This window comes from Episyrphus balteatus, chromosome 1, assembly GCF_945859705.1.
Source record: "Episyrphus balteatus chromosome 1, idEpiBalt1.1, whole genome shotgun sequence".
NCBI classification, from domain to species: domain Eukaryota; kingdom Metazoa; phylum Arthropoda; class Insecta; order Diptera; family Syrphidae; genus Episyrphus; species Episyrphus balteatus.
In genome coordinates, this window is record NC_079134.1 from 28,599,982 (window position 1) to 28,718,102 (window position 118,121).

A 118,121-nucleotide genomic window follows, 5' to 3' on the forward strand; every position below is an offset into this window, starting at 1 on the left:
TTTGCGCTTTTGGTGGCATTTTCAAAAAAATTTTTAAACTTGGGTTTTCAAAAAGAGTTAAAAAAAAAACTACGATTTCGCACTTAATAAAAAAAGGATTCCGAAAAAAAAATAACTAAAATTTTCAAAGTCAAAAACTGTATACTCATCGATTCAAAGAGTGTTTAGAAAAGTGAAACATTTTTAAGGAAACTTACTGACGACGAAAAAATAAAGAAAAGTGTGTTGATTTTGTATAGATTTATATGAAGTTAATATAATCGAATTTGTTGTGTAAGCGCTGCAATGAGATATGCGAATTTCATGCTAATCTACATCGGTCGCCTACTTGTTTCAAACTCAAGAAACTTTGATAGACAGCTGTTTTAGTCTTTATGTAACTTGTAATATTATTTGCATTTTAATTTATTTGTTTGTGTGGGACAATTTAAAGCTTTTATTGTAACGTAAATAAATCATATCCATATATCTATTGGTTAAAACATAACTCGGGCGCAACTGTCGAAGACGTGGTATACTTGGACCGATATCTTCCGGTCGTCCGAAGAAATGCTCTAAGCCAATGCTAAACTCGGTAAAACTAGGAAACTTATTTCCAAATTAATGCAAATCCGAAAATGTTGTAAATTGTACATGAATCTCAGGACACTAAATTATTAAAATAAAGCTCCGATTGTTCTATCAAACTTCCAAGGAAAATGGCAACATGTAGTTCTGTTATGGAACTATACTACTGGACAAATCCTTCTTGGGGTTATGATACAAATACTTCAAAAAGTTTTGAAATAAAAACAAAAAAATTTAGCATAAAATAGATAAAAAGATTGAGCCGTATAAAGCAAAACAAATGAGGTTAATAAACCTTAAAGCTGACAGTATATTCTCGCTATTCTTGCCCCACGTTGGGCGCCACCTGTGTAACGGAACTGTTGTTCCTACTTCACAAAGGTGTGATGTCCTGCGTCTTCACTTGTCCCTTTGTTCCACAGGAAACACAAAGACACGAGTGAATGTGAAGTAGGTGTCCAGTCGGTCGAATGCGGTTAGGCATGCTTGCTTTGGCCATTGGGCTATTCTCGTCGGAGGGGTGGGTTCTTGCAAACGCCACTGGACTGCCGTACATATATCATGCCTATTAATAATGATCCTAAACTAACCTACAAATAATATCACTAATTTTTGGCAACAACACTTCTTTATTGGAACTGTAGATGGTATTAGTTCCGGAGTGAGACCCTCCCGCTGTTGACTACAAAATGTAGCAACTCCATGACTACCGTACCACTCATAATTTCTCACGATAGTCCCTAATGCAAAGTCTAACAAAAGCTTATGTCAAACTCATCTTCGCCGTCGAAAACATCCCTTTAAATCTACACCCTCTCTAAACACCCTAAACAAAACTTCTAAACAGGCATCATATTAAATATCATTAACGCTCAAAAATATGTTTTGAAATGTTTCTTCATATTATGATTTATTTAAAACGTTAATTTATAAAAATTCTTAATTTATTCAATTTTAATTTTAAGTTTAGTTTTTAAGTTTAGTTTTTAAGTTTAGTTTTTAAGTTTAGTTTTGATTTCATTCTTCATAATTAATTTCAAAATTAACGATTATGGTTCATTATATAATTTCAGATTCAAGTAAGCAACAAAAAAAAATAGAAAATAGTAAATGAATTCAATACATTTGCTAATCAGCTGTTGGGTCATTGACCTTCTCTCATGCGAGATTATGATCTTATGAGTATAGGTATATTATTAAAAACTAGGTAAAATCGTAATCACTCAATTAATATATGAATTTACCGTTATTATTTCTCTTATAAAATTTTAATTACTCAATTTAGTTCACTAATGGGATACCATGCTCGTGTCCACTCATATGATAATATTTCTTTATATGCATATTTTTTTATATAGAATAAGTAAAAATGACTCACCGGATTTTCTCCTCCTGTGAAGTTGTGCGCACGACTTGTTGGGGGGGTATGATCCGAAGGTTTAGTTTGAGTTAGCTTTTTCTAACTCTTTTAAGCTTTCGCTTGCTAAATACACTTTATGATAAAAAGAAAGAAATATTTCATATGTGTGAATAAATAAACGAAATTGAGAGCAAAAACAAAAAAAATTAGAATACTTAACTTGAGTGTTTAGGATTTCTTAACATTTGAGTAATTTACATATTCTGGCTTAAACTCAATAAAAAAAAATCATGACGACTTTAGTCGATAATAGTTGCTGGTTCGTGGTGGATGTTGAATTTATTTCATGGATGTTGGGATGCTGGGATGCTGGGATGCTGGGGAAAGGTAATTTATAATGGTGGGCGAAGTAGTTGTCGATGTCGGCTTGGCCTTGTTAGCGAGGTTAAATGTTTTTGATATTTAACAAGGCAATACTATTTTGAAACCCTTGTCAGAGGCTTGTGAACAAAAGCAAGCGGCGGCGTGGATTCTTATCGGTATCGGTACTTTTCTTTTGCTACTGCGTTCGCTTTCTGGGCCCATGTGCGACGATGACGTCACACATGGGTTATGTGACGCGTTCTAAAACGCAAGTTAGCAGGTGTACTACACACACTCGCGCAAACTAGGTTTCTAAAACGTATAAAAAAAATAAGGGTACATTTAAGGTTAAGTCAGGACCACATTAAATTACCTTTTAGATATCGATAAACGATTTTAAGGATTTTATCGGTTAAATTAAGATTTCATACAACGTGGATTGTTTAGATTACACGATTTTGGGATCTCCTCTTGAGCTTCGTGCGATTTCTTTGACTTTTGAGTTGCTTTAATACGAAGCTGTGACTTATCACGTGCTCCTGTATTCAAAAGAGGTAGACTCACAGTCGACACTTCATAAACGAATAATAAAAAAAAACTTAACATCACTCTTGCGACATTGAAAGTTAAACAAAAAGAATAAACTTTGGCTTTCGATTAGCTATATCTTACATGTGTATATATGTTTCCTGGTTTAGGTCCTCGTGGGATAAATCGGTTCTTTCTTTTAATTAAAGAATTTATGCGTACTTTGTTACGTCTTGTCGTCGATTTTAATTGACGAGAATTCTATGCAACAGTACAGAATAACTTAACCTTCTAGGTTTTTAATATTTAAGTTAATTGAAGTGCACTGGCTTGATAGCACTATATATGTAAAAAAATACGTGATTTCTGATAGGTAATATGATATGATAATGATAGCTAATCACAATGAGGTCCGCACAGGAAGATGATGAAATTCGGAAAGAAAGAAGTAGTGCGCGATCAGAGTGTAATTTGCTCGGTCGCCTTGAGATTATTGATTCGGAATTATATGGAACTGAAACGATAATTCGATAACTAATTATCGAACGAGGTGAAATTAGAATTTTTGATGGCAGAGTTCACTGCACATATTGTAAGGTGGATGAGAGGCTGGCAAAAAAAAAAAAATTATTCCTATGGGGTTGGTTTTATATGGCGACTTACACAAACGGTAGCGTCACCAGTTCCAGTTAGGCCGAACTACTTGGTGAACCCCTTATATGAGCTACTCCGACATATTCAGAGCACAGGTCTATAAGGAGCAAATCACATCTAGGCAAAATAACATCAAGGTGAGCCTAGCGACACACACCAACATCTAAGAGCTTTCCATTAAGCGTGCATGCAATTCCTTGGGTTAGGCGACTGGAGATCACCGGCGTAGTAAAAGACGATCACATTACAAAAACAGGAGCATGCCAGTGTCGACAATTTGCGAAAAACGTTTCGCGAAATTTTCCGAAAAATTTCGAGCATTATGGAAGTACTTGCTAACACGAACAGCACTACCCCGCCAGGCAGTACCGCTGCTACACACGGTACTGATCCTGGACCGATTAGAAATAATCGGGTCAGAGCTATACGGATTCCGGGGGCTAGCAAAGTAATGCACGAGGTTAGAAGAAAATTGAGAGTCGCGAGTTGGAACGTGGGTAGTATGAACGGCCGAAGCTGTGAATTAGAAGAGATGATGAAGAGGAGGCGAGTGGACATCTTGTGCGTCCAAGAAACCAAGTGGCGAAACACTGGAAACAGAGCCCGTTTCTTAGACGTCAAGACAAAACAATACAAGATGTTCTACTACGGAACAGAGCAAGGTAGAAACGGAATCGGTGTCATCCTTGCGGAAAAGCTTCTTGGAAGCGTTTTGACCATTTCGAAGTCCAGTGACCGATTGATGTCTCTTAAACTGGTGATGGAAGGAAAGGTGTGGAATATAGTCAGTGCATATGCTCCCCAAATTGGATGTGAGCAGGTGGAAAAAGATGCATTCTGGCTAGACTTCCACAACCTCATTAAAGACATCCCAAAGAAAGAGCTTTTGTTTGTGGGTGGAGATTTAAATGGACATGTAGGGAACGGCAACGAAGACTATGAGGACTGCCATGGTGGCCTTGGATTCGGAGCTAGAAACCCTCCTGGCGAAGAAATTCTAAGCATGTGCAGGTCACATGGTCTTATAGTGTTGAATACCATGTTCATTAAACAAAGCCGACACCTTATCACTTATAGCAGCGGTGGAAATGAAACACAGATCGACTACCATCTGGTATCTAGTTTCATGAAGCCGCTAGTGAAAGACTGCAAAGTGATATTAGGAGAAGCGATCGCCCAGCAACACCGTCTCATACTGACAGAATTTTTTATGGAGACGAAGGCGGCAAACAAACAAAGAGAGGCTACCGGAGGTATCAAGTGGTACAACCTGGAGAAGGAAAAAGGCGATGCATTCATCTCTGTTATGAGAAATTATCTGTGCGAGACCACCAGCAGATTACAAAACGAAGAGTGCAGAGTACAAAATATGTGGGACTCTCTGCAAAGAACTTGCTTGGTGAAGGCGAGGTCACTGCTAGGAACATCTAAAGGAAACTACCAACGGGAAAAAGAAACATGGTGGTGGAGCGATGAAGTCAAAGCAGTGATATCAAGGAAAAAGACCGCTTTCCAAGCTTGGTCCAAATGCCCCTCTCATAATAGAGATGAAAAAGCACGACTCGAAGTGGACTACAAGCGCTACAAGAAGGAAGCAAAGAAGAAATGCGCCCAGCATAAGGCAGAGAGTACGGAAAGCATGTATCGCGAGCTTGGGGAAATATCTGATCCAGCTGCTGATGCAAACCAGGCTCTCCAGGAACTGCGACATGCCAAGATGAACAAGGGTGCAGCTATCTTCAAAATTGCCGCTCAAAGGAGAAGGAATGCTCAGGAAATACGTTCACCAAAGTTCATTAACGATGCTCAAGGCCTACTACTTGTGAATGACGACAAAATTCTCCACAGGTGGCGACAGTATTGTGACGAACTCCTAAATGAGCAATTTCCCAGGATTTACTTTCCAACAGCCGAACCTAATTTAGAAGAAGTACCCGACCTTACAGTCGAAGAAGTTAGCGTGGCGGTGAAAAACTCCAAGAAAGGAAAGGCGATTGGTCCAGACGAAATACCCTCTGAGTTCTGGAAGAAGATGGGAGACATTGGGTGTAAATGGCTCACGATTCTCATCTCCAAACTCATTAGCGGTGACCAAATGCCAAATCAGTGGAGAGAAAGTTTCCTTCTCCCAATCTACAAAGGAAAGGGGGACACACGAAACTGTGATAACTACCGATCGATTAAGCTGATGTCACACACCATGAAGATCGTTGAGCGGATTTTGGACGGCCGACTACGAAAAATAATACGGCTGTCTGATGACCAGTGCGGGTTTGTCTCGGGTAAATCAACCACAGATGCCATACAGAGTTTAAGAATCCGAATGGAAAAACACCGTGATTCCTCGAAGGATTTGCATATTGTGCTGGTTGATTTCGAAAAGGCATTCGATAGACAACCACGAGATTTGATATGGGTGTCCCTGAGACAGCGAGGGGTTCCGGAAATCTACGTGCGGATGATCAAGGACATGTACGAGGAAGTAAAAACGAAGGTAAAATGCCCCGCAGGAGTCACCGAAGAGTTCCCAATTAAAGTCGGTGTGCACCAGGGAAGCGTCCTGAGTCCTTTGCTCTTTATTACCGTCCTTGACTTTCTGCTTGAAGAAAAAGTGACGGATCCGAAAGTGAGTCAGTTATTCTTTGCTGATGATGGCGCCATCATAAGTGAAGATCCAACATCCCTGCAACGAGCACTTGATGTATGGGTGGATGTTCTGGAGGGAAGTGGGTACCGGATAAGCGCGAAAAAGACAGAATATCTCTGCTGTCCATTTTCTGACCCAGACGGCCCTATTCCGGACATTTACCTGAATGGCACAATACTTCCCAAGTGCGAAAAGTTCAAATACCTTGGATCTATGATCAACAACCAAGCTTCTTGTGATGACGACATCAACCACCGAATAAGTGTAGGGTGGATGAAGTGGCGCGAAAACTCTGCCATCTTCTGTGACCGGAAAATGCCCCCTAAACTAAAAGGAAAGCTCTATACTGCAGTTGTTCGCCCAGCACTTACATACGGTTCACAATGTTGGACAATGTACAAAACGTATGAGAGTAAACTGACAGCAGCAGAGATGAAGATGCTTCGTATGACAGCAGGAGTAACAAAGCTTGATCGAATAAGAAGCAAGAAAATCCGAGGAAGTCTTCACGTCAAAAATACCGTCTTGGATAAAATACAGCATGACCGTTTAAGCTGGTACTGTCATGTACAAAGAAGAAACCCTGAGAACCCAGTTCAAAAGGCGATCGCATACGACGTTCCAACGCAATCGCGAAGAAGAGGCAGGCCTAAGAACTCATGGAGAAGACAAATGCAACGACAACTGCATTCAGTTGGCCTTAGACATGGAACAATTCAAAATCGAGAAGCCTGCCGACGTTTCCTGAGGTCAACCCGGCGAACCCCACATGCGGAGCCGTAGTGTGAAGCAGTAGAGTGGGAGAGTTGTGACCCCATCCGAGATCATGACTATCGTCGATAATGGAGAAGAAGAAGAAGAAGAAGAAGAAGATAAAAAATTTTATAGGGTAAATGTAAATTTAAGAAAGAGTAAGAAAACTGAGAAATTGAATCCAAAAAATTTTCGTCTCAGAAATCTCAGAAAAAAAAGTGAGCGCTTAGAGATATCCGTATTACCTATTTATTTTTGGATTTGCTGTATGTTCCTTCTTTCCAGTTATTCATTTTATTTAATTTTTCAAATTCCAAAAAAATTTTATTCTTTTTTAAAAGTCTTTAAATTTTTGTGGAACGACAGACCAGAATTTTGTGTACAATGGAAGATAAACTGATAAACTGATGTGATATTTTGAAAACCATTGGGTCAAATTTCTTTCTTGTGGTTTTACGATCAATTGCATTTTTAAGAATTTTGATCCTTTACGGTCTTTTAAGGGGTTACTATCTAGTTGTAATTTTTGAAAAAAATCAAATATTTTTTTTAGCATATTTTGAATGTATTTAAAATGTACATATAGTATAAATTGGAGTATTTAGTAGTATACTGATACTGAGTTAATAAAATTCCCTCTTGAAAATTCATAAAAAAAATATTTTTAACAATGCATGGTACACTAAAAGAACTGGGAACCACTAAGAAATAAAATTACTAAGGAAATGAAATTCCTTTCTCTACCTGATCACATCTTTTAAATTGCAAATTTCGAAGAATTTAAAAGTCTTTCAAAACTCTTATCAACGAAATGGCTATTTTTTAGATGACAGTAAAACATTAGACTGGGCCAAAAAAATAAAATATTTTTTTTTGAAAGTTACTTCGAAAATCTTGTTCAGGATGATGAAAAAAAAATTTGGTGAAAATTTGAGCAGTTAAAAAAAATTTTAAGAGGTCTATCATCGGTGTTTTTTATTTTTATACATGATATGATGTTTTACAACAGAACTGCTAGACGATCAAAGTAAAAAAAATTTCTGTTAATTTTTTCTTATATATAATTAAATTTCCTACAAAAAAGATCTAATTGAAAATTTTCGTCAGACGAGCCGTATTCGAGTAATTAAGCTTTTTAAATCGAAGTGTTTTTTCAATTTGCCTGTTTCACTTTGGAATTTTGTGATGAGCAAATAAGTGAATAGAAAAATAAAACCTCGACAGATTCTTATTGGAAATTTAATTCTCTACAAAAAAGGTCTTGTAGTAATTTTCCCTAAATTGAGTTTTGAAGAAGTTATTCACGATTTAAATCGAGAAAAAAATTAAAAAATCAATTTTCAATTTCAAAATTTTCTAATTCACTGAAAATTCAATATTTTCAACTTAGCAAGATGTTTTCTTGTAGGGAATTAAACGTTCTATAAAAAGTTCCTTGGCAGCAAATTAATTGCTTTAACCGTTAAGAAGATATTCGTATCAAAACCAATGCCCACTGATTTCAATAGTTTTCTTATGACAAGTATGCATTTGCGATTTGAATACGATTATCTTCTAAACGGTTAAAGCAATTAATTTGCTGCCAAGGAACTTTTTATAGAACGTTTAATTCCCTACAAGAAAACATCTTGCTAAGTTGAAAATATTGAATTTTCAGTGAATTAGAAAATTTTGAAATTGAAAATTGATTTTTTAATTTTTTTCTCGATTTAAATCGTGAATAACTTCTTCAAAACTCAATTTAGGGAAAATTACTACAAAACCTTTTTTGTAGAGAATTAAATTTCCAATAAGAATCTGTCAAGGTTTTATTTTTCTATTCACTTATTTGCTCATCACAAAATTCCAAAGTGAAACAGGCAAATTGAAAAAACACTTCGATTTTAAAAGCTTAATTACTCGAATACGGCTCTTCTGACGAAAATTTTCAATTAGATCTTTTTTGTAGGAAATTTAATTTTATATAAGAGAAAATGAACAGAATTTTTTTTTACTTTGATCGTCTAGCAGTTCTGTTGTAAAACATCATATCATGTATAAAAATAAAAAACACCGATGATAGACCTCTTAAAATTTTTTTTAACGGCTCAAATTTTCCCCAAATTTTTTTTTCATCATCCTGAACAAGATTTTTGAAGTTACTTTCAAAAAAAAAAATATTTTATTTAAAGGGTAAAGTTTATTTGAAAGCGAAATTGCAGTAAATACACTTCTTTATTGCTCCTCTAGTGATTTCATAAAAGAAATATAGTTAAATCGTTATAAGAAAATTATTATGTAAGTTTTTCTTTGAACAATGCAAAAAGTGACTTAGTCCACTTTCATAATCATCATCTTTCTATATTTATCTATCGCTATTTATCTATCGACATTTATCTATCCACATTTATCTATCCACATTTATCTATCCACATTTATCGATCTAAATTTATCTATCGACATTTATCTATCCACATTTATCTATCGACATTTATCTATCGATATTTATCTAGAGACATTTATCTATCGACATTTATCTATCCACATTTATCTATCGACATTAATCTATCCACATTTATCTATCCACATTTATCTAACGACATTTATCTATCGACATTTATCTATCGACATTTATCTATCCACATTTATCTATCGATATTTATCTATCCACATTTATCTATCGACATTTATCTATCCACATTTATCTATCGATATTTATCTATCCACATTTATCTATCGACATTTATCTATAGACATTAATATATCGATATTTATCTATCCACATTTATCTATCGACATTTATCTATAGACATTAATCTATCGATATTTATCTATCCACATTTATCTATCGACATTTATCTATGAACATTTATCGATCCACATTTATCGATCCACATTTATCTATCGACATTTATCTATCGACATTTATCTATCGACATTTATCTATCGACATTTATCTATCCACATTTATCTATCCACATTTATCGATCCACATTTATCGAACCACATTTATCGATCCACATTTATCTATCCACATTTATCGATCCACATTTCGACATTTATCTATCCACATTTATCTATCGACATTTATCTATCGACATTTATCGATCCACATTTATCTATCGACATTTATTTATTGACATTCATCGATCCACTTTTATGGATCCACATTTATCTATCCACATTTATCTATCGACATTTATCGATCCACATTTATCTATCGACATTTATCTATCGACATTTATCGATCCACATTCATCGATCCACATTTATCGATCCACATTTATCTATCCACATTTATCGATCCACATTTATCTATCCACATTTATCGATCCACATTTCGACATTTATCTATCCACATTTATCTATCGACATTTATCTATCCACATTTATATCGACATTTATCTATCCACATTTATCGATCCACATTTATCTATCGACATTTATCTATCCACATTTATCGATCCACATTTATCTATCGACATTTATCTATCCACATTTATCTATCGATATTTATCTATCCACATTTATCTATCGACATTTATCTATCGACATTTATCTATAGACATTAATCTATCGATATTTATCTATCCACATTTATCTATCCACATTTATCTATCCACATTTATCGATCTACATTTATCTATCCACATTTCGATAGATAAATGTGGATCGATAAATGTCGATAGATAAATGTCGATAGATAAATGTCGATAGATAAATATGGATAGATAAATGTCTCAAGATAAATGTCGTTAGATAAATGTGGATAGATAAATGTGGATCTATAAATGTGGATAGATAAATGTCGATAGATAAATGTGGATCGATAAATGTCGATAGATAAATGTGGATCTATAAATGTGGATCGATAAATGTGGATAGATAAATGTCGATAGATAAATGTGGATCGATAAATGTGGATCGATAAATGTGGATAGATAAATGTGGATCGATAAATGTGGATAGATAAATGTCGATAGATAAATGTGGATCGATAAATGTCGATAGATAAATGTGGATAGATAAATGTCGAAATGTGGATCGATAAATGTGGATAGATAAATGTGGATCGATAAATGTGGATCGATAAATGTCGATAGATAAATGTCGATAGATAAATGTCGATAGATAAATGTGGATAGATAAATATCGATAGATAAATATCGATAGATAAATATGGATCGATAAATGTGGATAGATAAATGTCGATAGATAAATGTGGATCGATAAATGTGGATCGATAAATGTGGATAGATAAATGTGGATCGATAAATGTCTATAGATAAATGTAGATCGATAAATGTCGATAGATAAATGTGGATCGATAAATGTGGATCGATAAATGTCGATTGTCGATAGATAAATGTCGATAGATAAATGTCGATAGATAAATGTGGATAGATAAATGTGGATCTATAAATGTGGATAGATAAATGTCGATAGATAAATGTGGATCGATAAATGTGGATAGATAAATGTCGATAGATAAATGTCGATAGATAAATGTCGATAGATAAATGTGGATAGATAAATATCGATAGATAAATATGGATCGATAAATGTGGATAGATAAATGTCGATAGATAAATGTGGATCGATAAATGTGGATCGATAAATGTGGATAGATAAATGTCGATAGATAAATGTAGATCGATAAATGTGGATCGATAAATGTGGATAGATAAATGTGGATCGATAAATGTGGATAGATAAATGTGGATAGATAAATTTTGATAGATAAATGTGGATCGATAAATGTGGATAGATAAATGTCGATAGATAAATGTCGATAGATAAATGTGGATCGATAAATGTGGATCGATAAATGTGGATAGATAAATGTGGATCGATAAATGTGGATAGATAAATGTCGATAGATAAATGTGGATCGATAAATGTGGATAGATAAATGTCGATAGATAAATGTGGATCGATAAATGTGGATAGATAAATGTGGATCGATAAATGTGGATAGATAAATGTGGATAGATAAATTTTGATAGATAAATGTGGATAGATAAATGTCGATAGATAAATGTCGATAGATTAATGTGGATAAATAAATATCGATAGATAAATGTCGATAGATAAATATGGATAGAAAAATGTCTCAAGATAAATGTCATTAGATAAATGTCGATAGATAAATGAACATTATTCAATTGAAAACCGTAAACCGTCTTACACATTTTGAGATCCCATAAAATGGTATTTAATACACCGCTTTAAGTTTGAACCATATCCAAACATAAAAAAAAAATTAAAAAAAACTCATCAAAAATTTGATTTTTCACATAAAAAGTTGTTTTTGAAGTTATACTTCTTATGGGAGGGTGAGTATGAAAATTTACTTTTTGACAAGAATGTCAAAGGGATTATGACGCGATCACCCTGGGTAGCAGGGCTGTCGTTTCACCTTTAGAGTAGGCAGTACTTTAGTATTTAAAAATGCAGTACGCCGTAGTACGGCAAACATAAAACACACAACACGTTGCAAGTTACATGTTGCATGTGGCAAGTTGCATGTGGCAAGTTGTATGTGGCAAGTTGCTTGTGGCAAGTTGCATGTGGCAAGTTGTATGTGGCAAGTTGCGTGTGGCAAGTTGCATGTGGGAAGTTGCATGTGACAAGTTGCATGTGGTAATTTCCATGTGGCAAGTTGCCAGGTTTGCAAAAAGCTCACATTTCAGCTCAGCTCAAATTTGAGCTAGCTCACTTTTGAGATAGGTACCATAGCTCAGCTCATTTGAGCTGAGCTGAAAGTGAGCTGAGCTGAAAGTGAGCGCCCCCAACTTCCAACGCCTATATCTCGGAATTGGAAGAAAATGAAAAAAAAAATTTTTTTTGATGCCAAAAGGTAGCGGGGACTCTAACCTACATTTGGGTCCAACTCCCATCCCTGTAGGTCCACGCGTTCTCAAACCGGGAGAACTTAAAAGTAAAAAAAAAATAGGCACGATTCTGAAAAAATAGGCATGATGTGGCGGTTTAACATGGAAGGCGATTTTTTAAAAATCTGACAATGTGCAAAGCGTAGGCCCATGACACAGGCTATCATTTGGCATCACTCCCAAAAATTGCTCTCAAGCGGTTTAGCTTCTAGGAGCGTTCAAAGATTCAGGGATTTTTCGAAAAAAAATTTTACCCCAACTTTCAAAGGCGATTTTCTCGGAATTTTGAAAAAAATCGAAAAACCGGATTATACCACTATCGGGTAGCTGAGAATATAAGCTTTCATATAGCACCACTCCCCTGTCTCTAGATCAAAGCGTTCAGCTCCCAGAAGTTTTTTCGCGCGCCCAACTTCCAACGCCTATATCGCGGAACTTTGAAGAAAATGAAAACAATTTTTTTGATGCCAAAAGGTAGCGGGGACTCTAACCTACATTTGGGTACAACTCCCATCCCTGTAGGTGTACGCGTTCTCAAACCGGGAGAACTTAAAAGTAAAAAAAAAAAATAGGCACGATTCTGAAAAAATAGGCTCGATGTGGCGGTTTAACATGGAAGGCGATTTTTTAAAAATCTGATAATGAGCAAAGCGTAGGCCCATGACACAAGCTATCATTTGGCATCACTCCCAAAAATTGTTCTCAAGCGGTTTAGCTTCCAGGAGCGTTCAAAGATTCAGGGATTTTTCGAAAAAAAAAATTTACCCCAACTTTCAAACGCGTTTTTCTCGGAATTTTGAAAAAAGTCGAAAAACCGGATTGTACCTTAATTTTTTTTTATGATAAAAAAAGAAATATTTTACTAAAAAAATAGAAATATATTTACTAATAAAAAAAATAAGAAAAAAGATCACGAAAAATTATCTGTTTTATTTATAAAAATATCCATGTGTTAAAATAATTCCATTAATAACTAGAACCAAACATCTTAAGCTATAGTGTTTTATAAAAGTTTAAAATATCTTCATATTTCATTATACTTTCCAAATAAAAATCTATGTATCCTCTCACCCATCACAGCTCAGCTCACTTTACCTTAGCTCACCCAACAGCTCAGCTCACCGACAGCTCAGCTCACCCAACAGCTCAGCTCAACCATCAACTCAGCTCACTTTCAGCTCAACTCAAATGAGCTGGAGTTATGGTACATAGCTCAAAAGTGAGCTAGCTCAAAATTTGAGCTGAGCTGTGAGCTGAGCTCAGCTCACTTTTGAGCTTTGTAGCAACCCTGCAAGTTCCATATTGCTACTACTAGTGCTGAAGCACACACAATTCTCATAAAATTACCATATCGAACATTTTATGCGCAATTTATTTACTTTCGTTAAACATATACGTACGTTCTGAACCGCACAACATGAGTAAATTTCACAGAATAAATTGAAAACTACATGGACGCAAGGAGGATGAAAGAATTAATTTATTGTTCACTTGATAAAAATGTAAAAAAAACTAAGTGTTTATTAATTACTTCATAATAGAAATTAAAAATATCAAATGAAATTCATTTACATATACTGAATGAGAAGTACATATAACTTCAGTCGCGTGTACATGTGTACACACACTCTTTTTTTTATGTTGTTGTTTTTTTTTTTTCTGGCAGTTGCTTAAACTCAAACACTTCAGTAAAGTAATTTGCTTAAAAATCGTTACCAATCATTTTTTTTTTAACAAATTTTTCAAAAAAGGTCTCTTTAAAAATCCCCATATAAATAACTACTTGATGTCTTTTTTTGAAACGAGACTCGAATATTTAAGTTGAAAATAAACTCTCAAAATCTACTTTTTCTTGTCATAAGGTTGTATGTAAAAACTTAAATTCCTTAATTTTGTTGAAGCGAACGAGTGTTAAAATAATTTAAATCCTACATTTCAATCTTAGATTTTATAAAAGAGACTGTGACTTAAAAACATCCCACCTACCTTTCAGTCAATTTAAGTTATTTCTTTGCAATAATGTATCTATTTAAAATCTCTGTTTCATTTAATTACTCTGATTTTTTCTGATAACATATTCAAAAATTTCTATTTGCAGCTTATCGTTGAAATTAACAGTCAAGTAGCATTATTTCGAGATATGCTGATTCATGTTGGCCAATCAAAAGACTGTCCGGAATTACGTGAAAAAATTCGAAAATTACGAAGATCCTGCATTGAAGCCTGCAAACATACGGTGCAGGTAATCATGCCTCAAGTTAAAAGGTAAGTGATGTGTGTGGAATAGAGTATTTAGAATTAAAAGCTCTTCCTGGAAACCAGTTAGTGAATGTATATTATATTTATTTTCTTTTTCTGTTTGATTATCTGAATTTCCATTGAAATACATTTTTGTTTTTCTTTCTGCTCATTGAATCGTAGGGGAGTTTGGGGAAAATTCTTACATTTTATTAACTTTAAAAATAAGAAAAAAGATTAAAAAATCTTTTATAGTTAAATGTTTCTAGTCTGACAATTGTAAACTGAGAATTTCATATGAAAAACCACAAACTTCTATGTGGTTTGTTTCTCAGAAAATACTATGAACTCCATTGCCAACAATTAACCCAACATTCCCCTAAACGATGCAAAAGGAATTCATTTTGTTCGACATCCTAAAGAGCAGAGATGTTGAATGTGACTTGAAATAAAGTAAAATAATGTCAAAGGGATTCTCTTCTTCGGTTCAGTTGATAAGTTAAAAAGTTCATATATACTTCGTTTATACATTTTCTATTTGATTACTTCTGTCATTAAGTATGCTGCTCCATTATACGATGTAATCTCTGATGAAGCGTATACTTAATCCAAATTGAGTTTAATAGTCAACATGAGTTTCTTTTATGAAGCTTAAGATTCCTCTCATCACGCAACAACTAATTTTTAACACATTTTATAGATGAAAAAGGGAAAAGGGTAGGGTTTAAAATTGGTTTTTGAGAGGATTTTGTAGCAAATAGTAGTTGTTTTTCTTGTAACTCCCTTTTTTTTTTATTTGCATGCAATCATCATCATCATCATGAAATTGCGTTAATGGAAATGAAAAAATGAAATAGCAAACGCGCACATCCTTGACCCAGTTACCTTGATTACAATCTTGTTCCAGAGTGAATGAGAGTTTATCGTGTAAAAAAAAAGAAAGGTCTCTTTTAGCGGCGCGGCGAAATTTTGCGCTCAAACGATAAACTACACAGAAAAAAAGCTTATCTGATTCTATACTTGTTAGAGGTCTTTTAAAAGGGATGTTAGTGTGGAAACTCTTCTGTATCTTCTATATAGCATCACACAGAAAATTTAGTTTTTAAAATTAAAAGGATAAAAATTAACCAAGGATAAAAAGTAAGAAAAGATACCTTTATGCAAAACTCAAAAATTACGCTGGTCGGCAACGAAAATGGAGCTTGAACCAAACCATACTTTTCTATAGGACTTTTGTGTGCTGATTCCAAATCTGAAGTCAAAATTTCACTGGCACGTCTAGTTTTCGAAATATTTAAATATTAACAGGTCAAAAACGCGTTTTTTGTGGTACATTTGGCGGTGAATTTCATCACCGTTAAATTTTTTTTCGCAAAACTACATATGCAATATTCAAAAGCCATATTTTATCGTCTTAAATACGTTTATTTTTATTTTCAAAATTATTTTTTTGTAAAAGATAATTGGTATAGAAATGTATGATATTTTAAAATCTAGGTGATTAAGGTAACTTATGGTTTTTGAAGCAGATTTGAAGTAAATTTCAGTTTTCGACTATTGATTCGGTTGAAAAAATAGCAAAATATTACGGAAAAATAATATTTTTAGATCAAATGTCAAAAAACATTTAATTTAAAATTAGTTTTTGGGACTTTATAGCTAAAATTGTGATGAGCAGAGCTCAAAAACTAGACGTGATGGAAAAATCTGTAAACTGTTTTGAATTCAACACACTCAAGTTTTATTAAAATCACCTTACAGAGTTCTTGCTCCCAAATTTTTTTGTTTTTTTGCTGACCAGTGTTATTTTAAACATGTGAAAAATTAAATATTTCTAAAACTATAGATCTTCTAGAAAAAAACTAATATGGTTTTTGGACTGAATGAACCAAATCCATAAGATTTCATATGCCTTAACTTTTTTGAACAATTTTTAAAAATGGAAAATTTTTGGCCAGTGCTATTGATCAGAAACTAAAAATTGTAAACTAGAAAAATATTCAGCTAAAAATGTTGAGCAATGTGAATTCATGTCAAAAAAGAATAAATAAAAAAAATCATGACATATGTAATTTCGTAAAAGCATTTATTTGGTTTTTAAGGCAAAAACTGATAAAGTAGTTTTTTTTTTAAGCTTAAATTTAAAATTATTATCGCATTTAGTCCCAAATTGTTGCAACTTTACTTTGTATTAAAACTGTTTTAGGTCTTATTTGTTTTTTTTGTTCTACAATAAGTGAAGCTTTTTAAAGATATTTTCAATCTTAATAAGTTCGTAAGAAAAAAAATAAAACACAACAAACATTCATCAAAAAATTTAAAACATTTCAACGTTTCCTAAAAAATTATAATATTATGAAAGAAAAATAGGATGAAATGAAGGATAATTCATTTATTGTCTTTAGACTCTAATCAGGTTAATACTTCAAACATGTCGTTGTTTTCTGACAAAATAAACTTTAGTTGATTTTAATTTTCACAAAACTTACAATGTTAAATTATGAACATAAAGTGCACAACTAGATCTCACGTTCTGGATGTTATGAGAAAAGTCCCTTAAAATTCTTAAACATTTTATCTTAATGTAAAATTTTATTAAAAAAATTTAACAAAAATTTTAGAAAATGATAAAAAATTTATTTTTAAAACTACGAAAATATTTTGTTACTTGTTTTGAACTCCAAATTGAATATGCAATTTGATTTCTTGTATAACAAAGAATTAAAAAAATCAAAAAATTTTGGAACCCTTAAAAAAAATTAAAACAAAATTTGATAAGATAATATAAGTTGAAATACTTACAAAAACAAAGTTTCAAAAAGGGTTGGGGTCGAAATTCTGTATGTTGCAAAATTCTGTATTCAAAATACTGTATGCCAAAACACTGTATGTCAAAATTCTGTATGTGCAAAATGCTGAAAGTCAAAATTCTGTATAACAAAATTCTGGTTGGTCAAAATACTGTATTTCCAAATGCTGTACATCAAAATTCTGTAAATCAAAATTCTGTAAAAATGCTGTAAAAAAATATCGTTTTGATAATGTAAAAAAGTGCGCGCGCATATTTTTTTACAGCATTTTTACAGAATTTTGATATACAGTATTTTGCCGTACAGAATTTTACAAAACAGAATTTTGCATGTCAATATTTTGTTCATACAGTATTTTGACGTACAGAATTTTGTATTTACAGTATAATGGCGTTCAGAATTATGGTATTACAGTATTTTGACCCCACAGAATTTTGTCGTACAGAATTTTGACAAGCAGAATTATGACCCGCTTCCTTTCAAAAAAGGACATGAATCCATTTTCAAAAAATTGATTTTTCAAAATATATTTTTTATAATCTAAAAAAAAAAAAACAGATTTTTGAAAATCTTTCACCTTAAATTTTGGTAAGTAAACATCTTAGTTGAAATCGGTTAATTTGTTTATGAGAATCTAAGAATTCAACCTATCTTCTTTTTTTTATTCCAAAGATAGATCTGATTTTTAACAGGAGATGTCTCTTTTTGTTAACAATCTTTTCAATTTTCGTTACATGACAATATCGTTAATGTTGGCTCTAGAAAAATTTCAATATCCTCTTCAGGGAAACTCTTAACTACCAAGTTTGAAGCAAATCGCTTAAGTGGTTTGGGCTGCAGCTCGAAATAAAGACAGCCTGACACACAGACAGATAGAATTACGGTACCCACTTTTTTCTATCTTAATCAACGTAATGTGATGTTTCATTGTTATATCAGGTTCGATTTTGTTCAAGAATTCCAAACTTCACCTATAATACATTTGTACATGTTAATATCTCGTCGGCACAAAGCCAAAACCGCGAATCTGCATTTTTGGACATTTTCACTTTAATGCAACAACTTGTTATCGGTCCCTCTATTCACTGCGTCCACCCCAATCTGTTGCACAGCAATACAAAATATCAATGTGCATTGCACGAGTTTCCATAAGTTTGCATGAGTTTTCAAAACTTTGACGCCGCTTTTCTCAAAACTGCAATTTCGTAGATTCGTGGTTTTGGCGTTGTGGCCACGATATATTGTATGTAAATTTTTTTCATAAAGTTTTGAGTTTGAAATTAATTTTGTTCAAAAATTTACAGAAAATTATGAACATTCATTCAGAATATTTCTCAGACTGCTTCGGGAAATAAAGCGATTTTCGAAAATCACTTTATTATGTATGTTTTCAAAAACTAAACCCACGTCAATATTTGAAACATTCTTCATCAAAGGAAAGTCCTCAAATATAAGCTTAAAAACAGTTTTGAAAAATCGAAATATGGGTTTTGAAAATTTAACAAAGAAACGTAATAGAAACTTATTAGAATAATTGGAAAATGTTTGAACTTTTTTTATGCAACTGAAAGGTAAAACTTGCATCAGTTTTCGAAAAATATGTTCAAATTTAGCAAAAAAAATAAATTTATAAAACATGTTATTTTAAAAATCTAATTTGGTACATACCTATTCTTAAAAAAAGTGCGTTTCCTCTTTTATTTTTTACAAATAAATATTTTTTAAGCAATTTTAACCCACTTTTTTTTGAAAATAGGGAGTTCTGGCTCACATTTCTTACACACCTGGAAGTGTTTTAAATCAATAAGTAAATTGTGGGGTTATGACCCACTCAAGTTGGTCCAATATGGATTTTTCATAGTTTATGTGGACTTATGACCCTAAACGCTACACCTGTTAAGACAAAGTAAGTGAAATTAGCATTTATTTGTTTTAGTCAGGATAGCGATAAGAAATAACTTTACATTTACTTGCGATATAGTTACTATATCAAGTTATGCATTCGTACAAAAAAAAAGTTGAGATAACATTTTTCCATGACATTACGATGGTAGAGAATGCCAAAAAAGTGGGTCCCGGAAGTCCGTCTGTCTGTCTGTCTGTCAGTCTGTCAGTCTGTCTGTCTGTCAGTCTGTCTGTTTGTCAGTCCGTCTGTCTGTCAGTCTGTCAGTCTGTCTGTCTGTATAAGGAGCTACAGCCTAAACGGATGGACCGATTAATGTCAAACTTGGTATGAAGCGTTATTTGGCGACTCTTCAGAGGGGTTTTTGGAATTAATTTTTTTGGACCAAAAATAACGGTACTTGTCATATACCGATTTAAGTAAAATTGAAATATCTCGAAAACGGCTCTAACGATTTTGTTTAAAAAATTCAAATGTTAGTTTTAAGCTAAAGTCTATCTTCGAATAAGCTTCTTTGTGAAGAAGCATTTATATAATTTAAATATACCTAAACCAAAAAAAAAATTTCAAAAAAAAACAATTTTTGGATTTTTAAAAAAATATTGAAAATATAAATTAGTTTTCGAAAACGGGACATTGAATTTTTTTGAAATTTTGTTTTTAGATGTTGATTAGTGATTTCTACAAAATTGCATACCAATTTTATTTTAAAACTTTTTTTCCAAAAAATTATTTATACAAAATTAGTTTTTTTTAAAAAACGGCTCAAACGATTTTGAAAATTTTTTTTCTAAAAATGCATGTTAATATATCAATCAAAACTGCATACTTGTTTTGAAGGGCAATTTGATTTCAGATTTTATTTTATTTTTTTAAAGAAGGAATTTTATTTTATTTTTTTCCAAATTCCTATATAAAAAGTCTTAAAAATTTAAGCAACTTTAACTCTAAGAGCAAGTTCGTGCGACCCAGTCGTGCATTTTATTTTATGATGCTACTGGTTAAAAGTTTAAATTTTTCAAACTATCGATGCGTGACGTCAGCTGTGAAAAGAAAATATAGGCTATTCATAACATTCATGAAATAAAATATAAAAATCACATAATTTTGTTTAAAAAAAAAACACAGCATTAAGTAGGCACTTACACGTGGGATCCATATCAATCGTTTATTTTATTATGTAATAGCACTAACAGTTTAATTTTAAGACTCTAAAGATATAATTAACTAACGTAGAATATTAAATTATCAAAAACTTTAAAAAAATAAATTGCACGACTGGGGTCGCACGTACTTGCTCTTATGGTAAAAGTTACTCTAATGTTAAAGCTTTTTATTGAACTAAATAATTGAAAATTTGATATTTTCACGGAATTTCATAAGTGGCACAAAAAAAATAAAATCTTTTTTTATAAATAATTAAATACCGTTTCAAATGATCTTTTACAAAAAACTAAGTATGCCATTTTATTTCTTGTATAAAAAGGAATTTTTAGAAATTGTTTTTCGAAAATCGTTAGAGCCGTTTTTAAAAAAAATAATTTTTTATATATAAAAAATTTCTAACATTTTTCGAAAAAAAAGTTGGTTTGCCATTTTGAAGAAATAATTCATTTAAACACAAAAACGGAATTTCAAAATTTTTTACTAACCCGTTTCCAAAAAATTGATTTTTCAAAAAAAATTTTTGAAATATTTTTTAAAAATTTAAAAATGTGTTTTTTGAAAAATTAAAAATTTTTTTAAATAACGATAGTTTAAATGTTTCTGTACAAAAATTTTGGTCGAAATATATTTTGTCGTTTACGAGAAATTCATAAATCAAAAAAACCGTTCTATGGCAGGTACCGTTAATAACGGTTCAAAAAATATTTTTTTTATTTCAAAAGGAAGCTTTTATGTGCTACACTACACACAAAAATTTGAATCAAAATCGTTAGAGCCGTTTTTGAAATAAATCAACTTTTCTATTTCCGTTATATGACAGGTACCGTTAGTTTTGGTCCTAAAAAAAAAATTTTAATATGTCCTCTAGGGAATTACCCAAAACTGTTAAATACCAAGTTTGAAAGAAATCGCTCTATTAGTTTAGGCGGTAGCTCGAGGTACACACAGACAGACGGACAGACAGACAGACAGACAGAATTGCCGGACCCACTTTTTTGGCACTCTCCATCATCGTAATGTCATGTAAAATTGTTATCTCGAGTTCGATTTTTTTTACGAATCCTAAACTTGCCCTATAGTACCTATATCGCAAGTAAAAACAACCTACACCAATTTTTCTTCAGTGTACTTATAGTAACGAGTTAGATATCTACCACTTGAAAAGTTCATGCAAAGTTGGGCGCAAGGATTGTTTGCATGAAATTGTGTGTGTGGTTTTAATACCCTGGAGGAGGTTCTCTCGCTATGTTTCTAGGAGATTTTACAATAGGTATATCGTTCTCGACTCGGTGTGTATAGTAGAGTAGAGATGTTTACTTCAAAAAGTCATTCAATGAAGTGCATTATTGTGTGTGTACTGTGTGTTCTCAAAGTGTACTTGAAATTGTTACTTAAGCCAGTTAGGATTTAAATTGTTGAGGCCATCCACTTGACTTGCTTTAGGGGGGTTAATCATGTACATACGAGTACCTATAATATTGCAATGCAACCAACATGGAGATGATTTAATTAAAAAAAAAAAACTCAAATGAACCTTGAATGTGCGGTATGAAAGGCGTAAAAAAGCAAAACTTTGCAATTAAACAAACAATGTTATACTTTATGACTTATTGCACGATTTTTTTTTAGTTTCTTTTGTTGAAAAGCATGAAAGTTAAGAATTTTTATTAGTTTTCTATGCTAATTTGATAACGTGCTTGTTAATTGTATGTAAGAAAATGATTCATATAAATTAATTACACTTCAGAAAAAGCTTAAAAAAAAAAAAAAAAAACATATAGTGAAGGACATTGGACCTTGCCTTATTGTATTATATTTCTTTATTATAAACCTTCATTAAGTATTCACTTAAGAAGCAAAAAACTAATTAATTTAGTATTAAAACAATTTTTACCTGAATCCTCAATGTATTTCCTTATTTTCTTAAATCCAAAAAAAAAAAATAAATAAAGGAAGCTGTTTATATTAATTGCTTTTGTGCTTTGTCCTCTCTATTAGAATATTTATGAGCATTCACATCCTTAAGAGGAACACAATGAACACAAGTTGTTCATATTTTTTTTTGTCTCAAAAAAAAAAATAATCCTGGCAGGAAAATGCCTCTCTTTCAGCCTCTTACCTCAAAATATATAATTGTTCTTAATGAAAAGACGACCTATACACACACTCACACACCATTCCATTATATACAAATACCTACATTCATCTTCTTTCTCTCAGTGTGCATACTTAATTTCATTTGGTTTACATGTCTGGGAGCTTAAAGAAAAGATCTTATTATTTCATTCACTTAATATGCATCCATGTTATTTTCATACAAAACAAAAGGTATTTACAGTCTTTTGAAAAGATATAAAAGCAGACTTTTTTTTTGTATTAATTTTATATATGTATATGTTTTCATTACAACTTAGATTTTTTTCTTGAATTTAGTATATTTTTTTGAGTTTAACACAATGTAAATGGAGGAATATAAGAAGAGAGACAGGCAGCACGCAAATTGAATAATAGAAAAGTATCAAAATTGATTTATTATTTTTTTTTTCTCAGAATTTGTATTTTTTTTTTAGAATGTTTTTAGGTTGAATGCAAAGCACGTATAACATCTAATTTCGAAGAAGTTTTGATTAAGGAATAGGTATAATAAAGTCCAGCCCAGAGAAGAAGTAGGTAGCTTTTTTTTTTTAATTTTTGTTATATAGATTAGACAGGTATCAAGGTTTATTTGCACGTATAATTAAATAAGTTATATGGTCTAATGGTTTTTGGCTATAAAGCGATGGTTTGTTTTATAAATACATATAAGGTAGGTATAGGTAGGTCAATTTATAGAGAGAGACGAAAAACCAACAAAATGATGTTTCAACATTCAATTGCTCGTAATCACTTGTATAACAATTATTGTGATAATACCTACATGCCATAGTGTAATAAAGGTCCTTTTTGTGATTTTAAATAATCGGTAGTAGGTATCACCTTTGAATAAGCTATTTTTTGTATAAGAAAAAAAAAAATAACTTTTATGATTTACAAATGCTGCAGCTCGAAAACGAACAATCAACGAACAATTGTTAAAATTATGCAAAACTTTCAACAAACTAATTTATGGATAAAAAAAATTGCATATTTTCAAAACTGGTCCTTAGATTTTTTAAAATTTTGTTTTTATATATGGATCAATAATTTCTATTAGACCAGCTCCTGAGTAAATATTTTTTGTAAGTACATTTTTTGAAAACTTGTTTATACAAAAATAACTTTAAAAAGCGGTTTAATAGATAGGTATAAACAAAGATCTTTGCAAAAAGATCTTTGCTAAACAGAGTAACTCATTAGCATTATGCCAAAAAAAGTTAAGGGTTGAGACAAGAAAAAAAAAATACATATGTATACCTATGTACATATTAAAAATAAACAATTTTACCAACTTTTCTTTTTTTTAACCGACTTCCAAAGAGGAGGAGATTCTCAATTTGACTGTACTTTTTTTTAGTTTGTTAACTCAGAACTTTGCACTGGGTGAACTAGTTTTGATTATTCATTTTATATTTGAAAGCTAGTGCTTGCAATGTGGTGTCATTTCAATTTTATCCAGTTCTAAATATGGCAACTATGACAAAACCGTTGTTTAAAAAAATGAATACTAATAAAGCTGTATAAGGAATATGTAGTTAAAAAAAAAATATTTTCACACTTCAAATCTTGAAAAAAAAAAATTGCAAAACAAGCTAATTTTTTTCAAAGTTATACATATATAAATAAGTACCTACTTATTTTGTTTTCAAAATTAGATTTAAGTCAAAAACATGATACCTACCGAATGCGAAAATTTTGTGACGTTTTTAATAATTAAAAAAAACCTTAACTATTTTTTTTTTTAGTAAACCAACCCATTATTTTTTGTTTTTACGTGACTGGACTTGTTGGTAAATTAACACAAAGTGGAACTTATGGGACTTTGCTTTCAAAATGTTTGAATTTCTCTCATTGTTTAGGAACTTAAATCCAAGATTGAAAATTTTTTTTATATCAATTTAGCACAACTTACATTTATATGTACATGTAACTCATATACTCTTAACCCTTTCGGACCCAGCGTTACTCTCATGTATCATATTTTTAAAAATTCGTAAAAAATATTCCATTAAATAATTTTTTAGGTTTCGATCTCTTAATTGAAAGATGATAATGCCTAGTTACTGGATTATTACAAAAAAATAGTCAAATATCATACTTTTAATTTTTTTTATTGAAAAAAAGGACTGAAGTTCACATATTTGTTTGCAATTTTTTTTTATACATATATGGTCATAATTTTGAAAAAAAGATATAAAAAATGTTAATCCAGAAAATGTTTTGTTTTTTGGCTTAGAAGAAGTAGCATACATTATTGTTCCATAAAAAGTTATTTTCTCAGTTGTCCGACTTTTTTTTTTTGGTCATAGGCAGTGCATGTTACTTACATGTAACATGAGAGTAACACATTAGTTGTGCTATTTATTATTTTGAAAAATAACATTTTGCTATTCATGTTTCTTAGTTGTGCTGTTTTTGACACAATAATACTGAAAAAAACATTTTTTAAGTAAAAACTTCTTTAGTATCGTAGTGATTTGAAACAAGATGAAACGAAAACGCGACACGACTTCAACTTGTTATAACTTTTTTGTTTTAATAGATAGATGAATAAAATTTGTACTGTAGGTAGGTAATTAAATAAATTATAATTGTACAAAATTTCAATTAATTTCATATTCAAAATTCGGAGATAACGGTAAAAAGATGTTCTTTTCCAACACACGTTATATCTTTTGATCTAGTGCACATACAAATTTTATTTAACTTTAATACGCATACTGATAACATAACCTTTTATTTGATATATCACACATAACGTTACGTGCTCTACAAGTTACACAATCTTAAATTGAAAAAAATTTAAAAATACCTCAAAACACCTGTGGAGATCTGTTGGCGATGACCAGCTACCAGTGTAGGAAGTACCGTAATCTCAGTCTGGAAATTCGACATGGTTGACTTTAAAAAATTCTAACCTCTCTTATAGACATCTTTGAAAAAAGAATCATACATCATTGTACAAGGTGAAACAATAAGCTTTCACATGGTATAAAATTTTTTATAGGTTGTCAAACAAAAAAATTGATTTAATAGCATGAGAACATAAAAATAAATGTTTTTTTTTGCTTTTTGGATGAAAGTTCATCGAGTTTAAAAAATTCTAGCTCTTTTTGTAGATGTCTCATAGACTTGATCGATATATATATTTTGAGCAAAGACAATAAGCTTTCAGATGGTGTTAAAATTTTCATAGGTTGTTAGGTAAAAAATGCATTTAATAGCGTGAGAAAATAAATATACGTGTTTTTTGGATTTTTTTTTATGGAAATTGATCGAGTTCAAAAAATTCTATCTCTTTTTGTAGATGTCTCATAGACCTGATCGATATATATATTTTGAGCTAAGACAACAGATGATATAAAATTTATAAAGGTTGTCATATAAAAAACATGGATTTGACGGTGATAGAATAAAAATAGGTAGATTTTTTCTGTTTATTTTTTTTTTTGCAAAAAAAATGATTTTTTAAGATTTCACTTCTACTACGTGTTAATTGCACACATGATTTTTTTTTTTTAATATTGATTTTCATAGATTAGGTTCGAAGGGGTTAAAAAAAACTCTATTTTAAAGCTTATTCTTCCCATTTCCATTTCATAACTTTATGTCGAGAAATTTTTAATTTCTACAATTCCCCCCTAGATCTTCATTTTTGCGTGATGTCTTTACAACAAAAAGGATCAACAACATTTTTGAAAGAGTGACTGCTTGCGGAATGATGATCCATGATTGAACTCGTTGAATTGTGAAATAATGCTGAGTGAATTCCGAACTGCTTCTTATACACAGTTGAAAATTTTTGCTTCTATTAACGCTTGTGCTAATGTTGCTTCTTTAAAGCTTTAAAGAAATTGAATTCTTCATTGGATATGGTTATTTGCTTTGTCCTCTTAACAAATAAATTACATTTGAATTTGACTAAACACAAAACTGTTACTGTCTTTATAGTTTTAACCACCTTCAAGCTTTTCATTTTCCATCTTTTTTTTCACAAAATATACCTAAATATTAATTTGTCTACACCCTTAATTTCCATGAAAAGTTAAATTGGACTCAGTTTAGTTTTAAATTCTAACAAAGTTTTCCTTCAGGTAAAGGTATCGTAGTATTTATCTTATTATTTTTAAGCTTTTGTTATGTAATACAAAATGAATAGAGCATTTATAGTCATATTTATTTTTATAGTCAAAATGGAAATTTGATTTCATCCGCTGAAAAAAGAACCTTGTGTTAACATAAATCAAAATATATATCAACACTCAGTTTTAAAAGTTTCCATTAGGGCCTATTAATATAAGTGATAACGGAACACTTATCCATTAAGTCTCTGCAAAGCTTTAATAAAAAATGACCTACATTTCAGAATGTGTAGATTTTTGCAACAATTGATTCAATTATGAGATAAAAACACACGACTTGCTTGTGTACGTCCTTTTCATCCCAATTATACATTTTATTTTGTATGAATATTTTTAATATACGAATATATTTCTCTATATTGTTTAAAATAAAATCCCATTATTATTGAATGGAGCTTATTTTTCCAACTACGCAAAACCAAAAATTACAAAAAAAAAAAAATAAGAATATAAGGTATTTAAATTATCCTCACTAATTATTATATTTAACTTAATTTGTTACGCATCCCTGAAGACACCACTCAAACATCATCTTCTAAAAAGATCTAAGATTATTATAAATAATTTAGCACGTCTTCTTATTATAAATCAATAAACCAGACATTGATGATAGCTTATATTCAAATGAAGGAGGCGGTCGGTGTATATTCATTGCACAACATTTTTGGTTAATTGGATTAATATCAAAATGTCATTATGTGCGTAGGCAACAGAATTCAGCTAATTAGTGAATAAAATATTGTGCTTCATAATTACAATTCACTTAAAGACAGACAAACATCATTAAATCAGGGCTGGACTAAGTGGATTTATGAGAGAGAAATCCGCAGGGAATACAATCAATTTTGTAAATTTTGTTTTTTTTTTGGTATAATTTCTCTAGGGAATAAAATTGGTTTTGATGAAGTGTCGACAATAGACGTGTCTCAAATAGTAGTTATTTTCATGGTACTTATGGGTTTCGGTTCAGGTTAGTCTATGTACATTTTTTGTTCATGATATGAAATTTAAAGATTTTATATTGAACAGTTCGATTTGAGATTGGTGAATTGTAATCACAGTACACATAATAAGGTAATATCTTCCAAACGTTGTCAAAATTTGTTTGTCAAAAAATTGAGACCTATCTGTCAGGTCGGCTTTTAATTTTAATTTTTCTTTAATTATTGTAGATTTTAACAAGCTTTTTTAACCTATTAATTATACAAATATAATTAAACAGATAATAAAACAAAAAACAAACGGTTTTTAAAATGGGTCACTGGGGTGTATGAGCAACATTTGTTTCTATTTAAAAAAAAAACTCTAATTTTAAACAGTAATGTCTTTTTCGATTGGACGTCCGGAAGCATTTAAAAGTTTTCAAAAACTGTTTTATTGGCATGAAAATGACCAGAAGAGAAATTCTCTTCTCGATTTAAAATTGGAATTCACTCAAGAAGCACTAATCCACTAATATTCAAAACTAAAATTAATCATTCAATCAATGTTTTTTTTTTAATTTTTGAAATAAATTATTGTTTTCCGAAATAAAATTTTTAATTAAATTTCAAACTTATTTAAAATATTTTGTAATTTCATTAATATAACCATTTTGAACAATTTAAAAGATTTCGTTTGAAAAATTAATATATGTACATAAATATTTGACATTTGAAATTTCACAGAAAAACACACAAACACAAAAAAAAAAACAGAATTGACTGGAAGCGATTTGACCTATTCCATTCGATTTCAGAATGTGTGAATCCTTGAGTGAAAAAAATCGAAAACAACATAAGATTCTTAATTTTCGTTAGAATTAGAGTTTACAGGAATGTCAATAATACTCTTGGAAGACTTGTCAATTCCTCAAAAGAGACAGTACCTCAAAAAATTTTCTCCGCGATGGAGGCTAAATTTAAACCCTGAACCTTTGGTATGACAGTCTATCGCACTAACCATTGCGCCATGAGATACTTCTAAAAATATATTTTATGTTCTAAAATATTTGCCTGCATTTTATGCAATACCGTCTTATAAATTTCAATTCAAAATTTAAAAAAAAAATTATTAGAGATACAAAAATCTGACATAGTTAATTTGAAAGGTTATAATAAAATTGAAATATCTCCAAAACGGCTCTAACGATTTTGTTTAAAAAATTTAAATGTTAGTTTTAAGCTAAGGTCTATCTTCTAATGAAAATTTTTTTTTTTGAAAATCATTATTAACGGTAACTGCCATAGAACCGTTTTTTTCAAATCCGTTTATCTCCGAAAGTGCTTATCCGATTTCAACGAAACTTTTTGTGAAGAAGCATTTATATAATTTAAATATAAACCAAAAATAAAATTTCCAAAAATTTTTTTTTTGAAAAATCAAGTTTTCGAAAACGGGACATTGAATTTTTTTTGAAATTTTGTTTTAAGATGCTGATTAGTGATTACTACAAAACGGCATGCCAATTTTATTTTAAAACTTTTTTTCCAAAAAATTATTTATAAAAAATTAGTTTTTTTAAAAAACGGCAAAAGAGACAGTACCTCAAAAAATTTTCTCCGCGATGGAGGCTAAATTTAAACCCTGAACCTTTGGTATGACAGTCTATCGCACTAACCATTGCGCCATGAGATACTTCTAAAAATATATTTTATGTTCTAAAATATTTGCCTGCATTTTATGCAATACCGTCTTATAAATTTCAATTCAAAATTTAAAAAAAAAATTATTAGAGATACAAAAATCTGACATAGTTAATTTGAAAGGTTATAATAAAATTGAAATATCTCCAAAACGGCTCTAACGATTTTGTTTAAAAAATTTAAATGTTAGTTTTAAGCTAAGGTCTATCTTCTAATGAAAATTTTTTTTTTTGAAAATCATTATTAACGGTAACTGCCATAGAACCGTTTTTTTCAAATCCGTTTATCTCCGAAAGTGCTTATCCGATTTCAACGAAACTTTTTGTGAAGAAGCATTTATATAATTTAAATATAAACCAAAAATAAAATTTCCAAAAATTTTTTTTTTGAAAAATCAAGTTTTCGAAAACGGGACATTGAATTTTTTTTGAAATTTTGTTTTAAGATGCTGATTAGTGATTACTACAAAACGGCATGCCAATTTTATTTTAAAACTTTTTTTCCAAAAAATTATTTATAAAAAATTAGTTTTTTTAAAAAACGGCTCTAACGATTTTAAAAATTTTTTTCTAAAAATGCATCTTAATATATCAATCAAAACTACAGACTTGTTTTGGAGGGCAATTTGATTTCAGATTTTATTTTATTTTTTTATTTTAAACGAATTTTATTTTTTTTTTTTTTCAAATTTCTACTGAAAAGTCTTAAAAATTTAAGCAACTTTAACTCTAAGAGCAAGTTCATGCGACCCAGTCGTGCATTTTATTAATCTGTGTTTTAAAAATTCTTTTTCAATCTAAGATTTGAAAAAAAGAGGAAATCGAAAGTATTAAAACACGACAGATCCATTTGTTTAAGTTTTAATTTAGTTTGAGATTTTTTGAACCAAAATAAATGTTACTATTTGAGAGTGACTTATTGTTTGAAAATATTTATAAAATTGATCAATTTGTCATATTTTTTTCAACATTCATCAGCAAATATTGTAAATGCTGTTCGAATTAGAGACTTACAAAGTCGAAATGCAAAGCACAGAATTCACTTTGTTATAAATTCAGTAAATCAATAAAAAATAAAAACAATTTTCAAAGGGAAAGGCATGTTAGTGTAGATTAAATTTTATGAAATTCTTTATGTTGAAAAAGTGTTAACACTATATCTTTTTATAGAGTTGTGGTAATTACCGAATATTTAATTTAATAAAACTAATTTTAAGTTAAAAACTGAGCCATTACCTGAAATCAGAAACTGCACCTTCAATTTTTAGTCCACACGATTTAGAATTATTTTTCAATTTTTTTAATAATTGTAGGCTTTTTTGAATATGTACTTTTTCTCATATTTATTTATGCCGAAATTAAATAAAAATTACTCTTTTACGCAGAAAATTATGAAATGTATATGCGAATTCTTGCAAATAAAACATCTTGATTAAATTTTATATAAATTTCTCGTGTGAAAAATATCTTTCAATACAATTGTATCCATTTTAGTACAATACAAATTAAATTTTCAGTACAATTAAAAAATGTCATTTTCAATGCCTGATCAACATCCTAATAACATGTACAGAAATTGGAACGATTTTATTTTTCCGATTGAAAATTTATTCCTAACTAAAAATATGCATTAGATACATCCACTGCGACACTTTGAGTTCTAATTTAACGAATTTTTATTAGCTCCACTTTTCTTTGTTTTTTTTTTCTTTTTTAAGAAAAATTATGAAAACTTAATTCGGAATGCCAAATGTTCAAAAGTGGAAATGTATTTTTGTTCACTTCACTAGAAATATGTACTAGCTATGCTTAAACAAAAATCATCAATTCGTTTACGAAGTAAAATGCACGACTCGGGTCACACGTACCTATATACTTGCTCTTATGGTAAAAGTAACTCGAAAATCATAAATCGTTAGAGCTGTTTTTTTAAAACTAATTTTTTATATATAAAAATTTTCGAAAAAGTTTTCAAAAAAAAAGTTGGTATGCCATTTTGAAGAAAATATTATTCACACATAAAAACAAAGTTTAAATAAAATTCACCAACCCGTCTTCAAAAAATTAATTTTTCAAAAAAAAAAATTTGAAATATTTTTTAAAAATCCAAAAATGCATTTTTGAAAATTTTATAAGATTTTTACATAACGTTTATTTTAATTTTGGTTAAAATCTGCTTTGTCGTTTACGAGAAATTTATAAATCAAAAAAACCGTTCTATTACAGGTACCGTTAATAACGGGAAAAAAAATATTTTTCTTATTTCATTTCTTATACAATTTAAAAAAAAAGCCAAAAATTGATTTTCAAAAAATGTTCAAATATATAATACAACGGTTACTCAAACACTTTTGTAGACAAAATTTAACGAATTTGGTTGTCACTTGAGAGAGGGCCAGAAGTCAAGAAAACGGTTCTGTGAAAGGTACCTTTCATTTCGAAAGTAGGACTTTATTTCGCTTGATACTCAGATATTTTTTTAATAAAAATCATTTTTTGGTGCCATGAAATAAGACCAACTTTTAAAAAAACTAGTCTAGTTGCACATTTAATAAGAGAAATAAAGCCAATTTTTATTATTTGGCCTTATTTCACATTGTCAAAGTAAAACAAGATCAAATTGGTGTTATTGTGATTTTTTTTTCATCTTCTGTGAGTAATAATTCCTCATATTGTAGAGAAGTGAGGCCACGTGGGACTTTTTTTTCAAAATAAATTAGCTTAGTTTCACTTGTCTTTTTTTCCCGGAAACTATTCTGCATACTAATCGTCATGTGCAAGGTACTGCATTAGTACATTGCATACTGCAAAACATTGTTTCTAATTATTTTAAAGTTGGACATTCCTCGAAATTAATTTTAAATTCTTTATTACATTAAAACTAACTTCGCAGTACGAAAATTTACGTCGAATAGAGTACTGCTTACATTGGGGCATTAACTTTGTCCGCACAACAAATTCTGGTTCTATTCATTTCCATTGAATTTTAAAGTACCTACTAGAACTAGGTAACTCGAGTTGCAGATGAATATTCCATGTACCTTAGACCACCTTAGGCTTAACCAACTGGAAAATAATAGAATTTTTTTCATTGCAGATTCTAGTCTAGTAATCACTCTCCCGTGCATATTTTAACAAAAAATTCTCGTCCACTTGAACCGCAGCAGTACCTAAATTCTAAGTTCTCTAAAATACTGCACCATATAGTAATTTTACATATTATATTTTTTTTGGTCAACCATGTTCACCAAAAGTTAAATCTACTTCCTGCACGGATAATCCGGCACTGCGTATAAAATGTTATACATATTTTGTTTGTTATTTGTTTTTGTTAATAAACTCTTTTTGCCACACATTTTTGCCATTCAAGGATTCAAGCAAATACACCACCACAACAACTACCACCGCAACCAAACTAAGAACCATCCCAGTCAAATATTTATTTACCAAAGGCACTTTCCCCAGGACACACACAAAGTAAATATCCCGAAAGGGAATGCTGTTAGAATTATCACCTTGTCAGTACTTTGCCTCCCGGATACGGAAACTTCATTAGACTTTAATTCTCAAGATTCAGCCAAGCATATTTAACCAACGTAAAAAAAAAATAAAAATAAAAAAAAACCGCACCCAAGCAAACGGGTTAGCCTCAGATGTGTGTTTGTCGTCGTGAATAAAAACGCGGTCAAACCAAACTAACGCAGCACAGAAACCAGCGACATTGCATGAGATTAGATATAGTAGCAACGAAGAGCTAGAAAAAGAATTAAGGACGACACAGAGCAGCATCCTTCTTGACAATGAAATATGCTTTCTAATTAACTTTCCTACTACACACACAAACATACACGTGTGTAAACTTTTGCAAGTTAACACAATTGATGGAGCAGGAAAACAATAAGTTTTTTTTTAGGATGAGAATAGGGAAGACTTGGTCTCTTATTTCCCTCTTGGTCTACTATGGTTAGATGTTTTCATTAGAATCTTTGAGGGACTTATACCAACCACCATATATGGAAATATCTTCTATGATGATACAGGGACTTTAGGAATTATTTACACACTACACAGAGCTTAGATTGGATCTGTGGGAGAGAGGATTTTAATACATAAAAATGTGTTAGATCGAAGAATGAAATCCTTAAGGGTGAGTGTGAAACTTTTACACGCCTTTAACTTTTTTTTTTGGTCGTAAATTGTTCTGACATGAAGAAACAAGACAAATGGGAATATAAAAGATATACCCGTGGGGGCAATATTGATGTTCTTAATGGTATCGAGTATTGCGTTCGATTCATATACATCACAATAATGGCGTCATCTTAAATGTCTGAATAGAATTTTCTGTATGAGAAAGGTTAGAAAGAACATACAATAATAGACGATTTTCCGAATTTGAAGTATTGGATTTAAGATTTTTCGACAATACTTTTTTCCATTACCGAAAAGATGACAAGCAAGCGATAAAATAAAATTAAAAAAAAAAAGTACGCATACACCACAGTGACCCAGTATGATAAACATTTATATAATTACCTGCATTTTGAAGAATTGAAATATTAAATGAAAGCAGATATATCAACGAGTATGTCTTCATATTCAATTAATATACAAATTCTAAATCGTTGTATAATAGTACAGATACGTGTAACAAAAATTAAAGAGTGGATAATTGGAAGGAACTCTTGTTTTCCAAACTATTGTATAGGATTACTTTTACGTGGAAATTTCTATAACAAAAAAAACTCTTGTAAGGCGGGAAGAAAAACATTTTTTCTAAGTTAGAAAAAAAGTACTAAAAATTGACTTTATATACCCAGTATATTGGTGGAAGATTTTCTGTCTTTTAAATGCAAGAGCCCGAAAATCTATACAAACAATTGAAGTAAGTCGTGAATTCATGCAAATTTGTGTTTTGTGTTCGTTTTCTTAACTCTTCTATGCGCTAAATTGTGACAGATAAAAAAGGTATACACAGTTGGAAACTAAAATGCGATTTTTTAGCTGAAGCTGTGCATAACTCGGCTTAAATTCATAAATAAATTTTGTCTCACCTACAGATTTTGGAAAGAATTTTGTATGGGAGCTCAAAGTTTGCTCAATTTTAAATAAGGTCCAGGGCTGCCGAAATTGCTACTAAGAGAGTATTTGTACTCCCCATGTGTACACTGTACACCGTACTCCCATACTCCCCACACTTCAATTTTACTCCCCTCAAAAATATTTCAATTTTTGTATCTAAATTCTATATTTCCATTAGGTACCTATGTGGCCTAAATTACTATTACTGTACTATTACTATATACACTGTACAACGCACATAAATGTACGAAGTACAGACACTTAACAGCACCGGAAACTGAGGCCATTTGGCTGAGACAACACAAGACAATGACACAAGAGAGAGACAGATGGACACAAAGAAAGAACATATAACATAGAACTACGAGCCACAGAGGAGGAGACATAGTTGAAAATTGTCTCATATTATCGCACAGGTGGCTTCAGTTAAGCTGGCGATTTAGATAAAACTTCTGAGCCGACTGTTGGGTTCGAACTCACGAAGTGGTCTAAATTATTATGCACGTTTTCATTAAAAATGCTATAAATACATGCATTTCTTTTATACTGACCTATGCCATTGTCGATGTGGTTGGTATCTGGGTAACAGTATCTGTCAAACTTTAAATTTCAAATGTATAAACTTGTAGCAAGCTAAATGAAGACGCTATAAAATATAATGTAAAATAAGTTTTTACTTTTTTTTTTTCATATTATGTAAATTCCAAAATAAATGAAAACCTACAAAAGAACTTTTTAAAAATTTTTTTAAAAAAATATCATAACTTTTATCTTTTTTAAAGTATTTTGTTTTTCACATTAATGAATTTATTATTTATTTCAACTTTTGAATTATTTATATTTTATAGTATTGTTTTTTTTTTTTTATTTTTAACATACACTCCTTTTCATCAGAATAGGTACACAACTTTTCAAATGTTCAGTATTCCTTTTTTCCTTACAGTGTAGGAAAAATAATAATTTTTTGGTGTCAAGTCATTGTTTAAGATGTTAGCAGAATCAGCAAAAAAAATAATTCAAAACGTGTGGTTATATTTCTTGTTTCTCTATGGCAAAGCATTTCATATCGAAAAACTGAGTTATTTTTTTGTTTCATCAGAATAGGTACACATAGAGAATGATGTCAAAGTGGTCCATGAAATGAATTTGAATCAAGTTCTTCTTAAAAATGAATTTTAATTATTTTATTTTTTGTATAGTGGCGTTTTTATTCATAAAAAAATAACGAAACTGTCCAGGAATTGCATTGTTAAATCTCTCTATGCAATCTATCTGAATCGCTTCCCTAAATTGTTAAATGGTGGGTTAGGAAATAATTTTGTCTTAAAATCGACTCTCACAAATTTCATCAGTACGGGCTAGCCATTTCCAAACATTTTCAACAAGGTTCAGGGTTGTTTTCTATGGTAGATACTCAAGTACTTTCTAAATTTGTACTTCCTCCCAATATTTTACAGAGCATTTTTTGTGGTAGGAGGCGTGGTCCTGTTAAAAAATTCAGAATACTCGTTCACAAATACTAGAGAATTAAGGAAAAGTTTCTTGAATATGCATTTACAAATAATTGTGACCATTCTTCACGTTTAAAATTCATTATTTGTATTATCGTAGAAGATTACTTTCTTCCATGCCTTAACACTTCTTTTTTAACAATGAAGTTGGTCTCAAAATGGTTTCTCCTTTCGCAGAATGTTAAACTGATAGTTTAACTCACCAAGGACATCAAAATTTAATGTTCGTTGATCCAAAAATAACAGAAATACCACTCAACTTTTCATGTGGTAAAAAAAACTTTAAACGTATACAATTCTGTTCTTGGTGTAGTAATGGTGTCTTTTCAAAATTCAGCCATTTTAGAAGATTGGGACTAATGACCATTCTATTTACTGTCCTAAAATTACAAATAACAACTGTTTTTCACTTTTATTCTTGTCGTTAATCCACCAAAACTGGTAGCACATGTAAAAATTTACTCGTCTGAGAGTGTTTTTTTGCATTTTTTTTACAACCATTCATTTTTTTTACCCCCAGAATGTTTTTATCTGAAGTCTGGATAGAGCATATTCACAATTCGTAATTTTTTTTACCCATACCAGTATTGGTGGATCCTTCTTTGTTTGTTTTATTTCTTAAGGTGTTTTCGCCAAAATTTAGCGATTTTAACCCACCCATGCTTTTCAAAATGGTAGTATGATTATTAAATTACACTTATTAAAGTCCAGTTATTTGTTTTAATGGTAAATTTGCCCGAAATTCACAAAAACATTATAGATAACAAGGGTGTACCTATTCTGATGAAGAAAGAAATAAGTTAATTTTTCCTCAAAAAATACTTTACCAGAAAAACAATGGGAAAGTTATGGTTCATTTTGAAATAATTTTAGCCGTTGCTTTACCTAACATCTTAAACTACCAAAAAACAATAAAACCTTATTGGGTCACGCACCACTATTGGCGACAAACGATTATTGAAAATTTGAAAAGTTGTGTACCTATTCTGATGAAAAGGAGTGTATACACTAGTGTGGTCAACGTTATAAGGCAAAAAAATAAACCATATAATTCATTAGTTCCCCACGCATTATTTTGCTTCAGACATCAATACCAACACATGCTGAAAGTTTTAGCCCTCAAATGTAAAAGGAAGAGGGCGCTCATCAGTTTTGGAATATTAGACTTTGTTACCCTTACCTTACCCTTAATATCTGATTATATTGTATTAGGACTTGGCTTGAGGTTGGAATTTGGCTTAAACATGAAAAGCACGCATGTTAACTACAACCATGTAAATGATTTTCATGTTTCTTTGGTTTTGAGTCACTAGCTCGTATTTCATTGATTAATTCTGTTTTGTTAACTTTAAGCAAAAAATACACAGACGAATTTAAATGAACAAAAATTATTATCTGTGAAAATATCACTTAAGACTTAACTATTGGTTTTTTATGAAAAACTTTACCACATCATAACTTAATCCACTTGATAAATCAAAACAAGAGTTGATTACTAGGCATGAGGATGAGGACCCAGCTATAACAGCATGTGAGCAAAAACTTTGAGCTTGCTGAGCGCCTACTTACACTTCACCTAAAAAGCTGAAATTTCACGTGTGTAATACAAAACACATATGCAACCAATTTTTGAGTGGGAACAACGGAAATGTACAAACCAAAAAATTGGACCACCCTAATATACACCCTAATTCCGATTAACAACTAACAATTGATAGTTGATAAAAATTAAATTTTTATATCTTATTAAATTCTTCCTTATATATATCTTATTACGTAATAAATACAAATAAATACAAACGAGAATGGTTATTAATTAAAATTTAATTGAAAAATTATATTAAAAGCATTTAAATTTTCCCATTAATGAAAATTATTCCTATTTCCGTGAACCACTTAGAGGATCATAATGTTGAGTTTTTACTAATTTCTTAAAAATTAAATTAAATGTGTTTAGGTCCATTTTCTTCACTCGGAGTTGAACTTAACTTGAGAATTTTTAATATAAAAATTCTCAAGTTTTGTTCAACTCCGAGTGAAGAAAATGAACCTTAAAGTTTTCAAAAATTACACGGAGAAAAAAGGTGAATGGAATATTAAATGGATTTCTACATGGTTTTTTTTTTATAAGAAAACTTCCGTCTTCAAAAAAAAGTGACGAATCTTCTGAATTTCTTGAATGTATTATTTTAATAAAATTCGTTTAGTTTAATAAGAAAATCATACCGCAAAACAGGATAATTATGTAAATCGCATTAAATAGATGTGGGATCCTATGAAAATAAAATGTTCAAAACTTAAAAATTACTCGTCTAGGAACATTTACCTGGAAATCGTTTTCTTTTCAGATTTCTGAAGGAAAAATTGTATTGGAGATAATTCTATAAAAATTAACCTGATCATTAAGGATCGGAATTGTTGATATTATGAGAACATCTTGTTAATTTGTTTGTTTTGAGAAATTTATAAAAATGAGACTCACAATTTTTAAATATTTTTATGTAGATAATAAAAAATCAAACTTTTTACTTAAATTAACACTTTTATATTACATAATAGTATTAATAGTAAATATAGTAAAAAAAAGATAAGTGTCAAAATCTTGTAGTTGTTTCAAATTTTAACATGAAGTTTGCGTTCGAAAAATAAACTATGTATATGGTAATTGGTTGATTAGAAAAGATTTTATTTTATTGCAGAAACATTCATAAATTAACTTTTAACACGTACGATGCAAAGGAATACTCTTCATCTAAATGTCTACATTTTGGTATTTCTTAAATCAAAATCAATCATATCCTGAAAAGTGTATTTGTTCTTCTAAAAAATGCATAAAGTGGCAAGACGACATTATCATCTACTTATTTCAGTTAACTGCAATTAAAAAATCACATGATGTGCATTTTTAAACATTCAATTCATGCTACTAACTAAGAATCCTTAAACTGACAAGAAAAACACTAAACGACATTTTTGTTGTTCACTTTAAACTCAACAGTAATTATAACTACTTATAACTTTTTGAAGTTTAATTTTCCACTTTTGTTTCTGATTTATTCATAATTTCATATAATGTACTATACACAAGACAGCAATACGTAACTTCATGTGTTTGTTTTCTTTCTCCAACTTACAACATTAATAATAATTTGTTTTTGACAGCTCGTTCGACGAAAAAAAGTTTGGAAAAAAAAAATAATTCAAAAAATTTAAAGGGGAAACTTTTTTCATTTATGTGTATTTTGTTTTTCATAAGTAGCAATTTTCATTGAGTACCTTACCTACTTTTGCATAAGAACAATAAAGCAATTATAAGCTAATTTTTTTGTTAAGAACCCAAAAATCTGCTTAGGTTAGGCAACTAACTTTTCTCTTCGCACAAAAAAAGAAAAAAAATGTAAAAAGAAGAATTTTATGCTCATTAACTTGAAAGACTTGTGATATTTGAAGATTTTAAAACTTTTGAACCTGTTAAAAGTTTTATTTTTTTTGGGTTATACATTTTTTGTTTTTGCTAACGTTCAAGGATCCTTCATTGTGGGAATTATAAATTCAGTCAATTATAATAATGAGGATGATAAATCCTTCACAAAATAGTAAATGAAATAATATTAATTGGATTTGAAAAAAAAAAATATTGAGTGCAGATTCATTTTTTTCCTAGCAAATTCTAAAGTACTCAAAAGGATATAAAAATCAACTGACAATTTTATCTCTCAAAACTTTTTCCAAATCGACAAATATTGAACTCCACAGTTAAGAACTTTATTCGAAGCACTTAAATATTTGCATCCGAAAAGTTAGTTCCATCAACGTAGAATGAGTCAATTTCTGTTTTCGGGATAAGGATTTTTTAGGGTGACCATATTTTTTGAATTTTTTGTTTTTATTTGAAATTAAACAAAATTGCTTGGAGTTTGAAAATACATACATACATTGAAAATAAATTAAATTTAAATATTGAATCTAAAAATACAATTCAAGGTACCTATTAGTTAGGTTTGAAGCAAGAAGAATATTTAAAAAAATATATATATATAAAAATATTTATAAAAAAAAATACATACATACATACATAAAATATATATAAAAAAAAATAGTGATTTTTTTTGAATTTAAAAATAATTATTTGTATTTTTTTAATTAAAAGTAAAAAGTCACTCAAGCAAAAAATAGTGAAATCTAAAACTCTCTGAAATATTTTTTAAGTAAATAAGAAATTCTTTTACAAAAAAAAAAAAGTACACTCATGGTCACCCTAGATTTATGAAATAAAACCTAACGACTTATAAGTTTCGTGTAATAATATTTGCCAAGTGTGTTATTTCTCCCAAAACATTTCTAAAAGTGCCTTAGCTCATATACATACCTTCAATTCACTCACACACACACACAGAAGGCATATATAAAAATATAGATAACTTTGCTACGTTTTATGACACAAAATTTTGCCTCAACGAGTCAATACTATTAATAAAAGATTTCATTGCTATCTTACTTTCATAAAGCCATACTCTATCTACTCACCAGGAATATGTAAACAGAAATCTCATCAAAAAGGTATATTATTCTAGTTTCCTGCTGTTTTCTATACCCTCTCAACACCCCTCAACACCCCTAAAAACCCACACCTGTCATATTGAAGTTAACGACTATTATAGTGACATGTGGCTGATTATTGTCATAAAATGGAATTTTTTGTTAGCGTGTTTGGAATTTAGTGTTGTTGTATCTTGTATAGTGACTATGTTTCAATCGACACAAAAAGGTCCTTTTTTTTGGGTGAAAACATAAGGTAATTCATGACACCTTCATATAAATGATGAGTTTTACACAACTCGGATTGGATTGTTTGAAAAGAAAAAAAAAAGGGTATTTTATGATGTAAATTTGGGTTCAAGTTTATTGTATTGATTTGTAATTATTAAAGTTTTTTTGTTTGGAGTAATGAAGCCATTGAATTATTATTGACTTATGGAATGAGTAAAGGGCCAGGATAATGTGAAATAAGTATAGAATCATAAAATATTAACGAGAGTACTTACTCTGGAGAATAAAATTTACTACTTTCGTCGATTGAGTTATCTGAAAGTTCTTGTATAAAATTTTGTTATCAAAATACAATCAACATAGTCCAGTAATTTTAGGTTTTATCTGCGGAAAAATTCCTACTGGGCTCGATTTTGGTATAGACCTTCGTTGCGGCGTTGTTATGAAGATGTGAAAAATCGACATTGATATCGCGTCCGCGTTAGAAGTTATTGAGGTCAAAAGGTCACGAAAATCAGTTTTTCACATATATCTCGTGACCTGTTGCTCGGAGGTTAATAGGGGTCTATGGAAAATCTGTTCGTCAGAAAATTATCTACAAATATTGCCTTATGCATTTTTCTGTAAATCCAACCGATTTCGGGCTATATTATAACGTAGTCATTCAAACTACATAAATTTGTTCAAAGTTTCGATATGACTCTTAGAAGTAGTCTAAGATTGATTTGGGGTGTTTTGACCCTCAAATGTTTTTACCCTGAGACCAAAACGTCTCAGGGTAGGTAATTTTAACCTGAGGGCCAAAATTAATTGCAAAGATTTTATTAAATAGTTAGTTAGTAGCTAAGTAACTTAGTTAGTTAGTTAGTTAGTAAGTTAGTTAGTAAGTTAGTTTGAATATCGATTACAAGTGAAACTTATAAAAACGTATTAATAAAAAGCAAAAGAGATTACACATGTATTTTTCAGTATTTAAATACTGAATTATTCACTCTTAAATAAAACAAACCTATTATTACGTATCATGTATTATGCCTACGCTTGAAACAGCTCTATTTCGAAAACGGTTGGATTTACAGAAAAATGCTTAAGGCTATATTTGTAGATAATTTTATGACGAACAGATTTTCCATAGACCCCTATTAACCTCCGAGCAACAGGTCACGAGATATATGTGAAAAACTGATTTTCGTGACCTTTTGACCTCTATAACTTCTAACGCGGACGCGATATATATGTCGATTTTTCACATCTTCATAACAACGCCGTAACGAAGGTCTATACCAAAATCGAGCCAAGTAGGAATTTTTCCGAAGATTGGGGTAAAAAATGCCTAAAATTACTGGGCTAAACAAGGAAGTAGTTAAAATAGTCTTAAAAAGTTTTTGAAAATTAATAATAATGTATTATTAGGCAAACCACTGATTTGTTCAGTAAAGCTAATCTATATTTTGTCTCTTGAGAGACGATGTGCAGTTATTATCGATACTATACATTGCAATTTGTTACCCGTATAAACTTAGCATGACAACTTTTGAAAAGTTAATTTTTTTTTTTGGCTCAGTAATTGCCGCATAATTGCCGTGTTTATGCCGTGAAGTCAAAAAAATTGCCGCGCGCTTAGTTTGGTCAGAATCGGTAAACCAAGTTTGTCATGCTAACTTTATATAAAGTTAGCATGACAAATTTTAATTTTTGATCAATTTAAATTTTTTTTTCGCTAATTATTTAAAGTTTAATTGCCGTAATTATGCCGTGAAATCGAAAATAATATATCTCTTTTGGTTTTCTCAAAAAAAAATAAAATGTATTTTTTGTTAACCCTATTCCATATAAAGTTAAGATGACACACCCTGTATTTCTTAAATCCTTGGTCAATTTTTAATTTTTTTTGCCAATTAATTGCCGCATTGGGTTAATATAAAAACTGCAAACTCAAAAAAATTGCGGCGCTTTTGGTTTTTTCAAAAAAAATTAAAAACTGTTTTTGGCCTCATATCGTATAAAGTTAGCATGACAAACCATCTATTTCTTAAATCCTTGGTCAATTTGAAAATTTTTTTGGCCAATTAATTGCCGCATTGGGTTAATATAAAAACTGCAAACTCAAAAAAATTGCGGCGCTTTTGGTTTTTTCAAAAAAAAATTAAAAACTGTTTTTGGCCTCATATCGTATAAAGTTAGCATGACAAACCATCTATTACTTAAATCCTTGGTCAATTTGAAAATTTTTTTGGCCAATTAATTGCCGCATTGGGTTAATATAAAAACTGCAAACTCAAAAAAATTGCCGCGCTTTTGGTTTTTTCAAAAAAAATTAAAAACTGTTTTTGGCCTCATATCGTATAAAGTTAGCATGACAAACCATCTATTTCTTAAATCCTTGGTCAATTTGAAAATTTTTTTGGCCAATTAATTGCCGCATTGGGTTAATATAAAAACTGCAAACTCAAAAAAATTGCGGCGCTTTTGGTTTTTTCAAAAAAAATTAAAAACTGTTTTTGGCCTCATATCGTATTTTTTTTGAAAAAACCAAAAGCGCGGCAATTTTTTTGAGTTTGCAGTTTTTATAAAAAAATTTAAAAATTGACCAAGGATTTAAGAAATAGGTGGTTTGTCATGCTAACTTTATACGATATGAGGCCAAAAACAGTTTTTAATTTTTTTTTGAAAAAACCAAAAGCGCGGCAATTTTTTTGAGTTTGCAGTTTTTATATTAACGTAATGCGGCAATTAATTTGCCAAAAAAATTTTCAAATTGACCAAGGATTTAAGAAATAGATGGTTTGTCATGCTAACTTTATACGATATGAGGCCAAAAACAGTTTTTAATTTTTTTTGAAAAAACCAAAAGCGCGGCAATTTTTTTGAGTTTGCAGTTTTTATATTAACCCAATGCGGCAATTAATTGGCAAAAAAAATTAAAAATTGACCAAGGATTTAAGAAATACAGGGTGTGTCATCTTAACTTTATATGGAATAGGGTTAACAAAAAATACATTTTATTTTTTTTTGAGAAAACCAAAAGAGATATATTATTTTCGATTACACGGCATAATTACGGCAATTAAACTTTAAATAATTAGCGAAAAAAAAATTTAAATTGATCAAAAATTAAAATTTGTCATGCTAACTTTATATAAAGTTAGCATGACAAACTTGGTTTACCGATTCTGACCAAACTAAGCGCGCGGCAATTTTTTTGACTTCACGGCATAAACACGGCAATTATGCGGCAATTACTGAGCCAAAAAAAAATTAACTTTTCAAAAGTTGTCATGCTAAGTTTATACGGGTCAATTTGTTGGTTCCTATAAGATTATTAAGTATTCGTGAGAAGAAATTGCACTTGAAATAAAATCAAACATAATATAGAATCAAAAGAGAATTCGTTTTATAAAAAGCACAAACAAACACCAACAGTATCCAAAAACTATTTTTAAAACTATTTTTGTGAAAAAAAAATGTGTAGCAAAAATATTGGTGTTAAATAAGAGCTGTTTTTTTTAACCTATATTTATATAGGTTTCTAGATTGGTTAAGAAAACTTAATTTTTTTTGAATGGAGTTTTAAATTTTGTGTGTTTTATTTTTTGGTTATGGGTATTGATAACCTTTAGTAATACTTAATTTTGATGGTCGAAATTATTCAAGAAAAATCGGTGTGAATATTTTGGTTTGCATAAAAATAAGGAATATTTTGATTCAAAGTAGGTATTTTAAAAATATTTTTGGTGAAGGGTTTTTTTTAGCGTTAAAGATTGCCGTACAAAAAAACTATATCTATAAAAAGAGATATTATAGCGATTAGTTCAGAGAACTAGACTATTTCAACGTAAGAAGTTCTGGAACTCTTTTCTATTAGTCTACGGTACACCGACGACGTACCTAGTCTTAAGGAACTTTGAAATTCTTAAACACAATTTCTTAGAAGATAAACCTACAAGATTTAAATCTTTTAACATGAAATTTAGGATTAGTAAAACAAATTTTCGGAAAAATAATTCTCGTTAGTTGACTTTACTTAAAAAAAAAAAATTAAAAAAATATTATCAACTCCGTACAAAATTAGATTGACCTTACTTTATAAGTGAAAAATTTACTTTTCAGCTTTTCTGTACCACTCAAGAATATACAAATAAATTAATGTTCACTTCCAATAACTAAAACTACACATACATTTGTCCCTCAAAATTCGTAAACTTATGAGCTTAAATTAGAAAACTTAGAAACACGTAGTTTCCCATAAATCTTTTTATGTAGGTAACAATGGGTTACTGTGATGTATACGTACCATTTTTTTTTTTTTTTCTGAGAAAAAAGTCAAGCATTTTTATCTTTGACAAATTTCACCGAACCAATCGATTTTTATGATGATTTTCTGATTATTTAAATGAGTTTATAACTGTTTTTTCTATGTTTGGTATTTTAGGGGCACAAATCAGTAAACAAGATTTCAATGCTTTATTTTCTTACATAAATTGAAAATTAAAAAAATGAATGTTCTGTGTTTTTACTGGTAACCTTTCTTGTGGCAATCAATTTTGTGTACTGCGTAGATAATTTTTAAAAATTTATCCGATTTTCTTTAAATATCACTAGAAAAAAAAATATATAATTTCTAATAATGTTATCTTAATTCTCAAGGGCTTGTATGTATATGAAACATTTTTGGTTTATTTCTTAACTAGATATGAAATAGTAACGCATTTTGACAATTTCGAACCCAAACTATGAATATCAATATTAAATTTTTTTTTAGTATTATCGTGTCAAAAACATTTCAACTAGAAATTTATTTTCCAAAATAATAAATAGCAAAACTAAATTTTTATTTTTATGTAACATCTAAGTAACATGTACTGTCTATGACCACAAAAACAAAAATCCGGACAACTGAGAAAATAATTTTTTGTAAAATAATAATGTTACTTCTTTTAAGCTAAAAAACAAAACACTTTCCGGATTTACATTTTTTATATCTTTTTTTCAAAATTATGACCCTATAAAAAAAAAATTTTAGCAAAAAAAAAATGTGAATTTCAGCCCCTTGTTCTTAAAACAAGATTTTATTTTTGAAGCATTATAGTCCGGTCAATTTAGACATCCGAGGTTACATTAATTCCCAGCAAGCTGAAAATTGGTAAAATTGTTGGAAACACCATCATAAATTAAATCTAAAAAGTCCTCATCGATCCGAGGTGTGGAAAAAAATTTACGGGGGTCAAAGGTCACAAAAACTGGTTTTTCACGATTTTCAGCAAAACGGTAAGTCTTATCAAAAAAATTTCAATGCAAGAATTGTAGACCAGATTATTATATATAAAAAGTGTCATGACACTTTTTTTCCTAAGACCCACCGTTTCTTAGGTATAACGATTCAAAAAATTGAAGTTGAGTCGAAATCGTCATAATCAGGCCTATTCTGAAAAAAATCTCCCAACTGAAAAGTTCCTAAAATTTCATTATTTTTTAGCTTGGATTTCGTTCTTCAATGGTTAAGAATATGGGGAAAGCAAAAAAAAATGGAAATTTTCACCATTTTTCCGATAGGGGCCCTTCTCCCGAAACCATTTCCTTGAGAATTTTTGTTTAGAATAGGTCTGAATATATACAGGTTGTACGATAGAGAATGGACAGCCCTAAAACGGTTGATAGCTACACTTATGACTGTTCTAAAAACAGATAGAAAAAAGTTCTATCGCAACCAGTTCATAAAATATTGGCTTTTTTTCGTTCAGTGTATTTTAAATTTTATCATCTTATGTTTTCGTTCACTACAACCACGAATGAATGAATTTTATTTATTTCTTTTTTCTATCATTTTCTACAATAATTGTATGAGTACATAAACGCTTTAAAAACTGCAGTGCTATTGCACATTTTCGTAAAAAAAATTTTGAAATCTATTTTTTGATGCAAAATGTAAAAAAAGTATTTTATGAAAAATTTTAAACACCTGTGGTATAAAATAAATCCATAGAAACCTAGGTGGCCAACTTTCTTAAAAATATTCCCCTTAAACGAGAATGTTTTTAAGAAAGTTGGCCACCTACGGATTTTTCTATGGATTTATTTTATACCACAGGTGTTTAAAATTTTTCATATAATACTTTTTTTACATTTTGCATCAAAAAATAGATTTCAAAATTTTTTTTAAGAAACGGTGGGTCTTAGGAAAAAAAGTGTCATGACACTTTTTATATATAATAATCTGGTCTACAATTCTTGCATTGAAATTTTTTTGATAAGACTTACCGTTTTGCTGAAGATCGTGAAAAACCAGTTTTTGTGACCTTTGACCCCCGTAAATTTTTTTCCACACCTCGGATCGATGAGGACTTTTTAGATTTAATTTATGATGGTGTTTCCAACAATCCTACCAATTTTCAGCTTGCTGGGAATTAATGTAACCTCACCCCCTTATTTTAGTCTAATTTGACCGGACTATTACAATATTTATATTTTAGCCAAAACCGAAAAACAAATTTGAATTAAAATAATTTTTTTTTGTAATTTTTGAAAAAAAGTTAATTGCAAAAGAGCAATTTGGTCACTTTTATTTAAATGACATTCAAAAAATTTAAATTCGTAAAAAGAATTTAATTTATTTTACATAAGTTATCATATAAATATTTTTTTAACATCCAAATGTTAAACATATATTTTAAAGTAATGATTAAAATAAATATTTCATTGATTTAGTAAAAAAATTATAAAAATTTAATTTAAAAAAGAATGTCCAAAAATGTATGGGTCGAAAACCCAGCCAACATTTTTGAGACTAATGGTCGATTTTCCGAAATAAATTGTCTGGAAATTCTTGAGAATCTGAAAAATTCTTAAGAATCTAATGTTACTATTTTTCCTGAATCATGCCATGAACTTTTCTGAACTTCAAAACAAAAATGAAAAAAGTGTCGACTGTTTCGTCTTGTAACAAAAAGATTGTTGCAAACTCAAATCTCAAAAACAAACTGTCCAACATAATTCTTTAGTTAAATTCAAATACTTTCTAAGGTTCTTTAAATTCTTGAATGATCTATCTCTTAAAAAGCAAAAGAAAATCAGGGTTTTTTTTTTATTTTTTTGGAACACATCTCAGCTTTGTAATGCTCTTAACAGAATTTACATACATCCAATAACATTCGATGACATACGTTACAGAAATTTAACTGAACTGCTCTAGAGATTTACCCCTTTATAAAATTTTTGTAATTTTCCGGGTTCTGCAGATTGCTCTTATATTAAACATTTTTAATGAACAAAAATCTCTCAAACGAAGAAAATATTTATACTTGCATATATTTTTATACACACATTCTGTGGTTAATGTTTACTCGTAATTTGTTTAAAAAATTCTCGTCCCTGGATGATTTTATTTTAAAACCTATATAACTTTTACCCAAAGTAATAAATCAAACCGCAGAGGCGTACAACATTTCCCATCTATAAGGCGTCATCATCATTATCATTTGCATCGTAATTTTTTTTTTTGCTTCTTGTGCTGTTCCTTTTTTAATGATCACATCGCACAACCTTCTTTCCTTCCTTCCTTCCCATTTCACACAATTGCTTTTAATTGCCAAAAGGAAATTGTTTCGCATTTGTTTTCCTCTTTGAATGTCCTATATCCGAGTATATCCTGAGAGCATAAAATTATTATTATTTTCTTAGGTCAAAGAGGATTTGATAAAAAAAATAAAATGAAAAAAAAACACAATTAAATTGCATTTTTTAGATATTTTTTTATAGGATTTTCTGTATTTTTTTTTTTTTTTTTGTCATTGCAGTGCCGTTGCTGATGGCATCTTAACAGACAATCCACATCTCGTCCTGCTATTCTATCTGTCACAGTTATTTTTACGGGAATTAGTTAAGAGCTACCGTCTTATACAAGTCGTACCAATGGATATGTCTGGATATTATGGTAAGTTTAGCAATCAGATATTTTATTTTTTTATGTATTTTACAGTAATGTTAAATAAAAGTAGGCTACTTTTAATAGAAAAGTACAATAAACAATATATAATTCAGAGCTTCATGTAAAATCATGTAAAATTAACATGATAATATATCAAATCAACAAACTTAATTTTAAATTCAACATTTAAAAATGTTGATTTAACAATATTCAACTCATAAATAAAAACAAAAGTATTTTTTTTACTTTGATGGGAAATAATTCATTATTTTCCGATAAAATAGGGATTTTTTTATTCAATTGACAGATTTTGGACAAATTTTTTCTTCACAACTCTGTATTAATACCACCTTCCAAAGCAGAACTGAAAAAATCTAGGTCAATACAATCATTTTGAACGAAGAAGGAAGCAATCTTTTCATTTCTTCGTTTAATGTGATTTTTAATCATCTTGGATTTTAAAAATGCGAAAAGGTATAATGTTCTTTTTGTACCTTTTTTCTCTTATACAAAATGGACGTTATCATTGTATTAATTTTGAGAAAGAGAAAATTGAGTGTGCAGCAAAACGATTTAATATCTTTTACACAGTTTGTATGGGCAGAAAATGTATTTCTTATTTTTTTTTTATAATGGTTCTGGCTAAACATCTTGTAAATGTTATATTTTGTTCGCTAAGTGGGTACTTGGGATTTTGTTTTTTGTTTTCATTTTGGCAGATGATGTTAATAACTTTGGATAAGGATAAAACCCGATGGTAATAATTCATTTTGAATTATTGAGTTCAGGTCATTAGTTGATTATATCGACTAGGAGGGGGAAAAATATATTGTTTGGATAATGATGATGAGAAAAGGAGTTGACTAATTACCTCTGAAGCTTTGAAGTTTGTTTTAATAATCGTCTTATGAAACTTAGCCTTAAAATTGTATTTTTATTTTTTGAACACCAAAACTATTGTATTAATATTTTGAACTTTTTTTTTAACACAGCTATTAGATACAAAAACGTCTGGCAACTTTTTCACATATTCGCTGAGATATCAATATAAATATAAATATATTTTTGACTATTAAATAGTTATATGTGACTATTTAAATAGTCAATAATGACTATTTAAAATAGTTATCTCGGTTTTAACTAACCATTTTGGTGTGACCAACATGGGTCAAATTCGACCCAAAGTGTAAAAACATTAAAAAAGTCAACTCGTTTGGATAATTTTGTAAAATTAATTCCTTACCCAAAGTAATTTGCATAATTTATATTTTTTTACGCCATTTGTTACACAATACTCCAAAAAGTGTCAGCGCAAAAAGTCCGACTAAATTCCTTTGACAAAACATCTTGACAGACAACTTTAAATGTCGAAAACTCGAAATTTTCGAGAAAAGAAAGCCAATCAATAAAAAATGTTGCAAGGCCTATCAACAGAAAGGCCTTGATAAGTACAATAAGAATAAATTTATCCGGTAGCATTTTAGTGTGACCAACAGTGGTTAAAATCGACCCAAAGCGTAAAATGAAAAAAATCAGCTCGTAAGTAATTTCTATAATTTACTTTTTGACACCATTTGTTACATAATACTTTCAAAAGTATCAGCACAAAAAAATAAGATGAAAATTCTCTGACAAACACCTTGGTAGACAATTTTAAATGCCGAAAAGTTCAAATTTTTCGAAAAAATCTGTTTTTGATTCTTTTTTTTTAAGTTAAGTCACCAAAAAAATATTGTAATGCATATAAATAAAAAGTCTTGGGGAGTAATATAACAATAAATTTAACTTGCAGCATTTTGGTGTGATCGACATGAGTTAAATACGACCCAAATGTGTGACAAAAATATGAAAAAATATTTTTATTCATTATACTTACAGTTTGATTCAAGAGAAAAAAGCTTGAGTGTGTAGGTTGGGTCAAGACAAGAAAAAAACCGTAACGAAGGAGTACCCCAGTTTAGTCAGGAAGGGCAATTTTCTAAAAAAAAATCACTTAATTTGGGAAAAAAAATATTCCAAATAAATTGTTACAACTTCAATAACGTGATACACCTTTTAATAAAGCCAAACTAGATGCCTTTTATTGTGTACTAAATAAAGCTATTTTATGTAAAAGTTTTTGAAAAATTAATTTTCAAAATTAAAATTTTAAATTTAATTTTTTTTTTAATTCAAAAACTACAAACTAACAAATAGCGTCAAAAAATAAATAATCCAAATTAATTTCGGTTAGGAACTAATTTTACAAAATTATCCAAGCGAGTTGACTTTTTTCATGTTTTTACACTTTGGGTCGAATCGAATTCTACCCATGTTGGTCACACCAAAATGCTCCCAGTTCAAATGATTCTTGTCCTACTTTCATATGATATTACAAGTTACAACATTCTTTAGATGACTTAATTCATTTTGTAGTTAGCTCTCGGTCTAAAAGTATTTAGTGCATTTTACCAGAAAACTAATATTTTTTTTTTGTATTCGTCATTGAAAATTTTTTTACTTGCGATATATGTACAGTGACGAGCAAAAGTGGTCAAATGTTTTGCCTTTTTTAAGAAAGTTGTTTAAAACTTAGTGTTCTTTACATGAATTAAATCGTTTTAATTTAATTATTTTTCTATATTATGCCAGCATTTGTTTTCCTGATTAAAATTTTAAAAAATGCTTCATTGTCCAAAAATGGAGAGTATCATATTGTTATATGGACTTGACCAATTCTGCTCGTTTTGGAAAAAGGCTTTTGTTTCAATATATTGAGTGTACTAGAATTAATTTTTACCACTTTTAACCACTTTTAACAATGCCGCGAGATAAGATCTATCAATCTCTGAAGAAATAATTTTAAAATTCGGTCGTATTTCAGCTTAATGGAAAGCTCAAAGCTCATCGCTTTTAGACTTGTGTTTTTTTACTGCGCTTACAATTTCTTCAAAAATTTCAACAGATTTTCAGCCAGATTATTTCAGGGTCTTATGCTAACTACGAAACTGTCTAAAATTTTTTATTTCTGAAGCAATATTTGACAATTTTAAAGGTTTTGGTGGGGTCTTCATCTAGTTGAAAAATTATATCAGACAACACGGAGTCTTCTTTTGCCAAAAAACTTGGTAAATTGTTTCGTTTTATATCAGGATAGGTTCGCACAAGATAACACCGGAAAATATTCTTGAGTCCATAATAATTTATGTCCGTTCTATAAACTTGATACTGCTGAAATGTTTTTTCCAGTTTTGGATAGTAACTAGATTTGCATTCTATTTCTTCTGAGTTCTCGTCAATCCAATCTACTTTTCCCATTGGTTATTGATTCTTTTTTGTGGTTATAGTAAAATTTTTAGTAAAAGTTTTAGTAAAAGTTTTAGTAAAAGTTTTAGTAAAAGTTTTAGTAAAAATTCATCTAACCTAACGATTTTTGACTTAAAAAAAAGGTTTGGTGATGTTCTGTTTGAGTTTTTGGGGGGAGTTCCCGACCTTTGATAAAATTTGAAGATATGATGAGGAGGAGAATCTATCTTGATATAAAACGGTACAATTTAACAAGTTTTTTTTGGCAAAAGAAGACTCCGTGTCGTGTGATATAATTTTTCAACTACATGAAGACCCCACCAAAACCTTTAAAATTGTCAAATATTGCTTCGGAAATCAGAAATTTAAGACAGTTGCGTAGTCAGCACAAGGCCCTGACCCATTTTGGCTGAAAATCTGTTGAAAATGTTGAAGAAATTGTAAGGGCAGTAAAAGAACGCAAGCCTAATAGTGATGAGCTTTGAGCTTTCCATTAAGCTGAAATACGACCGAATTTTAAAATTATTTCTTCACAGCTTGATAGATCCTATCTCGCGGCATTGTTAAAAGTGGTAAAAATTAATTCTAGTACACTCAATATATTGAAACAAAAGCCTTTTTCCAAAACGAGCAGAATTGGTCAAGTCCAAATAACAATATGATACTCTCCATTTTTGGACAATGAAGCATTTTTTTAAATTTTAATCAGGAAAATTAATGGTGGCATAATATAGAAAAATAATAATAAAATACAAACGATTTAATTTATGTAAGGAACACTAAGTTTTAAACAACTTTTTCAAAAAAGGCAAAACATTTGACCACTTTTGCTCGTCACTGTATATCAAGTTATGCATTCGTACAAAAAAAAAAGTTAAAATAACATTTTTCCATGACATTACGATGGTAGATAATGCCAAAAAAGTGGGTCCTGGAAGTCCGTCTGTCTGTCTGTCTGTAAACGAAGCTACAGCCTAAACGGATGGACCGATTGATGTCAAACTTGGTATGTAGCGTTATTTGGCAACTTTCCAGAGGGGTTTTGGAATTAATTTTTTTGGACCAAAAATAACGGTACTTGTCATAGACCGATTTTAGTAAAATTGAAATATTAAGAAAACGGCTCCAACGATTTTGTTTAAAAAATTCAAATGTTAGTTAAGGTCTATCTTCTAATGAAAACATTTTTTTTTGAAAATCATTATTAACGGTACCTGCCATAGAACCGTTTTTTTTTGTTTCAAATCCGATTATTTCCGAAACCACTTATTCGATTACAACGAAACTTTTTGTGAAGAAGCATTTATATAATTTTAAAATAAGCCAAAAATAAAATTTTGAAAAAAAAATTTTTTGGATTTTTAAAAAATTTTTGAAAATTTTTTTTTGAAAAACCAAATTTTCGAAAACGGGACATTGAATTTGTTTGAAATTTTGTTTTAAGATGTTGATTATTGATTTCTACAAAATGGCATACCAACTTTATTTTAAAACTTTTTTTCCAAAAAATTATTTATAAAATATTAGTTTTTTAAAAAACGGCTCTAACGATTTTGAACATTTTTTTTTCTAAAAATGCATCTTAATATATCAATCAAAACTGCATACTTGTTTTGGAGGGCAATTTAATTTCAGATTTTATTTTATTTTTTTTTTAAACGAATTTTATTTTTTTTCCAAATTTTTATATAAAAAGTCATACAAATTTAAGCAACTTTAACTCTAAGAGCAAGTTCGTGCAACCCAGTCGTGCATTTTATTTTTAATTTTCGCACTAACTGCTTTTTTTTACAATTATTATTGATCTGCAGCGCAGTAAATTTGAAAAAAAAAAATTAAATTCCAATTGTAGCTGCTTCCTAGTGTTCAGAGTACATAAACAACAATTTCATAAAACGGTTCTATGGGAGGTACCGTTAATAACGGTTTTTGAAAATAACTTTTTTTCATTAAAAGATAGACCTTAAAACAAAACCTTGCATTTTTTAATCAAAATCGTAAGAACCGTTTTTGAAAAAATTAAACTTTTCCAAAATTGTTATTTTTCTTATGACAGGTAGGTAGATACCGTTATTTTTGATAAAAAAAATTAATTCCGAAAACCCCTCTGTACAGGGTCCTCAAACTGCTACACTCCAAATTAAGCTGTAGCTCCTTATACTATATAGATCGACAAACATCCTGACAAAACTCAATAGATCAAACATTCATCAAGTATCTATATCACATTGTATAATGTTTTACTACATTTTTCAAAAATTACTTTTCAGATTTTCAATTTCATTCAATTCAATTCAATCCAATTCAATTCAAATATAAATCATAAATACCTCGTAGGTATCCCTGTCCTGTCACTGTCGTTGAATATGTATCTTCTTTCTTATCTATTTTTTGTCGAGATAATAAAACAAAACAAATAACCCAATCTCATCCGAAAAAAGAAGAACCAGGACTAAAGATATATCTCTATACTTTTGGTTTTATGATTTCGAAAAAATCTGCTGCCGCCAACAGAAAACTCCTTTACCTTTGCCGAAGGTGGTGATGGTGGTCGTATTTTGTTGGTAATCAATGCCAGGAATATAGAACCAAAGTTTGGTATGTGTGTGAATTTTGTATATTTATTGCCAGTATTTGGTTTGTGTAGAGTGGAGGCAGCCTAGATAGTAAATCAATGTCAAGCCAAAGGCTAATAATTTTTCTTCCTTCGCTGAAGAAATACTAATTGTTCAGGGAATAAAGTTGCAAATTAATTAAATTACATCTCTGCTTGATGAAAAGACACATATTAAAAGCTTATTAAGGCTAATCTTGTCTTATTTTTTTCCAGTCTTGAAGCTCTCAAAAAAGAAATATTGTTTCAAGGCTTAAAAAAAAGAAAAAGTTAAGGCATTTCCAAATTGTCCATAAGTCAAAACTTCACTGGCATAAAATGACTTTCAAAAAATTTGGAACTTTACATCCCTTGACTATAAGATAATATCCCAGATACTCTAAAGTGTCAACAACATAAACAAACCTTGAGAAATGAAGTCTCATTTGAAATTCTGAACAGAAGAAAACATCCCATTCGTACAACCACTCTCTGGAACCGACTGACGACGACGAACCAAATACGCCCTCCAGACAGCTCCTATCTGAAGAAGGTTTACGGCATCGTAATCGTATACAGCTACAGAAACAGCGATGAGAAACACTAGAGTAGCATATCTCCTCCGAGGATTCTGAGATTCTGACACACACAGAAGAACTTAATCTTCATCACTGACCTTAAGATAGTGTTTATAACTTACCACGGCAACAACAATACAGAGTCGAGTCGAGTGAGTGAGTAGGGATAAGAAAACTAATATCTTATTTTCAAGCTAATTGTATTGATGTCATTTATCAATGGAAATTTACTGGAAGTAAGCAAATTATTCAATGAATTTTATTTAATATTTGGAAAGTTATTCCTTTAACCTAGAATCCAAGAGATTGTCAAGATTGTTTGAGGGAGATTTGGGGCATTTTTTTGTTTTGTGTTGTTGATTTTGATTTAGAGGGTGAAAATGATTCATAATGATAAATCGATTTTTTTTTTAGCTTTAAGGAAAAGTAAGTAGACTTTGTGTTTAAGGTTAATCTGTGATGATGAACTTGAATTTAAGTAAAAATGGTATGGAGAATGATGTTGATTGGGTGATAAATTAAGATAATTTTATTCAGTTATTTAGCAGACGTTTTAAATGTTGTCTGACAGAAAGAAATATTTTAATTTTATTAAGATGAAAACAAAGAACAAGTCAAGGCTTTTGAGGAAAATTTAAATATTTCAAAATTTGACAATAAGACATTTATTTGAGACAGTTAACCACGAAACCAATACTTGGAATAAATTCATTGAGTTAATAACAATAAAGTGCATTTTATGATATTTATGAAAAAAATAGTTTAAAAAAAGAAAATAATTTCTAAAAGGTATTCATACCAACAGAAAGTTTTTGGAGATTCTTGATCAAAAGACATAAGAAAACGTTAGGAAAAAAAATTATTTAGAAGCAAAATTATAATTTAAATTAAAAAATCTATAAAATCCGTACAAAAAAAAAAACAAAACTCTAAAAGAGGTGAAACAAAAAGCTTAGTTCTTAACACATATCAAATCCTGATTCCTGTCGGACAATAAAGCCCTAGCATGTTTCTTTAATTTCGGTTATACTTGAAGAAAGAAGCTCCTCATATAGGGATATCTTATACTACAGAATTAAAAACAAAAAACCGACTGGAAGATTAAAATGAAAATTAGATTTTGAGTACAACTCATATAGTTTTATTTTTTTATTCCTACTCCAACTTCAAATGGTTTTGCATTGCCAGATTAATCATTTAAAGAATCACAGAATTTTGATCTAAGATTAACTCTTTAAAATATTAAATCAATTAAAAAAAGTTACTCATACGTCACAGTGACCAAAATTATGATTTTTATATTTTGAAAAACGATTACAAAAAAAAAAACGGAACAATCGCTCTGATTGTGAACTGCATTCGTAACTGTTTATGTCGTTTTTGAACGACATGAATCTGGATGGCATGTGAGGAGTAACTATACAAGAAAAGATACAAAAAAACTTCCACTGTTTTTAAACTTTTTTTTTTCATTTTCAGGTTAGAATTTCAGCCAAAAATAAAAATCTAAAAACCGACCAAAGTTGCCGTTTTCTCAGAAATGCGCAGTTTTAGTTAGTTACATTTTTGGCTTAAAAACAGCTCTTGAACAAATTTGTACTATTTTTACTCCGTAAAAAGACTTTATGTACCATTGTCCAAATTGAAAAAATTAATCATTTAAGCAATTCAGAGCTGAAAGAATGAGTAGTGAATGATAGTATTAAATGATAGTTATTTTTGGATACGCCTTTGTATTTTATTTTAACGATTTTTGAGTTTCTCCCAGAAACTGGTAGATCTACTATAGGAAGTTATAGTAAGGCATAAAACACAATTTTTAAAATTTAATTTAAAAACAATAAATAGTAAGCAATCACTTACTTCGTATTTTTAAGACATTTCATTTATATTTCACATTTTAATTACAATTTTTAGAATTGATATTATTGCGTTTGATTTATCTATATTAACTCTCATTTACTTAGCCCTGATTTTTCAATCGTCAGTTAGACTATCAGAAGAATAAAAACTGCCAAATGTCAATATAAAAAAAACTTTTATTCCTAGGAATAAGCTCTATTTGAGGTTTATCTGAGTATTGAAAAATTGGCTCTTAAAAAAAAAAAAAATCATGTGTGCAGTTCACACGTGGTAGAAGTGAAACCTTAAGAAATCATTTTTCTTGCAAAAAAAAAAAAAAATATATAAAAAATCTACCTATTTTTATTCTATCACCTTCAAATCCATGTTTTTTATATTACAACCTATATAAATTTTATATCATCTGAAATCTTATTGTCTAAGCTCAAAATATATATATCGATCAGGTCTATAAGACATCTACAAAAAGAGCTAGATTTTTTTGAACTCGATCAATTTCCATCAAAAAAGCGAAAAAAAACACGTATTTTTGTCTTCTAATTCTATTTAATAAATTTTTTTGTTTGACAACCTATAAAAAATTTTAACCCATGTAAAAGCTTATTGTTTCACCTTGTATAATGATACATAAATCTTATTTCAAAGATGTCTACAAGAGAAGTTAGAATTTTTTAAAGTCAACCATGTCGAATTTCCACACTGAGATTACGGTACTTCCTACACTGGTAGCTGGTCATCGCCAACAGATCTCCACAGGTGTTTTGAGGTATTTTAAAATTTTTTTCAATTTAAGATTGTGTAACTTGTAGAGCACGTAACGTTATGTGTGATATATCAAATAAAAGGTTATGTTATCAGCATGCTTATTAAAGTTAAATCAAATTTGTATGTGTACTAGATCAAAAGATATAACGTGTGTTGGAAAAGAACATCTTTTTACCGTTATGTCCGAATTTTGAATATGAAATTAATTGAAATTTTGTACAATTATAATTTATTTAATTACCTATCTACAGTACAAATTTCATTCATCTATCTATTAAAACAAAAAAATTATAACAAGTTAAAGTCGTGTCGCGTTTTCGTTTCATCTTGTTTCAAATCACTACGATACTAAAGAAGTTTTCACTTCAAAAAAAACAACATTTTTTTTTCAAAATACACATTTTAAAATTAAAACTTAATTATTTAGTAAGCAATACAATCTTATGTTAATATATTTGCAGTTTTGAGAAGATGGTCACTGTGGCGTATGAGTAATTTTTTGCTTTTGTGAAATCTTTCTTATTACAAAAACATTTCTTCTACTCAAAATTTTTGTGGAAAATAATAATAACTTTCAAATTAAAATTTCACAAAAAGCAAACGATTGATGATGAAATGTAGCTACTTACGAATAAGTTCTACAGGCAACTTTGGCGTCTAGTCTAGTTCCGCATAACAATCTCTATCTAAGTCAATTAGATTCGTACCGACACATGTTCTGGTTCGTTTAACCTGAAAAGTCATTCCTTCGGAGACTGTATGCTATCCATCTACAAAACATAACCACTTAAATATATTACAATATTACTAGTTGCTTTAAATTTACTTTTTTTCCTCAAATGCTTTTTGCCTAATAATCTAAAATGTGCCTTTAAGTTTTTGAAAAAAAATTTTTTTAATATCTTTTAATTTTTTGTTAATTTATTTCGCTGCCTCGTACATCTTAAAATTCCTGTTATTTTTTTTTTTAAGTTCAAGCTCAAAATTTAAAACCGCTAAGGTAGTGTAAATAAATTAATGAATTTTTTCTCCTTCCATCTTTTGATTTTGAAAGAATATTTTTAAAATATTAAATTTAAGGATGAAATTATCCTTCCAAACACAAAAAAGAACTTTCAGCATAAAATTCAAAAAAAAATTCGAAAACATTTAAAATATTTCATCTCATTTTGGCATTTTACTCCAATTTTACTACAACACCATTCTAGGAATTTCCTATTCAACCATCCTTCAACCTTGACCTTTTCTTATGGTCTTGCTGTTTCAGCTGCAAAAACTGCAATAACGGAATTTAGTTTTCTCTAATTTAGAATAAATTTTCATTTTGTTGTTTGTTTATTTTTTATTTTTATATATTTTTTTTTCCTCTTCCTTTGATTATCCTTTGAAAGTTACCATGAAGAAAATTTTATATAGAAAAAACATAAGAAAAAAAAAATTTTAAAATACTGTAACGATGAATTACCGAACTACTTTTAAGATAAAAGTCTGAACACACTACCTGCTACAGTAAAGGTAGAAATGTGAACGGACCTTTAGTAATTAAGAAACTACCCTCTGAACGCATCCAAAGAAATTCCCTCGACTGCTGAATATCCCAAAATATCCCACTGGACTGGAAGTATGAAGCGCCCCCTCTTGGAAAGGAAGCTTCGAGAAGCAAAGACGAGAACCTTCGAAGACATTCTCGAATTCCGAATTTCAGGTATAAAAGGGCAGCGTGGACACCGACCGGATACAGTTTAATCTTGAATGTGAAAGAGTACAGTACAAAGTGAAATAAAGTGTTGGAAATTGTTAGTAGTAAATAAAGTGATTGAAAAGTGTGTTTGTTTGAGCGAATAATAAAAGTAAATTGATTTGAAATAAAGTGTGTTCTTATTTGAACGGAAAGATAAGTGGAAGTTAAAATAAACGAAATAAGTTTTATTGTGAACCCGGAATAAAACGTTACATTGGTGTCAGAAAAGTGGAATAAAACTTATTTATTTGTGCGAATCAGATAATTTCGCGAATAAAATAAAAAGTGCGCGTGTGTTTTAACAATAAACAAAGTGTAAAACATTTTGAAACAAGTAAAAGTGCTCGCGTTTTGAAAAGTTAAAATGGGTAAGACATTGAATCAGTTAAGTTTGACTGAGCTGAAGGCGGAATTAACTAAACGAGGTCTTCCTACTGCTGGATCGAAAAATGACCTCATTATTCGCCTGCAGGATTATTTAACCCAGAAAAACGAAGATTTGGATACATTTCAATTCGAAGTTGAAATGGTAGAAGAACGAGTAAGTACTAGTTCCGATATGTCATCCATGATGGCTGTTCTCCTTGCAAAATTTGAAGAACAGAAAGATCAAATGGAACAGCAACGTAAAGAACAAAAGGATGAACAGAAAAATCTTCTTGAAAAAATTGAGACACAACGCAATGAACAAAGAGAACAAATGGAACAACAACGAACAGAGCAAAAGAGTGAACAACAGAATCTTCTCGAAAAAATTGAGAAACAACGTACCGAGCAAAAGAGTGAACAACAGAATCTTCTCGAAAAAATGGAGAAACATCTAGAAGAACATCGCGATGAGCAAAAGAATCTTCTAGAAGAACAGAAAAATCTTTTAGAGGGAAAGCTTGGTGATTTCGAGAAGAAGTTCACTGCTCTTGACGAGCGTGTTGAAGAAAACAAAGAAAAGCTGTTGGCAATGGACACAAAGTTCGAAGAGAAATTCCAAGACATTACTAAAGAGTTGGACAAGGTTCGAAAAATTAAGGCCCGAGAAAGTTCTGGTGAGTATTCAAAGAAGAAGGAAATGCATCCACCAACCTTTGATGGACAAAGTTCTTGGTCGATCTACAAGAAACAGTTTGAGGCAGCTGCCACAACAAATGGCTGGGATGACGAAGACAAATGTATAGCGCTGACTCTTGCTCTTAGAGGTCCTGCTGCTGAGTTGTTACAAACTTTACCACCAGAAAAGAATGGTAACTTTAACGCTCTTGTCCAGGTCATTGAAAAACGCTTTGGAGATGGCCATATGCAGGAAGTCTTCCGCGTCCAACTCAATACAAGAGTCCAGAAAAGAGGAGAAACTCTGCAACAACTCCAAGCAGATATTGAAAGGTTAGCTCATCTGGCATATCCGACAGCAGGAGACGACATTATCAATCAGTTTGCGACAGAAGCCTTTGTACGTGCTGTATCTGATATAAATCTTCAGCGAGCGATACGAACAGCTGGAAAACGTTCCCTTCCTGAAGCATTAGCGTTTGCACTCACTATGGAAGCAGCAGAACAGGCTTCTCAAGGCGTTCATCGGGTAAGAGAAGTTACAGTGGAGGAATGCTCTTGTCAAAAACTCGCATTCCAAAGAAACCAGCGAGACGGAGCTGCTCGATGCTGGAACTGTAACAAGACAGGACATCTCCAGCGGCAGTGCAGATTGCCACCAAGAAGAACTGCTTGCGAACACTGTGGAAACAGGAATATTGCCCAACAACAGGTAAGCGATACAACTAACCTTCATGCTCATCTTGATTCCCATTCGGGAAAACGAGTAAGAACCAACTTCGAGGGGCAGAAGCTGGTTTCTGGTATCAATGGCTCCAGAACCACAATTCAAGTCTCACAGACTAAACGAGACAACAAAAGTCTGACAGTGGAAGCGACCATAAACAACAAACAACACGTGGCTACAATTGACACCGGTGCCACCGCCTCTATTGTACGAAGAGACTTGGTGAAGATGACATGGCTACATAACACCAACAGCTACCGTCTGAAGACCGCCACAGGAGAAGCAGCAAGAGTGTACGGAGAAGTTCGTCTTACGATCCGTATAGCTGAACTAGAGTTTTCACATGTGTTTTTGGTGGCAGATATATGTGACGAGTGCATCATTGGAATCGACTTCATGAAGGAGCATGGAATCATTTTGGATATAGGTAATCAAGTCCTGAAATACAGAAATGTAGAGATTCCAATGGTCTATGGCAACGAAAACTCGACAACAATTAGAACTGTCATCAAAGAAGAAATGTGCCTGCCTCCTTCTTCAGAAGTTTTTGTGTGGACTAAGTTAAAGGGGAACTTTGGAAGCCATCGATACCTCATGGTTGAACCAGAAGTTGAGCAAATTTCCGAAAACATCATCATCGGGAAGACTCTTGTGGCACCAAAGAACAACATGGTACCTGTACGGATACTTAACATCAAACCGTACCCAATCAAGCTTAAGAAAGGAGAAGTTGTTGGGCAATGTGAATCTGTGGCCGCAATAACTAAGATCAACGAGGTGGATACACAGATGACTGTGAACTCGGAGAAACTAAAGAAACAAATTCTCAATTCAGACAACCTGAGTCAACATCAGCTTAATGTTGCGGGAAGGCTTCTTCATGAATATGCTGATATCTTCTCTTCACCCAGCGGGCAATACGGCCGAACACAACTGGTGCAGCATCGAATCGATACAGGAGATGCTAGGCCGATTCGTCAACCAGCAAGACGTCTCCCCTTGGCCAAACAAGGTGAAGTTGAAGAAATGATAACAACAATGAAGAAAGACGGGCTAATCGAAAATTCCAAAAGCCCTTGGGCATCACCGGTAGTTCTCGTCAAAAAGAAGGATGGAAGCACTCGATTTTGTGTCGACTACCGCAGGCTGAATGATGTGACGAAGAAAGACAGCTACCCACTGCCAAGAATCAGCGATACTCTAGATGCAATGGAAGGAGCACAATGGTTTTCGACTTTGGATTTGAAGAGTGGCTACTGGCAGGTAGAAATCCATCCAGAGGATCGGGAGAAGACGGCTTTCTCCACAGGGAATGGTCTGTGGCAGTTTAATGTCATGCCGTTTGGGCTATGCAATGCCCCAGCTACTTTTGAGCGCTTAATGGAGTGCGTTTTAAATGGATTAACCTGGAAATCTTGCCTAGTCTATTTGGATGATGTCATCGTTTACGGAAAAACATTTGATGACCATTGTGAAAACCTAAAGGCTGTATTCCAGAGGCTACGAGAAGCACATCTTAAGTTAAATCCAAAGAAATGTGCACTTTTCAAGACCGAGGTTAAATATTTGGGGCATATCATCTCATCCCAAGGAGTAATGACTGATCCAGAAAAAGTTGACACTGTGAAGAATTGGCCAACCCCTCAGGACAAGCATCAACTTCGGAGTTTCCTCGGTCTGGCAACGTACTATCGACGGTTCGTGAAGGATTTTGCGAGAATCGCCAAAAGCTTGCACCAGCTTACGGAGAAGGGTAAACCCTTTAAATGGTCAGGTGAGTGTGAGAAAAGCTTTCAGGAACTGAAGCTACGGTTATGTGAAGCTCCTGTGTTGGCCTATCCGACTCCAGGCAAACAATTCATCATTGACGCAGATGCAAGTAATGTTGGAGTTGGTGCTGTTTTATCGCAAGTTCATGACGGAGAAGAAAAGGTCGTTGCCTATTTCAGCAAGGTACTCTCGAAACAAGAAAGAAACTATTGCGTGACCAGAAGGGAACTTCTAGCTCTGGTATTGGCAACAAAGCACTTCCATAAGTACATCTATGGACAGAAGTTCCTTCTTCGCACAGATCATGGTGCACTAAATTGGCTTTTGAACTTCAAAAATCCAGAGGGTCAAGTAGCAAGATGGATCGAGATACTCCAGACGTATCAATGTCAGATTCAACATCGAAGAGGAAAGCTACATTCAAATGCAGACGCATTATCTCGGCGCCCGTGCAAGCAAGACTGCAAGCATTGCACACGGCTAGAGGAAAAGGAAGTTGTCGCTGTAAGAAGAACGAGAGCTGATCCCATTTGCGGCTGGAGTAATGAAGAACTCAGGATGGCCCAACAGGAAGATTCGGACATCGAACCCATCCTTGCATGGAAGGAACATGAAGAGAAACCAGAATGGGCCGACATCTCCGACCGAAGCCCCAATCTCAAAGCATATTGGGCACAATGGGACTCACTTCATGTGCAAGAAGGGTTACTCAGGCGTAAGTGGGAATCCGCAGATGGTAAATCTTATGTAATGCAACTAATCGTACCTCAGTCAAAGGTTAATGATGTTCTCCGAGAGATGCACGAGGGAACTTCTGGAGGCCATTTAGGCATCAACAAGACGCTGGAAAAGGTACGCCAGCAATTCTACTGGTTACGTATGAGAGAAGACGTTGAAAAGTGGTGCCGAAAATGTGATACTTGTGCAGCTAGCAAAGGACCAGCTAGAAAAATGCAAAGCAAGATGCATCAGTACAATGTGGGCACACCTTTTGAGAGGATTGCAATAGACGTGGCAGGTCCTTTTCCCGAAACCAACAAAGGAAACCGGTATATCCTCGTAGTGATGGATTACTTCAGCAAGTGGCCTGAGGCATTTGCCATCCCAAACCAGGAAACCAAAACAGTTGTGGATAAGATTGTCTTTCATTGGGTGAGCAGGTTCGGAGTACCCATGGAACTTCATTCCGACCAAGGAAGGAACTTCGAATCTAAGATTTTTCAAGAGGTTTGCTCACTCCTTGGCATCAAGAAGACGCGAACAACACCGCTTCATCCACAATCTGATGGGATGGTTGAGCGATTTAACAGGACACTTAAAGAACACCTGTCAAAAGTAGTCAACGATAATCAACGAGACTGGGATCGACATATTCCATTATTCTTGATGGCTTATAGAAGTGCAACACATAGTTCCACTGGACATACACCATCGGAAGTCCTTTTTGGTTCTACAATACGGCTGCCAAGTGAGATAAAATTCGGATGTGTTCCAAATGAGCCACAGGAAATAGATGAGTATGTTGATAACCTGAAAGAAACACTGGCTGGCATTCACCAACGGACAAGGACAAATATAAAAGCGTCTAGTGACAGGATGAAAACAAGATATGACGCGCGAGCGACAGCAACAGGGTTTCAAGAAGGAGAACTTGTGTGGTTTTACAATCCCCACCGACAAAAGGGACTATCACCAAAGCTACAACAAAACTGGGAAGGCCCTTACACAGTAATAACCAGAATCAACGACGTGGTTTACCGTATACAGAGAGGGGTAAGAGGCAAATTAAAGGTAGTTCATTGTGACCGTTTACATCGTTATAATGGTGAAAGTAGCAATGGAGTTGTTCGGGACGAACAATCCTAAGAGGGGGGCAATGTAACGATGAATTACCGAACTACTTTTAAGATAAAAGTCTGAACACACTACCTGCTACAGTAAAGGTAGAAATGTGAACGGACCTTTAGTAATTAAGAAACTACCCTCTGAACGCATCCAAAGAAATTCCCTCGACTGCTGAATATCCCAAAATATCCCACTGGACTGGAAGTATGAAGCGCCCCCTCTTGGAAAGGAAGCTTCGAGAAGCAAAGACGAGAACCTTCGAAGACATTCTCGAATTCCGAATTTCAGGTATAAAAGGGCAGCGTGGACACCGACCGGATACAGTTTAATCTTGAATGTGAAAGAGTACAGTACAAAGTGAAATAAAGTGTTGGAAATTGTTAGTAGTAAATAAAGTGATTGAAAAGTGTGTTTGTTTGAGCGAATAATAAAAGTAAATTGATTTGAAATAAAGTGTGTTCTTATTTGAACGGAAAGATAAGTGGAAGTTAAAATAAACGAAATAAGTTTTATTGTGAACCCGGAATAAAACGTTACAATACCATAAAGGAAGTAGAGTTTTGTAAAGAAATCAATAATACGGTAACTTGCGCCTGGATGCAGTTTGTTGTTTTTTTTTTGCAGTATTATAGGTGTAGTTATAGTTGCCTATATCATCTGTGTACCGTTTTATAAATTAGCATCGTTATTTTCAGTAGTTTGTTATAGTTTTCTTCAAATAATACCCAAACAAGAAAATAAAATATACACATAAAACTTTTTTAGATTTAAAAAAGAAAGTAAAGAATATAAATAAAATAAGTTCCATAAAAGGATTCTTTCTATATAAAAACAAGTACAACTTTTTTTTGCCTTGTTTTATTATGTTCACTTTTTAGTTGTTGTTTTTCTTCTTTTTTTTAGAAAACCGTGCTGGCCCGTCGAATCTTGGCAACGTAATAAGTCAAATTCTACTTTGTAAACAAATAACACCCGATTTCAATCAGGAAGAATTGTGTAGTATAACAAAGGACTCACAGGAAATTGCTATGCTGCTGGCAGAAATGCAAGAATACATGCCTCAACATGAAACGTATCTGGGTAAGTTTTGTTTTTTTTTTTTTCCTCTTTTGTGTAGGTTACATACTTATTGAAGTTTATAGAAATGGAAAAGGAGAGTACTTTGGTTGTTTGTTTGTTGTAAGAACACACATAAAGGTACTTTGAAATGATTTGCTGGAAGATTTTAAACTTTGTAAGGAAGAAAATAACAACATAATTGATATTAACATCGATAGCATCATTGACTTCTCTTGAAGAATTGTTGTTTTCTCACATCCTTTTGACTTTGTATTGTGTTGCCTTGTTATTAGTATAGTTTTCAATTGAATCTTTTTAAGCTAAAGAAGAGAAACAATCTTTGCAACTGTCTATGCAAAATGTGAAGATTTTTAAATGCAATTATCTTTATTTTGCCATAGGAAATACGTACACGAAAGCCCATGGTGACTGTTTCATTCAAAACCAAATTTCAAAAATATCGATTTTTCACATAAACATATATAACTTCAAGCGGTAAATGTTGTTGTTGTCTAAATGTATTGTATACATATAAAATTTGTAAGTCCCACAATTTTCTACAAAAAATGTGCTGATACTTTTCTTAAAAAAATATCTTAATTTTAGAAATCGTCGAAAACATCAGTTTTTTGCCTCATCAGTGACGTAAAGTTTTAATAATAGCTAATTTTCTACAAAAAAATAAAAAAATTTTGGGAACGGGTCGTTATTCTGCATTCCAAAATTCTGTATGACCAAAATTCTGTATTTGAATAAAAAATTCTGTATGTACAAAATTCTGTATTACATTCTGCTTTTCTGTTATTCTGTATTTCAAAATTCTGTAAATCCAAAATTCTATTTTAAAAATTCTGCAAATCCATTATTCTGCTTTTTGGAATTCTGTTTATTCCAAACTTATACATTTTTATCTTGCCTGTTGAACAATTTATATCCAATTAACAAATTTAGTATAACAGTGTATAAGAACCGTTTGCTATGTGACCTTATGTGACAGTCTATGCAGAGGAAAAATTAGGGAATATGAGTTTATGTTCTACTTAAATATTTCAGTTTGGTGTCAGCAAATGGCAATAAAACACCTTACAAAAAAAAGAGAAATAAACCCTTACTTTACAAAATAAACAAATACAAAATAACAAAAAACAATTTGATGAAATATGTACATAATGAAGATTCTTGGCTTAATATTACTCATATGTTGGTATTCAAGGTATGTCATTGCCATATGCAAATTAATTGGGGAGATACTTTACTTCAAAGTATTTTCTGCAAGGAAAATACCAAATATCTGTATTCCAAAATTCTGTAAATGATAAAAGAAAAAAAAGTGCGCACTTTTTTTCATTATCAAAACAATTTTTCGCACTTTTTTTCATTATCAAAACAATTTTTCATTTATCATTTACAGAATTTTGGAATACAGAATTTTGAAATCCAGAAGTTTGTTTTTACAGAATTTTAGAATACAGAATTTTGAATTTACAGAATTTTAAAATACAGAATTTTGAATTTACAGAATTTAAAAAAAACAGAATTTGTGAATACAGAATTTTGGCCCATACAGAATTTCGACCACAACCCAAATTTTTTTCCAGATATCGCAACTTTAAAAGTTTCAAGAAAGTTAAGCGTTGAAAAAATAGGTTTTTTTGCATAACATAGTAAATTTGATTGAGATTGACACAATACATTTACAAAAAATCATCAGGGCAGCTTTCATCGTAACTTTTTAAAAGTCGAACAATGAAAATAATGTTTAAGAAAAAACTACTTTGTTTTTTCTTCAAAATGTGCTTATTTGTATGGATTTTCATCGGTTTTTCCTTATAAAAAGCAATTAGTCCAACAAAAATATAAAAAAGACATAGATTGTTGGTAGTTTTCTTTTGTTTAATTTCAAACAATTTTTTTTGCGAAAAATGTGGGTTTGGCACCCGCAAATGCAATTTTTTTTTTCAAATCTATCTGGTTTGATTGCCCAAGGATAGCCCTCGATTTTTTCTCGCTAGCCCACCCTTAGTTCTTAAATTATAACCGAATTATTTTTTTCACCTCAAAAATCACAAAAAAATAATTTATATATGTAAAAATTGTTTCTTTTGCACTTCGGTTCGTTTGCCCAACTTTTTTTTTTTATTATTCCACTATTTTTTTTTGAAAAGATATAACAAAAAACTTTTTTCATATCAGAAACCGACAAAATGTCGGTTTCTTTTTTATTCACTTCACAAAAAAAATAGTACGCATACACCACAGTGACCTTTTTAATTTATAATTTAGAAAAAGTAAATCCACTGGTGTGGACATTGTGCCTGAAATGTTAGAACTTAGACTTAGAATTTTAACTTGATTGAATGTAGTCCATATAACATTCCTGTTAAGAAGCTTACCTACGTTAATTAGTTTCATTTCACCTTTAAACCACAAAATACAAATATTTTTTCAAGTTTAAAAATCATTAAATTTTTGGATTGCTATTTTCAAAAAACAACAAGTGTATAAAATGATGTGTGAGTACTTTTTCGACCTTTCTCAACTAACCTTGGTAATTCCAAAAAAAAAACATCACTTTTTTTTCGTTGTCACCCTTCAAAAATGTATGACAAAAAAAAAACTTTTTTTCAAATTATCAAGCTCTTAAAAATCAATATTTGTTTTTTTCTTTTTTCTTTTTCTTAGAAAAAGTACCTACAATGCTGCTAAAAACATTCCGGATTTTTTGTCATTTTCATCAATTGAAATTTTATACCTAACACAAAACTGTAACAAAATTTTTTCTAGGTCGTTTATATATCAGTTAAGCAATTTTAACAGAAAATAGTGATCTTTAATGCATACAAAAATTTTAAAAATTGAAAAATGAAGTACAGTCAGAAGTTCAGCTGTGAAAAACTATCCGGATTTTTCAGGGATTTCGATTTTCGTTGTTGAGGTAGCAGTTTTAAGCGTCACTTCAATACAATTTTTGTTTGCAGTAACAAAAAAAAGTTGATAGCCTTTTGAATTGTAAAAATTATTTAATGGAAAAACGGAAAAAAACGCGTTATAGTCATCAAAATCGTTATTGAGTTGTAGAACGTTTTCAAGCCGAAATAAAACAAAATATTGTCCCTTTGGGATGTTGAAAATTGCAACGTCAAGTGAGTTTGATATCGTCAAAAAATAAAAAAGCGAAAAATTTGTTGAAGTAGATCAATTGGGTGGATGCCATCACAAAATATCCCTAAAAACTGATAGGCGAATACAGAGTTTTTTGATAAAAGATCCTTTTGCGACTTCTTAAACGATTTGTAAGGAGCTTAATCTGCCTTCAACATCAAATACAGTAAGAAAGGGTTTGAGAGATTTGGTCTTTATGTCTTTCGGCTCGGAAAAAGGCCATTTCATTATACTAAGCATTGTCTAAAAAGGTTGGCAATGAAAGGACCTTAAGAAACACTTTAAATTTGAAAATAAAAATACTTCATCATGGTTGTATTTTCAAAAAAACATCTGAGTTGCTCGATAACAAAACGGAAAAATATTCTTTTCAGTTATAAAAGCAATTTTAGCTTGTTTTATTCAGATTGTAAAATGGTGCAAACATGGACATGTTTGAAACCAAAAAAATATGCTCCCTATTGTGAAGCACAGCAAAGGATCAGTGATGGTTTGGGTTTTTTCAGCTGCAGGTTCTAGCAGGTTACAATAAATCAACGAAATTATGGATCATTTCCAGAATAGAGAGATGTTGGAGTCGATAATGGCTCTATTAAAGGAGAAAGAAATGCCTTTTGTCGCCTCTTTCTGCAAGTTATGATGGCAAAAATTATTAAAAGCTCATTAAACAGTAGTTTGGGGCAGACAATACTCCTGGCTTAGAATAGCCGTAACAATTAGTCGACTTCAACCTGATTAAAAATTGTTGGGCCATCTTTAAGTGACGGGTAGAAAAGAAAAAGCACACCTCAGCAACTAACGTACTTGTAGCTTTGAAAAATGACTTTGAGCATATTCCTGGTTCTATTTTATTTAATTTGGCCTAGTCGAAGTCTCGTTGGTGCCAAGCAGTCTTTAAAAAAAAGGTTACTGATCAAAATATTAACTTTGAAAATTAACATTCAAAAATCCGGTTAGTTTTTCACAGCTGAAATTCTGACTTAACTTCATTTTTCAATTTTTAAAATTTTTGTATGTTCTAAAGATCATTTTTACTTGCTCTATAGGGCAAGTATTGGTTTCGTGTAGAAAAAAAAATTCGAGGTTTTAATCAATACCGACATTACGATGATGGAGAAGATCAAAAAAGTGGTTTTCGTCATGCCGTCCGTCGGTCTGTGCGTCTGTGCGTCCATCTGTACATCGAGCTAGGGCCTAAACGGATGGACGGATTTGCTTGAAACTTGGTACACACAATTTTTACGTAATTCCCTAGACCCGTTTTTTTTTATTTTTCTAATATCTCCTTTTAAACGCATATCTCCCATATAAAGTTTTCGAGGTATTGCAAATTTCTCGAAATCAGCTCTAACGATTTTGATTAAATTTGGTGTAGGTAATACTCCTATTGATTATTACAAAACTGCGTTTTTAGTTTTTCTCAAAAAATGCGGAGAACGGAAATATGACGTTGCCGTTTTTCAAAAATTAACATATTTTTTAAGTTCATATATTTCATCAAAACATGAGTTAATTTTATTCAAAATTTACAGACATAATTTTGAAGTGTCAAAAATAAAAAAAAATTAAAAAAGTTTTTGAAAAAATTTTTTTTTAAGTTTTTGAAAAAAAAAATTTTTAATTTTAATTTTTTTTGATTTTTTTTTTCTCGACACTTAACAAAATCTTAAATTTCCAATAGCTATTTAAGATAACCATACTTTGAACTACAAGAGCAAGTACGTGCGACAGCAGTCGTGCATTTTATTTTCTGTTGAAATTGCTTAACTGATATATAAACGACCTAGAAAAAATATTAAAATAATATTTTGTACCAGTTTTGTGTTATAAAATTTCAATTGATGAAAATGACAAAAAAATCCGGAATGTTTTTAGCAGAGCTGTATATTCGGTTCTTGTGCCAAAAAAAAATGTTTAATTTTGTTGACCATTATTATTATCATTGTAGCAAACCAACATATTGATTTGGTCATGTTATAACTAAAACAGTTTTGGGCGTACAAAAAAACTTAATATACCAAAATATAGGAAAAAGAGTTGTGCTAGAGTTATTATAAGAACTTTTTCACTCAGATGAACCTTAAGTCAAATGAACCTTACGATCATCTCCGAAAGTTTTATATGTGTATTTTCGTCAATAACCCCTTCCTGTAAATTAAAAATCGTTCCTTGAAATCGTGATTCCAATTTACATATCAAACCATATACCTCTGTTTTAAGATAAAATTTACATTAAAAGAAGTTTCAAATCAATCCTTAATACAAATTATCTGTACTTCGCTAATATTCAGCTACTTATAACCCATTATAATTTTAAGAAATTCAAAATGACTCTTCATCGATATCATTTTTAAAAATTTTTTTTCAAGTGTTTTCATATCCTTTTCACTGCAATAACAATAATAAAAGCTTTTTAGAACCCCTTACATAAAAAGTAAAAGAACCTCTTGAGATTTACTCTCGACCTGAGATCATCAATTCACACAAAAAGATTTCACTTTTATATTTGATGGTGTAACGAATAATGCATTCAATTCAAAAAAATACAATAAAAAAAACAGATGAATGAAAGATTTCTGACAGTCGATATTCGCAAAATTGACTATCTGTAAACACCATAAAAAGAATTCCATAAAAGTGCAACGATTTCTCCAAATCGAAGCTCGATTTCACACTTCAACAAGAGATACAAAATAAAAAAAAAAAAAACCAAGAATAAGCATTTTCATTGTCATTTTTTGTTTTGTATTTATTTCTCTGAAAAATTTAAATAAAAACTTCTTCTGCTCAATCAAACATCTCAAGACGAGATGAAGGATACAAAATTCCATCATAATTTGTTTTCCAAGAAATATGGTAACAACAACAACATCAACAACAACCCAAAAACTAAACATCTTCTTTGCAGCTCAAACAAACACTCGAGGTTTTTTTTCGAGGGATCTCCCCTGTCCCCTTTCCTTTAGCGTTATTTATCAAAATCATTCATACAAATTTCAACATCCTTAAACAGGGATGAAAATGTCTCGAAAAAGTAGTGTGGAAAAGTACTAAATACTAAATTCTTGTCCCCTTCCTTGCAACTTTATTTATCAAAATCGTTCACACACATTTCAGGGCTGAAAATGCATGAATAAAGTAGTGTAGAAAAGTCTATTTTCTTGATATAGGGCCCAAACTAACATAAATACCAAGCTGACTTCTGACATTAGACAATTTTAAAAGTATAAAATATAATTTTTCTATTGAAATTGATATCTAATACTATCTACTACTAATACTACTTTATTTATGCAATTACCATCCCTGTTCACAATTGCAAAACTTATCATCTCTTTTGCTTCTCAGCAACCAGCGAAGGAGTAGGTAAATATTTGAGTTGTGTTCATAAAACCTAGGAATCCATCATGCAGAACCAAAACAGCTTCAGACAATTTCCTGCCAGCATAAAATCATTCCGTCACTTTTGTGGTAGCCCAAGCGGCAGGAGACGACGACGATAGAAACGAAAAAAAAACTCTTGTAAGGATGTTGCTGACTTTTTCCTTCGTTCCTTTTTTCGCTGGCTAAATATTTTACACCCTTTTGTGAGAGTGCTCTCTTTTGATGAAAGTGTCTACACAGTTTTACAGAGAAAAAAGGAGTAAAAAAAAGGAACGAATTTGGGAAGTCCTTCAAAAATAAAATACAAATAAAAAAAAAAAAAAAAAACTGAAATGTGCAATAACGCTCTGGTATTAAAACTTAATGGAAAATTTGAAATGCCAAAGTTTTCATTTGTATAATGTTTTCCAAGTGATGGAAAAGCACCTTTTTATGAGCTAAAAAAAAAAAATATGGAACTGCAATATTATATACCTACTATATTCAGTTTCTCAAGACTTTGGAAGAAGGACCTTCTAGCAAGCTACTAATTAAATATATTATTCATTTCTCTTTACATTCACACCGAGATATAAGATGAAAATATGATTTCATGTTGTTGCTGAAGAGGTTTTTCAAAAGGCTCTTGGCAGAAAACTGCAGTGTTTTCGTATACACAATATAGTTTGGTGTGGCACTTAAAGCCCAAGTAATAGCTTTAGGATAAGGAGTCATTCTAGATTATTATATGTATGTAGTAGGTATAGGTTCAGCAGGTACACAAAATATACTTGGTTTGGGGGGTGTTGTAATTTTATTACGCTTTAGGTGATAAATTTTTGTGACGATGACGATGATGATGTTGAGGCAACAAAATATAAATATAAAAATTTGAGTAATCTAAATTTTGATATTAAAACAACAAGGTGTTCCAAGACACTGGTATATTTTTCATTATGACCCATTCATAAAATCTAGAAATATCTTTGGCTTTTATTCATAAAAGTATCAATGAACGTAATCAAGCTTGTAGAAAACGACTGTTTTAGAAACAATCCAATATAAGTTTAATTCTATTATGTTTTTCGAAAAAGAAAAGCGGAGGTCATAAGTACATAAGTTAGCTTAGGTCAGTAACTAATATAAAATTTTCTAGGGTTTTCACTTCATATCCCAGTGGTGGGTGTGGGTGGGTTTCAGGGTTGCCATTTGTCATCAAAAAGTAAATTTTTTAATACTTATCAAATTTAAATGTAAACTGAACAATGTAATTGCATTATCATTGATACACGACTGCCTTAGCAAAATTAAGCATGTCATAGGGTTGCTACAACCTTATAATTTTTTTTTAGTTCAAAAACTACACTTGTGAAAAGAAGAAATAATTGTATTGAATAGCGCGTTTTATATTTCCCTACGTTTAAGCACGAATTAACTTCATGACTTTAGCCTCTAGAGGGCACCATAATCAATTTTATATTTAAAAAAACCTAAAACGAGTGGACAAGTGACCATATTTCTAGAATCCAAACCCGGGACAGATACAAAATTCATTGGATCGTTTTGAAAATATTGATTTTTCAAAAAAAAAATCAATTTTTTTTAAATGAGTTTTCATAATTTTTACTTATTTTGATATCAAGAACGATTTTTTGGGAGCTTTTTTGTTGAAATCATTTAAGTCGTTTACGAAATCAAGAAAATGGTTTTATAATAATGCCTGTTAATAACTTCTAAAAAAATATTTTTCTAATCAAAATCTTATCTGTGCTAGAATATATGGAGAGTTTTCAATCGTTTGTCACCCCCATTTATTTGTCCAGGCAATTTTTCTTGCAGTAAAATTTTTTTGACTTTGGAGACTTAGAAAAATTTTCGTTTTGCTTCAGCAGCGTACTAGACTTAATGCGTTATCCGCAAAATTAGAAAAATTTTAATTTTCAAAGACTGTTTTCTTGTTTTCCGTACAAAGTATTTAAAATATTGAATACAAAAATCGGGGAATGTGCAAATACGAAACTATCACGGGCCAAATTACAAAATACTGGACACTTATACGTCCCGGGTTTCTTAAATAAAAACAAGCTGTAGAAATACGGGACGGTCCCGGGTAAACCGGGACGGATGGTCACCGTAACTATAACCCATTTGTCAAACTACGATAAGATATTTAGAAGATAATATGATGCCACAGAGTAATATACTACATACATACAAACATTACTTACCGGTCAAATACATAAAAAATAACTTAACATTTTTGAACACAACAAAGTAATTTTTCATGCAGTTGTAGATTTAAATGTACATACAATTTTAGCATGGATCACTAGATACTTCCCGAAAAAAAATAAAAACTTCTTTAAAATATGAGCGAATACAACAAAATTTGTGAATTGTAATTTATTATTCTTATGAAAACTAAAAATATTCTTCTCATAAAAATTAATATGTATTTATAAAAAAACCTACAAAATTGAATGGTGCAGTGTTCATATATTTTTGCAATTTTATGTTAGTTACACATTTTTACGCATATTAATAATTGGCTATGGAAATCGATTTTTAAGTTTTTCTTTTTTTGAGCGTTTATTCAAATTTTCCAGAAAAATTTATATTAAACTCAATGTATTTGGGGTCAGGGAATCTAAAAATCACATTCATTTTTTTCTAGGAGCTAAAGTTTTTGAAATATTTTAGTTTTCCACATTTTGGGGGTAATTTCGTACTTATTTCAAAGTTATGCTTATTTTAACTGTTTCTTAACATTTTCCAGAAATTTTCCTTTCGAACCTAATGCAGTTGGGTTCACTTAGCCTAAAAATCACACTGGTTGCTTTCTAGGAGCTCCATTATCTTAGATATATTAATTTTTCACATTTTTGGGGTGATTTCTTACTATTTTTTTTAGATTTTATTATTACAAGCGTTTTTTAAGTTTTGTTGGAAAAATTTGTTTCGAATGTTATGTATTTTGGTTCAGTAAGTAAATTAAAATACAACAAAAAAAAATTTAAATAAAAAAAAATTTAACAAAAAATTAATTGTAGATATGAATTTCTCTGCCTTTTCATGTATGAATATTTTTAAAACTAGAGCTGCTAGAAAAAAAACTAATGTTATTTTTGGAATCAGCACCCTAAATTTAGTAAGAAATGATAAACAATGGTCTGGAAAGTGTTTGTGAGTTGAGCAGTGTAATTACTTCAGGACAAAGTACAATAGGTAACTCAAAAGAGCAAAAATAAATTCAACTTTTGTTTATTCAGTTTTTTTTATTTTGGTGAAATGTAAACATTGCACGACTGGGTCGTATACATACTTGTTCTAATGTTAGAGCTTTTTATGAAAAAAAGGAAAGCTATAATAAGTATGTATATTTTTAAGGAATTTTATAATTTATATTAAAAACATAAAATCAGTTTTTTTTCACATCTAAAAGAGGTTCATTAGAAAAGCTTACGTCCGCGTCCTGGCTTTCGGTACGCCAACCCCTTGGTGAAATCCAACAACTTGGAAAAATCGAATTGATTTATACCTCAAAACCAGTAATTTAACCAAAAAAGTTTTTTATTAAAGTTGTAAGTAGTTAATTATATTTTATTGTACATAAAATTTTTTCCATTCCTCCGATATTTTTTGTATCTTTTGTAATTTTTCAAAGTTGCTCACAGTTTTTTCACATATTAAAGTGCGTTAAAGAGCATTAATTTTCCAAAAATTGGTGTACTTTTGAAGATTATGCGAGTTTTTAAATATATAAACAATATGACATGTTGATTTTGCATAAGATACAAAAATAATGTTACAACGTGTAAATTTCTTCAAAACAAGAAAAGATAAGGGCAAATAGAAAAATAAAATTAAAGGGGAAAGAAATTTAAAAACAAAAGCAGTACTTAAAATACTGTGGTATTCCTTTTTTTTAATTATAAAATTTATTCTGTAATTTTAATAATCATTTTAGTTTTGTTGATGAATTAAAAGTTAGTTTTCAAATAGAGACTTTGAACAAAAAATTAAAACCTTATTGTTTACCTACACTTAGGTACTTGTTTTTTTCCAAAATGTTGTGTTTCTCATATTATTTTTGTTTATTTCAAATGTCTTTTTAATATATATTCAATAATTTAAGATGCACAATTTGGGAAAACCTGCACCAGGTAAAATCTTTATAAAAAACGCTAAAAATCCGAAATTTAATTCTGTTGTTTAAAATAATTTTGAATTAAAGTACAGTTTTAACAAATATTTTAAGTGTACTCTTTGGTTTTGTATGTGTGCTGTTTTATTTTCGAAGAACATAAATAATTCAAAATAATGACTTGTCGAAAATCCACCAGAACTCGAATTTCGTAAAAAAAGTTACTAAATAAAATAAAAAAAAGAAAATTTCGACCGGAATATTTCATCAAAACACAGTTATATTAGCTGTGTTTTATTTTCCTCGTGATCCAGATAAGATCATTGTTTTTATTAGCTTTACAACAAAAGTAGGATTTTGTTTTGTTATTGTTTCGCAAATAAATTCATGATCTGATCGGGATCACGAGGAAAAGAAAACACAGCTATTGTCTCTAGGCTTAATTTTTCACTTTCTTAGCCCTGATTTTTCAATCGTCAGTTAGACTATCAAAAGAATAAATGTCAATATAAAAAAAAACTTTAATTCCTAGGAATAAGCTCTAACTGAGGTTTATTTGACTATTGAAAAATCGGCCCTTAATAACAAAAAAATCAGATATATTGTTTTTACAAATAATCATTTAAAGTTATTTAAAACCTAAAAAAACAGTTAGCCCAATTTTGTTCTTTACTTCATTCAACAAAAAAACTTTTGGTAAAGTTTTCAAGAACCTTAAAGAGCCTTTCTCTTCTATTTTGTCGGAGAAAGTAAGACTTTAACATCATGGCCATTTTTTTTTTTTTTATTTTAAAAGTTGTATGATAATAATTTTTTTTAACACACAACGTAATAATACAGAAATAATGGAACAACTAAAAAAAAGTTAACACATCACGTAAAAAAAAATGATACTTTTATTTTTTCATGAGCGAAATTTTCTAGTTATAGAAACTAACACGTGTAATGCTTTTTTCTTATTTTCATGACAAAAAATGCAATTTAATTACTATTCATTCATCTAACAATTTTCCTGTGCATTATGGGAAAAAAAACATGTTTTATTTATATTCATTTGCTGTCATTGATGAATGTAAAATGTTCAATTTAAATTCATACGCGTGTTGAGTTCGTTGAGCTAAATATAATTACTTCGGAGGATAGTAGGTGTAAAAAGTGCACAAAAGAGACAAAATTCGATTTTATTATAATTAATTTTTTGCACTATGGGATGTAGATTAGGCTTGAAAGAACAAAAATATAATACTATAAAAAAAATCCCAATTTCAATTTTTCTGATTTTTAAATAAAAGCTTCTTTCTCCTAAACAATTATAAACAAAGTCTAAAGAGAAATACTTGGTTTTCCTTTTCCTTTAAAAGCACTTCCTTAATTTGGTAACAATACCCATTTTACAACTTAAAAAGGACATTTCCTGCCAACACAAACAGACCATTTATAACCAAACAAAAAAAGTTACTCATACACCCTGTGTGACATAATACATCCTCTTACATCTATGTATATGTCCTTAACTACCAAATAGCTGCTGAGTAGAGGTAATTATGAATTTTAAGTGCAGTGTGTGTATGTCGAAAAAGTAATTAGGGGTTTTCAAGCAACTCTCTATCACTTTCTCTTTCGTTCTGAGACAAAAAAAAAAACTACGAAATATTTTGGTTTTGTGCCAAAATTACTTTGAAAATGTTAAGTTCAAACGACAATTTTTTTTCTAGTTTGTTGTTGCCTAATAGAAGCTTAATAATTTTTAATTTGAATAGAGTGCTGCCATAATAAGGATATGTGTTTGTGTGATTATTTTTTCTCATTTTGAAAATTAAAATCATGACAGTTTGTTTACAAATTTTCATATCCTCAGTTTTATTCTTCTTTTTTTTTTTTACTATTCCGAGACAAATGTGTGTCATTACGTTCAAGGATGTAACAAATGGTATAGTTTTGCGTGTCTTTAGGGTCTAGCAGGATATTATGCACTATATGAACAGTATAAAGCATATTTTATGTTTTGTTTAATATTTTGGAAGAATAGTATAATTAGGAGTGTAGAGCATATTTTTATGTGTTTGTTGGTAGATACTCATTCTTGGCACGTGTCATTTTTTGAAACAGTTTTTTTTTTTTTTGTTTTGGTTTTTATTATAATTACTCTGGTTAATGGTTATCCCGAAATAGACACAGGGATATAATGTCATTGGGGCATAACTTACATACTTTTTTTTGGAACTTAGCAATTATCCTGGAATCCTGGTTTTTATTCTAGGTATCTTATATAATAGACCAATAAATCGTTTGTTTTAATTTTGTGGGCTAATGAAAGTTTAATGACCGTCGTCGTCGGTCGTCATCATCGCAAGTTGACAAGGAGGGTTTCAAGTAAATTACGTGCTCAATGAATATCCACTTAAAGTTGTTACACTACGAGTATCTACTGCGCTTTTAAAGTGATTAGGAATTTGGGCATGAGTGCTTCTTGTTCTTTGGAAGAAAAATAAGAAGAAGATTTTTATATAAACAAAACCTTTTTGAAGAGTTTAATAATTAAGCTTAAGATGAGGTTTTGTTGTAAATTAGACCATGACAAAGTGCTGGAACCTTTTCGAAACAAAACATTAACTTTTATACCTACTTTGACCAAAGTCTTTCTTTAAAGGTATTTGAGGTTTCGTAAATTTCAAGTTATATGATACAGCGTTGTTGGTCTTACTTGGAAATACCAATTTTCTACGTGTTTTTTGGAAGTGAATGGTATTTTTCCTTTGAAGATTTTTGTATAAATGTCAACAATCAGATACAGATGGATAATTTATTCTTTTCAAAACACAAATTCAAGAATATTGCAAGTTTCCAATCAAAATCAAGGTTAAACAAAAAATTTGAAAACTTACCCATTATTTTATCAAATTAAAGACCGTCACCATTTGATATCTCTTATTGAAAATGTCAAATACATTATAATTTAAACGAGGATTCGAATTTTAATTATTAATTAGATAGGTACATTAAAAATGCATTTAATTAACAGACATTTTCTCTCAAAACCACTTTGTTAATGGGAATAGAATAAATTTTACTGAGCCAAAAGAGAGTTATTATGTGTTTAACTGTTTCCAATGAATTAATGAATACTTTTTGAACCTTCAGTAAAATTCCATAGAACTTTATTTCAATAGCATGTTAATTGCTTTTTAAACTATCACGTTTTTCTTCTATTTATAATGAAAAATAAATAAACAGTCAAGAGTGTGTTTCTAATAAAAAAAAAATAAAAAAACGATGATAGAAAAATGCACGAATAGGTCACACGAAATTGCTCATTGGCCAAATATTGCTCAGAATTTTAAAGATTTTTATTATTTAAAGCTATATAAAAACGTCTTTTTGTATGATTTTTATCTTAAAATTAAGTAAACCATTTAATTTTTTGTATAGGTAACAAACCAAATTTGGAAAAAAAACATTATATTAATGCCATAAAAACATAGTTTTTAAAAATTCCTTGAAATCAGTTGAATTGTTTACGAAAAAGTCAGAAATAAAGGTGTTTAATTGCTGATTCACACAAGTACCAAAACGAAAAAAAGACCACCTAGAAACAAGCGAATTTCTGTATTAAATCAAGCAGATTTCTGCATGGTTTTTTGAAAAGATGAATTCCGTTTTAAATTAACCGAACAATTTTTGAAGTGAAAACTTCTTTAGTATCGTAGTGATTTGAAACAAGATGAAAGGAAAAAGCGACACGAAAAATCAATTGATCATAACTTTTTTGTTTTAATAGATAGATGAATGAAATTAATACAGTAGATAGGTAATTAAATAAATTATGATTGTGCAATATTTCAATTAATTTCATATTCAAAATTCTGAGATAACGGTGAAAAGATGTTTTTTTCTAAACACGTTACATCTTTTGATCTAGAGCACATAACAAATTTAACTTCAATACGCATGCTGATAATATTACCTTTTATTTAATATATCACACATAACGGTACGTGCTCTACAAGTTATGTTATATAATCATTAATTGAAAAACTTCAAAAATACCTCAAAACACCTGTGAAGATTTGTTGCCGATGACCAGCCAGCAGTAGAGGAAGTACCGTAATCTCAGTTTGAAATTTCGACATGGTTGGCTTTAAAAAACTCTTCCTTTTTTTGTAGGCATGGTAAAAATATGAGCGTCATATAAAAGGTGAAATAATAATGATATAAAATGTATTTAGGTTGTCTTTTAAAAAATGTATTTAATGGCGTTAGAAGAGAAAAGAGATTAATTTTTTGCTTTTTTTATGAAAAATAATTGGGTTAAAAAAATTCTAGCTCTTTTTGTAGATGTTGTATAGACATGATCGATATAAATATTTTGAGCTGAAACAATAAGCTTTCAGATGGAATAAAAGTTATTGTAGGTTTTCATATAAAAAAGTGATGGAATAAAAAAAAAATTATATTTGTTCGATTTTTCTTAAATGATTTTTAAGGTTTCACTTCAACCACGTGTGAATTGCACACATGATTTTTTTTTTTTAATTAATTTAATTTTTAATTAATTTAATTAATTAATATTTTTTTTTTTAATTTCTAAAATGCGCTAATTTAAAAGAAATCCATTAATATATTATTTTTATTACTATGTGGAAACATTTTAATTTAAAAAAAAAACTGTCAGCCTCGATCGATCCTACAACTGCTGGGTCACCAGCCGAATGTTTTACCATCAGGATAACTCATTGTTGGAAATTAATATGATAAACTGTAACTAAGAAGTTAAACGATAATTTTTAAATTTTGTAGTCGGATTTTTAAGAAGAACATTCATATTGCGAGTTAAATGAAGTTGACCTTAAATTTAACCAAAATTTAACAAAATTTAAGCGGATTTCACTTATTTTAAGCTGAAATCGTATTGTTTTAAGAGGGATTTAAAATGGGAACCATCTTATTTTAAGGTGCCCTTTTTTTCTCCGTGTGCCGTTCATCTAAGCCCTAAACTGCAAAATTTGAAGCCATCTACTTCAATGGTTTGGGCCTAAGCTCGAGATAAAGACTGACAGAATTACAGGACAAAATTGAATGTATTTTTATTTTTCTATCTAAGCCGTTAAATTTTGTTCAATATAAGTTCAAGTGACCTCAACTCCAAAAATTTATAAAGCGTTTCGCCCAGGTACGACAGTGGGCTCATCAGTTAGATCTGTCGTACCCTCACTCCACTTAAAATAAAAATAATTTTAATAATTTTTATTATTTTTGTTATTTTTTTCTTCGTTATTGTTAAATTTTGTTGTGGGAAATTTAAGGGGATTTTATTTTGTGGAAACATTTTTTTTTTTATTAGCTTAGGCTTAAATTTTAATCGGAAATTTTAAAATTTGTATGCGATTTGACAGAGTGAATAAATTCGTGCTTAAGCTATGATTACACGGTCAACGAAATCGGTCAACGCGTTGACTCTCTGACGTCAAGAAAAAATCCATATTCTCTCTGTCATCCCACCGTCAACGTTCACAGTGTCAATGCATAATAAACATTGACTATCACACCATTGACACTATTGCGTCAATGTTGTCCTAAATTACGTTGACGCGCAGGTGTGTCAACGTGACGTTTACTGAGCAGTGTCAACGCGTTGACTCGCAAAACTTTGTTGATCACACTGTTTGACACAAAGCAAAAATTTTAATTTTCCAAAAATATTAAAAAAAAAAGCGGAGAAAATGAGATTTGAAAAAAGCTCTCATAGAAAAATTAAACGAAAATTAGTTTGACATGGTTGCTTTGAAATGTAAATATTTCGAGATATATACAATGCACTTTTAAGATGAAAGTCTTAGATGAATTCTAATAAGATTCTTGAACGAATATAAATGTAAAATTACTTTAGTTTTGTAGAAAAATTAGAAAAAAAAATTAAAAAGTTTCGATATTTGATTTTTAATAAATCGAAAAAAATCAATATGGCCACCTTCAAACGCTTATAGCATAGGAACGCCGCAACCAATGTTAATGGTTATGGTCTTAAAATGTAGCTTAGAATATACAAATGGTTTTTGGTTTTTTGTAAAAAAAAAAACAATTTTTGCATCCAAAATGGCTGCCATGGCCATACCGAAAAGTTTTTTTTGTAAAAAAAAAAAACAAAAAGGTGCAACCTGAGAACCCCCCTCTCTCCAAAACGGTATACCATTCAAAAAATCGCCCTACAAAAAATGTTCCCAATCCAACTTTCATCACATTTCTATACAAAAAACAATGTCAATCCGAAACGATGACACGGTATTAAATTCTGCCGCGTCAACGCTGGGAGAGGGTCATTGCGATGACACCCAGTCCTAAAACCCTGTCAACGCGTCCCAATGGCATTGACAGAGAGATTACACGGTCATCGAAAATAGTCAATGCGTTGACCCAAAAATGTATGTCAACGTGAGAGTGTCATCGTACCTGTCAACGCAATGACAGCAGTTTTCGTTGACGATCACACGACGTGACATTCTTGGGACAGATTGTGACGTCATTTTTACGTCAGAGAGTCAACGCGTTGACCGATTTCGTTGACCGTGTAATCATAGCTTTACTTTTCAAAATATCTATTTATTAAAAAGAGGAACCTTTAACCCTTCTGTATTTTAAAGCTGGAGGCCGCCTCTTCAAGTTCAAAAGTAACCCAGACTACAGAATATTTTACACTCTAAGTTTGTTCAGGAATTAGCTCTTGAAAGGGGTCACTGTGGTGTATGCGTGCTTTTTTTTTTTCATTTAATTTATATTATATCTAAATATTATTACACGAAACTGTAAGTTTTGTCCCTAAAAAAATGATTGGTAAATTTTTCCTATCGAGGGACCATTTATATCATTAATCCAAAATCAACCGACCTTTTTTTTGTCCTGAAACCAAATGATGCTTCCATTTGACTTTGTTAAAAAATTAAACAACTTCATTTGAATATATTTTCCTCTCTCTCTCTTCATTCAAATGTAGATAACCTTGATCGAAATGGAAACACAATATTATCCTTTCTCTTCTGTGCACTTTGAATTAAAAGTTTAAAGTTCACTCATTCAAAAAATGTTACCAAAACAAAAAAAAAAATAACAAAAAAAAGATAAAATAAAAATTCCCAAATGAAAATCATCTCACGTTCGCTGTCAGGTGCATTAGATCTGTGTGAGAGGCAACCAACGCATGTTATTTCGTTTGAATTTTATATAGAAAATTCCCATTTGACATGTGAACTGAAAACGTGACACACCCATCAAGGATTCACTCTCTCTCTAAAGGTATACGTACCTATATAAATATATTTATATTGTATGTATGTAGTTACAATAGCATCCTTTTTGCTAACACCTTTTTTTTGGTCTGTTTTCTCTGCCCTGTCCATTTGACTTGACTATAGAATTAAATGGCAACGACACATTCGAGGGTGGATAGGAGGATAGCTTTGGATCTGTCACATTCATTTTGGACAAAAATAAATAAAAAAAGTGATGCTTTTATCGTTGGATTTATCTCTTGTGAAAAACTTACGTACACATATTACAAAATTACAATCCTTGAAGTTCGGATATGTGTTCGCATGTGTGATAAGTATGTGATGTGTAGAGTCCTTTATCATTGTGACTTTCTCTCTACTACATAAGGCATCAACGTGCTGCATTTGTAAATTCCAAGAAACTGATTGTCTTTTTGTAGATTTGTGTAGATTTTTGTAGTTCTTCGTATTTGACTAATGGAAATTTATTTAGCAGACAAGCAAGAGAGTATACTATAGTTCTTGAGAATGTGATGAATTTTTTCTTATATCCTTCCTTGTTTCTTAGTTTTCATTGTGGATGTTCAACTTAATTCAAAAAAACATTTACTTTCTCAAATTCTTAAAGTTATTCAAACAAATAAATAAACTAACAGTCTTTCTTGATGAATAAAAGATAATCTCTCTGGAGCAGAGAATTTCTATGTTTGCTTATGGAATTGACAGTGCAGTATTTCATTAAAACCTATTATAAGAATATTTTTTCAGGAGAATATGTCAATAACTAAACTTATGTCGTTTTCGATTGGACGTCCAGAAGCGTTCGGAAGCGTTTGGAAGTCTTCTGAAACCGTTTTATTGAATTAAAAATGACAGCAAGAACGCTTCTCAGAAGAGAAATTCTCTTCTCGATTTAAAATCAGAATCAAATCCAGAAGCACTAATACATGAATATTTAAAAGTCAAAATAATCACTCAATCACTATTTTTTTTTTGGTTTTTCATTCAAAATGTTATTTTTATCTGTAATTAAACAAATAAACGCATTTTATACTTACTTAAAATATTCTGCAAACCAACTGTCCCATTTATTAGCTGAATATTACCGTTTTTGAAAATTAATTTGTAATATTTCATTTGAAGGAAAAAAAAATTATTTATATTTGACATTCAAAATTTCACAGAATAACTAACACAAACACAAAAAACAGAATTGAGTGGAAGTGATTCAAACTGTTTTATTGGATTTCAGAATGAGTGAATCCTTGAGTGATTCCAATCGAAAACGACATTATTCTAATTCAATGGAAAATCCAAAAGTAGTCAATCCACTTAAAAGAAAAAATTTTCGAAAATCGTTAGAGATGTTTTTGAAAAAAATATTTTTTTATATATATGTATAGTACCTACATACAAATTTTCTAAAAATTTTCAAAAAAAAGTTGGTATAGGTCGTTTCAAATCACAAGTCCCATTGAAAATTGAGCAAAAATAAAAAAAAAACTCATTCGCTTACTGGAAGGAAGCATTTATGAGGCAGCTGAACTTTTTCTAAAATTACGATAAAATAATGAAGAAAAGTTCTTGATATCCCTATTTTTATTAATTGATCTGTCTGTGAGATTCACTGGGTTAGCCTCAGAAAGCGGAGGCAAGTCTCCCGGGCTTGCATCACTCCTTATCGGCGGGCAATACAAGAAAACATACAATTATTTATCATTTGAAGGCAGTTGGGATAACTTTGCCGAAGATATTGTTATAGGACTAGGTGAAGATGGACCAGAAATGTCCAGTTTATATGATAGCAATTCATAACTTGAAATTCTATTCACATCTTTTCATTTGTATAATTGGGCAGCAAATATATTTTTATTTTTCAATTATTTTGGAGTCGTCACCATAGAAATTATTAATAAACAAATTCAGATTTTTCGTTAGTTTATTTTTTGCTCTAGCATTTCTTTAATTCAAACAAGCATGATTTGTTGTTATTTTTGAGTTGATTTGTCGCAATGAGCCAATAAAATTGAGTTTTTTGTTTATTTGTTCTCAATTTTATTGGAAGAGAGAAAATAAACTCAGAGTCAGGACTTTTGATTTGAAACGACCTATATGCCATTTTGAACCAATAATTAATTTACTATAAAAACGGATTTACAAAATTTGTCAACAAAAAATTGATTTAAAAAAAAAAAATTGAAATATTTTTAAAAAATGCAAAAAGGTGTTTTTTGAAAAATGTTTAAATTTTTTAAATAATGATTTCTGTATAAAAATTTTGGTTGAAATATGTTTTGTCGTTTAAGAGAAATTCATAAATCAAAAAAAAACCATTCTATGATAGGTAACGGTTCAAAAATATTTTTTTTATTTCCAAAGAAAGCTGTTATGTGTTTTACTACACACAAAAATTTTAATCAAAATCGTTAGATCCGTTTAAAAAAAAAAAAAATTACTTTTCTAGTTCCGTTATATGACAGGTACCGTTAGTTTTGTTCCTAAAAAAAAATTTTAATTTGTCCTCTAGGGTTAACTACTAAGTTTGAAGAAAATAGCTCCAGTAGTTTAGGCTGTAGCTCGAGGTTCCTACAGACAGACAGAATTGCGGGACCCACTTTTTTGGCATTCTCCATCATCTTAATGTCATGTGAAATTGTTATCTCTAATTCGATTTTCTTACGAATCCTAAACTTGCCCTATAGTACCTATATCGCAAGTAAAAACACTTTCAATAAGAGACCCTTGCATCTATGAAACTGAACAATACGCAGTTCTTTAAAAAAAAATGAAAGAAAAAGAAGTTTTCAAAATTCAAAAAACAACGTTTTCTTCTTCAAAAAACAACGTTTTCTTCTTCTTATTATTATTTGCCAGACCACGGGCAATATTCTATTTAGGTGCACGAATTTAATCAAATTCCCCTAAAATAATATAGTTTACAGTGAGTTTTCACTGTAAAATATAATATGTGTTGGTAATCATCAACTAAAAATTTTGCGTATAAGAAGGGTACAACAGCATCTTACTGATGAGCCCAACTGTTGTGCCTGGGCGAAACGCATTATTTTGGACTAAAGGTCAAACAAAACATCAAATTGAATTTATTTCATAAAGTCCATAAAACAAAAACAAATTCTTGTTTACGTTTTCTTCTTCTTATTAAAATTCAAAATGTGTATCGACTTTTCAAAAAAAAATTTTGAATTTTTTTTAAATAAGATTAAAGCTTTAACAAGACTTTTGTAAAAATATTTTTTTTTTTGAAATCGCTTAGGTCATTAAAGTTCTATTGAAGGAACCGTTATTAACGGTTCAAAAAATATTTTTTTTTATTTCAAAAAAAATGTTTCAAAAAATATTTTTTGAACCCTCATAAACGGTAATGCTTAAGTCTTTTTTTTTAATTTCTGATTTTCTCGTCAACGGTTAAGCGCATTTTAACTAGAATTTTTCTTTAATATTTTGAAACTTCCTTTGATCAGAATTGGATACCAATTTTGTTTGAATTACCTACAAATTTGCATACATAAAAAATAATTTTTTTTAAACGGTTCTTAAAATTAAAAAAAAAAAAAATTTCAAAATTTTCTTAATTCAATTAAAAATGCGTTTTTGAAACTTACATATTTTTTTAAAAATTAATTCTACACTCAGAGAAAAAATAACTATTTTAAAAGTTGAAAGCGGGATAACTTTCTATTGACTATTTAAATAGTCATATCTGAAAATAGTTATATCTGACTTTTTAAATAGTCAATAATGACTAGTTATCCTGGATTTAGCTTAGAAAATAGTTATTTTTTCTCTGAGTGTAAAATAAGAGCTTTAACATTCTAAGCAACTATTAAAATGTTAACATATTTGGTTTCCTTATTGATTAGTTTTTACGCCACCGATGATCTCCATTTGTGCCAACCTAAAATCTGCCATCCACGATTTTGGGAATTTTTTGATGTGTTTATGACGTATATGTAATAACTACTTTAATCGCCTTTTACGAACAGGAAATTAGCATTTAAGAATATTTTAACCCCTCCCTCGACGGGTATATGTTAATTCATAATACCTAATTGTATTAATACCTTGAAAATCTTAACCCCAAAAGTAAATAATAGAGAGAAATTCAACGATACGTAAAACCAATGTAATCAAATCAAGTTAATTAAACGGTAAACCTTTTTTCGCAAATAAATAAATAAATAAACCCCAACTCCCCAAAAGAACATCTCAATATAATTTCATTACAAAATCAGTTTCAGTTTGTGTATTACAGAATTATACTACCCTCTCTCTTGTTTTAATTTCAAATTATATAAGTTTCCTTCTCAAATAATAAAAATAATACCCCAAGGACAGTTGAGTCAAAATAATATTTATTATTCTCATCCCATCGCAATTTCATTTCCCATATACAATATATAATATAAAAACCGTAAGTCCACAAATAAATTCTCTTTCCACATTATTGGATTTTTTTTTTATTTTTTTGTCCGACTTTGTATGCGCCTTGTCTGAAAAGTCCACAAGTATTAACCATTTCCTTCAACTATATACCCTCAATCTTGTTCACTTTTGGGGTGAGGGAGAGGGGGCTAATAGAAATTTATCTTATAATTCATAAAACTAAGAAATATCTTTCAACCGGAACCGGAACAGCTTCAGACAATTTCCTTCTTCAAAATATTCCGTTTTCTGTTGATTTAAGTAATTTTTTTTTTTCTTAGCCATTCATATACATATTTTTTGGGTTCCTTTTTTCTATGATAAATGTGAAGTATTTTTTTATTGCATGACCATAATGTTAGATGAAAAAAAAAACAGAAAGCGAGCAGACTGATTAGGGTCGGATTTGGAAAATGTTCGCCTATTTCTAGATTCAATGTTATAAAAAAAAAAACATTTAAAGATTTATGGGTCTAGAGGTTACAATATTCAATTTAATGTTACATCAAATAGCCTATAACCAAGAGACAAGAAAAACGCTTCCAACGATACCTCATTTGCAAAATTACGATAATTACTTTAGAAACTACTATAGAATAGATGAACGCCTTACATAACGGTCAAACACATCAACCTCCTTTTGGATTTGCCGTTTTCACTTAAAAACTGCCATTGGCATAGATCAAACGATCCTAAAAGTTGAATTTACGGCTTCAACTTCAGAGTTTTTTAACCTTTAGCTTTTAATTTAAAATTGAGAAAAAAAAAAACCTTAAACACTTTTAGATAGTAAATCCACCACTGATAACTAAAAAGTAAATAACGACAAAAATGAAGGCTTTTTTTTTGCAACTAAAAGCTTAGCATGAGGATGATGATGATGATGAAAATGAAAGAAAGGTGATGCATTGCCTTGAATAAACTTATAGACGGTTAAGTCCGTTTATGGTACATGAAGAAAGATGTGTCTTCTTTTTATATTTGTGTGGCTTCGGTTGGGTGCGTGTTCTTTGTTTGATTTCTTATTTTTTTTTTTTTTTATTTCTTGAAAATGCAAAAGAGGATAACGAGAAAATTATGTGAGGACTTACTTCGTACAATATTCAACGTTGTCTGTCTACAACACGTGAATTTATTTCATTTTGTTTTTTTTTGAAAATTAAATGGGCCAATGTGTTTTTTGTATAAGAGATAGAGAGAGAAAAGATAAAAACAACTTTTATATTATTCATTTTGCTTTGAAAAGGAAAATTTATTATCTTTACAATTAGCTAAATGAATATGCTTTTCGAATTAAGGTGTTTTTTGTTCGAAAATGTGCAAAGAAAAATCGATATTTTCATATACCTAAAAAATAAGATTTAAATGACTCGATTTTTGATGGGTTATTTAAGTTAAAGAAATTGTAGCTTGTATTAAGCAAATCTTTGAATGCTATGTTATGAAGTTTAATTTTTAATAAGGTCATACTATTTGTTTCCTGAAGTCCTAATTCATCAGGAGGACTCTTTTCTTTTATAAATTCGCATCTTTAAAGAGGTCTTAAGGTAATTTTATTTGGTTCTTGAAATCCTGATTCATCATGAAGACTTTTTTCTTTCATAAATTCGCATCTATTAAGAGGTCTTAAGGTCATTTTATTTGGTTCTTGAGTTCCTAATTCATCATGAAGACTTTTTTGTTTCATAAATTCGCATTTTTAAAGAGCTCTTAAGGTCATGGTTCTTGAAGTTCTAATTCATCATGAAGACTTTTTTCTTTCATAAATTCGCATCTATTAAGAGGTCTTAAGGTCATTTTATTTGGTTCTTGAGTTCCTAATTCATCATGAAGACTTTTTTGTTTCATAAATTCGCATTTTTAAAGAGGTCTTAAGGTCATGGTTTTTGGTTCTTGAAGTTCTAATTCATCATGAAGACTTTTTTCTTTCATAAATTCGCATTTTTAAAGAGGTCTTAAAGTCATTTTATTTGGTTCTTGAGTTCCTAATTCAACATGAAGACTTTTTTGTTTCATAAATTCGCATTTTTAAAGAGGTCTTAAGGTCATGGTTTTTATTTCTTGAAGTCCTAATTCATCATGAAGACTTTCTTCTTTCATAAATTCGCATCTTTAAAGAGGTCTTAAGGTCATTTTATTTGGTTCTTGAGTTCGTAATTCATCATGAAGACTTTCTTCTTTCATAAGTTCGCATTTTTAAAGAGGTCTTAAGATCATGGTTTTTGGTTCTTGAAGTCCTAATTCATCATGAAGACTTTTTTCTTTCATAAATTCGCATCTTTAAAGAGGTCTTAAGGTCATGGTTATTGGTTCTTGAAGTCCTAATTCATCATGAAGACTTTCTTCTTTCATAGATTCGCATCTTTAAAGAGGTCTTAAGGTCATTTTATTTGGTTCTTGAATTCCTGATTCATCATGACGACTTTTTTCTTTCACAAATTCGCATCTTTAAATAGGTCTTAGGGTCATACTATTTGTTCTTGACGTTCTAATTCATCATAAAGATTTTTTTCTTTCATAAATTCGCATATTTAAATAGGTCTTGAGGCCATTTTATTTGGTTCTTGAAGTCCTTATTCATCATAAAGACTTTTTCTTTCATAAATTCGCATCTTAAAATACGTTTTAAAGTCATTTTATTTGGTTCTTACAGTCCTTATTCATCATGAAGACTTTTTTGTTTCATAAATTCGCTTCTTTAAAGAGGTCTTAAAGTCATTTTATTTGGTTCTTGAGTTCCTAATTCAACATGAAGACTTTTTTGTTTCATAAATTCGCATTTTTAAAGAGGTCTTAAGGTCATGGTTTTTGGTTCTTGAAGTGCTACTTCGTCGTGAAGACGTTTTTGTTTCATAAATTCGCATTTTTAAAGATGTCTAAAGGTCATACCATTTTGTTCTTGAAGTCCTAATTCATCATAAAAACTTTTTTCTTTAAGGTCGTTTTATTTGGTTTTTGAAGTCCTAATTCATAAGGAAGACTTTTTCGTTTCATAAATTCGCATCTTTAAAGAGGTCTTAAGGTCATACTATTTGTTCTTCAAGTCCTAATTTATCATAAAGACTTTTTTCTTTCATAAATTAGCATCTTTAAGGAGGTCTTAAAGTCATTTTATTTGGTTCTTGAAGTCCTAATTCATCATGAAGACTTTTTCTTTCATAAATTCGCATCTGTAACGAAGTCTTAAGGTCAAACTTTTTAGTTCTTGAAGACCTTATTCATCATGAAGACTTATTTTCATAAATTCGCAACTTTAAAGAGGTCTTAAGGTCATACTATTTAATCTTGAAATCCTAATTCATCATGAAGACTTTTTTTCTTTCATAAATTCGCATCTGTAAGGAAGTCTTAAGGTCAAACTATTTAGTTCTTGAAGTCCTGATTCATCATTACGACTTTTTTTATCATAAATTCGCAACTTTAAAGAGGTCTTAAGGTCATACTATTTAATCTTGAAATCCTTATTCATTATGAAGACTTTTTTCTTTTATAAATTCGCGTCTTTAAAGAAGTCTTAAGGTCATTTTATTTGGTTCTTGAAGTCCTAATTCATCATAAAGACTTTTTTGTTTCATAAATTCGCATTTTTAAAGAGGTCTTAAGGTCATGGTTTTTGGTTCTTGAAGTCCTAATTCATCATGAAGACTTTTTTCTTTCATAAATTCGCATCTTTAAAGAGGTCTTCAGGTCATTTTATTTGGTTTTTGAGTTCCTAATTCATCATGAAGACTTTTTTGTTTCATAAATTCGCATTTTTTAAAGAGGTCTTAAGGACATAAATTCGCATCTTTAAAGAGGTCTTAAGGTCATTTTATTTGGTTCTTGAGTTCCTAATTCATCATGAAGACTTTTTTGTTTCATAAATTCTCATTTTTAAAGAGGTCTTAAGGTCATGGTTTTTGGTTCTTGAAGTGCTTATTCATCATGAAGACTTTTTTTTTATAAATTCACATCTTTAAAGAGGTCTTAAGGTCATGGTTTTTGGTTCTTGAAGTTCTAATTAATCATGAAGACTTTTTTCTTTCATAAATTAGCATTTTTAAAGAGGTCTTAAGATCATTATTTTTGGTTCTTGAAGTTCTAATTCATCATGAAGACTTTTTTCTTTCATAAATTCGCATTTTTAAAGAGGTCTTAAGGTCATGGTTTTTGGTTCTTGAAGTTCTAATTCATCATGAAGACTTTTTTCTTTCATAAATTCGCATTTTTAAAGAGGTCTTAAGGTCATGGTTTTTGGTTCTTGAAGTCCTTATTCATCATGAAGACTTTTTTCTTTCATAAATTCGCATTTTTAAAGAGGTCTTAAGGTCTTTTTTCTTGAAGTCCAAATTCATCATGAAGACTTTTTTCTTTCATAAATTTGCATCTTTAAAGAGGTCTTAAGGTCATTTTATTTGGTTCTTGAGTTCGTAATTCATCATGAAGACTTTTTTGTTTCATAAATTCGCATTTTTAAAGAGGTCTTAAGGTCATGGTTTTTGGTTCTTGAAGTCCTAATTCATCATGAAGACTTTTTTGTTTCATAAATTCGATTCTTTAAAGAGGTCTTAAGGTCATTTTATTTGGTTCTTGAGTTCCTAATTCAACGTGAAGACTTTTTTGTTTCATAAATTCGCATTTTTAAAGAGGTCTTAAGGTCATTTTATTTGGTTCTTGAGTTCTTAATTCATCATGAAGACTTTTTTGTTTCATAAATTCGCATTTTTAAAGAGGTCTTAAGGTCATGGTTTTTGGTTCTTGAAGTCCTAATTCATCATGAAGACTTTTTTCTTTCATAAATTCGCATCTTTAAAGAGGTCTTAAAGTCATGGTTTTTGGTTCTTGAAGTCCTAATTCATCATGAAGACTTTTTTCTTTCATAAATTCGCATCTTTAAAGAGGTCTTAAGGTCATGGTTATTGGTTCTTGAAGTCCTAATTCATCATGAAGACTTTCTTCTTTCATAGATATGCATCTTTAAAGAGGTCTTAAGTTCATTTTATTTGGTTCTTGAGTTCCTAATTAATCATGAAGACTTTTTGGTTTCATAAATTCCCATCTTTAAAGAGGTCTTAAGGTCATGGTTTTTGTTCTTGAAGTCCTAATTCATCATAAAGACTTTTTTTTCATCAATTCCCATTTTTTAAGACGTGTCAAGTTTTATAATATTTGGTTTTTGAAGTCCTAATTTATCATGAAGACTTTTTTGTTTTATAAGTTCGCATTTTTAAAGAGGTCTTAAGGTCATGGTTTTTGGTTCTTGAAGTCCTAATTCATCATGAAGACTTTTTTCTTTCATAAATTCGCATTTTTAAAGAGGTCTTAAGGTCATGGTTTTTGGTTCTTGAAGTCCTAATTCATCATGAAGACTTTCTTCTTCCATAAATTCGCATCTTTAAAGAGGTCTTAAGGTCATTTTATTTGGTTCTTGAGTTCCTTATTCATCATGAAGACTTTTTTATTTCATAAATTCGCACTTTTAAAGAGGTCTTAAGGTCATGGTTTTTGGTTCTTGAAGTCCTAATTCATCATGAAGACTTTTTTCTTTTATAAATTCGCATCTTTAAAGAGGTCTAAAAGTCGTAAATATGTTTGTATATTTGAAAGAATGTTTTTCTTACGAAAAACTTGAGACATACATATAAGTCGGATTACTTGAGTATACATTGGCATTTTGTTTAAATGTGTGTGGGAAATGCTTTTAGCTTTAAACAATACCATTTACATAATATTCTGCAGTAATATATCAAATATTGTTATCATTTTGTAAATTTTTTTTGCTCCCAATCGTTCGTTGGTCGGTTCTTGGAAATCTTTAAGAAATTGCTTTAAAATATTTACAAAGTAAGTTTTTTGTAAACTAATTTTTAATACATACATAATGCATAAGAAAGTATCTGTTACAAACAAAAAAAAATATAAATACAAAATAATGAACAAACAGTTTAATGATTTAATTGTAAAGAGATGTTGTCAGTACCAAGAAAAAGTATTTTTTTCATCTTCATCTCTCATCTTTTTCATAAAAATAATCATATTGCCTTATTTTAACTGTTCTCGAGGATTTCCGACTTGGTTTTCAAGGAAGAAGACCGAATTTCAAAACTAATTTTTTTTTTTTTGTGTGCTTTAATGTCCTTTTTCAACAGCTTGTTTTTTACCCTTAAAAATAGAGTGAGAGAAAAATGACCTCAATTACGGAAGAATTCAACCAAACCATTTTTTGCTGAAACTGCATTTTACAACAAAAAATATATATTTTCATTTTTTGCTGATGCAGAAGATTCAAAAAAAAAAACTCTTATCACATTTTAACTTTCCCAAAAGTTATTATTTTTGTTTTATATGTTTCCAAACAAAAATATGAATTAAAACAATAAGTGTGATGAAAGTGAGGAACTATTTTTCCGAGTTAAGGGAGGACTTTCAAAATCTCTGTGGTGTAAACTTTAACATTCCCAAAACCGTACAAACTCATCAGAACTGTTGAAACTTGCACATGTGGCTTTCAATGTTATATTTCCATCACATACATTTTTTGGCATTTTTGGCAAGCACACATCTCACCCACAATATACGATTCCATGAACTTGAACATATGCTATATAGTGTTGATGGTTTTTTTTTTTTGTACATCCACTTCAAATAATAAAATAAAAAAATAAGAATAAAATAAGAACACCATCAAAAAAAAAAGATATGAATCGGAAATTCAAAATCAATTTTTTTTTTTCTATCAAAACGCACTCACACATACAAGAGAGTAGAAGAGTCCTTGTAGGGCTTTTACAGTTCGTTGGCTATAGAGAGGATCAGGTTTATAAATTAATCAGGCGGAGTAAATATTTGATTTCATTCCATCCCATTTGATTGATTGTGGCAATGTATACGCAAAACAATGATCAATTTTTGTTCGCCTCTAATGGTGGTACACTCGGGCGTATACGTACTGCTTTTTTTTTTCTTTTTTTCTTTTGTTTGTTTTGGGTGTTATATATAGGTACTATACACCATATTTTTTTTTGTTTGGTATCGAAAATTGTTTTGTTTTAAAGGTAAACAAATAAAAATACCAGCTTTGAGGAGACAGACGAATTTTATCAATTTGAGGATGGGAATTGAATAACATTCTTGATTTATGGTCGTTTTGTTTTGGGTTTTTTTTTTGTTTTGTTTTTTGTCTTTATGTGTATATTGTATAATAGCAATGTGAAATGTCTGGTAATTTGAATATTTTGTTTTGATATCATAGCCGAAATGATAAAATATAGGGGAGATATTTTTTTTTTTTGCGTTTTGTTTTAATGTTTCAATTTATCAATGACAGTTTTTTTTTTAAAGAAGTTAAAGAGCATTTAGGAATTGAAAATTTTAAACATGCTTTAAGTTATATTTTATATCGAATTAGGGAAGGAAAAAAAATTGTGGAAAGTTTTTTTTTTGTAATGTAAATAAGAGATTTAACTTGAATGTCAGAATTGCCTCCAGAAAAACAAAAAATAAAACTTTGAAAAAGAAAAACAAAAGATTTAAGAACAAAATTGGAAGATAGAATTTAAAAAATGCTTGAGAAGTCAAAACGAACGTAGATGTGAGAAATAAAAATGAAAAACAAACAATTGATTTTTGTTTGTTCAAAACGCCGCGGGCCATAAATTCCTCAAAAAAATATATATTCTTGAAAAGGCAAGCCGATAAAATACACGCGTTAACAAAAAAGTTTTCTTATTTAAAGCGCTATAGATCCTCAATTGCCATTAGAGTGGAGAGCACATGTTTGGAGATTATTTTTTTTGTTTGTAATTTAATCGCAATTATAGGCTAATTTCATATTTTTAGGGAAAAAAGTTAAAAATAAATTTTAAATTACCGAAAACATTTTTATGTGCAACATTGATGCAAAGGATTTTAAATCATTTATATATCTTTAAGACTTAACATTTTGTTTTTAAAACATTCTTTTAAAAACCCATTTACAAATAAAAAACCAATCAATAACATAACCTAACCTCAAATGTATTGAGTAAAATCCATCCATTTTTTTCATCATTCAACTATTTCGATCGATTAAATTCACTGTGGTGTATACGTAATATTTTCTTAGTTTTTCATTTTTTAAGTTTGAACGGAACGGATTATTTTCTGACAAGAGAATAATTGTTGACAGTGTTCCAATTTGCTTGTATCCACTCCTTGAAAGTACCCAAATTGTACTAAATCTATTATCGTATAGCTCGTTCTAAATTATTTGTTTTGGACTCGTTTTTTTTTTCGTTGGCTTTAATTTAAAAATAAATCAAATAAATCGATTATATTTCTTGACTTTGACAATAACAAAGCAATTGTGCAAATTAATTAATCATCTATAAGATTTGTTTTTATTTTGTTGTACAAATAACGAAATATTGATTTTGTTTAAACAATTTTTGTTTATCATTTTAGAAAGAAATGCAGCCCTTTCCAATGACACAAATGGACCATGGCCAGCGAAACGAAGACGAAATTCAATTTACAAAAATATGGGACTTCTATGCTGTGTATCACGACCAAATTATCTCTGAAACGAGACCTAGCATTAGATGCATTTAATTGCAATCTAATAAATAGGTAATAAAATACAAAAACAAAACAAAAACTCACCAATAACATAAACTCAAATATTCATAAAAATAGAATTAAATCAAATTTTTATCAGTTTAACTTTTTTTTATTTGAAATATTAAATTAATATATAAAATGTTAGTTATGTTATTTAATTTTAAATAATTTTATTGCAAAATTTTATTTTCACACTAAAATTATTAATAACAAAACACTAAATGTAAATTCTTAAAATTAATATTAGCAACAAAAAAAGAACTAAAAATGTCTAAAAAGCAATAAAACTATATTTCCTAAGATCATCATAATAATATAAATAAGTAGGTATAATTAATAATACAACATAATTATATTTCCGAAAGTTAAATTTTATTTATTTAAAATTATTAGGTATTCGGTTTATATTTTTATGAATGACAAAATAATTATATTGAGTCCAAAATCAAAATTAAAATAAGGTTTCAGTTTTAAACTTAAATTGTTTTATCTTTTGATTTGAATATTTATTTATTATATTCAATAATGTTTTTTATTTAATTTTATTTAAATTTACCTTCAAATCAGGAAATTCCTTTTAATTATTAAATTTTCATGACAAAAAAATTAAATTATGGATTCTTGGTCAAAAATGTACATTGAACAAGAATGAGTTTGGTTTCAGAAAGAAAAATTGGAGAGAAAAATTTGAGCTGATTTCAAGATAAAATTTTTAATATTTTTTTCACAAATAATTTCACAAGTAGTTCAAAAAAGTATAATTTTGTTATGGAGCTTCTTAATTCATTCTATATTTGGAGGGCTAAAATCTAGAGTGAACCAAGTTATGAAAATTGAATTCGGAGATATAACGAGTTAAAGTAATACACTTCACCATAGAATCTTATGGAGAACTCTTTTCTCGAACAAATGACAATTTGAAAAGAAACACTTTTTGGTCAAACTAAACTACAAGCCTTAAGACTGGGTTCCCTTTTTCAGCGAAGTCAGATCTCATGTAAAAGCATTTGTGTGTATTAGTGAATGTGTTTTGCTCTCTCGCCATCGAATTGTCTGGTTTTTTCCTCTCAGGATGTTGGTTTTCATTCATAGTCTCTTTATGAGATTGCCATCGCACTCACGCGTGCGGGGTGACATTAAAATGGATGTAGGTACACATACATAGATCTTTATATGGATATGGTGTTTGTGGACGAAAATTGGTTTGAAATTCTATATTTGCTATACAATCTGAAGATGAGAATTGCTATTCTCGAAAACGTTAATTGTTGAAAATAAAACTTTGTATGAGTATAAGAAGTGTACCTTTCTGTCTTTAATTCTATATTTTCATGAAAGATTTCTGGAGTGTATACTAGAGCTGTAGCAAATCGTATGTATTCGTTACTAAAATGCGGGTATTCACTTCAGTAACGAGTAACGAATCGTTACTTTCTAAACAGTATCGTTACTCGTATGTTTCGTTACTGGGTACTGAAGTTACGAAACATACGAGTAACGACGCGATGCCAGTTTCAATACTAAATCCGATTTAAGAGATACGAAATGAAGTGATACACTCAATTTGTCGCATTTCGCATCTCGTGTCGGTATCGTAACCATAGTCAGAATGCTAACTGCAGATAATTATCTGGAGTTTACTTTTGTCTCGATTAAAACAGTAGTGCCAAGGTTCAATAATCATTGTGTTATCGATAATTTAAACAGAAATATCAAAAGAGACGTTTTTGTATTTTCTCTATTTAACCGAAATATGTATATCCACGACGCAACCAATCTGTTTATGGCCTTGGTGTTAATGGTATTGATATTTAGCTTAAGAATGTACAAAAGTTTTTTGGTTTTTCAAAAAATTAGTTTATTTTCGGTGAAAAATTTTCAACACAAAAAAAAGCAGAGAAAACGAGGTTTGAAAATCACTCTCAATAGAAAAAATATATGAAAAATTGTTTGACATGGTTGTATTGAAGTGTTAATATTTCGAGATCTGCGAGTTGTACTTTTGAAATAAAGGTCTCTAAAGAATTGTGATAAGATTACTGAACGAATATAAACAAAAAATTACCAGTTTTGTCGAAAAATTTGGAAAAAAATAAAAAAAGTTTCCACGTTTGATTAAATAAAAAACGAAAAAAATTCAATACAGCTACCTTTAAACTCTTATTACATTAGAATACAGCAACTAATTTTAATGTTTATGACCTTAAAATGTAGCTTAGATTATAGAAATTGTTTTTGGTTTTTTCAAAAAAAAAAAAATTTGTACACCCCTATACCAATGTACGAAACATACTTAAAATACCAAATATACGAAACGTATCAAATACATCAAATATACGAAATGTACGAAACATACGAAGCATGCGAAAGTAACGAAAGTAACGAAACATGCGAAACACACGAAACATACGAAATATGCGAAAAATGCGAAACATACGAAAGTAACGAGTATTATTGATGCGGGTACTAGTATCAAAAGTAACGTATACATGCTGGTACTCATTTTGCCGTTACTTTTACAGCCCTAATCAAGCGCGAGTGTAGTATAATAAATAATACAACCCAGAAATCAACCTAAATATGCAAATCAATCATTGTGTCAAATGTCAATACACATTTTTACACACAAACAAGTGCATATTTACCAATGTACCCACATATCTAATCCTTTACCTATATCCCCGTGGATGCTTTGACTGCCCCTTCCTCAAAAAAAGGATGCAAATATTGGTTTATTAAAATCAAATTTTTAGTGTGTAAATAAAAAAAAATATTTTTTTTGGCAAACTGGATGCATGAAAAACTTTATTAACTTCCCGTCACAAAATTCAAAAATATTTTTAAAAGTAATCACGCTTTGCCCCATGACTAAAATGCTAAAAAAGTGGATGTTGGCACTTTTCCTTCAAATTAACCGTTCAAACTAACGTCAAAATAAATTTTAGTAATTGTTTTGCATTCTCCTAATTCCACTCTTTTATTTTCTTTTTGTTTCATCTAAAAACACTAATAAATGGTAAAGTTATTCTAAGAAGAGGAGTAAAAAAACATGAAATCACAACAAATTGACGAAGCTTTTTTTCTAATAAAAAAAAAAAAAAATCTGTTACACCTACTGCATGAAAACACATTTGATCATTATAAAACAAAAACAAAAAAAATAAAAAGTTTATAAACAACGGTGCCCCAACCAAAATTCTGATTCAATCTAAATTTGCAGGAAAAAAATCAATTTCGACTCTTATACAAATCGCAAAAGATATGTTTCTAAAATGATGCAAATGTGCATACGTTTATTGCCTTTTCAAAAAAGTACGTTGCATAAGATTATCTTATAAACTGCAAAAGTTATACAACAATTAGTCAACCATCTTCCATTAAAATGCTATGGAACCCCCCCCCCCCCCTTAATAGAGTTAAGGCTTGCATTTTTAATTTGATTTTGGTATTTGGTGGCCCGATTTCTAATCAAGTTTTAAAATGAGCCTGTATTTTCGAACCTCAAAGTAATTAATAATTTTGAATATTTTGAAAAACTAAATTTTGAATGGATTGAAAACTGATATAAGACTAGATTAAAGCAGGCAGAAACAAAAACGGAAATCGAATATACAATTTTTGTGTAAGATGTTCAAGAAATGCCAATAAAAAAAGTCAAATAAAAAAATTTTGATACTTAACAAATTGTCAACATTTTTAATTAGGAGGTATTGCCTCATTAGATGGTTATAATATCCATTTAATTGAATTTTAAGGCAAAAGGTAAATACCTAAGTAGTCTATCATTTTTATCATACTAATTCTATTGAATAAAAAAAAAATTATTTCTTTCAAAGAACATTTTTTAAAATCCCCTGAAAATTCAAAAGGGCCTTGGGTAGAAAAAAAAACAGTATTATTATTCAAAGTATAAAAACGACCAAACCAATCATACTTTGCATAACTATCACTTGACATTCATTCTCTAGGGTAACACCGAGAAAAAAAAATAACTCTAACCAACCTGTTACATCCTTATTGAAGGAAGGATCTCAAATAGTAATACAAAAGAAAGCAAAAAAAAAAAAAGAAAACTAAAATTATTCCATTCCGTATAAACCCACCTTTTGCCCAAAGTCCATCAATATCGTTGGCACAAATTGAATACTGAATCCTTGTTGTGCTTGCACTTGCAAGCATCAGACAAGAGAGTTACCCACCAGCAAGGACATTTCAACACAACTTGATTTAAAAGTTTTAATGCAAATTTATATCCATCTAGTGGAAAGTGGTGAGCAAGAGAACATCAATAAAATGATAGAAAAAAAATATTTTCCACTTTTTCATTTAAGGCATGTTATATTGGAATGGTTGAAAAAATGTAAGCTATTAAAATCAGGACACAGATTAAAAAGACTACTTAACCTTCTTTTCTAAAATGTTTTATTATTTTTTTCTTATTGCTGAAAGCAAGCAAATTGCTAAATAATTTGCTATCAACTAGGAAACCTACAGAATGCAAGTTCATACGACATAGTAAGACACTTAAACTTGTACAGGATAGGTGTTTGCCTTTCTACAAAAAAAAGGCCATCAAAGTTGTTTTGAAGACCTTTGGTCGAACAAACATGATGTTAGGCAACAAAAAAAAATGAAATAAAATGAAAAAAAAAATTTTAACATAATTTTAGTTTTCATCTAGAGCCAAATGGAAAAAAATAAAAAAAAATTCTATTTCATATCCATATTTCCATGTGTTCGAAGGCCACCCCCAAGAGGACATCGTTTGTGAAATGATTTCATTTCCCAAGGCATGCATATGATGACCATGTTGATGATGATGATGATGTTGGCCAAGCTAATTCCAAGGATATTACATGGTTTTGCTTTTTACTCTATAATTTTACTCTACCTTTGGGAGAGAGCGTTTGTTGATTGAAACTTAAATAAATATTATTTTTTGTTTTGCTTTCTTAGAGGAATGTATATTGTACACATTTGCAATTGCAAAAAAAAAATAAGTGCACGATGGAGTCGCACGTGACTGCTATAACGGTTAATATTGTGTTTAGCCTAGAGAGGAAATGAAATTTTAAAATCCATTAAGGTATCAAATGTAATAAAATCGGCTTAAGTTGTATTTAATACACATCAATTACTAGTAGGAAAGTAGGAACTTTGAAATTATACCTACGTTAGTGTGCTATTAAATAATTTTAGAAATTAGATTGAATCAAGTGATACACTTAATATTTGTTTGTAGAAATGAAGCTTGAAAATGAAATACTAGAAAAATTATACATTTAGAAATAAATGAGCAATTTTAGCATTATGCTAATATAACGCATTACAAATGTCACAACCGTGGCATGCCCTGCCCATGCCCACCCCTAAAAACTGTCTCAGAGTTAGAAATATCAATATCATGGTAGTGTTATTTTTTTAAGTTGAGTTTTGGAGTGTAACGCTATGTTATAATTTTGTATCAAGTTTTCAGAGAGTTTTTTTAAATCTTAGCAAAATGTTTAAAAGAGCACAGTAAAATAATTTTTTTTTTTTTTTAATATAGAATGAAAGAGCGTTAATCTTTTCAATTTACTTTTTCATAGAAAAAGAATTTTGCCCCCGATTTAGATGATGAACTGTATGAGAGACATAATGAATGTGTTATTCCTTTTTGTTTTTTTTTTTTTTTTGTTTTTTGAAAGTTCAAGGTTTAAACAATTCGTTAAGATTATTTTTGAGATATATTAATTCTCCAAAACTTTCATAATATGTCATATGTTGTCATATGGACAAAAAAAGATCGAACTAAATTCTAGCTCCCGTAATTTTCTACAAAATTTAGCCGAACTAAAATGTATTCAAAAATTCCAGCCGAGTTGTGCGCACCACTTGCTATAAAAAAAAACTACATTTTCGCTTTTGAATATGTCACAATTTAGCGCATGAAAAAAATGTGAAAAAAAGTGGAGAAAAAAAATTAAAGAATAAGTGCAGAGGTGTCCCGCTTCAATTTAAGTTAGAATCTATCTATGTATGATTCTAGTTGATATAAAAAAAGCTAACATGTGTTAATATCTATGGTGCCTGGAACAAAAAGGTCTCTAACGCCACCAGTTAATATTGCCTACTTCACCTGGAGTGAAATCTTATTATTAATTATTATTAATTATCGTTTTTTTAATATCATTTATGGACTATCGCATTAGCCGATTCCACCCCTGAATTTTTCGCCGAACATGTAAGGGGTACGGGTAGCATACTTAACCCTCTGTAGGCACACCTTTTTTTTGTGACGTGATAGGCACACGGGTGCGAATTTGGTTTATACTTTTTCATGTCGCTATAACTTTTTTCGGTCGCAATATAAAGAGAATCAAGTATGAAATTGATGTAGAATATTCCGAGGAATTCGAATATTGTATTCACAATTCCGAAAAAAAATATGTTCACCCTTATAAAGAGACTTTTTTGTGACCACTTTTTTGAAAAATCGTATTTTTTTTAATTTTTGTCCTGCCAAATTCGCACCCGTGTGCCGATAAAGGGTTAAGGACTTAACTAAATAAAAAAAATGGTATCAACAAAAAATTCGTAAATGTTACTAGCCAGGTATTTGGGTGTAAATACAAAACAAAAATGAAAAAGAAAATATTAAAAATAGAGTTCCTGCAGTATTTCTGTGCGGATTTTCATTTAAAGATGTCTAAAAATTCGAATGAAAATATTTGAGATTGCTTTTGTGTTGTTCAATTTACAAGGCACTTTCAGAGATTCTTTGAAAAGACACCATTTTGTTTTATTTCCTGATAACATAGTTAAGAACTTTTTTTTTAAAGCAGTCATGTCGTGTGATCTTCCAGAAAAAAAGTTCGTTGAGAAAAGTTCTTGGCGATCACATCACAAAATAGCCGAACAAAAATTATATGCAATTTTTATGCAAGTAGACACTAGGTCGCAAAAGTTAGTGTGAAGATCTGTTAGGACAGAAAATCCAAGTTCAAATCCAGTCTCCACCATACAGACATTTTTTCAGGGTTACTATCTTTTGCAAAGAATCTACGAAGCTTCAACATCATCATTAGATCTCACTATAGCTCTTCGGACACGACGACGCGACGTGTCGGTAAATTGTAGTTTCCAAGAGAGAACTTGGAGAGCCAGATCCTTTAAGGGGGGAAATCCCTCTGGACGACAACTTTTTCAATAATTTTTTTGGAAAAACCGAAATAAGTATTTATTGGAATTTGGAAAAGTATATGATATTATTCACATTATGACACAGTTTTTTTGAAGTAAAAAAAAACAAGATGGCGGCTCTACAGCTCTTTAAAGTTGACGCCTCGAGTTTGCGCCGTGCAATGCCCAGGTTCAGAAAATCAAAAACAACATTTTTTTCCAATAAAATATATTTATACGCATTGCATGAACCTAAATTTAGTAAACAAAAGTGTAAATAAAAATTAGAGACCAAAAAAAAACGAAAAAACATAATGTTTTTTATAAACAAATTGTAAAAAAAAATATTTATTGTAAAAAATTTATTGCACTTTTAGGTTTATGCAATGGCCAATGAATTAACGAGTAATTTACAATTTATTTCAATTCGATAGCTTCATTAGTTGCACGGCACGGAAAAACACGCGTTTCGAGAAAAAAATGTGTTTAAGTTTTCGTACTGTGGTAGGTTCGGAACGCATGGGTTTAGGGACTATGTAGGGACTTTTGAGGCTCCATTAATGAATTAATTAGGCGACAAAAAATAATGCAAAAATAAAAAATTTCAGAGGGATTTCCCCCCTTAATGACGAAGAAGTAAAAATAAACTTCATGCACATTTTTTTTCCATTTTCTTTTGAAAACTACTTTTTTAAGTTAATGAGTTATTTTTTTTTTTTTTTTTAAATAACAATTTGATTTTTCCATTGTTTGTCTTCTTTATTGACCAAGTTTTATTTTTGATTTGCTTATTAATCCTTTGAGTTATCAATTAACTTAACTTTTAATATTAACTTTCATTGATACTTTATTAAAAATTGTGTTTTTTTAACAATAAAATATTTTTTCTTAACAAAATATAAGTAAATAAATATTTACACTTCAGAAATTATATAAAATTCACCAAACCATGTATCTACATGTTAACAAACATACTCATAATGTAGCTAATTGTCATATTATTTAATCGTTTATTTATAAGGAAAAAAAAAAACAGAAACAATTATCGTATATTAACGTAAAATCAAAATCAGCTGTAACAAAAATAAGTTGTAAATATACATAAACATATAATGTCATTTAAGTATCATATTAAAAATAAACAAAATTTATCACTAACTTTCATTTATTTAAAACTAATTCAATTAGTAAATAAAAACCAAATTAAAATCATTGCCAATTATAAGAAAACAAATAAAAAATAATTTAATTACTAGTAAATTAAGATATCATAATATAAATATTACATAGAAAACTGTGATAATATAAAAAAAAAAAAAAAACAATTCTTTAATATGCATGTTTGTTAATAATTAATAATATTAAAACAAACACAAAAAAAAATATTTATAAAAACATAAACACTATCATTAAAACTTATCTCTTAATTGCAATTCAATTCAATTATGAAACTATACAAAAAAAAAATGAATCAATTAAAAATCAATGTACCTACAAATTAAGAAAACACTAATAAATAAATTATTGCCAATCATAAATTGGCAATATACACCTGCTCTCTCTTTCACATTTCCTAGAAACAAACCAAAAAAATATTATCAATTTCACCAAAAATGCAAATTAAATTAATTTATTTATTATCAATATATATAAAAAAATATAACGCATTTATTATTATGACATCTAAAACCACAAATAAGATAAAAATTAATTCATATATCGTGTAAATTTGCATCACGTGTGTATAAATCTTGAATGGGCTATGAATTGAAAATTTTTCACCGGAAAGTTTAAAAAAAAAAAAATAAAAAACATAAAGGGTGTTTCAGAGAATGAATTTTGTAGTGTAAATTTAAACTTTAAAATCAGATTTATTTATATATAAAAAATATTTTCAACTTTATTTGAATATTAATAACAAGAGCACGGCCTTGAAACACCCTTTCGTCAAAAACAAAAACAAAAATAAATCTCGTGGCAAAATTAAGCTCATTATGAAAAAAAAAAAATATAAAAAATACAAAGGTTTCTGTGAAATGTTGATACAAAATTAATTGATATTTGTCCATTAAACCCAACTTAAAATCCAATCGATATTTTTGCATAATGTTCCCACTTTTAATACAGGCTGAGGGTTTTTTATTGCAACAAAAAATTTCAGGAAAAAAAAATAAAACAAAAAAAATTCTTGCAGTTGACATTTATCCAAAAAACCATGTGAATAGCAGCATGATGCGGTTTTGGTGTTGCGGCAGACAAATCTATTAAATTATTTAGTAGTTAGATGAGGTCGAATATCCGTGGTCATATGTTCTGTTCAATGTATAAGGCTTGAGGTAAAGGTCCTTTTAGCACAATCCAGGACATAGGTCATGTGTGCTCATTGTATACAGACATGCCAGTTTGAACAATCAATTAAATTTTTTTTTCTCAGTCCGATTTTTTAAACCAACTGTCCTCAATATAATTTAAAGGACATAAAAAAGGAAAGAATTTAAATATTAAATTGCAATTAAAATATTTTTTAAGTCATGAATGCATATATGTGTGTTGACACATTGTGCGGTGTAGTATAAATTAAGTTGATTACGATGTCAATTAATGAGAGGTTGTTGGTTATCAGGGAGGATGGGGAATGACATATACATACTTATTCAGGGTATCTGATGGGTTAAGTTAATTGTTTTTGTAATTTTCAAATATTTTTATTAAATGATGACATTTAAAAATGACTTTTGACATTTTAAATATGAATTTTTGCTGAAAGTATGAATATGATTTCATTAATTTTATCATAATATAAATTTAAATGATAGTTAAATGTTTGGATTTACTTTAAAAATAATAAATCAGTATGTAGGAGCGAAATAGAAACTAAACTAGTATTTTGGAATTTTTTTTTAAACGGTATAGACGATTCGAAATAAATGAGTGTGGAAAGAGAAAAATAACTGCATTTCTATCACATTACTGAATCTTTAACAAACAAAAAAAAACAGATTTTCAGGCGACTTACCTCTTCTTAAATAAAATTTAAGGAATATAGACCTACAAATATTGCAACCCTATATCAAGTAAAAAAAAAAAATATGGGTGCTATCTATAAAATACAAACAAGCACATCGAAATGTGTGGCATATGATAGAATTCGGTAAAATAGACATGAAATTTTAGATGCGACCCTATTCTACTGACAAATAATTCACGTGCCATCTCTAAAATACGAGGAGGTACCCGGACAGTCCTAACCGAATGCTAAAAAAAAGTTTTTTGAGTTGAGGGCTTAATTATACATAAATCATATTGGACCCCCATCTACCTATCTAAAAAAAAAAACAATTTGGGGATTCTTCTTTAAGGGGTTAAACCTACATAGTTGTAATTTTGAAAAAAATCAATTTTTTTTTTTTTCATATTTTGAATGTAGTTGTAGGGGAGAGTGGGGCAGTTTTGAACACGGGGCACATTTGAACACTGCATATAAAATTTTAGTATATCAATCTTTTTTAGAAGTATTTCGTATTTGAACCCGTCACCACGATATCCATAAATGTCAATGACTTTCCATCGTTATCTCGGCTGACTTTCAGATTTATAGGTGGAAGGTGATTTTTATAGTGATTTTACATTATTTCAGTTTTTTAGTTGTTAGAGTTTAAAAAAAAATTGAAAACGCAATACAATTTTTGTTAATGGTTAATGAATTTTAAACTAATTGACGGTGAATTTTTGAATGAATATATTAATGTTAAATATTTATTCAACATTTGTTGTCGTTGACACAGTTGGGGCAGTTTTGAACAAGTATGGTGGGGCACTTTTGAACATGTTCAAAACCGCCCCGAGCAGTTTGTATCAGACATTTTAAAGACACTTGAATGTGTTTTATTTAATAAATCGTAATGTTCTTATAAAAAAAAATAATTAAACTAGCATTTGTGGGCAAAATTAAAGAAAAAATGGAAATATGTACAACATAATTGAAGATTTAAAAAAAGCCTGAATTCTTCAAGTTCTGCTAGACTGTTCTCGATGAGAACTCGATTATATACCGCTTAAGCGTTATAGAAATTAAAGTCAAGCTACCTACACCAATTAATGCTCCTGGTACATGAAGAACATCCGCTTTGTTAACATTTGGATTTAATGTCTAGAAATATATCTATATATATTGAAAATAAATCTATTTTACTCTGAGAAGCATAAATGGTATGAATACCATTTTGAATATTGAATATGATATAATAATCAATTTGGAGTTTTTGTATGTTTTTTATTAAAAAACTAATAAAAATTTAAGTATTATTTATTCATTACAACGAAACTAATACTGCTGTTCAAAAGTTCCCCTTCCATGTTCAAAACTGCCCCATACATGGGGCACTTTTCAACATAAGAGCCTGTATTTTTAAAACATCAAAATTCAATATACCTAAATAATTTGTTTAACTAACCAAATGTTCTTTGAAATCGAAGTTCAATGTTACTGTTCAATGTTAGTAAACTTTACAGATCAAGAAAACGAACTTATTTCGTTCAAGCAGTGGCGAAAGCAAAAAGTGTTCAAATGTGCTTCACTTTCCCCTAAATATATATAAGAATGTTGTCCAAAAATTTCACATTGATATAGCAATTGGTTTCCGAGAAATTACTTATTTGTGAAGACTTTTTAACGAAGTTTACATGGTTCCCTAAATTCTTAAACGCATTTTTCTCGAAACTGTGTTTTTAAAGTCGGTGAGCAAAACTTCTCCGAAACGGCTGGAAATTCTTACACAATTTTCTTAGATACTTTTGTTTTTGACAATAATTCGATTTTTTAAGCCACTTTAAAGTGTAAATTTTCGTGAAAAAAAAACGATTTTTTTCTTTGGGAAGCCGCCATTTTGTCAAAAATCAAAATTTTGACTATTCCTTCGTTCATTACCTGCATTCGTCTATCCAGGAAATTAATGTTTTAGTTTTTTTTAATTTAAGTTGATTTAGATCTGAGATATCTTGCTCACCGCAAGACAACTTTTTTTGGAGGTCGTCTAGGAGATCTACTACAAAAATAACGGAACCCAATATTTTTTTTAAATACACAGCGAATTCTTTTAATACATTAAATTTGCTATATGTACATTAGGGTGGGTCAAAAAAAATCGAAATTCATTTTTTTGATTTGGTACTCCGAAAAATCGAGTGCTAGACACCTCTAGAATAAACACACCAAATATGAACTCTTTATATTAATGGGAAGGTCCTCCGCTTCACAATTTTCCATTTTTACATCAAGCTTCTACTAAAAAAAAATCATTTTTTTTATTAATTGACTTTTTAGCAAATTTCTTTGCATATTCTTGTAGGAAATTGAACGCTCTACAAAAAAGGCCTTATACACTTTTTTCGTTTATCTTACCGTTTAATAGATATTTGAGGTCCAAAAATCGAAAATATCTTTAAAAATTCGTTTTTTGTTCTTAATTTCGTAACAAATTGAAAAATTATAATCATCAAACGCGCAAGACATATTCTTATAGGAAATTGATTACTCCACAAAAAAGGTCTTATTAATTTTTTTCATCAATCTTACCATTCTAAAGATATTCGAGGTCAAAGTTAAAAAAAATTATAAAAACATTTTTTACTTTCCAGTTCACTGAAAAATTATTATTTTCAAATTAGCAAGATATATTCTTGTAGAGGCTTAAACGTTCTACAAATAATTCCTTGACATCAAATTGATTGCTTTAACCGTTTAGAAGATATTCGTATCCAAATCACAATGCATGCGGGTCATAAGAAAACTATTGAAATCAGTGGGCATTGGTTTGGATTCGAATATCTTCTAAACGGTTAAAGCAATCAATTTGATGTCAAGGAATTATTTGTAGAACGTTTAAGCTTCTACAAGAATATATCTTGCTAATTTGAAAATAATAATTTTTCAGTGAACTGGAAAATTTTTAAAAGTAAAAAAATGTTTTTATAATTTTTTTTAACTTTGACCTCAAATATCTTTAGAGTGGTAAGATTAATGAAAAAAATTAATAAGACCTTTTTTGTGGAGTAATCAATTTCCTATAAGAACAAAAAACGAATTTTTAAAGACTTTTTGGTTTTTTGCACCTCAAATATCTATTAAACGGTAAGATAAACGAAAAAAGTGTTTAAGGTCTTTTTTGTAGAGCGTTCAATTTCCTACAAGAATATGCAAAGAAATTTGCTAAAAAGTCAATTAATAAAAAAATGATTTTTTTTTAGTAGAAGCTTGATGTAAAAATGGAAAATTGCGAAGCGGAGGACCTTTCCATTAATATAAAGAGTTCATATTTGGTGTGTATATTCTAGAGGTGTCTAGCAATCGATTTTTTGGTGTACCAAACCAAAAAAATAAATTTCGATTTTTTTGACCCACCCTAATGTACATGTATTCTTTATGTTTATATAATTTAATACCTTTTCAAAAAAAAACGCACAAAAATGAATGTTTTTTCGCACTTAAAACTAGATATAACCCCTTAAGTGGTAAGTGTTTTTTTAGTGTATTTTACCATCTGAGGAGGGTTTCCGAGTATTGCACCCGATTTAAAAAAAAGGGACTCACGCTTGTTTAAGCGTCACTCTATCAAATAACATACATTTTAGCTCAAAAGTAAGCGACTCATATATAGAAGGGCTTCTTACATTGATGTCAATAAGCCTTAATTAAATATCATACATTTATGGTAAAAATAATTATTTTTTGTTCATATTTAAAAACATTGCACCGGATTTGTTTATATATATAAAAAGTGTCAGCTAAAGTTAATCATATATTTAAAATTTGTAGTGTGTAGAAAAATCATATTTATTTATCAAATGCATGAATGGGTTGGCATATTTGTAGCCTTGAATTCCTTAACTTTTATGTGGTACCTATTAAAAAAAAAAACCTTATTTGACCAAACTACAGAGATATGACAAATTTATGCATTATGACAATTTTTTCCTTTTAAAAAAGGGTTGCCACATTTGGGTTTCCCACTGGGCACCATTCAGTTGAACCTAGACATGGAAACCAGGATGCGCGACAACGATTTGTCAGTGCCACCTATCAAACCCCATTTTAAGAGTTTTATGATGGTGAAGCAATGAAGTGGGAGAATTTTAGCTCCGAAAAAGCGGAGTTCTCAATACTTTTGGTGAAAATTGAGTTTTTTTTTTTCAATATTTGTATTTTTTTTTGTTTGGCGCTTACCAATGTAATATTTTGTTATTTACTTGCTTACTAATTTCGAAGTCATTATTTTTATCATTGAAAGTTCTGTTTGTTGATTAACGACTTCAAACATCGTCATTTTTAATAGAAATTCCTAAAATTCTATCACAAAATTTGAGTTTTCATATAGATTTTGTCTGATTGTGTATAGCTATGTATTGTATTCAAAGGAAATAACTTCTCTTCTTGATTTCAAACATTTTTGTCATCAATTTCTTTGTTCAATGAACTCATTAAGCATTCTAAGATGACATACAAAAAAACGCAAAAAAAAAAAATACAAAATTCAAAGAACAACATTTAAGTATAGAGATTTTCGTAAAATGACTTTTCTGGTTGAATACTTGAATATTTACTTACAAACAGCTAAAGCTTTAGCGAGTCTACATACATCCATCTTCTCGTATTATTATTCAACTGATGCTTATTTTAATACATACCATATCTTTTTTTTTGGTTTCATTAAAATTTCAAAGCGAAACTCAGTTGAATGGAAAATGATGAATGGGGCACTTCCATTCAAAACGTTGAAGTGAAACATATACAAATAAGAAAAAAAAAAACCTACGCCATCGCCATGCCACCACCCTTAAGTCTTTATCCAAAGTAAGCATATTCGCATTTAATTCACCTACGCGAGTATTTTGTTAACAATAAAAAGAAATGTTAAAAAAAAGGATCTAAAATAAACGCGTTTTCTTTATAAACTTGAAAAAACAGTTTTCAACGTGTGATGAATTAGTTTGCCAAGTTGTTTGTTTGTACCTTAATAAGGACTTATAAATAAAATGGTCTCATAATTCAACTCAAGAAGTGGTTTTGACAACTATGCAGCTATTTAAAATGTCACTTAACTTAACTCGTACTAATTATTGCGGGTTTATGTTTTTATTACCAGAACTTTGACTCATCAATTTTAATAGAAACATTAAATTAAAAACCCAGCCGTTAGTTATTTATTGTGTAATTTTATGCTTATTGCATCATCATTAAGACTAAAGATTATAAGGTTTTCACTTTGATTTAAAGATAAAATGTGTAATTTTCACACGCGAAATTGCGTTTGTTGTATAATTAAACATGCAACTCATGGCTAAAATGCGTGGCACATAATAATCTTTTGCATAAATCTCGGGGTAATAAGAATATATATATAATTAAAAGTTAGGTCAAAATCATTGTGAAATTTCATTTGAATAAGCTATAAGTTATGGTTTAGATTGAAGTGATATACAGAAAATAGGAAATTTTAAAAGTTTTCAACATGCACAACCGAATTGCAATGCGTTTATTTCAATTTACTCAAGGTTATTTCTATTGGATTTATTAGTCACTTGCAATTAAAGAAATCTTACAATACTATTTCTTTCTAAAAGAAGTTTTACCCGCCTTGAAGAATATCCTTTCTTGTGAACAATCTACTAGGAACGCGCTAAACAATTGGGCTCAATACCTTTCTTAGTTAATCGCCGTGTACCATTATTTAAAAATTTGGTTTTCATAAAACCCCATCCTTAATAAAAAGGTGGGAGTTTTTGTTGTTACTTTTATACATTTTTCTAAATAAGATCTTAAATGTTATTTTTTACTGTTTTTTTTTAAGTAGAATTGAAGACATTCTACTTAAAAAAAAAAAACACAAAAACTTTGGATTTTAAATAGTGCAGGTATTGGTTTCATGACTTATACATCAAAAACATATAAAATTGTTCAAACATTTTAAATTGGATTGTCCGTAACTTTGAACTTAAAAATCATATCATAATCAAAAGTATACCAAACTCTTTGAAATTTGATGCTCCACAACTTAAACCTAAAAAAAGCGTTTCCATAGAATAATAAATTGTTAAGAAAAAGAAATATATATAAATTTCCTACAACTTTGGTGCAACAATTTTTTATTTTCGAAAGTCTTTTTTAACGGATTTCTATAAGACCATTGTTTTAATTTCTGATTTTCTCCCAAACCTCAGTTTAATTTTAAGGAGCTTTCTTTTTACAAAGAGATATCGGAAAATTGAAGTTTTCTTAACTTTATATATGCAGAGTGTGTTCTAGAAAAAAAAACAGTAAAAATAAAATGCACGACTGAGGTCGCACGTACTTGCTCTTATGATAAAAGTACCTTTTACATATGTCAAAGCTTTTTTTGAAAAATATTTTGAATAAGTTATAATTTTATTTTTTAAGGAATTTCATAAGAAATGCAAAAATGTGTAGGTAATTTTTTTTTTTATAATTTCTGTGTAGTTTTTTTTATAATTTCTTACGCCATATTTCCGTTACCCGTATTTTTTAAGAAAAACAAAAAACGCAATTATATTAAAATCACTTACAGCATTATGTATGTCAAATTTAATCTTAATCGTTAGAGCCGTTTTCGAGAAAGTTGTAATAACTCAATCAAGCTGTACGGGAAAGAGCCGACATCAGCGATTTAAAAAAAGTTAATATCATATTTCCATTAGGTATCCGTATTTTTTGAGAAAAACTAAAAACGCAATTATGTTAGATTTACGTACAACATTACGTGTGTTAAATTTAAGCAAAATCGTTAGAGTCGTTTTCGAGAAAATTGCAATAACTCATTAACGATGCACGGGAAGAGCCGACATCGGAGATGTAAAAAAAATTTTAATATCATATTTTCACTATACGTATTTTTTGAGAAAAACTAAAAATGCAGTTTTGCTATATTTACGTACAGTATTACGTGGGTCAAATTTAATAAAAATCGTTAGAGCCATTTTCGAGAAAATTGCAATACCTCGAACACTTTGTATGGAAGGTATATGTTCTAAGTGAGATATTAAAAAACAAAAAAAAAAAACAAACCTTGGAAATTACGAAAAAATCATCTGTACCAAATTTCAAGAAAATTCGTAAACCAGTTTAGGCTGCAGCTTCATGTACAGCTTTTTTTTGACGACGCACAGACGCACCGACGCACAGACCGACGGACGTCATGACGAAAACCACTTTTTCGGACTTCTCCATCATCGTAATGTTAGTTTTGATTAAAACCTCAAATTTTTTTTTGACACGAAACCAATACTTTCCCTATAAAGCAAGTAAAAAGTTCTAATGCAACCAGTTCATAAAATATTAACTTTTTTTCGTTCAGTGTATTTTTTGATCGCCCTGAATTGAACCTACTCCTGAGCTTTGAAATTTCTAGGAGGCAGGCTTGTAAAAGAATGCAATCTTTTGTGAATGCAGTCATTGCCATTCAGTTACACAATTCCAACAAAAGGTTGCATTCATTGACTTACACTTGAGACTTAGACTTCAAATTTTGCAATCACCAATCATTTTCCATGAAATGATTGCAATCTTTTTTTTTTCCCAATCAATTGACTGCATTCAAATGATTGCAGTCTTTTGGGACTGCATGCAGTCTTTGCATTCTTTTTGCAATCTTTCCATTCCTTGGCAGTCTTTGCATTCCTTGGCAGTCTTTTGCATTCATTTGCATTCCTTGGCAGTCTTTTGCATTCATTTGCATTCTTTTGAATTCTTTTGCATTCTTTTTTAATTCTTTTGAATTCTTTTGCATTCTTTTGCATTCTTTTGAATTCTTTTGCATTCTTTTGCATTCTTTTGAATTCTTTTGCATTCTTTTGCATTCTTTTGCATTCTTTTGAATTCTTTTGCATTCTTTTGCATTCTTTTGCATTCTTTTGAATTCTTTTGCATTCTTTTGCATTCTTTTTGCATTCTTTTGCCACACCCACACCAAACGTATGGATTTCACAAAAATTTTAACATTTTTTTAGTTCAAGGATGAATTTGATAGTTTTAAGAATTAAGTTCAACTATAGTATCATTGTCTGTGCAGGAGTAATAGTACAGTCAAATACAGTGGAAAAGGGGTATGCCTCGGAATGAATTCTAATAATAATATTTTTTTTGCTTAATATCTTCGTTTTGGCATTCTCTAACTTACCTCAAAAATCTCATGTTCGGAGGTCGAGATTTTTAAGGCCAAACCACAATGGTATTATATAAACATATGATACATGATTTCAGAGATATGTTTTTGTTATGATTGTTAATGATTAATGGATATAAAAGCCTTCATGCAAAATTTGGTTACTCTACCATAATTTTTAAAGGTTTTTTGGTAGTAAGTTTGCAAGTGTTTTGATAATATAGGTTGAAAGATGAAAAAGAGTTAAAACTTTTTTTTAGAGACGTCAGATTTCCTGGATTTTAGTTTTTTTTTCATCATTGAATAATACCATTGTCTATTATTGCTTATTTCCAAAATCTTAATTTTGTGGTTTGGCCTTAAAATCACGACCTCCGAACATGAGATTTTTGAGGTAAGTTATAGAATGCCAAAACGAAGATATTAAGCAAACAAAATATTATTATTAGAATTCATTCCGAGGCATACCCCTTTTTCACTGTATTTGACTGTACTATTACTCCTGCACAGACAATGATACTATAGTTCATCCTTGAACTAAAAAAATGTTAAAATTTTTGTGAAATCCATACGTTTGGTGTGGGTGTGGCAAAAGAATGCAAAAAGAATGCAAAAGAATGCAAAAGAATGCAAAAGAATTCAAAAGAATGCAAAAGAAAGCAAAAGAATGCAAAAGAATTCAAAAGAATGCAAAAGAATGCAAAAGAATTCAAAAGAATTAAAAAAGAATGCAAAAGAATTCAAAAGAATGCAAATGAATGCAAAAGACTGCCAAGGAATGCAAAGACTGCCAAGGAATGGAAAGATTGCAAAAAGAATGCAAAGACTGCATGCAGTCCCAAAAGACTGCAATCATTTGAATGCAGTCAATTGATTGGAAAAAAAAAAAGATTGCAATCATTTCATGGAAAATGATTGGTGATTGCAAAATTTGAAGTCTAAGTCTCAAATGTAAGTCAATGAATGCAATCTTTTGATTGAAGTCATTAAAGATTGCATTCAAAAAAGATTGCAATCTTTTACAACTCTGCTAGGAGGCTATCGTGTGTGAAAATTCTTATTAAATTATCAGCAATAGAAAATTTGGATTCCCTCTTAACTTTCCTTTGAAGAAAAAAATATTACGTATACGCCATAGTGGCCTACCTTCACATAAAAAAAATTGGTTCAATATTTTTCTTTAGCATTTCTTAAGAGTTAGTTATCAAATGGAAGCATATATACAACATTGCACAGTATGCCAGAACTTTTTTTAAAAATTTAACCCCATATGATAGTTAATGGCTAAATACTGCAAAATTATCACTCGTGTGAATCTGTTTCCGGAAATGATTTCGTGCAAGACCTATGAAACTGCTATCAAAGAACACCTCAAAAACCATAAAATAGTTCAATTAGAAAAAAAGTTTTCTAAAACTTTTCAACCTACTCTACTCTAACTTTTCAAACCAAACAATTAAGTAACCTTAAATTCGACCCAAAATTTAATATTTTATCATTGTCATTCACAAGCTATATCCTTTTCCTCTGCCTCAATATTGAACGCATTGTTAACACTTTCGCACATATTCTCAATGACAAAAGTTGTTAAAGCCAAAAGCCAACAAAAACGCACATTTTCCTCCCTTCGGATTCCTACCCCCGGACATTCTACACACACATTGTCCTCTCGTCGTTCGGTGTCGGTCGGTCGACGCTATTTGAAATTTTTGTTCACACAAAAGAAAATAGTTTTATATATAAACAAAGGATAAACTAGCCACTTGTGCCATGATAGAAAACTTGAAACTCAAACTACAGATCTAACATCCAATTGTGGTTCTTTAACAGCAAAAAAATAGTATACCACACATCCTCTTTTCTCTTCTCATATACATGCAAAGGCAGCACAACTAATTAAAAAAGTTAAAATGCACACTCATCTATAAACACATATCTCCATATATGTTTGTATGTCATGTCCTATGTCCGTGTTTAGATGTGGGTGTTTTTTTTTTTTTTTTTTTTTTTTGAAAGGTTAACTTGAGTTGGAAATTTAAAATTAAACCCCCAGTTCTGGGACAGCTCTATAGCTAACATTTTAACAAGAACCAATTTCCCGGGGTACATATGGGACAATTCTAGGTTATAATAGCAATTAAGTTTTGTCTTTTGTTATCTGAAAACGATGTTTTGAAGTTGGTGACGTCTGCCAAAACAACAACAAAAAAAATGAATAAAACAAAAAAAAAAAACTAACTTAAGGACATCCAAAGCTAATCGGAAATAAATGGACACATCCTTGGTTATACAATGATGGCTGTAGAGGGAGTGTTTTCAACACAAAAACGAAAAACTTTTGACACCATCTCTATTGCTCTTGTGAGATGACATTAGGATATTGGGTCCTGCAAGTGCCGGACCATCAATAACGTAAAAACAAGGCCTAAACAAGGCTAAAAAAGCTAAAACAATTTATGTATATTTTTGTCTCCTTACAAACGCAATAGCCAAATAAAATTTACCATAAAGAAA

General features: G+C 30.0%; 1 protein-coding gene across 1 annotated transcript; it reads left to right on the forward strand.

The window, feature by feature from the left end:
* The first annotated feature begins 4,682 nt into the window (after positions 1-4,682).
* Positions 4,683-66,445, forward strand: LOC129910555 (uncharacterized). Its single transcript, XM_055988018.1, has 5 exons — positions 4,683-4,832; positions 14,844-15,010; positions 48,921-49,057; positions 66,166-66,342; positions 66,405-66,445. Exons 1-5 carry the CDS (start codon positions 4,683-4,685, stop codon positions 66,443-66,445), a joined length of 672 nt encoding a protein of 223 aa, XP_055843993.1.
* Positions 66,446-118,121: the final 51,676 nt, after the last annotated feature.

Bases quoted from the DNA above. Each gene is read 5' to 3' on its own strand.
- LOC129910555 (XM_055988018.1), top strand. From the start codon at position 4,683: ATGGAGACGAAGGCGGCAAACAAACAAAGAGAGGCTACCGGAGGTATC. The intron at 4,833-14,843 runs GTACAAAATATG...TTCTATTTGCAG, and splicing joins TACAAAACGAAGAGTGCAGA to CTTATCGTTGAAATTAACAG. The intron at 15,011-48,920 runs GTAAGTGATGTG...TTGTCATTGCAG, and splicing joins ATCATGCCTCAAGTTAAAAG to TGCCGTTGCTGATGGCATCT.